Source organism: Nesoenas mayeri (genome assembly GCF_963082525.1).
Source record: "Nesoenas mayeri genome assembly, chromosome: 1".
Taxonomy (NCBI): Eukaryota; Metazoa; Chordata; class Aves; order Columbiformes; family Columbidae; genus Nesoenas; species Nesoenas mayeri.
In genome coordinates, this window is record NC_137541.1 from 1,366,481 (window position 1) to 1,488,376 (window position 121,896).

Below are 121,896 nucleotides of genomic sequence, written 5' to 3' on the forward strand. Positions count from 1 at the left end.
AATGCCCTAGGAGTCCCCAGCACCCCAGCACAGAGCTGGGGACACCCTATGATCAGCTTCAGGGTCCATCCACGATGGCCTTGCTGTCTGTGGGGGGATGGGGGGGTCAGGGGGACCCCAATACCCCAGGGGTCCCTTTCACCCCAACACTGGGCTGGGGACACCCCCAGTGTCTCTGGTACTCCAGTACCAGGCTGGGGACACCCCAGGGCACATACAGGGTCCCTGTCACCCCAGTATGAGACTGGGGACACCCCAACACCCCACGGCACGTGTTGGGGTTCCTGTCACCCCAACACTGGGCAGAGGACACCCTGACACCCCAAGGCACTGTCACCCCTATCCACCCCCGCACCCTGGGGGTCCCTGAGCCCCCAAAACCTTGGGGACACCCCTAAGCACCCTGGGGGTCCCTGAGCCCCCAAAACCCTGGGGTGCTCCCCCCCGCACCCTGAGGTGGCCCCCACAGCACCCCGAGGGACCTTGAGCCCCCCAAAACCCTGGGGACCCCCCACAGAACCCTGGGGGTCCTTGAGTCCCCCAAAATATTGGGGTGACCTCCAGCACCCTAGGGCTCCTTGAGTCCCCTAAAATATTGGGGTGCTCCCCCGCACCCTAAGCTGTCCCCACAGCACCCTGGGGGTCCCTGAGCCCCCCAAAACCTTAGGGTGCCCCCCCAGCACCCCGGGGGTGTCCCCGGTGCTGGGGAAACTGAGGCAGAGCGCTGCTGGAGGGGGAGGGGAGCCCCAGGCATCCCGGCCCCTCCTCCACCGCCCTGCCGAGAGGACCCAGGCGTCCGGGCCCCTCCCCCTCCCCTCCCACCCTCCTCGGGCCGCAGAGCGAACCCAGGAGTCCCGGCCCCCTCCCCCGCCATGAGGAGGGACCCAGGCGTCCGGGACCCCCCGCCCCGTCCAGCCACGAGCGATCGTGTTTCGGGCACGTGGGGGGAGGAGGAGCAACATCTGGGGGGGCTCAACATCTGGGGGACAAGGACACGCGGGGGGGGTCACAAAAGGGACATTGGGGGATCCCTGGGGGTGCTCAGACCCCCCAACAGTGTCTGGGGGGGCACGAGTGTGTGTGCAAGGGGGGGACACACGTGTGTTTGCTCCCCACGCAAACAGCCGCAGCACACGTGTGTGATTGTGCACAAGTGTGCAAGGACCCCCTGCCGCATGGCCCCTTGCACGACTGCAGTGCGAGCCGGACCCCCCTGCACATCAGCCTCGCACGAGGGACACGGCCCTTGCACACTCAGCCCCAGCCCCGCTCACGCTTGCGTGTTGCCCCCCTTGCACACTCGGCCCCCAGACCTCGCACACTTGTCCGTCACCCCCTTGCACGCTCACATTTCACACCAACACTGCCACCGCCTCTCCCCTTGCACACTCATCCCTCGTTCCTCTGACCTTGCACACTCATTCCTGTCACCCCATCCTTACACGCTTGTCCTTCATTCCCGGTGGCCCATTGTCTCTCTTCTTGCACACTCGTCCTCATCCCATCACCCTCTCCCTTTGCACACTCGTCCCTCACTCCCACATGACCATCACTCTCACCTTTGCACACTCACCCCTGTTCCCATCCCTCCATGGCCCCTGTCCTTGCACACTCAGGCTCACACTCCCACTTGTCCATCACCCTTGCACACTCATCCCTCATGCCCATGTGCCCACCACCCCTCTCCTCACACACTCATGCCTCACCTCAACTTGTCCATGACTTCTCCTCTTGCACACTCATCCCACCCCTCCATCATCTTCACCCTTGCACACGTGTTCCTCACTCCCCGGTGTCCATCGTTTCTCCCCTTGCACACTCATCCTCACTCCCAGGTGTCCATCACACTCACCCCTCATTCCCACTTGTCAGTCGTTTTGCACACTCATCTCCAGACTCATTCTCACTCTTCCATGACCTCTGCCCTTGCACACTCATCCTCACTCCCACATGGCCAACATCCCCACCCTTGCACACTCATCTCCAGACTCATTCCCACTCCTCCATCATCTCCACACTCGCACACTCATTGTCCTTCCCACATGTCCACCACCACCCTTGCACACTCGTCATTCCATCATGACCCTCCCCTTGCACACTCATCCTCATTCCGTTGTCCATCGTTTCCACCCTTGCACACTCATCCCTCATTCCCACGTTTCCATCACCCTCACCCTTGCACACTCATTCCCAGTTGTCCATCAATCCTGTCCTTGCACACTCACCTCATCCCCACATGTCCATCAACCCCACCCTCACACACTCATCCTCATTCCCACGTGCCCATCAAACCCCTCCCCTTGCACACTCATCCTCATTCCCAGTTGTCCATCACCTCCACCCTCACACACTCACCCTCATTCCATCAACCCTCCCCTTGCACACTCATCCTCATTCCCACGTGCCCATCAACCCTCCCCTTGCACACTCATCCTCATTCCCACGTGCCCATCAACCCTTCCCTTGCACACTCATCCTCATTCCCACGTGCCCATCAACCCTTCCCTTGCACACTCATCATCATCCCATCAACCCTTTCCTTGCACACTCCTCCTCATTCCATTCACGCCCCTCCCCTTGCACACTCATCCTCATTCCCACGCGCCCATCACCCTATCACGCTCACCCTCACCCCTTTCCTTGCACACTCATCCTCATTCCATCACGCCCCTCCCCTTGCACACTCATCCTCATTCCCACGTGTCAATCAACCCTTCCCTTGCACACTCATCCTCATTCCCCCGCACCCATCACCGTCTCACGCTCACCCTCAACCCTTTCCTTGCACACTCATCCTCATTCCCACGTGCCAATCAACCCTTCCCTTGCACACTCATCCTCATTCCCACGTGCCAATCAACCCTTCCCTTGCACACTCGTCCTCATTCCCCCACACCCATCACCCTCTCACGCTCACCCTTAACCCTTCCCTTGCACACTCATCCTCATTCCCATGTGCCAATCAACCCTCCTCTTGTACACTCATCCTCATTCCATCACGTCCCTCCCCTTGCACACTCATCCTCATTCCCACGTGCCAATCAACCCTTCCCTTGCACACTCGTCCTCATTCCCCCGCACCCATCACCCTCTCACGCTCACCCTCACCCCCTTCCTCGCACACTCCCCCCCGCCTTGCACACGCGCCCGCTCACCGATGGACACCAGCTTGATGTGCTCCCTCTCCAGGAACTCCAGCGCCACCGACACGTTCTCCAGCTTCATCTGTCGGAAGTTGGGGCGCGGGTGGTACTTGCGCCCCATCTTCTTCTGGCTCAGCACCTCGAGCAGCGCGATGAGGCGCAGCCCGTCGCTCAGGTCGCGCTGCAGGTCCCCGATGCGCTTGTGCACGCACTTGAGGTGCTCGTTGCACCAGCGGGTGAACGTGTTCTGCTGGATCTTCTTCCACGGGGCGTCCTCGGCCAGGTCCTTCTCGGTGGCCGGGAGCTCCTCGGGCTCCTCACCCGCGGGGGGGTCGTACGTGGAGTTCATGGTGCTGGGCGGTGGGTGCTGTGGTGGTGGGTTCCTGCTAGAGGGGGCTGTAGACCAAGGCTCTGCGAGGTGTCCTGGGTGAAGGTCCCGGTGTCCTGGCTGGGGGGGTCCTGGCTCACTCCTGGTGTCCTCAATAGGTCCTGGGTGGGGTCCTGGGGCAGTGGTGGGGTCCTGGGTCAACGTGGGTGCCCCGGGTGGGGTCCTGGGGACAACGCCGGGGTTGGGGGACGGTGTCCTGGATCAGTCCTGGTGTCCTGGGTGGAGGTCCCGGGTGGGTCCCAGTGTCCTGGGGTCCTGAGTGAGGGTCCCGGGTGGGTCTCGGTGTCCTGGGTGGGGGTCCTGGGTCAGCCCCTGTGTCCTGGGTGGGGGTCCCGGCTGGGTCCCAGTGTCCTGGGGTCCTGAGCGAGGGTCCCGGGTGGGTCTCGGTGTCCTGGGTGGGGGTCCTGGGTCAGCCTCTGTGTCCTGGGTGGGGTCCCAGTTGCCGGTGTCCTGGGTGGGGGTCTCGGTGTCCTGGGCGGGGGTCCTGGGTCAGCCCCTGTGTCCTGGGTGGGGTCCCAGTTGCCGGTGTCAATCCCGGTGGTGGGGAACGGTGTCCCGGGTCAGTCCCGGTGTCCCGGGTGGGGGTCCCGGCTCGATCTCGGTGCCGGTTCCCGGTGTCCTGGGTCAGTCCCGGTGCCGGTTCCCGGCGCCCGGGGGCTGTTCCCAGTTCCCGGGGTCCGTTCCCGGATCCCGGGGCGGAGCGGCGGCTCCCGGCGGGGTCCGGAGTGGTTCCCGGGGTCCGGGTCAGTTCCCGGTCGGTTCCCGGTGGGGTCCGGAGCGGTTCCCAGTGGGGTGCAGGGGCCGGAGGGGGCTCCGGGTGGGTTCCCGGTGGGGTCCGGGTGTGTTCTCGGTTCCCGGTGGGGTCCGGAGCGGTTCCCGGAGCGGTTCCCGGAGCGGAGCAGCGGTTCCCGGTGGGGTCCGCGGTCAGTTCCCGGTTCCCGGTGGGGTCCGGAGCGGCGTCCGGGTCGGTTCCCGGGGTCGGTTCCTGGTTCCCGGTCGGTTCCCGGTGGGGCGTGGGGTCCGGAGGAGGCTCCGGGTGGGTTCCCGGTGGGGTCCCGGCTCGGTTCGCAGTTCCCGGAGCGGAGCGGCGGTTCCCGGAGGGGTCCGGGTGGGTTCCTGGAGCGGAGCGGCGGTTCCCGGTGCCGGGGGCGGCGAGTGGCGGCTCCGGGGGCGGCGGCGGCTTTAAGCGCTGCCCGGCCCGTCCCGCCCCGCTCGGCCCCGCGGCTGCCGCGGGAGGGGCCCGGCCCGGGGGGCCTGACAGCAGCCGCTATTTATAGACCCGCAGGCACCGCGGGGCCGGCACCCCGAACAGCGGCGCCCCGAACCCCCAAACAGCGGCACCCCGAACAGCGGAGCACCGGCACCCCGAACAGCGGCACCCCGAACCCCCGAACAGCGGAGCACCGGCACCCCGAACAGCGGCGCCCCGAACCCCCAAACAGCGGCACCCCGAACATCGGAACACCGACACCCCGAACAGCGGCGCCCCGAACCTCCAAACAGCGGCACCCCCAAACAGCGGCACCCTGAACCCCCAAACACCGGCACCCCGAACAGCGGCGCCCCGAACCCCCAAACAGCGGCACCCCAAACAGCGGCACCCCGAACCCCCCGAACAGCGGCACCCCGAACAGCGGCACGCCGAACCCCCAAACACCGGCACCCCAAACAGCGGAGCACCGGCACCCCAAACAGCAGCGCCCCGAACCCCCAAACATCGGCACACCGGCACCCCCAAACAGCGGCACCCCGAACCCCCAAACAGCGGCACCCCAAACAGCGGCACCCCGAACCCACAAACACCGGAACACTGGCATCCCAAACAGCGGCACCCCGAACCCACAAACACTGGCACACCGGCACCCCAAACAGCGGCACCCCGAACCCCCAAACAATGGAACACCAGCACCCCGAAACAGCGACACCCCGAAAGAGCGGCACCCTGAACCCCCAAACAGCGGCACCCCGAACACCGGAACACTGGCACCCCGAAACAGCAACACCCCAAACCCCCAAACAGTGGCACCCCAAACACCAGCACCCCGAAACAGCGACAGTCTGAACTCCGAAACACTGTCACCCCGAACCACTGGCACCCCCAAACCCGACACCCCAAACACCAGCAACCCTGAACCCCATAATACCGGATCCCCCAAACACCGGCACCCCCGAACCCCAAAATACCGGCAGCCTCAAAGCCCGGCACCCCCAAGTCCTGAACACTGGCATCCCCAAACACCAGCACCCCCAAAGCCCGAAACACTGGCACCCCTGAACCCCCAAACAGCAGCACCCCCGAACACCGGCACCCCAAAACTCCCAAACCCACAAACACGCTAACCCGAAACACCGGCACCCCAAATCCTGGCACCCCTGAAATCTCCAAACACCGGCACCCCCAAAACTCCTGTAACCTCAAACTCCAACACCCCAAAGCCCCGCACACCGGCACCCCCAAACCTCGGCACCCCGCTACCCCAACCCCCCACTCTCCAAAACACCAGCACCCTAATACCTGGCACCCCAACACCCCGAACACCCCAATACCCGGCACCCCGACACCCCAGCCCCCCCAATATCTGGCACTCAGAGACCTTGGGCAGCCGAGCACCCCGATATTCGCCACCCCAACACACGAGGGCACCCCAATACCTGGCACTCCGACACCCTGACACCCCAATACCCTTGGCACCCCAATAACCCTGCACCCCAGCACCCTGACACCCCTGGCACCCCAATAGCCGGCACCCCAACACCCGTGCACCCTGAGCACCCCGATATTCAACACCCCGACATCCCAGCACCCCAAGGCTCATCCGAGACCCCCAGGACCCCCCCCCCAGCCGGACACGCCCCCATCAGCCCCCCCACCCACGGGACCCCCCCCCTCATTTGTGTGACCCCCCCCTCAAGCCGTGAGTCCCCTCGGCCGTGCCTCAGTTTCCCCATTGGGGTGACGCATAGAGGGGGGGCTCATTCATTTGGGGGGGGACCCACTGCCCGCCCACATCGCTTGTGCCCCCCCACACACTGCGGGGTCCACCCGGACGCCTGGGTCCCTTTGTGGGGGTTGGACACTTGGGTGATCCGGACGCGGCTCCTTTGGGGGGCTATTTTTTTGGGGGGGGGCGGGGGGGGGTATCGGGTTCCCCCTGGTTCCGGTGCCCGGCCCCCAACGTCACTGTCACCACGTCACCGCTTGGCCACCCGCCCTGGAAGCTTCCAGCGGGTGGGGGCGGGGGGCACCCGGACACCTGGGTCCCACCGTGGTGGGGGGGGACACACACACACATGGGACACGGGGTGCAGGACGCCTGGGTTCCTCTCGCCCCCCCGCACCGTGACTCAGTTTCCCCCCCCGCAGGATGAGGAGTTCCCTGGGTGGGTGCCAGGGGTGGGGGGGGGAGTGCCCCCTAGGGTGACAGCGGGTGTGGGGGGGTGACAATGGCCCGAGCGCCTGCGCCAGCACCTAAAAATAACCCGGCGAGTCAGAGCCACGCACCGGCACCCAAAATATCCCGGGGGGGGGGGGGGGGGGAGCGGGGGGGGGCACATCCCGCTCCAGGAGGGGGGGACACACTGGGGTGCACTCATGGGTGACACCCCCACCGTGGGGACAGCGACGCAGCCATGCAGGGGTGCAACTCGTGTATTGATTCGGGGGGGGGGGGGGTCAGGGGTTTTTACGGGGCGGGGGGGGGCTCTGGGTGCTCCATGGGAGGGTGAAGCTGAGCCAGGGGGGGGTCAGGTCGCTCCAGGCGAGGTCGCCCCAGGGGGGGGTCAGGGTGCCCCAGGGGGCGATGAGGAGGCACCGGGGGTCCCAGTCGTTCTTCTTCAGGTGGGGGTAGAGGAAGATGATGGCGGAGGCCAGGACGAAGCACAGGAAGGGCTTGAACCCACCCGCGTTGTCCTGGGGGGGACACGGGGGTCAGGGTCACCCCCATTGCGGTGACACCTCGACCCCGCGTGTCCCCCCGTCACCCACCACCTCGTACCTTGTGGTTGAGGTCCGGGGTCGGGGGGTCCTCGGGGTCATCGGGGGGGGACAGCGGGGAGGAACCCGTGGTGTCACCCTGCCCCTCGGGGGTCCTGCGGGACAACGGGGACGTTGCGATGGGGGACGGGGGACGTGGGGACGGAACAGGGATCAGGGGACATGGGGGACATGGGGGGACATGGGGACAGAACAGGGATCAGGGGACATGGGGGACATGGGGATAGAACAGGGATCAGGGGACATGGGGGGACATGGGGACAGAACAGGGATCAGGGGACATGGGGGATGTGGGGATAGAACAGGGATCAGGGGACATGGGGGGACATGGGGACAGAACAGGGATCAGGGGACATGGGGGACATGGGGGACATGGGGACAGAACAGGGATCAGGGGACATGGGGGATGTGGGGACAGAACAGGGATCAGGGGACATGGGGGATGTGGGGATAGAACAGGGATCAGGGGACATGGGGGGACATAGGGATAGAACAGGGATCAGGGGACATGGGGGGACATAGGGATAGAACAGGGATCAGGGGACATGGGGGACATAGGGATAGAACAGGGATCAGGAGACATGGGGGACATGGGGACAGAACAGGGATCAGGGAACATGGGGGGACATAGGGATAGAACAGGGATCAGGGGACATGGGGGATGTGGGGACAGAACAGGAATCAGGGGACATGGGGGGACATGGGGATAGAACAGGGATTAGGGGACATAGGGGGACATGGGGACAGAACAGGGATCAGGGGACATGGGGGATGTGGGGACAGAACAGGGATCAGGGGACATGGGGGGACACGGGGATAGAACAGGGATCAGAGGACATGGGGGATGTGGGGACAGAACAGGGATCAGGGGACATGGGGGGACACGGGGACAGAACAGGGATCAGGGGACATGGGGGATGTGGGGACGGAACAGGGATCAGGGGACATGGGGGGACACGGGGATAGAATAGGGATCAGGGGACATGGGGGATGTGGGGACAGAACAGGGATCAGGGGACATGGGGGATGTGGGGACAGAACAGGGATCAGGGGACATGGGGGGACACGGGGATAGAACAGGGATCAGGGGACATGGGGGATATGGGAACGGAACAGGGATCAGGGGACATGAGGGGACAAGGGGGCCATGGTTGGGGGGAAAAGGGGGACGTGGGGACAGAACAGGGATCAGGGGACATGGGGGATATGGGGACGGAACAGGGATCAGGGGACAGGAGGGGACATGGAGATAGAACAGGGATCAGGGGACATGGGGGGACGTGGGGACAGAACAGAGATCAGAGGACATGGGGAACATGGGGGGACATGGGGACAGAACAGGGATCAGGGGACATGGGGGACAAGGGGGCCATGGTTGGGGGGAAAAGGGGGACATGGGGACAGAACAGGGATCAGGGGACATGGGGGATATGGGGACGGAACAGGGATCAGGGGGCAGGAGGGGACACGGAGATAGAACAGGGATCAGGGGACATGGGGGGACGTGGGGACAGAACAGAGATCAGACGACATGGGGAACATGGGGGGACATGGGGACAGAACAGGGATCAGGGGACATGGGGGACAAGGGGGCCATGGTTGGGGGGAAAAGGGGGACATGGGGACAGAACAGGGATCAGGGGACATGGGAAGACGTGGGGACAGAACAGGGATCAGGGGACATGGGGGACAAGGGGGCCATGGTTGGGGGGAAAAGTGGGATGTGAGGACAGAACAGGGATCAGGAAACATGGGGGACAAGGGGGACATGATGGCTGGGGGGACAAGGGGGACACGGCCAAGAGACACAGGGGACATGGCACAGGGGAACATGGGGCAGGGGGACATGGGGGACATGGGGCAGGGGACAGGGGACACAGGTCAAGGGACATGTGGGACATGGTTGGGGGGCAGAGGCGACATGGTTGTGGGGACATGGTTGTAGGGACAAGGGGGACATAGCCGGGGGATACAGGGGACAGGGGGACATGGGTCAGGGGACATGGGGGACATGGCCAGGGGACACAGGGGACATGGCACAGGCAGAAGGTGCACTTGGTGCAAGGGACAACAGGGGACATGGCTGTGGGGTACAGGCGACATGGCCAGGGAGCAGAGGGGACACAGTTGTGGGGACAAAGGCAGAGGACACCGGGGACATGGCACAGAGGGCAGGGGACATGGGAGACATGGCCAGGGGGCGGACAGGGGACACAGGTGACATGGCTGTGGGGACAAAGTGGGACGTGGTCAGAGGGCGGGAGACAGGGGGCAGGGGACAGGGGGACACAGGGTGGGTGGTATGGGAGTAACGACCAGGGGACAGGGGACATGGCCAGGGGATGCAGGGGACAGGGCTGGGGGCACAAAGGGACATGGCAGAGGGGACATGGCCAGGGAGTAGATGGGCCATGGTTGTGGGGACAAGGGGGACACGGCCAGGGGATGCAGGGGACATGGCACAGGGAGACACAGGTCAGGGGACACAGCCCGGGGCACAGGGGACATGGCCAGGGAGGAAAGGGGACATGGTTGTGGGCACAAGCAGGACATGGCCAGGGGACACAGGGGACAACTCCGGGCGGCAGGGGGACATGGGCTTGGGGGCAGTGGGGACAGGTATGTGGCATGTCCAGGAGGGCACAAGGGTGGGGACATGGAGGTCCTGTGGGTCCCCTCTGTCCCCTGTGTCCTGTGTGTCCCATGTGCCCTGTGTCCCCCAGGTCCCATTGTGTCCCCTGGGTCCCATTGTGTCCCCTGGGTGCAGCGGGTCCCTCATGTCTCCTGTGCCACATGTATCCCCAGTGTCTCCTCTGTCCCCCATGTCCCCTGGGTCCCGTGTGTCTTCAGTGTCCCATTTGTCCCCCGTGTCCCCTGGGTCCCATGTGTCCACTGGGTCCTGTGTTACCCCAGTGTCCCCTCTGTTCCCCATGTCCCCTGGGTTCTGTGTGTCCCATGTGTCCTCAGTGTCCTCTCTATCCTCCATGTCCCCTGGGTCCCGTGTGTCTTCAGTGTCCCATTTGTCCCCTGTGTCCCCTGGGTCCCGTGTGTCCACTGGGTCCTATGTTACCCCAGTGTCCCCTCTGTTCCCGTGTCCCCTGGGTTCTGTGTGTCCCATGTGTCCCCAGTGTCCCCTCTGCCCCCCGTGTCCCCTGTGTCCCCTGGGTGCGGTAGGTCCCTTGTGTCCCCCGTGTCTCATGTGTCCCCTGTGTCCCCAGTGTCCTGCGTGTCCCCGTGTCCCCGGTACCGGTTCTGGCGGGTGCTGCGCAGGTGCTGTTTGAGCCGCTGGTGCTGGTTCTGCAGCGCCCGGTGCTGGTCGCTCAGCGCCTCCTGCTGCGCCCGCAGCTGCACCACCTCGGCTGCGAGACCCACGGCTCAGCCCCACGGCAACCGCGGCACCCGCCCCAGGGTCGCCTGCCCCACAGCATTGTCCCCTGCCGTGGCCACCGCCCCCATGCTGCAACGTCGCCCTGATGTGCCATGGCCACCAAGCCACCGTGGCCACCAAGCCACCATGGCCACCATCCAGCCACGGCCACCAATCCACCACCCTATGGCCACCAACTCATGACACAATGGCCACCACCCCATGACACCATGGCCACCAACCCACCATGGCAACCATCCAGCCAGGGCCACCAATCCACCACCCCATGACCACCAACTCATGACACAATGGCCACCACCCCATGACAACATGGCCACCAACCCACCATGGCCACCAACTCACCACAGCCACCAACCCACCATGGCCACCACCCCATGACACCATGGCAACCAACCCACCATGGCCACCAACCCACCACAGCCACCAAACCACCATGGCCACCATCCAGCCAGGGCCACCAACCCACCACCCCATGGCCACCAACTCATGACACCATGGCAACCAACCCACCATGGCCACCAACCCACCATGGCCACCAACCCACCATGGCCAGCATCCAGCCAGGGCCACCACCCCACCACCCCATGGCCACCAACTCATGACACAATGGCCACCACCCCATGACAACATGGCCACCAACCCACCATGGCAACCAACCCACCATAGCCACCAACCCACCATGGTCCATCCAGCCATGGCCACCAACCCACCATCTCATGGCCACCAACCCACCATGGCTACCACCCCACTCTACCATGGCCACCATCCCACCAGACCCCGGCCACCACCCCACACCACCATGGCCACCAACCCACCACGACCACCAGCCCATGACACCATGGCCACCACCCCACAACGGCCACCATCACACCACCCCATCCCCACCAACCCCACCATGGCCAACATCCCACCACCCTGTGGCCACCGACCACCACACCAAGGCCATCACCACGCCACGGCCACCACCCCACCTTGCAGCCGGGCCACCTCTGCACTGTCCCCCTGGGGCTTCTGGTCCCTCAGCGCGGTGGCCTCCTGCTGGTACTGGGCGCAGAGCTCCCGCGCCCGCTGCAGCTCCTCGCGCAACTGGGCCACCTCCCCTGGACCGGGAGACACGGAACCCACGGCTCAGCCCCATGGCAACCACGGGACCCCACCCGAAGGTGACCCACCCCATGGCATTGGCCCTGCCATGGCCACCACTCCCTGTGCTGCAACATCACCCTGATGTGGCATGGCCACCAACTCACCATGGCCACCAACCCACCACCCTATGGCCACCATCACATCATGGCCACTGTCCCACCACTCCATGGCCACCAACCCGTCATGGCCATCAACCCACCATGGCCACCAACCCACCACTCTATGGCCACCAACCCACCATGGCCACCAACCCACCATAGCCACCATCCCCTGACACCACAGCCATGGCCACCACGCCATCATGGCCACCGTCCCACCACTCCATAGCCACCACCCCATGGCCACCACCATATCATGTCATGGCCACCACCATCCCACACCATGGTTGCCACCACACCATGGCCAGCATCCCCTGACATCACAGCCATGGCCACCACCCCATCATGGCCACCGTCCCACCACTCCATGGCCACCAATCCACCGTGGCTTCCAACCCATCACTCCATGGCCACCAACTCACCATGGCCACCAACCCACCACCCTATGGCCACCATCACATCATGGCCACCGTCCCACCACTCGATGGCCACCAATCCGTCATGACCATCAATCCACTGTGGCCACCAACCCACCATGGCCACCAACCCACCATGGCCACCACGCCATCATGGCCACCGTCCCACCACTCCATAGCCACCACCCCATGGCCACCACCACATCATGTCATGGCCACCACCATCCCACACCATGGTTGCCACCACACCATGGCCACCATCCCCTGACATCACAGCCATGGCCACCACCCCATCATGGCCACCGTCCCACCACTTCATGGCCACCAACCCACCATGGCTTCCAACCCACCACTCCATGGCCACCAACCCACCACCCTATGGCTACCATCACAACATGGCCACCGTCCCACCACTCCATGGCCACCAACCCACCATGGCCACCAACCCACCACTCCATGGCCACCAAGCCACCATGGCCACCAACCCACCACCCCATCATGGCCACCGTCCCACCACTTCATGGCCACCAACCCACTATGGTTTCCAACCCACCACTCCATGGCCATCAACCCACCATGGCCACCAACCCACCACTCTATGGCCACCATCACATCATGGCCACCGTCCCACCACTCCACGGCCGCCAACCCACCATGGCCACCATCCCACCACCCCACTGCCACCATCCCACTACCCCACTGCCACCATCCCAGCACCCCACGGCCACCAGCCCACCTTGCAGCCGTGCCACCTCGGCGCTGTCCCCCTGCCGCTGCTGGTCCCTCAAGCGGGCATCGTCACCCAGTTTGGTGGCCTCCTGCTGGTATTGGGCGCAGAGCTCCTGCGCCCGCTGCAGCTCCTCGTGCAGCCAGGCCACCTCCGCTGTGGGACACACGGGACACACAGCTCAGCCCCACGGCACCCCTGCCCCACAGCAACCCCCCATTGCCCTGCCATTGCCACCACCCCTGTGCCCCAATGTCACCCTACCATGTCATGGCCAACCCACTATGTCATGGCCACCGTCCCACCATGATCACCACCACACCGTGGCCACCACCTTACCACACCATTGGCACCACCACACCATCACCGCTACCCTAGGACACCTATGGCCACCAGTCCATCATACCACAGCCACCAACTCATCCTATGACCACCACCCCACCATGGCCACCATCTCACCACATCATGGCCACCACCCCACCACATCGTGAACCACCACGCCATGCCCACCCTACCATGACACTATGGCCACCAACCCACCACCCCATGGCCACCACCATACTATGGTCACCATCCCATGACACTATGGCCGCCATCCCATGACACCATGACCACCGACCCACCACCCCATGGCCACCACCCCAACACCATGCCATGGCCACCAATCCAGCACCCCATGGCCACCACCACACTATGCTCACCATCCCATGACACCATGGCCACCACCCTACCACCCCATGACCACCACTAACCCATGGCCACCATCCCATGACACCATGGCCACCACCCTCTGACCACCACTAACCCATAGCCACCATCCCATGACACCATGGCCACCAACCCATGACCACCACTAACCCATGGCCACCATCCCATGACACCATGGCCACCATGCCGTGACCACCACTAACCCGTGGCCACCATCCCATGACACCATGGCCACCAACCCATGACCACCACTAACCCATGGCCACCATCCCATGACACCATGGCCACCAACCACCCCATGACCACCACTAACCCATGGCCACCATCCCATGACACCATGGCCACCAACCACCCCATGACCACCACTAACCCATGGCCACCATCCCATGACACCATGGTCACCACCCCATGACCACCACTAACCCATGGCCACCATCACATGACACCATGGCCACCAACCCATGACCACCACTAACCAGTGGCCACCATCCCATGACACCATGGCCACCACCCTACCACCCCATGACCACCACTAACCCATGGCCACCATCCCATGACACCATGGCCACCACCCTACCACCCCAAGACCACCACTAACCCATGGCCACCATCCCATGACACCATGGCCATCCCCCACCTTGCAGCCGTGCCACCTCTGCGCTGTCCCCCTGCTGCTGCTGGTCGCCCCGGGGGACGCTGTTGGCCAGCTTGGTGGCCTCCTGCTGGTACTGTTCGCAGAGCTGCTGTGCCCGCTGCAGCCCCTCGCGCAGCTGGGCCACCTCCTGCCGCAGGCTGGTGGCCTCGCTGGCCGCCGCCGCCCCCTCTGCCTGCGCCTGCGCCAACGCCCGCTCCAGCTGCTCGCGCTGCTCCACCTGCTCGGCCTGCAGCGCGCCCAGCTCCGCCTGCAGCGACCGCAGCTCCGCTGCCGGGGACACCCGGTGCGGGACCGGCTGTGGGTGCTCGTCCTTGGGTGCCCCTCACCCCTCGGGGCCATCCCTGGGGTGCCCACCCGTGGCTTGACCATCACTGGAGGGCCCATCCCTGGAGTGCCCACCCTTGGCTTGACCATCACTGGAGTGCCCACCCTTGGCTTGACCATCACTGGAGTGCCCATCCTTATGGGGTGCCCATCCCTGGGGTGCCCACCCTTGGCTTGACCATCCTTGGAGTGCCCATCCCTATGGAGTGCCCACCCCTGGGGTGTCCACCCTTGGTTTGACCACCATTGGAGTGCCCATTCCTCTAGGGTGCCAATCCCTATGGGGTGCCCACCCTTGGCTTGACCATCCTCGGAGTGCCCATTCCTATGGGGTGCCCATCCCTGGGGTGTCCACCCTTGGTTTGACTATCATTGGAGTGCCCATTCCTATGGGGTGCCAATCCCTATGGGGTGCCAATCCCTATGGAGTGCCCACCCTTGGCTTGACCATCCTTGGAGTGCCCATCCCTATGGGGTGCCCACCCTTGGCTTGACTATCATTGGAGTGCCCATTCCTATGGGGTGCCAGTCCCTATGGGATGCCCACCCTTGGCTTGACCACCCTTGGGGTGCTCATTCATGGAGTGCCCAGTCTTAGAGTGCCCACCCTTGGCTTGACCATCACTGGAGAGCCCATCCCTGGGGCGCCCACCCTTGGCTTGACCATCCTTGGAGTGCCTATCCCTAAGGGGTGCCCATCCCTGGGGTGCCCACCCTTGGCTTGACCACCTTTGGGGTGCTCATTCATGGGGTGCCCATCCCTGGGGTGCCCACCCTTGGCTTGACCACCCTTGGAGTGCCCATTCCTATGGGGTGCCAATCCCTATGGGGTGCCCACCCTTGGCTTGACCATTCTTGGAGTGCCCATCCCTATGGGGTGCCCATCCCTGGGGTGCCCACCCTTGGCTTGACCACCCTTGGAGTGCCCATCCCTATGGGGTGCCCACCCTTGGCTTGACCATCCTTGAAGTGCCCATCCCTATGGGGTGCCCACCCTTGGCTTGACCATCACTGGAGGGCCCATCCCTATGGGGTGCCCATCCCTGGGGTGCCCACCCTTGGCTTGACCATCCTTGGAGTGCCCATCCCTGGGGTGTCCACTCTTGGTTTGACCATCCTTGGAGTGCCTATCCCTATGGGGTCCCCATCCCTGGGGTGCCCACCCTTGGCTTGACCACCCTTGGGGTGCTCATTCATGGAGTGACCAGTCTTGGAGTGCCCACCCTTGGCTTGACCATCACTGGAATGCCCATCCCTGGGATGCCCACCCTTGGCTTGACCATCATTGGAGTGCCCATCTCTATGGGGTGCCCATCCCTATGGGGTGCCCACCCTTGGCTTGACCATCATTGGAGTGCCCATCCCTATGGGGTGCCCATCCCTATGGGGTGCCCACCCTTGGCTTGACCATCCTATGGGGTGCCCATCCCTGGGGTGCCCACCCTTGGCTTGAACATCCTATGGGGTGCTCATTCATGGAGTGCCCAGTCTTGGGGTGCCTGTCCTCGGGGTGCCCATCCCTATGGAGTGTCTATAGCTGGGGTGCCCACCCTTGGGGTGACAATCTTTGGGTTGCCCACCCTTGAGGTGCCCTTTGCTATGGGGGGACTATCCCTGTGATGCCCACCCTTGGGATGACAATCCCTATGAGGTGTCCATTCATGGAGTCACCAGTCTTGGGGTGCCTATCCTTGGGCTGACCACCCTTGGGGTGCCCATCCTTATGGGGTGCTCATTCATGGAGTGACCAGTCTTGGAGTGTCTGTCCTTGGGGTGCCCATTCCTATGGGGTGACCATCCCTGGGGTGCCCACCTTTGGGGTGACCATCCCTGAGATGCTTGTCCTTATGGGGTGACCATCCTTGAGGTGCCCATCCCTATGGTGACAATCTTTGGGGTGCCCACCCTTGGGTTGACCACCCTTGAGGTGCCTGTCCCTTTAGGGTGCCCATGGCTGGGGATACCCGTTTATTGGGGGGGAGCCGCTTATGGGGGGGTGGGGGGAATCCCCACGGGGTGCCCGTTCATGGGGGGCACATCCCCAGAGGTACCCATTTTTGGGGGTACACGTCCCCAGGGGCTGCCCGGTTTTGGGGGGTCCGTCCCCGGGGGGTGCCCGTTCACGGGAGGTCCCATCTCTTGGGGGAACCCGTCCCGGGGGTGGCCGTTTTTGGGGGTCCCCGTTTTGGGGGGTGGGGGTCCCCGGCCCCCCCACTCACCCCCCACGGAGGGGCGGGCGTTGAGCTCCATGGCCCTGCCGCCCCCGGCGGGGCAGCGCGTGCCCTGTCACCGTCCCCCGGGTGACCGTCCTCAGCGGTGGCATCTCTGGTTGCCCCGGCAACCGCCTCCCCCTGCCTGCCCGGACGCCTGGGTCCCTGGGGTGGGAGGGGCTCGGGGGGAGCAGCGCTGGGCACCCCCAGTGCCGCTGTCCCACACCAGTACCCCCAACCAGTGCCACCAGTGCCCCTGCTCCCGCCCTGCGGCCTCAGGAATCATTGGGGGAGCGTTCACTCTGGAGCCTACTGATGGCTACGAGGGGCCCGTGAGGGAGCAGTGGGGCGGGGGCTGGGGGAACAGCCGGATGCCTGGGTTCGTTGTGGCCCCCCCAGACCCTGCTGGGGGGGGGTGGGGAGCAGCAAAGGAGGGTCTCTAAATTATGGGATGGGGGGCTTGGAGTGCATGAGGGGAGGGGTCAGGGGGGTCATGTGGTGACATGGGGGGAGCTGTGCACTCAGGGACAGCGATGACATCATAGGTGATGCCATGACACCATGGCATAGTGTGACCTGAGCTGACCCTGCTTGACCCAGTTCAGCCCAGTACAGCCCATTGCAGTCCAGTATGAGCAGACCTGACCTGACCCAGTATAATCCAGTACAGCCCAGTACAGTGCAGCCCATTACAGCACAGTCCTGTATAGCGCAGTACAACACAGTATGAACAGACCTAACCTGACCCAGTATAACCCAGTACATCCCAGTATAGCCCAGTACAGCCCAGTGCAGTGCAGTCCAGTACAACACAGTCCAGCATAGCCCAGTATGACCCGGTACAGTACATTAGGATCCAGTACAGCCCAGAGCCGTACAGTCCACTTACAGTACAGCCCAGTATGACCCAGTACAGCCCAATACAGTACAGGCCGACCCAGTACATCCCAGTACATCCCGAGCCGTCCCTGCCCCGGAGCCGGGGGACCCCCCCACGCGTGGGGATCCCCCCCAGCAACAGGCACACCCCCCGTGGGGACCCCACTCCGTGCTGGTGCCACCACCCCACTGTCCCTCCACTCCTCCGGACTTTATACACACCCGCAGGCGGGGGGGGGGCACCCCGATCGCCCTTAATCCCCCCCTAAGCAGCTTGTGCTCATCCTTCCTGCCCCATGGGCGGCCCCACGGTCACGGGGGGGCAGGAAAAGGGGTGTGGGTTTGGGTGGGGGGGCGGGAAGGGAAAAAAAGACGCTCCGGGCTCGTCCGGGATTTGAACCCGGGACCTCTCGCACCCTAAGCGAGAATCATACCCCTAGACCAACGAGCCGCTGGAGACCGCGGCCCCCCCCGCGGGTCACGTGTGGGTGTCGGGGTGCGGGGGGGGCGGCTGAGGGGTGCAGGGGATGTGGGGGAGTCAGGGGGATGGGGAACACCCCCCGGAAGCGCACCCCCCTGTAATGCACCCCAATAACGCACATCCCCCTCCCCCAAGTGCACCCTCCTAATCCATGTACCCCCCAACCAGACACCCCCCAACAATGCACCCCTCGAAATGCGCCCCCTCTTTCCCCAGCAATGCACCCCCCCGGTAATGCACCCCATTAACGTACGTCCCCCCCCAGCAATGCTCCCCCCGCCCCGAGGTTATACCTCCCGAAATTGCAACCCCCCCTTGGAATATCCCCCTCTACAGTGCCCCCCCAAGCATGCTACCCCAAAAGGACCCCCCGCCAAGCCCCAAACTGCCCCCGAGGTGCCCCCCACACACCCCCCGGCCACCCCAGGCTCCCCCCATCCCACGGGGTCCCCCCCGGGCAGGACCCCCCCCACACACCCAGCACAGAGCAGGGGACAATAAACGGTGGGTGACACGGGGTGTCCCGTGGGGTTGTGGGGGCACCCAAGGGTCCTCGAGGGGGGGTGTCACTTCATTGGGGGACCCCAACATCCTCCTGTGGGCCCCAACTTCCCCTTAGGGTCCCTAAACCCCCTGAGACCTCCCCCAGACCACCCCAGGTCACCCAGGTCTGGGACACCCCAATGTCACTAAAGCCAACCTTGGCGTCCCCATGTGTCCCTGGGGACCCCAGACACCCCCTAGGGGACCCCAAATCCGCCACCCAGGGTCACCCAGCGCTGGGACAACCCAACATCACCAAGACCAACCTTGGGGGGTTCCCTGTGTGTCCATGGGGACCCCAAACCCCCCCCCCCAGGGACCTGACCCCCCTCGAGACCCCAACCCTCTTCTGGGGACACCAAACCTGCCTTCGGGACCCCAAAAACCTCCTTGGGGACCTCACCACCCCCCTGGGGCACTCAGATCTGGATCACCCCAACATAACCAACACCAACCTTGAGGAGTCCCCCTAGGGGACCCCAACCCCCTACCCAGGGTCACCCAGGGCTGGGACACCCCAGCATCACCAAGACCAACCTTGGGGGGTCCCCATGTGTCCCTGGGGACCTCAACCCCCCTCCCTTGGGACCCAACACCCCTTGAGACCCGAATCCTCTTCTAGGGACATCAAACCCCACTTGGGGACCCAAATTATCCCCCCTCAGGGACCCCAAATCCCCCCACCCAGGTCTGGGACACCCCAACACCACCAAGATCAATCTTGGGGGGGTCCCTGTGTGTCCCTGGGGACCCCAGACCCCTACTGAGGACCTGACTCTCCTGGAGACCCCAACCTTCTCCTGGGGACCCCAATCTCCCCCTTCAGGGACCCCAAATCCCCCCATCCAGGTCTGGGACACCCCAACATCACCAAGATCAATCTTGGGGGGGTCCCTGTGTGTCCCTGGGGACCCCAGACCCCGACTGGGGACCCGACTCTCCTGGAGACCCCAACCTTCTCCTGGGGACCCCAATCTCCCCCTTCAGGGACTCCAAACCCCCCCACCCATGTCTGGGACACCCCAACATCACCAAGACCAACCTTGAGGGGTCCCCATGTGTCCATGGGGACCCCAAACCTGGTCTGGGTGGCTGTGGGGGGGGCTTCCCCCCCCCAAATCCTGGCAATCGGCTCGGCCCGGCTTAGCGAGGCTGCTTAGACCCTGAGCCCGGCTTAGCCCCCCTTAATCCCCATGTTTGCCCCGGGATGAAGCCTTGATCCCCCCCAGAGCCCTTAAGCGGCTTTGGGGCGCGCAAGGTATATCAGAGGGGGAGGGCAGGGACCTCCGCGTCCCCCCCGTGCGTCCCCCCCACCGAGGTGCCACCACCATGTCGGGTGACGAGGAGTTCTACCTTTTCAAGAATGCGTCCTCGGTGGGACCCTGGGACGGTCCCCAATATCACATCGCCCCCGCTTGGGCCTTTTACCTCCAAACCGCCTTCATGGGCTTCGTGTTCCTGGTGGGGACCCCCTTCAACGCCATCGTCCTGGTGGTCACCATCAAGTACAAGAAGCTGAGGCAACCGCTCAACTACATCCTGGTGAACATCTCCTTCAGCGGCTTCATCTCCTGCATCTTCAGCGTCTTCACCGTCTTCGTCTCCAGCTCCCAGGGTTACTTCGTCTTTGGCAAGGACATGTGTGCCTTGGAGGCCTTCGTGGGGGCCACCGGAGGTAGCGGGGGGGGACGTCACCATGGGTTGGTGGGGCTGGAGGGATTGGGGTGATCACCACATCGTGGTGGGGCTGGAGAAGCTGGAGTGACCACCATGGGCTGGAGAAGTTGGGGTGATTACCACGGCTGGAGCTGGGGTGACATTGGTGAAGCTGGAGAAGCTGGGGTGACCACCATGGGCTGGAGAAGTTGGGGTGATTACCACGGCTGGAGCTGGGGTGACCATGGTGAAGCTGGAGAAGCTGGGGTGACCACCATGGGCTGACAGAGCTGGATGAGTCGGGGTGACCACCATGGTTTGGTGGGGCTGGAGGGGTTGGGATGATCACCACATCATGGTGGGGCTGGAGAAGCTGGGGTGACCACCATGGGCTGGAGAAGTTGGGGTGATTACCATGGCCGGAGCTGGGGTGACCATGGTGAAGCTGGAGAAGCTGGGGTGACCACCATGGTTTGGTGGGGCTGGAGGGGTTGGGATGATCACCACATCGTGGTGGGGCTGGAGAAGCTGGGGTGACCACCATGGGCTGGAGAAGTTGGGGTGATTACCATGGCCGGAGCTGGGGTGACCATGGTGAAGCTGGAGAAGCTGGGGTGACAACCATGGGCTGACAGAGCTGGATGAGTCGGGGTAACCACCATGGTTTGGTGGGGCTGGAGAGGTTGGGGTGATCACCCCGTCATGGTGGGGCTGGAGGAGCTGGGGTGACCACCGTGGTCTGGTGGGGCTGGACATAAGGTTGAGCATCATGGTTTGTGGTGGGGTGACACCACCATGGGCTGGAGGAGTTGGGGGGACCACCACATTGTGGTGGGGCTGGAGGAGTTGGGGTGATCATCATGGGCTGGAGGAGTTGGGGTGATCAGCATGGCTGGAGCTGGGGTGACCATCTTGGTTTGGTGGTCCTGGAGGAGCTGGGGTGACCACCATGGGCTGACAGAGATGGATGAGTTGGGGTGACCACCATGGGCTGGAGGAGTTGGGGTGATCAGCATGGCTGGAGCTGGGGTGACCACTATGGTTTGGTGGGGCTGGAGGGGTTGGGGTGATCACCCTGTCGTGGTGGGGCTGGAGGAGCTGGGGTGACCAGTATGGTCTGGTGGGGCTGGACATAAGGTTGACCATCATGGTTTGTGGTGGGGTGACACCACCATGGGCTGGTGGGGCTGGAGGGGTTGGGATGATCACCACATTGTGGTGGGGCTGGAGAAACTGAGGTGACCACCATGCTCTGACAGAGCTGGATGAGTTGGGGTGACCACCATGGGCTGGAGGAGCTGGGGTGGCCATCATGGTTTCGTGGGGCTGGAGGGGCTGGGGTGATCACCCCATCATGGTGGGGCTGGAGGAGCTGGGGTGACCACCATGGGCTGGAGGAGATGGGGTGATCAGCATGGCTGGAGCTGGGGTGACCATCATGGTTTGTGGTGGGGCTGGAGGAGCTGGTGTGACCACCATCGTTTGATGGAGCTGGATGAATTGGGATGACCAGCATGGGCTGGAGGAGTTGGAGTGACCACCATGGTTTGGTGGGGCTGGAGGAGTTGGGGTGATCAGCATGGCTGGAGCTGGAGTGACCATCATGGCTTGGTGGTGCTGGAGGAGCAGGGGCAACCACCATGGTCTGATGGAGCTGGAGGAGCTGGAGTGACCATTGTGGTCTGGTGGAGTTGGGGTGACCACCATGGCCTGATGGGGCTGTCCATAGAGTTGATCATCATGGCTTGTGGTTGGGTTGTAGGTGAAGGTGACCACTGTGGTCTGGTGGGGCTGGAGAAGCTGGGGTTGCCATGGTGGTCTGGTGGGGTTGGGGTGACCACTATGACCTGATGGAGTTGGAGGAGTTGGAGTGACCACCGTAGTTGGAATTTGGACAACGACCATGGTTTGGTGGGGCTGGAGGAGTGGTGGTTGACTAACTTGGTCTGGTGGGGCTGTACATAAGGTTGACCATCATGGTTTGTGGTGGGGTAACACCACCACGGTCTGGTGGGGCTGGAGGAGTTGGAGTGACCAAATGTGGCTGGATTTGGGGTGACCACCACGGTCTGGTGGGGCTGTGGATGGAGATGATCACCGTAGTCTGGTAGGGCTGCACGTCGGGTTGACCATCATGGTGTGGTGAGGCTGGAGGTGGGGGTGACCACAGTGGTCCAGTAAAGCTCTAGGAGTTGGGGTGACCAATGTGACCTGATGGGGCTATAGATAGGGTTGACCACCACAGTCTGGTGGGGCTGGAGGTAGGAGTGACCACCGTGGTTTGGGGGGCTACAGCTGTTGGGGTGACCAGCTGTGGTCTGGTGGAGCTGGAGTGACCATTGTGATCTGGTGGGGCTGTACATAGGGTTGACCATCATGGTTTGTTGTGGGGTTGTAGGTGGAGGTGACCATCATGGGGTGGTGGGGCTAGAGGTGAGGGTGACCATCGCAGTTTGGTGGGGCTGGAGGAACTGGGGTGGCCACCATAGTTTGGTGGGGTTGGAGGAGTTGGGTTGACCACTATGACCTGATGGGGCTGGAGGAGATGGGGTGACCACCATGGTTTGGTGAAGCTGGAGGAGATGGGGTGACCACCATGATTTGGTGAAGCTGGAGGAGATGGGGTGACCACTATGATTTGGTGGGGTTGGAGGAGCTGAGGAGATCACCATGGCCAGATTTGGGGTGACCACCATGGTGTGGTGGGGCTGGGGGACTTGGGTTGACCACTATGGCCTGATGGGGCTGCAGGTGTTGGGGTGACCACCATGGTTTGGTGGAGCTGGAGGAGCTGGGGTGACCACCACAGCCAGAGTTGGGGTGACCATCGTGGTCTGTGGGGCTACAAGTAGGGTTGACCACCATGTTTTGGTGGGGTTGAAGGAGCTGAGGTGATCACCGTGGCCAGAGTTGGGGTGACCACCATGGTTTGGTGGGGCTGGAGAAGTTGGGGTGACCACTATGACCTGATGGGGCTGTAGATGTTGGGGTGACCACTATGACCCGATGGGGCTGTAGGTGTTGGGGTGACCACCATGGTTTGGTGGGGCTGGAGAAGTTGGGGTGACCACCATGGTTTGGTGGGGCTGGGGGACTTGGGTTGACCACTATGACCTGATGGGGCTGTAGGTTTTGGGGTGACCACCATGGTTTGGTGGAGCTGGAGGAGCTGGGGTGACCACCACAGCCAGAGTTGGGGTGACCATCGTGGTCTGTGGGGCTACAAGTAGGGTTGACCACCATGTTTTGGTGGGGTTGAAGGAGCTGAGGTGATCACCGTGGCCAGAGTTGGGGTGACCACCATGGTTTGGTGGGGCTGGAGAAGTTGGGGTGACCACTATGACCTGATGGGGCTGTAGATGTTGGGGTGACCACTATGACCTGATGGGGCTGTAGGTGTTGGGGTGACCACCACAGTTTGGTGGAGCTGGAGGAGCTGGGGTGACCACCACAGCCAGAGTTGGGGTGACCATCGTGGTCAGTGGGGCTGCACATAGGGTTGACCACCATGGCTTGTGGTGGGGCCGGAGGTGGAGGTGACCACCATGGTGCGGTGGTGGGAGTGGCTGGACCTCAGGCTGATGTCCCCATGGTGTGGTGTCCCCAGGGCTGGTGACAGGTTGGTCCTTGGCCTTCCTGGCCTTCGAGCGCTACATCGTCATCTGCAAACCCTTTGGGAACTTCCGCTTCAGCTCCAAACACGCCCTCATGGCGGTGGTGGCCACCTGGGTCATTGGCCTCGGCGTCGCCCTGCCCCCCTGGTTCGGCTGGAGCAGGTGGGGACATGGGGGACAAAGGGGAACAGGGTGGGACACAGGAACAGGGGGGACATGGAGGACACAAGGGGGACACAGGGATGGGGGGGACATTGGGGACAGGGAGACAAGAGGGGATGCAGGGGCAGGGGGCTGAACGTGTCCAGGAGTGGTGGTGAGGTCGTGAGGGTGCCATGGGTGACACAGGGGTGACATGGGGTGATACAGGGTGACATGGGGTGACACAGGGTGACATTGGGTGCCATAGGGGTGACACATGGGTGATATGGGGTAATACAGGGTGGCATGGGGTGACACGGAGGTGCTATGGGGTGACACAGAGGTGACACAGGGGTGAATATGGGATGACACAAGGTGACATAGGGTGCTATGGGGTGACACAGGGTGACATTGGGTGCCATAGGGGTGACACAGGGGCGATATGGGGTAATACAGGGTGGCATGGGGTGACACGGGGGTGCTATGAGGTGACACAGAGGTGACACAGAGGTGACACAGAGGTGACACGGGTGAATACGGGGTGACACAAGGTGCCATGGGGTGACACAGGGTGCTATGGGGTGACACAGGGTGACATTGGGTGCCATAGGGGTGACACATGGGTGACACAGGGGTGATATGGGGTGATACAAGGTGACACAGGGGTGAATACGGGGTGACACAGGGTGATATTAGGTGCCATAGGGGTGACACAGGTGTGACACAGGGGTAATACAGGGTGGCATGAGGTGACACAGGGGTGCTATGGGGTGACACAGAGGTGACACAGGGGTGAATACAGGGTGACACAAGGTGCCATGGAGTGCCATGGGCTGACACAGGATGCAATGGGGTGACACAGGGTGACATTGGGTGCCATAGGGGTGACACAGGGGTGATATGAAGTAATACAGGGTGGCATGGGGTGACACGGGGGTGCTATGAGGTGACACAGGGGTGAATATGGGGTGACACAAGGTGCCATGGAGTGCAATGAGGTGACACAGGAAGCAATGGGGTGACACAGGGGTGATATGGGGTGACACAGGGTGGCATGGGGTGACACGGGGGTGCTATGAGGTGACACAGAGGTGACACAGGGGTGAATATGGGATGACACAAGGTGCCATGGGGTGCAATGGGGTGACACAGGGTGACACTGGGTGCCATAGTGGTGACACACGGGTGACACAGGGGTGGTGAGGGTGACACCAGGCAGGAGGTGACGGCCGTGTCCCCAGGTACGTCCCCGAGGGGCTGCAGTGCTCCTGCGGCCCCGACTGGTACACGGTGGGCACCAAGTACAAGAGCGAGTACTACACCTGGTTCCTCTTCATCTTCTGCTTCATCGTCCCCCTCTCCCTCATCATCTTCTCCTACTCCCAGCTGCTCAGCGCCCTGCGGGCCGTGAGTCACCGGGGGACAACAGCGGGGACAGGGACAGGGACATGGCGGGGACATGGTCAGATGGTGGGAGGGAGGGAACGTTGGAGGGATGGAGAGATGGAGGGATGAGGGATGGAGGTTTGGCTGGAGGGGTGAATGGAGAGATGGGGAGATGGAGGGTGGGCAGGATGGAAAGAAGGAGAGCGGGAGGGATGGAGGGATGGTGAGATGGAGGCATGGAGAGATGGAGGCATGGAGGGATGGAGGCATGGAGGGATGGTGAGATGGGGGATGGAGGATGGAGGGATGGTGAGATGGATGGATGGAGGATGGAGGGATGGTGAGATGGGGGATGGAGGATGGAGGGATGGAGGGATGCATGAGGAAGGGCTGGAGAGATGGACAGATGGATGGATGGGGGATGGATGGACTGATGGACAAAAGGATGGATGGACGGATGGATGGACTGATGGACAAAAGGACAGATGGATGGATGGACGGATGGATGGACTGATGGACAAAAGAATGGATAGCTGGATGGATGGACTGATGGACAAAAGGATGGATAGCTGGATGGATGGACTGATGGACAAAAGGATGGATAGCCGGATGGATGGACCGATGGATGGACGGATGGATGGGTGGAGGGATGAACAGATGGATGGAGGGAGGGACGGATGGACAGAGGAATGGATGGGGGATGGGTGGACAGATGATGAACAGATGGATGGAGGGACGGATGGGTGGATGGGGGATGGATGGATGAAGGGATGGACGGATGGAAGGACAGGTGGATGGACAGGTGGATAGGTGGAGGGATGGACAGATGGATGAAGGGATGGATGGATGAAGGGATGGATGGATGAAGGGATGGATGGATGAAGGGATGGATGGATGAAGGGATGGATGGAGGGATGGATGGATGGACGGAGGGATGAAGGAATGGATGGATGGACGGAGGAAGGGATGGATGGATAGATGGATGAAAGGATGGATGGACGGACGGATGGATGGACAGAGGGATGAAGGAATGGATGGATGGATGGAGGAAGGGATGGATGGATGGACAGATGGATGAAAGGATGAATGGACGGATGGATGGATGAAGGGATGAATGGCTGGACAGAGGGACAGCTGGGTGGATGGATGGACAGACGGATGAAGGGATGGATGGATGGATGGATGGATGGATGGATGAAGGGACAGATGGATGAGGGGATGGATGGCTGGACAGAGGGACAGCTGGGTGGATGGACGGACAGATGGCTGGACCGACGGCTGTGTGGGCGATCAGCTGGGTGCCGGGAGCCCCGGGGGCGGTGCCGGTGTCCCAGCCGGTGTCCCAGCCGGTGTCCCAGCCGGTGTCCCCTCGCGCTGGCGCAGGTGGCGGCGCAGCAGCAGGAGTCGGCCACCACGCAGAAGGCGGAGCGGGAGGTGTCGCGCATGGTGGTGGTGATGGTGGGGTCCTTCTGCCTCTGCTACGTCCCCTACGCCGCCCTGGCCATGTACATGGTCAACAACCGCAACCACGGCCTGGACCTGCGCCTGGTCACCATCCCCGCCTTCTTCTCCAAGAGCTCCTGCGTCTACAACCCCATCATCTACTGCTTCATGAACAAACAGGTGCCACCGCGCCGGGGGACACGGGGACACCCGGGTGCTGGGGAACCCTGGGACACACAGGCCATGGGGACATCCAGGGACACGTAGGCAACAGGGACATCCAGGCAACAGGGACACCCTGGGACACACGGGCCATGGGGACATCCAGGGACACCTGGGTGATGGGGACATCCAGGGACACACAGGCCATGGGGACACCCCAGGACATGTAGGCAACAGGGACATCCAGGGACACCCAGGCAACAGGGACACCCCGGGACACACGGGCCATGGGGACATCCAGGGACACCTGGGTAATGGGGACACGCCAGGACACACACGCAACAGGGACATCCAGGGACACCTGGGTGATGGGGACATCCAGGGACACCTGGGTGATGGGGACACCCCGGGACACACAGGCAACAGGGACATCCAGGGACACCTGGGTGATGGGGACATCCAGGGACACTTGGGTGATGGGGACACCCCGGGACACACAGGCAACAGGGACATCCGGGGACACCTGGGTGATGGGGACATCCAAAGACACCCAGACACTGAGGACATTGAGGGACATCTAGGCACTGGGGACATCCTGGGACACCCAGGCAATGGGGACAGACAAGTGATGGGGACAGTCAAGGACACACAGCCATGGGGACAGCCCAAGACACCCAGGCGATGGGGACACCAGGGAAATGGGGACATTCCAGAACACCTGGGCAATGGGGACATCCAGGGATTACACACGGGTATGGGGACACCTGGGCCATGGGGACACCTTGGGACACCTGGGCAATAGGGACACCTGGGGACATCCAGGGACACCTGGGCGATAGTGGGACACCTTGGTGATTGAGACACCCAAGCACTGGGGACATCCAGGGACATCCAGGCACTGGGGACATCCCAAGGATGCCTAAGGACATCTGGGGACCAAGGGTGTCCAGGGACACTTGGGGACCAGCGTCATCCAGGGACACCAAGGGACCACAGATGCCCATGGGGCAGGGACACCTGGTGACAAGACTGGGGACATCCTGGGAGTGGGGACACAGGGACATGTGAGGACAACAGAGAGTGAGGGACACTTGGGGACCATGGATGTCCAGGGATGTCCAGAGACTGAGGACACTTGGTGACAACAGACTGGGGACATCCTGGGAGTGGGGACACCAGGGGATGGGGGATGATGGTCGGGGACACCTGGGGACACTTGGGGACCATGGATGTCCAGGGATGTCTGGGGACAGAGGACACTTGGTGACAACAGACTGGGAACATCCTGGGAGCAGGGACACCAGGGGATGGGGGGTGATGGTCAGGGACACCTGGGGACACTTGGGGACCACGGATGTCCAGGGATGTCCAGGGACCAAGGACACCTGGTGACAACAGACTGGGGACATCCAGGGAGGGGGGACACCAGGAGATGTTTGGGATGGGAAATGATGGAGGGTGAAGGACGCCCAGGGACACCTGGGGACACTTGGGGACCACAGATGTCCAGGGACAGAGGAAGGACACTTGGTGACAACAGACTGGGTACATCCTGGGAGCGGGGACACCAGGGGATGGGGGGTGATGGTCAGGGACACCTGGGGACACTTGGGGACCATGGATGTCCAGGGACCAAGGACACCTGGTGACAACAGACTGGGGACATCCAGAGAGTGGGGACACCAGGAGATGTTTGGGATGGGAAATGATGGAGGGTGAAGGACGCCCAGGGACACCTGGGGACCACAGATGTCTGGGGACAGAGGACACTTGGTGACAACAGACTGGGGACATCCTGGGAGCGGGGACACCAGGGGATGGATGACAACAGAGGGTGAGGGACACCAGGGACACCTGGGGACACCTGTGCCCACCCAGACCCACCTCCAGCATCCCCAAGGACACGAGACACGGCTGATGTGCCACCGGGGCTGGGCTGCACCTCCCATGGCGGGGACGGGGGACACCTGGGGACACTTGGGGACACGTGGGGACGCCCCGGCTGAGCTGTCCCCGTGTCCCCGTCCCCAGTTCCGCGCCTGCATCCTGGAGCTGGTGTGCGGGCGGCCCATGACGGACGACTCGGACGTGTCCAGCTCGGCCCAGCGCACCGAGGTCTCCTCCGTGTCCTCCAGCCAGGTCAGCCCCAGCTGAGGGACCCCAGCGTGGGGCTGCCCCACAGCTATGGGGCTGCCCCCCGACTTGTGGGGCTGCCCTGGGGGCTGGGGTCCCCACCTCGGCCAGCCCTGGGGTGTAGGGACAATAAACCAGCGACGTGCTCGGAATGTGAGAGCCTGTGTGACCCACAGATGTGGGGCGGGATAGGGGGCTTGGGGGGGCTCACATGGGGTGGGATGGGGGTCCTGAGGAGGCTTGGTACCATGGTTATGGGGCAGGATGGGGGTCCCGGGGAGGTTTCAGCCCCATGGATATGGGAGAGGGGAATGAGAGTCATGGGGTGGGCTCAGCCCCACAGATATAGGGCAGGATGGGGGTAGCTCAGCCTCACACTTATGGGGAGGACCGGGGTCTCATGGGTGGTTCAGCCTCACGGCTATGGGGCAGGATGGGGGCCCCGGTAGGGGGGCTCAGCCCCAAGGCTATGGCGTAGGATAGAGGTCCCATGGGGGGCTCAGCCCCACAGATATGGGGGGAGATGGGGTCTCATAGGAGGCCTTGGCCCCATGGATATGAGGGGGGACACAGGCCCATGAATATGGGGCAGGATGGGGGTCCAGGGGGGGCTCAGCCCCACGGATATGGGGGCAGATGAGGGTCTCATAGGGGGCCTTGGCACCATGGATATGAAGGGGGACACAGGCCCACGAATACGGGGCAGGATGGGGGTCCAGGGGAGGGCTCAGCCCCACGGATATGGGGCAGAATGGGGGTCCAGGGGGGGCTCAGCCCCATGGAGATGTGGCAGGATGGGGGTCTCGGAGGGGACGACGCTTCGCCCCATTGCTATGGAGGGAATGGGGTGGCTCAGCCCCACAGATATGGGGCAGGATGGGGGTCCTGTGAGGGGCTCAGCCCCATGGCTTTGGGGCAGGACCCCAATGCTGGGGGTGGTCACCCCCTGCCCTTCCCACTCAGCCCATTTTTGGGGTAAAACCAACCAAATCCTGGCCCAGGGGGTGACTGTAAACGGGTTTATTGAGGTCCCGGTTACACCAAAACCGCTCCAAACGCACCCAAAATGAGCCCGGCCCGAGGGGGACACGGGCGCCGTGACCCCGGGGGGACATCGTTAGTGTCTGAGGTCGTTAACGCCGCGGAAGCGCTCGCTTGGGGGGGGAGGGGGGGACAAGGGGCTTTGCCGCGTGCGCAGGAGCCAAATTGGCCGTTTTTCAGCCCAAATCCGGCGGCAGCGCCGGGATTGGCCCATTCCGCGGGAATTCACCCCAAAAATGCAGCGTCCTCAGGCAAAATCGCTTTCCTGGGGGGGACGTCGTGGGGCTGGGGGTGACAGCGTGGGGCTGGTGGCACTTGGGTCACCCCCAGGGGTGGTTTGGGGGGGAACAAAGGGGGAAACAAAGGGGGAAACACAAAGGGGGAGAAGGGAGCAAGTGGGAAGGGAGGAGGAAATGAGGAGACAAGGAGGAAACGAGGAGGAAGAGAGCGGGAAGTGCAGATGGAGAAAGGAGCAAGTGGGAAGTGAGGAGGAAATGAGGAAACGAGGAGGAAGAGAGCGGGAAGTGAGGAGGGAGTAAGTGGGAAGTAAGGAGGAAATGAGGAGACAAGGAGGAAACGAGGAGGAAGAGAGCGGGAAGTGCGGATGGAGAAAGGAGCAAGTGGGAAGTGAGGAGGAAATGAGGAAACGAGGAGGAAGAGAGCGGGAAGTGAGGAGGGAGAAGGGAGCAAGTGGGAAGTGAGGAGGAAATGAGGAAACGAGGAGGAAGAGAGCAGGAAGTGAGGAGGGAGAAGGGAGTAAGTGGGAAGTGAGGAGGAAAGGAGGAGACAAGGAGGAAATGAGGAGGAAGAGAGCGGGAAGTGAGCGGAGAGGGAGGAGGAAGCAAGAGGGACGCGAGTGGGAAACAAGTGGGAAGTGAGGGAGAAGTGAGGAGGAAATGAGGAGGAAGGAAGTGGGAAGCAAGAGGGGGCTGAGCCAGAAATGAGGAGGAGACAACGAGGAAACAAGGAGTGAGAAGAAAGTGGGAAACCAGGGGAAACAAGGTGGAAATGAAGAAACAAGGAGGAAATGAGGAAGCGAGGAGGAAATGAGAAGGAAGGAATTGGGAAGCAAGAGGGAAATGAGGATGAAACAAGGAAGTGAAGGATGAAACAAGGAGGAAATGAGGATGAAACAAGGAGGAAATGGGAGGAAGCGAGTGGGAAGCGAGGAGAGTGCGAAGGAAGCAAGGGGGAAGTGAGTAGAAAATTAGGAGAAAAAAGGGATGAAACAAGGAGGAAAGGAGGAGGAAACAAGGAGGAAATGAGGAGGAAGCGAGTGGGAAGTGAGGAGAGAGTGTGAAGGAAGCAAGGGGGAAACAAAGAGGAAAGGAGGAGAAAACAAGGAGGAAGCGAAGAGGAAAGGAGGAGAAAACAAGGAGGAAACAAAGAGGAAAGGAGGAGACAACAAGGAGGAAATGAAGCGGAAAGGAGGCGGAAACAAAGAGGAAATGAAGAGGAAACAAGGAGGAAACGAGGAGGAAGCGAGCGGCCCCCGTGCGAGCGGTGAACACACAGATTAAAAAAAATATCTCTATATAATATTAATAATAATCACGGATAAAGTGGCAGGAGGGAAGCGAACCCCGGGGAGGAGCCGAGCTCAACCGCGCCCAGCTTTGCAAAGCTCAGCCTAAACTAAGCCTGACTCACCTCGGGCCTTGCTTTTCCTTATTGTTCTCTGGCTTTAGGGTGTTTCTTCCCTTGAATTCTTTAATCTAAAATATGGAGCACGTGCTCAGAAACCCCCCGAGGGGCGGGCGGGGGGCACTTGAGCTTCTTCGCTTCACGTGGAACCAAAACAGATACAAAAATAACCAAGAAGTCGTTAAAAATCAGGGAAAAAAAAGGTATAAATCTTACCAAAAATAAACCAACCAACCCATGGAGGGTCGTGGTTTCCCAAACGAGCCCCCGGCGCTTCGGGAAGGAGGAAAATTCGGAAAAGATGGGAAAAATTTTACAAAAATTGAAATTTTGTGATTTTTTTTTTCACGTCGTGGCCTGAAATCACAGTTTTTTTTAGTGAAAAAAAATACGTTTCTTCCGCTAAATCCCAGAAACGGTTCAAAAATAAATTACACGTCGGGGCGGGCGGCGTCAGAACTCGTCGTGCCGCACCAGCGCCTCCCCGAAGTCCGTGGCCTGGCTGCCCACGAACAGGTCGTACTTCTCCACTATCTCCTCTTTGCTCAACTTCCCGTCCTGAAAAAGAGCCAGAAAACACCAATGTGGTCATTTTTCACCCCGTTTTTTAGCTTTCCTAAAAGCTCAAACCCCGCTTAGGTGGGCGGCGGGATGGGAACGAGCCTAAAATGTCTTTAATTGGGTTAAGGAGGCGCACGCGGAGCTGAGGGGGTTGTGGTTGGGGCGGGGTGGTGGGAAGGTGGCGCCGGGGAGTTTTTGGGGTGAAAAAGGCGGTTTTTGGCACCTTGTTGAGGTCGGACTCGTAGAGCAGGTGGCGCGCCTCGGCCTCGGCGTGGTCGTAGTCCGAGGGCAGGATCCAGGCCTTGGTTTCCTCCTGGTCCATCTTCCCGTCGCGGTTTTTGTCGCGGAACTCCACGAATTGCTCGCGTTCCGTCTTCACCCACTCGGGTTCGTCAGCGTCACCGTCCTGGCTGTACATGTCACCTGGAGGGGGACAATCGGGGGTTTAGTCCCAAAATGAGCGGCTGGGGGATGTGGAGGGACAAGAGGGGATGTGTGGGGACAGGGAGGGACACAGGGGAACATGGAGGGGACAAAGAGGGACGTGGAAGGACCATGAGGGGACACGAGGGGACGTGGATGGACATTGAGACATGAAGGGACACAAGGGAACATGGAGGGGACAAGGAGGGACATGGAGGGACCATAAGGGGGCACAAAGGGACATGGAGAGACACAGAGGGGACATGAAAGGACCGTGAGGGGACACGAGGGGCTGTGGAGGGACATGGAGAGACATGGAGGGGACACAAGGGAACATGGAGGGGACAAAGGGGGACACAGCAGAGACATGAAAGGACCATGAGGGGACACGAGGGGACGTGGAGGGACATGGAGAGACATGGAGGGGACACAGAGGAGACAAGGGGGGACACAGCAGAGACATGAAAGGACCATGAGGGGACATGGAGGGACATGGAGGTGACGTGAAGGGACACAAGGGAACATGGAGGAGACAAGGGGGGACACAGCAGAGACACGAGAGGACCATGAGGGGACACGAGGGGACGTGGAGGGACATGGAGAGACATGAAGGGACACAAGGGAACATGGAGGGGACAAGGAGGGACACAGAGGGAACATGGAAGGACCATGAGGGGACATGGAGGGACATGGAGGTGTCATGAAGGGACACGAGGGAACATGGAGGGGACAAAGGGGGACACAGAAGTGACACGAAAGGACCATGAGGGGACACGAGGGGATGTGGAGGGACATGGAGAGACATGGAGGGGACATGAGGGGACACGGAGGGGACAAGGGGGGGACACAGCAGTGACATGAAAGGACCATGAGGGGACATGGAGGGACATGGAGGTGACATGAAGGGACACAAGGGAACATGGAGGGGACAAGGAGGGACACAGAGGGGACATGGAAGGACCATGAGGGGACAGGAGGGGACGTGGAGGGACATGGAGAGACATGAAGGGACACAAGGGATCATGGAGGGGACAAGGGGGGACAGAGCAGAGACACGAAAGGACCATGAGGGGACACGAGGGGATGTGGAGGGACATGGAGAGACATGGAGGGGACATGAGGGGACACGGAGGGGACAAGGTGGGGACACAGCAGTGACATGAAAGGACCATGAGGGGACATGGAGGGACATGGAGGTGACATGAAGGGACACAAGGGAACATGGAGGGGACAAGGAGGGACACAGAGGGGACATGGAAGGACCATGAGGGGACAGGAGGGGACATGGAGGGACAAGGAGGTGACATGAAGGGACACAAGGGAACATGGACAGGACAAAGGGGGACAGAGCAGAGACATGAAAGGACCATGAGGGGACACGAGAGGATGTGGAGGGACATGGAGAGACATGGAGAGGACATGAGGGGACAGGGAGGGGACATGGAGGGACATGGAGGTGACATGAAGGGACACAAGGGAACATGGAGGGGACAAGGAGGGACACAGAGGGGACATGGAAGGACCATGAGGGGACAGGAGGGGACGTGGAAGGACATGGAGAGACATGAAGGGACACAAGGGAACATGGAGGGGACAAAGGGGGACACAGCAGAGACACAAAAGGACCATGAGGGGACACGAGGGGACATAGAGGGACATGGAGGCCACATGAAGGGACACAGAGGGACCATAAGAGGACGTAGAGGGGACATGGAGGGGACAGAGGGACATGGAGGGACCATAAGAGGATGCAGAGGGGACACAGAGGGGACAGAGGGACATGGAGGGACAAGGGGACATGCAGGGACAGGAAGGGACACAAGGGAACATGGAGGGGATGCAGAAGGGACAAGGGGGTACACAGAGGGGACATGGAGGGGACACAGAAAGGACATGGAGGGACGCAGAGCGGACACAGAGGGACAGAAGGGGACATGAAGAGATGTGGAAGGGACAAAGAGGGACACAGGAGCATGGAGGGACATGGAAGGGATGTGGAGGTGACACAGAAGGACATGGGGGACACAGAGGAGATGTGGAGGGACATAGACAGGACATGTGGGGACATGGAGGGGATGCGGAGGGACAAAGAGGAGACAGAGAAGGGACACAGAGGCGACATGGAAAGGACATGAAGGGGACACAGGGGGGACACGTGGGACATAAGGGATGCAGAAGGGACATGCAGGGACAAGGAGAGATGTGGAGGGACACAGAAAGGACATGGAGGGGACACGAATGGATGCAAAGGGATGTGGAGGGGACACGAACGGATGCAAAGGGATGTGGAGGGGACACAGAGGGGATGCAGAGGGACACGAGGGGACAGGAGGGGACACCTCTCACCAATGTACTCCTCCAGGTCGATGAAGCCGTCCCCGTTCTTGTCGATGTCCTCCATGGTCTCCTGTGGGGACATCCCGTCAAAAACCCCAAACAGCCCCATTTGGTGCCCCCATTCCCCCTGTCCCCATCGTCCCCACCTGCACCACGATGTCCTTCATGTACTCGTACTCCTCGGGGTGCAGGAAGGCCGTGAACTCCTCCTTGGTGGCTGTCATGTCACCGTCCTTGTCGGCCATCTTGAAGCGCCGCTCGTCACGCACCATCATTTGTTTGTAATTAAAACCGTCATCAGGGTCAGGGTCGTCTGGGGATGAGAGGAGGGAGGTGACATGGGGCAGTGTCGGTGGTGGTGGCCCGTGGTCACCGCTAACCCAACACAACTCAAACTCAGCACAGCCTCAACTTCCTCCACCCAACCTCAATTCAACCTCAGCTCAACCCCAACACAACCTCCTCAACCCCAACTCAACCTCCACTCAACCCCAACTGAATCTCTTCAACCCAACCTCCCCAACCTCAACTCAACCTCTTCAACCCAACTTCAACCTCCTCAACCTCAACTCAACCTCTTCAACCCAACCTCAACCTCAGCTCAGTTTCCACAATCCAACCTCAATCTCCTCAGCCCAGCCTCAACTGAATTTCCTCAACCCAACTTCAATCTACTCAACCCAACCTCAACCTCAACCCAACCTCAGCCTCCCACAACCCAACCTCAACCTCAACCCAGCAACTTCCTCAACCCAACCTCAACCCAGTTTCAATCTTCTCAACCCAACCTCAACCGCAACCCAACCTCAACTTCCTCAGCCTGAGCTGGTGAAGATGTCCCTGCTCATGGCAGGGGTTGGGCAGGATGAGCTGGGAAGGTCCCTTCAACCCAAACCACCCTATAATTCTATAAACCCAACCTCAACCTCCTCAACTCCACCTCAACTTCCTCAACCTGATCTAGTTGATGTCCTTGTGGGGTTTGACTAGTTGACCTTTGAAGGTCCCTACCAACCCAAACCCTTCCAAGATTCTATAAACCCAACCTCAACCTCCTCAACCTGAGCTGGTGAAGATGTCCCTGCTCATGGCAGAGGGGGAACTGGGGGTACTGGGAAGGTCCCTTCAACACAAACCCTTCCAAGATGCTACAAACCCAACCTCAGCCTCTTCAACTCAACCTCCCACACTCAACCTCAACCTTTTCAACCTCCTTGATCCAACTTCAACCCCACCTCAACCTCCTCAACCTGAGCTGGTGAAGATGTCCCTGCTCATGGCAGGGGTTGGATATGATGAGCTGGGAAGGTCTCTTCAACCCAAACCATCCTGTGATTCTACAAATCCAACCTCAATTTCCCCAAGTCAACATCCTCAACCCAACCTCAACTTCCGCAACCTGATCTAGTTGACGATGTCCTTGCTGGGCTGGACCAGATGACCCTTGAATGTCCCATCCAACCCAAACCCTTCTATGATTCTACAAACTCAGCCTCCCGACGCTTCCCCGCAACCACCCGAATTCCCGACACCGGCGGCTGCCGCGTCCCCCCTAAACGCCCCCCGAGGAGGAGGAGGAGGAGGAGCCGTGTCCGACCACCCTTCCCGGGGCAGATGCCTCCAGAACACAAAGCTCCAGGGTTTGTTTTTTTTCAGCCGAGCTATTTTGGGAGGAGAATGTGTAAGAGGATCCCGGGGCGGCTTCAAAGCCGCCGAGACCTCGCCCAGCGCCGCCGCGGAGGGGACATCTGGGCACATATGGCCACCAGATATAGATAACGGCCACGTGGGTCACCCTATAGAAAAACACCCACGGGGGAGGGGGTTCGGTTAAGCCAGAGCCAGGCTCTGTCTAAAAAAAGGCTCTTTCCCCGTCTCTGTTGACATCGAGGACAAAAGGCCGGGATTAAGTTGCTGCGGTGCCGTTAAATTAAAGAAGAATTTATTTAAAGTCAGAATTAGGGCATAATTAAGCCTAAAGCTTCTGATTCTAGCCTTGAGTTTTCACTAGAGCTTAAAGCAAAGCCTCAGGCTCAGCCTGAGCTTGAGCAAAGTTAAACCAAATCTCACATGAGGCAAAGTCAAACCCCATTTATTTTAACGCAGGTAATTCTGTAATTTGTCTCGGTGACTTTAATTAGGTTTAATTAAGCGGCAAAGGGCAGAGAGCTGAGCAAGCCGAGTGTTTAATAAGGGTTAAACCCACCCCAAAACCACTTTGTGTTTTAGTCCCCACCTTGGTAGCAAAGCAGAACAATTTATTAAGCTTGGGAGTGGCAGCGAAGCCACAACCTCAACTGTTTTAATTGTTCCTGAGCAAGACGAGGATACAAACGAGCGTTTCTGGCTTCACAACCCACCCGTGGGGCCAAAACACCACAAATATCTATGATTATCTTCTAAGTTTTAAGGAGGTTTGAAAGGGAGTTTTAATTTAAGCCCAGCTCTTGGATCTTTACCATTCATACTCTTATTTTTTCCCCTATAAAAGCAAAGTCTGGAGCTGCTGGGTTCCAGCCCGGTGACTAATCCAGCACCCAAAGCTCAAAAATATGACAAAAAGCATTTTATTTTGATGACAAAAAGCAGCATTTTTTCAATGTTGGGTCAAGCGGGGCCGGGGCCGTTGGATTCGGGAGTCGCCCAAATCTTGGCTGCAGCCCAAAACCTCCCGCGAGGCGTTTCCAGCGGCCAGAACGGGGTGAGAAGAGACAATTCCAGCCAATTGCAGCAAAAAAAGGTGATATAATTGAAGGTGAAATAATTGCATTGTGGCTGAACAAAAAAAGGTGCTAAAACCCCTTCCTAGGCTGGGATTGAGCAGGCTCAGCCTTGCGTTTCTCTCAAAAATCACATTATTCATGGAAAAACTGAGTTTAGTAAGACCCGGTCTAACTCTGAGCAAGCTTAGCAAAGCCTGAGCTAAGCCTCAGGGGGTTTATTTCCCCTTTGAGCTCAAACTTGCTCTTCAAAAGCACTTTGCTGTTGCAATTTAAGGCAAGACGGCAATAAACCAGGACATTTGCTAACGATTTCTACGGATTTCGCACGGCGCACACACCCCAAAATTGGGCCAAATGGCGCAAAATGCGCTAAATTGAAATCAAAAGCAAAATAATAAATCCTCCTCCACCCCCCGTGCTTTTAATCACAGGATTGAGTTTGGAGCAGATTTACACAACTAAGCGCAGACTTACAAGGGGGTTTAACCCCTTGGGTTTTACCTTTAATTGCCCAGAAGGTAAATTTGGAGGAAAATGTCAATTCTTTATTAATGTTGAGGTTTTGGGGGTGAACTGAGCGCTCCCCTCCACCCTATTCATTTATTAGCATCATTTTTGATTCTGTCCTTTCTTAAGCCAGGCTTTGAGCTCACCCGCCCCAAACCCAGCTTTAGGTGCGCCTACCTTACCTACGACCCTTCCACAAAAGCAAAATAGCCAATTTCAACGCCCCAATTAGCCAAAATTGGTCGCGAACGTCAACCCGTACCCAGGATGTAGCCATAGGTGGCGTTTTTGTACTCGTCCCAGGAGATGAGCCCGTCCTCGTTGAGGTCGTGGCCCTTCCACTGCCGCTCCACGTCCTCGAAAATCCAGCGCTTTTGGGCAAACTTGATCCAGTCGCGCAGCTCTTCCACCGTCACAAAGCCGTCCTTGTCCTCATCGATCTTCACCACGATCTTCCTGCGGGAAAACGCCGGGAAACGCGGAAAAATAAGAGGTTTTGAACCAACAGTGCGTTATTCCCGGTAAATCGACAGATTTTAGCGCCAAATCCCGGGAAATCAAAAAGTTTGTCCTTAAAACCGACGTGAGGTTTAGGCGTCGGTTTTGCTCACATTCCAGTCGGGTGTTTTGCAGGAATTCGGTCTCTTCGGGGTAATTTTTCAGGAATTACGTCTTTTTTTGGTACATTTTTCAGGAATTATGTATCTTATAAGAAAACATTTTGCTTTTGGATCTTGGGAAATATCCACTTGTGCGTTTTTGACCTCAACAGTGCTTAAAATTAGGAAAATTCATCTCAGCGACCAGATATAAAGACCCAAACTTGGCTTTATTTGCACGTCCAAGCCTAACAAGTGGTTTAGACACCAAATCACCGGTTTTGCTCATTTTTGGGTTACTCAGGTTGGGTATTTTTTAGGAATTATGTCTCTTAGGGTTAATTTTTCAGGAATTATGTATCTTAGGATAAAACATTTTGCTTTTCAATCTTGGGCAATACTTATCGCTGCATTTTCCCACCTCAACTCTGCTTAAAATTGGGAAAATCCGCCTTGGCAACGGGATATAAAGACCCAAACTTGGCTTTATTTGCACGTCCAAGCCTAACAAGTGGTTTAGACACCAAATCACCAGTTTTGCTCATTCTTGGGTTACTCAGGTTGGGTATTTTTTAGGAATTAGGTCTCTTAGGGTTAATTTTTCAGGAATTACGTCATTTAGGGTTAGTTTTTCAGGAATTACATTCCTTAGGATAAAACATTTTGCTTTTCAATCTTGGGCAATATTTCTCACTGCATTTTCCCACCTCAACAATGCTTAGAATTGGGAAAACACCCCTCGCCGACCAGATATAAAGACCCAAACTTGGCTTTATTTGCACGTCCAAGCCTAAGGAGCGGTTTAGACACCAAATCAAGGGTTTTGCTCATTCTTGGCTTACTCAGTTTAGATATTTTCCAGGAATTATGTATCTTAAGATAAAACATTTTGCTTGTCAATCTTGGGCAATATTTCTCGCTGCATTTTCCCACCTCAACGCTGCTTAAAATTGGGAAAACTCCCCTCGGCGACCAGATATAAAGACCCAAACTTGGCTTTATTTGCACGTCCCAGCCTAACAAGGCACAAAATGCACCGAACCCCCCTCGGTGGCCGCGGTTTCGGTGCCCAGAGCCGGGGCCGCGTGTTTGTGCTTTATTTTTAGCAGCAGCTGCAGGAATGTGGGACCCGCAGGCGGGCGGGAGGGGAAGCGGCTCCGTCCTCGTCGCTCCTACTCGCCTTTTACTCCTCGGAGTACGTGGGTTGGTTGTTCCACGCAGGAATTGTCTATTTCAATTCTTCAAATTGCAATTTTTCGCTCTCCCGGCGGTTAAAACCAGGATTAACAGCCCAAAACGCTTCCTTCAGTTAATCAGAGTTATTATTTTACCTTTTAGCTCGAAGATTGGGTTCTGGTAAATTCACCGAAGCTTAATTCAAATGTAATAAGTTGAGGGATTATTTTAAAGGGTCTTTTAGATCACCACAAGCCTCTTGATTTTCAGATTAAAGCAGAATATTGGCACAAAGTGAACCAGCAAAACCAGAGGCCGGAGCCGCCCTGAGGTTTGGTTGGTGCAGAATTGCTTTTAAGATCAAAAATCTGTATCTAAACAATTGCCAAATCGAAATATGTTAATCTAATACATTTTTGAATGTAATAATAGAAGTCTAAGAAATCAAAAAATCTAAGCCTAAAAATTATTAACAGCTGAAAATCTAAATAATATTAACATCTACATATCTAAGTCTTAAAATATTAAGATCTAAAAATCCAAGTCTAAAAAAGAACCTACAAGTAAAGCCAGGATTTGTCCTCTGGCACCAAGGCTGCTCCTAAAGAAGAAAAGCTGAACATCTGGGACAAAACGGGTAAAAATATTCGCTTTCTGGAAGTTTTGCAGGTGGGGTAGAAATGAAGAGGTTTAATTTGAGCCCGGCCTTCCCATTTAATGACATTAAGGGCGAGCGAAAGCCCAGGGGATACTTAGGCTGAGCCTAAAACTCTGTCTTCAGGTTTAATGGCGCTAAGGGCAAGTGAATGCCCAGGGAACACTTAGGCCAAGCCTAAAGCTCTGCCTACAGGCTTAAGGGTGTTAAGGGCGAGGCAAAGCCCAGGGGCCACTTAGGCCAAGCCTAAAACTCTGCCTACAGGCTTAAGGGCGTTAAGGGCGAGGCAAAGCCCAGGGGCCACTTAGGCCAAGCCTAAAACTCTGCCTTCAGGTTTAATGGCGTTAAGGGCAAGTGAATGCCCAAGGTCCACTTACGCTGAGCCTAAAGCTCTGCCTACAGATTTAACGGCGTTAAGGGCAAGCGAATGCTCAGGGGCTACTTAGGCCAAGCCTAAAGCTCAGCCTACAGGTTTAATGGTGTTAAGGGCGAGCAAAAGGCCAGGGGACATTTAGGCCGAGCCTAAAGTTCTGCCTTCAGGTTTAAAGGCATTAAGGGCAAACAAATGCTCAGGGGACACTTAGGCCGAGCCTAAAGCTCTGCCTTCAGGTTTAATGGCGTTAAGGGGGAGCAAAAGTCCAGGGGACACTTAGGCTGAGCCCAAAGCTCTGCCTTCAGGTTTAATGGCATTAAAGGCCAGTGAATGCCCTGGGGACACTTTGGCTGAGCCTAAAGCTCTGCCTTCAGGTTTAATGGCATTAAGGGCAAGCGAATGCTCAGGGGCCACTCAGGCCGAGCCTAAAGCTCAGCCTTCAGGTTTAATGGCGTTAAGGGGGAGCAAAAGTCCAGGGGACACTTAGGCTGAGCCTAAAGCTCTGCCTTCAGGTTTAATGGCCTTAAGAGCAAGCAAATGCTCAGGGGACACTTAGTCTGAACCTAAAGCTCTGCCTACAGGTTTAATGGTGTTAAGGGTGTGCGAAAGGCCAGAGGACATTTAGGCCAAGCCTAAAGCTCTGCCTTCAGGTTTAAAGGCATTAAGGGCAAGTGAATGCTCAGGGGACACTTAGGCCAAGCCTAAAGCTCAGCCTCCAGCTGGCCCAGCAGCACGGGGCCAACTCGGCCGCTCGCCGGCTGCTTTCCCTGGGTCTGAGCCACCGAATTGAGGAGGTTTAAGCAAAAGGCGCCGGGTCTGTGCCGGGCAGGGGGGAGGGGCAGCAGATGTTGGGCGGCAGCTGGAGCGGATCCGGGATCCTGTTCCCTGCCCCAAACCAGCGGGTTTTGCAGGAAAACAATAGCGGTTGTATCAAGTAATGGGGACGGGGGAGGAGCCGCAGGGCAACGAGTCGCGGCTTTGCCACCCAAAAATGGGTCCACTAAAAATCACAGCTCTGCATAAGATTAGAAATAAATAAAAGTATAAGTAAAATTAGGAATAAAATCAGGAATTAATAAAATTAGAAGTAAAACAATTTCTAAGTGAATGAAATGATAAGTGAAATTATAAAGCAATAAAATGGTAAATCAGTTTATAAATAAGTAACAAATATATTTATCAATCAATGAAATTATAAATGAAATTATAAATCAATTTATAAATAAGTAATGAATGTATTTATGAGAAAATGAAATGCTAAATAAAATGAGAAATGAATGAAACTATCAATGAATAGAATTTTAAATAAACTTATCAATAAAAGACAATTGGAATTATCAAACCATTCCATTATAAATCGATGTATAAAGGAATCAGCTGATGAATAAATGAAACTGGAAATCAACTTATTAATAGAATGATAAGCAAATAAATAAATGAAATTTTCAATCGAATTTTGAGGAAATCAGATTATAAAGAGCTAAAATTATAGATGGAATCGTGAATTTAAAAGTAGACATCAAATTATGGATGAAATTATTAATAAATGTATTAATAAATAAAAATATAGGTGAAAATATGAATAAGTAAAATTATAAATAAATGAAATTATAGGTGAAATTATGGATAAATAAAATGATAAATGAAACTATAAGTGAATACCATTTGAAATAAACTTATCAATAAATTCTAAATGAAATTATCAAACCATTCAATGATAAATCAACGTATAGAGGAATCGACTTATGAATAAATGAAGCCAGAAATAAAACGATGAAGAAATAGAATTATTAGTAAAGAAATGAAATTATAAATCAAATTATGAAGAGATGAAAATAGAAACAAAGAAAATTATGGATGAAATTGTGAATAAGAGAATAGACATGGAATTATGGGTGAAATGATGAATAGATAAAATGATAAATAAATGGAATTAGAAGTGAATTGATGAATAAATAAAATGATAAATAAATGGAATTAGAGGTGAAATGATGAATAGATAAAATGATAAATAAATGGTATTATAGGCGAAATAATGAATAGATAAAACGATAAATAAATGGAATTATAGGTGAAATGATGAATAGATAAAACGATAAATAAATGGAATTGGAGGTGAATTGATGAATAGATAAAATGATCAGTAAATGGAATTAGAGGTGAAATGATGAATAGGTAAAATGATAAATAAATGGAATTAGAGGTGAATTGATGAATAGATAAAATGATCAGTAAATGGAATTATAGGTGAAACGACTAATAGGTAAAATGATAAATAAATGGAATTGTAAATAAATAATAAGTGAAATGATGAATAGATACAATTCTAAATACAATTATATAGGAATTATCAACGCAATTATAACCCCCCTTAATGCTTTCATGTCAGGTTAATGGAGGCGACTGGTGCTGGGGAAAGTGTGATGAGTGTCTCTGGCTCTAAACCCCCCAAGCTTGCGAAAAACCAAGTGATTTTCGCTTTAAAACGATAAAATCCACCCAAAACGGGTGCGTTTTGCAGCGTGGGGATGGACGGGGGTGTTGCTGAGCGGGTATAAAGTGATTAAGTTCAGTTTAAAGAGTCCCCGGGAGGATTAAAAGTGCAAAATCGCCGCCTTCAAGAAGTCAAAATTCCGCTTCTCAACCAGCGTTTGTTGTAAAACGAATCAGATAGAATAACGGAGACAATTTATGGAGGACGCGGATTGTTCGGAATGGCTTCTCAAGGAGGAGCGGCCAAGCCGCCCTCCGAAACCTCCCCAAAATGCCCCCGGTTTAAGCCTTTTTAAGCCAGTTTGAAGCGCCAAGGGAACAACTGCGGGTGCAGCTGCTGCTGCCGCGCCGGAGCGGCCTCCCCGTCACTAAATAACCCTTTACGGCCTCCGCGGGGGGAAAATGGGCCCAAAATAAGAGGATTTAGAAGCAATTTGGTGGTTTTGCTCATTTGGGGCTTTGCGCGGCGACAGTTGGTTGTAAAACAAGGAGAAAAATGGGGTGAAAAGGTGAAAATTGGCCCAAACGCCGCAAAATTGAGGGGAGGGGGATGTTGCCGTGTGGGCTGTAAAGAGAGAGTGATTTGGATGATTTTTGGGGGGTTTTGGGGTGATTTGGTGGTTTGGGGAAGGTGGGGGTGCTTCAAAAGGGCGGTTTTAAGGGTTTAATGGGGGTTATTTCCTCCATTTGAGGTGAGAATTGGGAGCACAAGGGTAAAAATGATGGTTAATACAGGATATCTGGGCAAAAATGGGATTAAATGCGGATTATCAAGGCAAAAATATGAGTTGAGGGAGTTGATGTGGGTGAAATGATGTATTAATGCAGATTATCTGAGCAAAAAATGATGGATTTAGTTCATTTTGGACCACATCTGCGTTAATTCATCGGTTTTGACTAAATAGCCGGCATTAATTCAGTAGTTTTTGATGAGATAATCTGCTTTAATTCATCTTTTTGCAGGATATCTGGTCAAAAACAATTAATTAATGTGGGAAATTTGGTCAAACCAATAAATTAATGCAGATTATCTGGTCAAACCAATGAATTAAAGCAGATTATCTGGTCAAACCAATGAATTAAAGCAGATTATCTGCTCAAAAGATGATGAATTAATGTGGGATATCTGGTCAAAACCAACAACTTAATGCAGATTATTTGGTCAAACCTGACAAATTAATGCAGATTTTCTGGTCAAAATGACAAATTAATGCAGATTTTCTGGTCAAAATCTGATTTAATTCATAAATTTTGACCAGATAATCTGGTTTAATTCATAAATTATCTGGTCAAAATGACAAATTAATGCAGATTACCTGATCAAACCAATGAATTAATGCAGATTATCTGGTCAAAACCAACGAATTAATGCAGATTATCTGGTCAAAACCAACGAATTAATACAGATCATCCGGTCAAACCAATGAATTAATGAAGATTAGCTGTTCAAACCAATGAATTAAAGCAGATTATCTGCTCAAACCAATGAATTAATGCAGATTATCCAGTCAAAACCAACTAATTAATGCAGATTATCTGGTCAAACCTGACAAAGTAATACAGATTATCTGGTCAAACCAACGAATTAAAGCAGATTATCTGCTCAAACCCAACAAATTAATGCAGATTATCTGGTTGAAAATGAATCAATGCAGATTATCTGGTCAAACTAATGAATTAAAGCAGATTATCTGCTCAAAACCGACTAATTAATGTAGATTATCTGAACAAAACGGATGAATTAAAGCAGATTATCTGGTCAAAACCGAGGAATTAATGCAGATTATCTGGTCAAAACCAATGAATTAATGCAGATTATCTGGTCGAAACTGACGAATTAATGCAGATTATCTGGTCAAAACCAACAAATTAATACAGATTATCTGGTCAAAACCAATGAATTAATGCAGATTATCCGGTCAAACCAAGGAATTAATGCAGGTTATCTGCTCAAACCAATGAATGAATGCAGATTATCCGGTCAAAACCAACGAATTAATGCAGATTATCTGGTCGAAAATGAATTAATGCAGATTATCTGGTCAAAACCAATGAATTAACGCAGATTATCCAGTCAAACCCAATGAATTAAAGCAGATTATCTGCTCAAACCCAACAAATCAATGCAGATTATCTGGTCAAACCAATGAATTAAAGCAGATTATCTGATCAAAACTGAGGAATTAATGCAGATTATCTGGTCAAAACCAATGAATTACAGCAGATTATCTGGTCAAACCAATGAATTACAGCAGATTATCTGGTCAAACCAATGAATTAAAGCAGAATATCTGGTCAAAAGCAACAAATTAATGCAGATTATCTGGTCAAACCAATGAATTAAAGCAGAATATCTGGTCAAAAGCAACAAATTAATGCAGATTATCTGTTCAAACCAATGAATTAAAGCAGATTATCTGCTCAAACCCAACAAATCAATGCAGATTATCTGGTCAAAAGCAACAAATTAACGCAGATTATCTGGTCAAACCAATGAATTACAGCAGATTATCTGGTCAAACCAATGAATTAAAGCAGATTATCTGCTCAAACCCAACACAGGAGTGCAGATAATGTGGTGGCAAGCGAAGGAACGCAGGCGGCCCTACCCCAGGCGGTCCTTGCTCTCCTCGGGCGTGAGCTGGTCGAAGGTCTTGGCCTCGTCGGCGCCCAGGAAGGCGTCGTGGTCGTAGTCGAAGCTGCGCGCGTCCTCGTGGGGTTTGTCGCTGAGCGGCGGCTCCGCGTGCACCCGCTCCTTGCGCTCCGTGGGCTTGCTGGAGATGCACAGCACCGACAGCCACAGCAGCACCAGCACCCGCGCCGCCATCATGGGGCCTGCCGAGACAACCACGTCAGGGCCTAATCCGGATTAGCCGGGGGAAAGGAGCGGGAAATCGGGGGTTAATGGGGAGTATTGGGGGGAAATGGGGATTAATGGGCAGTATCCGGGTGGAAATGGAGGTTAAATACAGATTACCTGGGGAAAAATGGGAATAAAGATTAGATTATATTACAGATTATATGGGTGAGATGATGAATGAATGGAGATAACACAGTCAAAGTGATGTATTAATGCAGATGATCTGGGCAATGTGATGATTAAATACAGATTATCTGGGTGAAATGATGAATTAACAGTGATTATCTGGGAGAAAACTGAGATTAAATGCAGATTATCTGGGGAAAAATATGAATTGATACAGATTATATTATATTACATTATAGATTATATGGGTGAGATGATGAATGAATGGAGATAATGCGGCCAAAGTGATGTATTAATGCAGATTATCTGGGGAAAAAAATAGGGTTAAATATGGATTATCTGGGGAAATCATAGGATTAAATATGGATTATCTGGGGGAAATGGGCATTTAATAGGGAACATTTGGGGGAAAAATGCGGATTAATGGACAGTATCCAGGTGGAAATGGAGGTTAAATACAGATTATCTGGGGAAAACATAGAAATTGGTACAGATTAGATTATATTACAGATTATATGGGTGAAATGATGAGTGAACAGAGATAATGCGGTCAAAGTGATAATGTGGATTGTCTGGCCAAATGATTAATTGCTACAGATTATCTGGGTGACTTGATGAATCAACACAGGTTATCTGGGAGAAAATTGAGATTAAATGCAGATTATCTGGGGAAAAATAGGGTTAAATATGGATTATCTGGAGGGAAAATGGTTGTTGAATAGGGAATATTTGGGGGAAAATTGTTAATTAATGGACAGTATCCGAGTAGAAATGGAGGTTAAATACAGATTATCTGGGGAACAAATAGGAATTGATACAGATTAGATTACATTACAGATTATATGGGTGAGATGATGAATTAATTTAAATAATGCAGTCAAAGTGATGTATTAATGCAGATTATCTGTGCAACATGATGACTAAATACAGATTATCTGGGGAAAATGATGAATCAACAGAGATTATCTGGGAGAAAACTGAGATTAAATGCAGATTATCTGGGGAAAAATATGAATTGATACAGATACGCTATTACATTATAGATTATACGGGTGAAATGATGAAGGAATGGAGACAATGCAGTCAAAGTGATGTATTAATGCAGATTATCTGGACAACATGATTAATTGCTACAGATTATCTGGGTGAAATGGTGAACTGATACAGATTATCTGGGCAAAACAGATTATTAAACACAGTTTATCTGGGCAAAAATGATGCACACACCCATGTTATGTGGGAAAAGTGATGAATTCATGCAGCTTATCTCTGCAAAAGCGATGAATGAATAAGATATTATTATACAGATTATATGGGTGAAATGATGAATTAATGTAGATTATGTGGGTAAAATGATGAATTGATGAAGGTTATCTGGGCAAAATGATTAATGAAGACAGATTATCTGGGCAACGTGATGATTAAATACAGATTATCTGGGTGAAATGATGAATCAACAGTGATTATCTGGGACAAAACTGAGATTAAATGCAGATTATCTGGGGGAAAATAGGATTAAACATGGATTATCTAGGGGGGAAATGGTGGTTTAATAAGGAATATTTGGGGGAAAAATGTGGATTAATGGACAGTATCCCATTGGAAATGGAGGTTAAATACAGATTATCTGGGGAAAAAATACGAATTGATACAGATTATATTATATTACAGATTATATGGGTGAAATGATGAATGAATGGAGATAATGCAGTCAAAGTGATGTATTAATGCAGATTATTTGGACAACATGATTAATTGCTACAGATTATCTGGGTAAAATGATGAACCAACACAGGTTATCTGGGAGAAAACTGAGATTAAATGCAGATTATCTGGGGAAAAATAGGGTTGAATATGGATTATCTGGGGAAAAATATGAATTGCTACAGATTATATTACAGATTATACGTTGTACATTACAGATTATATGGGTGAGATGATGAATTAATGGAGATAACGCAGTCAAAATGAGAATGTGGATTGTCTGGGCAAATGATTAATTACTACAGATTATCTGGGTGAAATGATGAATCAACACAGATTATGTGGGAGAAAACTGAGATTATCTGGGGGGAAATAGGGTTAAATAGGGATTATCTGGGGGAAATGAGCGTTTAATAGGGAACATTTGGGGGAAAAAATGTGGATTAATGGACAGTAACCGGGTGGAAATGGAGGTTAAATACAGATTATCTGGGGAAAGCACAGGAATTGGTACAGATTAGATTATATTACATTACAGATTATACGGGTGAAATGATGAGTGAATGGAGACAATGCAGTCAAAGTGATGTATTAATGCAGATTGTCTGGGCAACATGATGATTAAATACAGATTATCTGGGTAAAATGATGAATCAACACAGATTATCTGGGACAAAACTGAGATTAAATGCAGATTATCTGGGGGAAAAATAGGATTAAATATGGATTATCTGGGGGAAATGGGGGTTTAATAGGGAACATTTGGGGGAAAATGTGGATTAATGGACAGTATCCAGGTGGCAATGGAGATTAAATGCAGATTATCTGGGCAAATGATTAATTACTACAGATTATCTGGGTGAAATGATGTATTAATACAGATTATGTGGACAAAAATGCTGCGTTAATACAGGTTACCCAGGGAAAATAACAAATTGATGCAGGTTATACGGACAAAATGACACCTCCTGACACCTTATTAATTTTAATTGCAATTAGCGGCGTTTAAGACACCATCAACACCCAGAATAATTGAATTTTTGCCCGATTTCCCCCCATTTCGCCTCCCAAACCCCAGCACAAGGGTTTAAATCGCCACCCAAAGCTCCGACCACATGGAACCAGCTTTGCGCCACCAATAAAACCGCGGACGCCAAAGCAAATTTTGCCTTTTTTTAACCAATTTTTCGCAATTTAAGTATAAAATCCCCAACCCCGGGCACCTCTGATGCAATCCAGTGCGGCCATGACCTCAGCAACGCCCCCAATAGCTAAAAATCTACATATATTTACACAATTCTCCCTGGTTTTGAGCACCTGCCCAACCTCCCGACATGGGCTCAAGCACAGAGTGACCTGGAATTGGGGTAAATACTCTGATTTCTATCTACGGCGGCGCCACAAAGAGACCGGGGAGGCATTTGGAGGTGATTAAAAAGGGACAATCTGACCTTAAATGTGAATTTTTGGCGTCGCGCCAGGTGCCGGGGAGGCGATGAGGTTTCCCTTTGAGGGTAAAGATGCTGCTCGAGCGTGTGGGGTGACCAAAAATCAACGATTATTCACAAATAATTAACATCTGCTGTTCTACCAAGAGGTTCGAGCGCCAAATTTTCCCTCAGAGCGCAGAGTTTTGGGAAACATGAGGTTTTGAGTTTGGTTTCGCGCGTTCCGAGCAAGTCAAACAAACCACAAACCACGGCGGGAAGGGACGCCACCAAATCTGTGTTTTAGGAAATATAAAGGGGTCTGAGCGGTGAACCACAAGGGAGGCACAATCAGCAATTAGCGGCGGGGAATTGGGAGGTTTTCCCTCGAAATTGGGTCTCCCGGAACCTCCAGCTCGCGATTCCGCGTGGTTTTGTGGAGATGTCAATGGGGATTCTGCGCTGGGCTTGGATCTATGGTAGAAAAACAACTAAAATCCCATTTGGAAGCATTTTTCCCACTTTGGGGTCGGGTTAATCCCACAGAAAAAAGCCGAGGGACAAATTACTTGCATTAAACTTGGGAATTTGTCTCTATTTTGGCTTTTAAAGGGATGAATGCCGACCCCAGCGGCCTCGGGCTCACAGGTCTACCCAGATACTTCTCAACGGTGACAAACGTCACGAGGACAAAACGCCACCGGGCGCGACGCGGGGATAACGGGTTCGGCTTCGTTAACGTGTCCTCACCGACGAGAAGCCGCCAATTAGCGCAATTAGTGAGGCCGCGTCACCTGCGGGACGTTACCAGGAGGGAAAACAAATAAGGGGTGAGAAAACGGCGATTGCTGCCCCAAAACCAACGTGTGAGGAGCCCAAAGGCGCGGGGTTCGGCTAATGGTTAATTAACGGTAATTGGGTTGGGTGAGGTCGAGGCTGCCCCCGGAGCGACCCCTGCCCGGGATGGGGGTGGCGGCGCCGGGCACCGGGACCGGCCGGGACCCCCCGGGGTCCCACGAGGGTCCATCCCCGGGACCCCCCGGCCTGCACGGGGGCGGGAACCGAGGGGAACCGGTCGCCCCTCCCCGGGCACCGGCAGCACCGAGGCCTCGACGCGCAGCCCCAGCCCCCAGCAGCGGGGCAGCCCCACGGGAAAGCGACCGGCCGGGGGGACACAGCGATGCGGCCCCTCCGGGTTCCCATGACGACCAGGCCCGGGGGTCGCCAGGCGCAGCGGGTGCCACGTTACCGCTCGCTCATACCGGGCGGGCAGAGCGGGAGCGGCCGCTGCCCGCTCCCCAGAGCCGCCCCCGCCGCCGTAGCGCCCAGGAAGCCCGTCCCGTCCCTCACCGTTACCGGGAGCCGCCGCCGCCGCCCGCTCGCCTCAGCCGCTCCGCCAACCGGAAGTCGGCGCCGCGCCACGCTGCACGGCCCCCCGCGCTCACTCCCCGCCGGCCAATCGGAGCGCCGCTCCGCCTCCCCGCCCGCGACGCTAGGCGCGCTGATTGGTCAATCTCGCCGCCCGTCCGCCCTCTCGCCCGCCCCCGCGCTGCCCTCCGCCCACCTCCCCGCCCCTTCGCTCCCGCCCTCCCCGCCGCCGCAGCCCCGCCTCCCCCGGGGGACGCGCGGCGCTCATTGGCTGGAAAGCGCCACGTCCTCAGCGCGCGCGCCGGCCGGCGGCCCCGCCCACCGGGGCTCCCCGGTCCCCTCCGCCCCGCTCCTCGCTGCGCATGCGCGGGGGAGGGAGGGGTGCGCACGTGTGCGCGGGAGGCGGATAGAAAGGGCGGGAAAAGGGCGCGAAAAAGGGCGCGAAAAAGGCGACAATGGAGGAGGACGAGGCGCCGTTTTGTGGGGGATTGATTGGGGCTGCCCAGCGCCCACCCGCCATTCCAGCCCTTCCCGCCATTCCCAGACCTGCCCCTTTTTTGGCAGTGAGGACACCTGGTGTCTCTAAGACCATAAAACCAGCAAATTAACAAACTCTTAAAGCCATTGTGAGGTTGTAAAAGCAGCATTTCTCGTTGAGCGCTGGGGATGTCCTGCCATCCCTCACACGCGGCTTATATTGACGGAAAAGTTGCATATTCACTACAATTTTGACAACCATCAACAGCCTCACCTCTGTCCCTGGGGAAGCAATGGAACAGCTTGTCCTTGGTGCCATCTCAAGGCATATCAAGGATAAGAGGGTTATTAGGGGCAGTCAGCATGGCTTTACCAAGGGTAAGTCATGTTGACCAACCTCATAGCCTTTATGAGAATGTAACAGAGTGGTTGGATGATGGCAGAGCGGTGGATGTGGTCACCTTGACTTCGGTAAAGCCTTTGACACAGTCTCCACAGCATCCTCACAGCTAAACTGAGGAGGTGTGGTCTGGACAATAGAGTAGTGAGGTGGGTTGCAAACTGGCTTAAGGAGAGAAGCCAGAGAGTGGTAGTCAATGGTGCGGAGTCTAGTTGGAGGCCAGTATCTAGTGCAGTGCCTCAGGGGGCAGTGCTGGGGCCGGTATTGTTCAATATATTCATTAATGATTTAGACGAGGGAATAGAGTGACTATCAGCCTGTTTGCTGGTGACACCAAGCTGAGAGGAGTGGTGACACTGGAAGCTGTGCTGCCATCAGAGACCTGGACAGGCTGGAGAGCTGGGCGGGGAATAACCTGATGGAATTTAACAAGGGAAAGTGTAGAGTCCTGCATCTGGGCAGGAACAACCCCAGGATCCAGTATAGGTTGGGGAATGAGCTGTTGGAGAGCAGTGAAAAGGGACCTGGGGGTCCTGGGGACAGCAGGGTGACCATGAGCCAGCACTGGGCCCTTGTGGCCAGGAAGCCAATGGGACCTGGGGTGGGTTAGAAGGGGGTGGTCAGTAGGTCAGAGAGGTTCTCCTGCCCCTCTGCTCTGCCCTGGGGAGACCACACCTGGAATCTTGTGTCCAGTTGTGGCCCCTCAGTTCCAGCAGGACAGGGAACTGCTGCAGAGAGTCCAGCGCAGCCACCAAGATGCTGCAGGGAGTGGAGCATCTCCCGTGTGAGGAAAGGCTGAGGGAGCTGGGGCTCTGGAGCTGGACAAGAGGACACTGAGGGGGGACTCATTCATGGGATCAATATGGAAAGGGGCAGTGTCAGGAGGATGGAGCCAGGCTCTGCTGGTGACAACCAGGGACAGGACAAGGGGCAATGGGTGCAAACTGCAACACAGGAGGTTCCACTTGACTATGAGAAGCAACTTGTTGGGGTGAGGGTGGCAGAGCCTGGCCCAGGCTGCCCAGGGGGTTGTGGAGTCTCCTTCTGTGCAGACATTCCAACCCGCCTGGACACCTTCCTGTGTAACCTCATCTGGGTGTTCCTGCTCCATGGGGGGATTGCACTGGATGAGCTTTCCAGGGCTCTTCCAATCCCAAACAGACTGTGATTCTGTGATACTGTGATCTTCCACGCCCATTCTAAAACAAGCTATTGTTTAAGCAATGATAAGTAACATTCGCATGATTCTCAGTTACTTCTCAGTTACCTGTTATAAAAGAATATATCATAAATCTAAGTCAATTTTAAGAACGCAGTTTGATTACTAAGTACAAAGATGAGAAAATAGATGAGCTTTAAGGTTTCTTCCAACCCAAACCATCCCGTGATGCTATAAAATCATGGAATCGTTTGGACAGGGGCTGCTCGGTGTTATGAACTGTGGGGTGTCCTGTGCAGGACAGGAGTTGGACTCGATGGTCGTTGTGGGTTCTCCCAGCTCAGGACATTCTGTGGTTCTAACGTGGTGCTGCGGGCTGATGGGTTTGGTGCCCATGGATCTAAATAAAAGAATCATTTGGGTTGGGAATGACACCCAAGATCATGGAGTCCAACCATAACCCAGCCCTGGCAATACCCCCTGTCCTGAGAACCTCATCTCCATCCTGGTTCTTTATCCTGGTTCTCCGCCCTGGATGTCTACACCTGGTTCTCCATCCTGGTTCTCTATCCTGGTTCTTCATCCTGGGTCTCCATCGTGGTTCTCCACCCTGGATCTCTACACCTGGTTCTTCCTCCTGGTTCTCCATCCTGGTTCTTCATCCTGGGTCTCCATCCTGGTTCTCCATCCTGGATCTCTACACCTGGTTCTTCATACTGGTTCTTCATCCTTGTTCCCCATCCTGGATCTCTAGGCCTGGTTCTTCATCCTGGTTCTTCATCCTGGATCTCTACACCTGGTTCTCCATCCTGGTTCTTCATCCTTGTTCCCCACCCTGGATCTCTAGGCCTGGTTCTTCATCCTGGTTCTTCATCCTGGTTCTCCATCCTGGATCTCTACACCTGGTTCTTCATCCTGGTTCTCCATCCTGGTTCTTCATCCTGGATCTCTACACCTGGTTCTTCATCCTGGTTCTCCATCCTGGTTCTCCATCCTGGATCTCTACACCTGGTTCTTCATCCTGGTTCTCCATCCTGGTTCTCCATCCTGGATCTCTACACCTGGTTCTCCATCCTGGTTCTTCATCCTTGTTCCCCACCCTGGATCTCTACACCTGGTTCTTCATCCTGGTTCTTCATCCTGGTTCTCCATCCTGGATCTCTACACCTGGTTCTTCATCCTGGTTCTCCATCCTGGTTCTTCATCCTGGGTCTCCATCCTGGTTCTCCATCCTGGATCTCTACACCTGGTTCTTCATCCTGGTTCTTCATCCTTGTTCCCCATCCTGGATCTCTAGGCCTGGTTCCTCATCCTGGTTCTCCATCCTGAATCTCCACGCCTGGTTCTCCATCCTGGTTCTCCATCCTTCCTGTTCAATTCACACAATCACAGAATCGTTTTGGTTGGAAAAGCCCCTCAGGATCATGGAGTCCAACCATAACTCACCTCTGTCCTTGCCCCATGTCCTCCTTCATGGTATTGGTTGCTCTCCAGCTCCTTCACGGTGCTGGTTGTTCTCCAGCTCCTTTGTGATGTTGGTTGCTTTCCAGCTCCTTCTTGGCATTGGTTGTCCTCCAGATCATCACAGTCTTGGTGGTTCTCCATCTCCTTCACAGCATTGGTTGTCCTCCAGCTCCTTTATTGTATTGGTTGTTCTCCAGCTCCTTTATTGTATTGGTTGTTCTCCAGCTCCTTCACAGTGTTGGTTGTTCTCCATCTCCTTCTTGGCGTTGGTTGTCCTCCAGCTCCTTCAGTGTTGGTTGTTCTCCATCTCCTTCTTGGCGTTGGTTGTCCTCCAGCTCCTTCGCAATGTTGGTTCTTCTCCATCTCCTTGGCGCTGGTTGTCCTCAACACCATCTTGGCGCTGGTGGTTCTCCAGCTCCTCCACATCCCTGGTTCTTCTCCCAGGGCCGTTTCTCCAGGGACTCACAAAGGCTTGAAGCTCAAACCAGCGGCAGCATCCATGACTTGGCAGCGGCCACAACCACGGGCGGGATGATCCAACCGCCAACAGGCCAACAAAATCCCCTCTTCCTCGCCCAAAACCCGAGGTCACCGTTCCCTGGACACGTGACCGAGAGGTAAACAAGGCCAGACCTGAACTGCTGGTTAATAAGTAACACATTCTCCTAATTCTCCGCTTTTTGAAGAGTTTGCACGTAGAATTAATGAATACCCAGCGCTTTCACAAACCAGGATGTTTATTCACCGCCGCGCGAAACGGGAACTGCGAAAATCTGATTTTATAGACAATTATATAGACAATTTTATAGACAATCTCACCGTCCTGGAGGTTTTTAAACTGAGATTGGACATGGCACTTAGTGCCATGATCTAGTCAATGGGCTGGAGTTGGACCAAGGGTTGGACTGGATGATCTCTGAGGGCTTTTCCAACCCAGTCCATTCTGTGATTCTGCGATTGGTGGTTGTGGCCGTTCTTAGCTCAGGAAATATCATTTGTTAGCGCTAAGTGGACAAAGCCACTAAAAATCTGCAGTTCTGGGAAAAACAAAACAGTGGGATTGAGGAAAATGAGGATCACGAGAGGGTTTAATTTTACTTTATATAAAATACTTGGGAGCGAGCGGAGTTTATAGAAGACTCCGCTTTACACTCCTCCCCAGTGCGACGGAAAGACCGAAAACACAAACGCTTAAGTTTAAAAACCACAATAACGACCTCCCCCAAGCCATGTATTATTATTAAATATATATATATATATATAATTTTGCCAAGTCTATTGGCAATCATCTGATACGATTCTTGGCGTCCTCAAGGGTCTTTCCCAACTGAAATGGTTCTCTATACCACGCACAACCTACATGTGGATCTGCATTAAACAGGGACGCGGCCTCACGCGTGATTATTTTCCCAACATCAGAGATAAAAAAGGAAAGATGAAGTGTTAATTTTATATATATATATATATATATATACAAGGAACTTTCGCGTTAAGTTTTTTAAGCCTGTGACTTAACGTTTGGGCCGAGCTTTAAAATGTCAGTTGGCCGAAGCGGCTTTTGGAAACGCGGAGCCGTGGCGGGGGGGATTATCTCAGCGCACTGTAAATATCTGATGGGAACATCTGCCAGGGAGAGAATCGCTCCTCGGGTCCGACACATCTGACCTAATTTAGGCATTTGCTTTAGGACGGGATGAATCACGGGCTGGAAAGCGCCGGTTTCTTTCCAAGCGTGCGGGGGAGCCGGGGCCGCAGATGTGGGGTGACGCGGGGCCCGAGCGGAGCGGTGACACCGCGGCTGCGTCACCGCGCGGGGGTTGAATAGCAACGTGATGCCGCGGCGGGGGGACCCGGCAAAACGGGGGTTTAGGGGCGGGATGGACATTCCCTGCCGATGGGATCACATTGCGCTACGAGGCGGCGATTTTCAGCGTAAGTCGTTAAAACGCCACGCAAGGTCGTGAGCCCGGATTGATGTGGGTTTACAAAAGTCGCTGGCGGCTGAGCGGTGTCGGGTCCCTGCGCCGCTACGGGTTATTTTTGGAGGGATGCGGTCATGGCGTGCTGGCCCGGGGCACGGCCGGAGGTTCAGCTGGAGCTGGGGGAGACCTTCTGATCTCTGAACTGCCCGAAAGGAGCTTGGAGCCAGGGGGGTCAGGCTCTGCTCCCCAGGAACAAGCGCCAGGAGCAGAGGAAACGGCCTCAAGTTGCCCAGGGGAGGTTGAGGTTGGATGTGGGAACAATTTCTTCCCCAAAGGGCTGTGGGGCATTGGAACAGGCTGCCCAGGGCAGTGCTGGAGTCACCAGCCCTGGAGGGCTGGACAGACAGACATGAGGTTCTCAGGGCATGGGGCAGGGACAGGGCTGGGTTAACACTTGGACTCCATGATATTGAGAAGCTTTTCCAACCACAACAATTCCGTGATTCTGTGATTCTATGATTTGGACAGGAGGGATGGAGAACCAGGATGAAGAATGAGGATGGAGAACCAGGCTTAGAGATCCAGGATGGAGAACCAGGGATGGAGAACAAGGATGGTCAACTAGGGATGAAGAACCAGGGTGAAGAACCAAAGATAGAGAACCAGGATGAAGAACCAGGATGGAGAACCAGGGGTGGAGAACCAGAGATGGAGAACCAGGGATGGAGAACTAGAGATGGAGAACCAGGAATGGAGAACTAAGAGTGGAGAACCAGGGATGGAGAACTAGAGATGGAGAACCAGGGATGGAGAACTAGGGATGGAGAACCAGTATGGAGAACCAGGATGGTCAACTAGGAATGAAGAACCAGGATGAAGAACCAAGGATAGAGAACCAGGATGAAGAACCAGGATGAAGAACCAAGGATAGAGAACCAGGATGAAGAACCAAGGATAGAGGATAGAGAACCAGGATACAAGGAGAACAAGGATAGAGAACCGGGGATGGAGAACTAGGAAAGGAGAACCAGGATGGAGAACCAGGATGGTCAACTAGCGATGAAGAACCAGGATGAAGAACCAAGGATAGAGAACCAGGATGAAGAACCAGGGTGGAGAACCAGGGGTGGAGAACCAGAGATGAAGAACCAAGGGTGGAGAACCAGGATAGAGAACCAGGATGGTCAACTAGCGATGAAGAACCAGGATGAAGAACCAAGGATAGAGAACCAGGATGAAGAACCAGGGTGGAGAACCAGGGGTGGAGAACCAGAGATGAAGAACCAAGGGTAGAGAATCAGGATGAAGAACTAAGGGTAGAGAACCAGGATGGAGGATCAGGTCACAGAAACCTCTCCCAGGCACAATGTTGGTGGTGACCCCGCTCTGTTGAAGGACCACGAGGTGGGCTGAGGTCCCTCAGCAGAACACGACGTCCCGTGGGTGGAACTGGGGGGCCCTTTGAGGTTGGGCCTTGTCCCCAGCGACATGCCCAAGGGTGGAGGACACAGAGCCATGGGGACAAGGAGCCACAATGTGGGACGCCCGAGGACGAGCAGCAAGAACACGACTCTGGTTTTCATGGGCAACATGACCAGCCCTAACGTGCCCATCGGGAGGACAGGTGTGGGAAAGACCGACGGACACCCTGCCTCAGTTTACCTCTGACTGTGGGAAGATGGTGCCAAGAAGCCCAAACACCAAACCTTTCACCGACATCTAATTTTTGATTTATTTCAACCCTTCTGTGCCTTTGTGGGGCAGAAGCTGGTGGGTCCCCCCATCACTGTCCTCCTGCGTGGGGGGGACGGACCCGCGACACCCGCCAGACCGAAACCTCAGCCATGGGTTTAACCACACACCGAGCGCCGGGTTTGTCACCTCTAAATACCCTCGGGAGGCACCGAAAGCGCCGATTAACCACCCCCTCCCCGCAAAAACTGAGCTTAACGAGCCAAAAACTCAGCGGCCGCTCATTTGGCGGCGGGAGGAGCAGCGGCCCCGGGGCCGAAGGATTTGTGGCTGCGCTCAGGATTTAATTTAGCTCGGCGCGGCGGGTCGGCGGCCGGGGGCGCAGGAATGCCCCCGGCTAATCCCCCCGCCCCGACCACGACTATTTTAGGGCAGCGCTGGCCGCGCAGAGCCCAAGGCGGCCCTTGCGCTCAGCGTCCTGGCATCCCTCCACCTCCCGCTGGCCGCGCTCCCGGCCCCGCACCCACCCCGCCGGATTGAACCCCCCCCTCGGCAACACGGCACAAAGAACCGCGCACCCCCCACCCCGCACACCCCACCCCCCCGGCACCTGCTATGGGGTCCGGAGGGCTGGGAAAGCTTTGGTTCGGGGCCAAGAGGAGCGTCTTGGCGGCCGCCCCGGCCTCCCGTGCCGCGGCGCCGCGGGACGGTGAGCTCAGGGCGCAGCGATGCCGGGGGCGCTGCCAACCGCGCCGGCAACCCCGTGAGCGCTCGCTGCCACCGGCCAAGGCGGGACGAGGAGACATGTCCTTGTCCCCTGCGCCGCGGCGTAACCCGGCGGGGCCCCCGTGCCTTAAACACCTTGGCGAAGTGACATCAGTTAGCTTATCTCCAAGTGTTTTGCAGCAGTGATGTGCTATGCACACTTTAAGTGTGAAAATAGGGTTTTAGTGGTCTGAAACCCCTCACCTGTGCCAAAGGAAGATATTCAGGAACTACAGAAATAAGCGAGAAATTAGTACAATAGTTTTCCGTAAAACGGGGGAAGGGTAATGATGAAGTTTTTGGATTGTTGGAGTAATTCGGTAAGAATATCAGACCTTACGGGAAGAGCGTAAGACCCCACCTAGAAAGGCTGGTAGCAAGTCTTAAAAGATCAATTTAATCTCGTCTGGAGGTGGGTGTAACTGCGTTTTTTGAAAGCACAAAGGAAATGAAACAAGCATTGAGAAGCTTTTTCCCGTTGCGCTCTTTGAGCTTTGCCTGCCGTCAGCACCGTTAGTTCGGATTTGCGCTTCGTTCGCTTGGTTTTTTAAGCAGAAAAAAAGGAGTTTTGTGCTCTCCCTTTAGGCCACGAAACTTGGGAAGAATCAGGGACTTTCTGCACCGCGGCCAGGACGTGATCGTGTCTAATTAGCGAGACGAACCCCGAGCGGCTGTTAACGCCGCTGGAGCCGCGCGTTGTGCCCCGCCCCCCCCGGGCGCTGTTTTCCCAGCTCCGCCGCCCGATTTCTGCTGGTTCGGGGAGATTGAGCCAAAAAACAAACCCGGAGACCAAACCGCAACAAAACGAACCCAAATCGACCGAACTAAAAGAAACGACACCAAAAGGAACGCAGGGAAGTCCCGTTCCCGCAGCACATTGGTTTAATTAGAGCGGGTTTAAAGCGTTAAAGCGGATCCTGAGTTGAATCAGCAAAGCAAGGAATTAATTCCATCCTCTCAGCCGTGCTTGTTTTAATGTTATCGGGGAGCCCCAGTGAGGGATCTGGAGCCCCCCGGGGTCAAGTGTGTGTCCCCAAAGTGTCCCCTGGGGACTCTGAGACCCCGCGTGTGACCCCGTTGGCGTTCAGCACCAAACCGGGGCACCGGGTCCTGCGTGCGGCGACAAAACCGAAATGGGGTTCCGCCTCGTCGCGTCCCTTTGTCACCCGACCCCGGCGAACGACGGTGACACCCAGCGCGTCCCTTTGTGCCACCGCGCGCAGAACATCCCGTCACCGCTTCGCCGGCGACTCAGCGGCCCCCAAATAGCAACGGCGGGTGGGGGTGACGAGCGGACGCGCGCGGGGACCCCTCGCAGCGCCGCGTCCTTAAAGCGCCGGCTCAGCCCGCCCGGATGATCTTACAGGCCGGGAAGCTCCAAACAAGCCCGTTCTCTTGCCCATAAAAAGCAACGGTGCAATCGGCCCGACCGGAGGGATCTCGGCGGCGCTGGGAGGGGGGTGGTACCTGGGGCACAGGCCGGAGCCCCAAAACCCGGCTTTAAGCCCAGCCCTGAGCCCCAAAACCCGACTTTAGTTCCAGCCCTGGGCCCCCCCATCTGACATTAGTTCCAGCCCCAAGCCCCAGAACCCAGCTTTAATCCCAGCCCCGAGCCCCAAAACCCGGCTTTAAGCCGAGCCCTGAGCCCCAAAACCCGGCTTTAGTCCCAGCCCTGAGCCCCCACATCTGATGTTAGTTCCAGCCCCGAGCCCCAGAACCCAGCTTTAATTCCAGCCCTGAGCCCCAAAACCCGACTTTAGTTCCAGCCCTGAGCCCCAAAACCCGGCTTTAGTTCCAGCCCTGAGCCCCCACATCTGATGTTAGTTCCAGCCCCGAGCCCCAGAACCCAGCTTTAATTCCAGCCCTGAGTCCCAAAACCCGACTTTAGTTCCAGCCCTGAGCCCCAAAACCCGGCTTTAGTTCCAGCCCTGAGCCCCCACATCTGACATTAGTTCCAGCCCCGAGCCCCAGAACCCAGCTTTAATTCCAGCCCTGAGCCCCAAAACCTGGCTTTAGTCCCAGCCTTGAGCCCCAAAACCTGGCTTTAGTCCCAGCCCTGAGCCCCAAAACCCGGCTTTAGTCCCAGCCCTGAGCCCCCACATCTGACGTTAGTTCCAGCCCCGAGCTCCAGAACCCAGCTTTAATCCCAGCCCTGAGCCCCAAAACCTGGCTTTAATCCCAGCCCTGGGCCCCCACATCTGACATTAGTTCCAGTCCCAAGCTCCAGAACCCAGCTTTAATCCCAGCCCTGAGCCCCAAAACCTGGCTTTAGTCCCAGCCCTGAGGCCCAAAAAACAGGTTTAACCCAAGCCCCAAAACCCGGCTTTAGTCCCAGCCCCGGGCCTCAAAACCCGGCTTTAATCCCAGCCCTGAGCCTCCAAATCTGACAATAGTCCCAGCTCCAAGCCCCAAAACCCAGCTTTAATCCCAGCCCTGAACCCCAAAACTCAGCTTTAATCCCAGCCCCAAGCCCCAAAACCCAGCTTTAGTTCCAGCCCTGAGCTCCAAACCCCAGCTTTAATCCCAGCCCTGAGCCCCAAAACCCAGCTTTAATCCCACCGCCAAAACCCGTCTTTAGTCCCAGCCCTGGGCTCCGAAATCCAACTTTAATCCCATCTTAAATCACAGAACTGGTGGCATTCGCTTATTTTTCAGATTGCCCCCAAATTCCAGGCTTATCCCGCGCCACGGGGCACACAGAGGGGCCCAGAAAATGGGGCTCCTGACACCAAATCACCCCAAAATCAGAACCCTGCTGGCCCACAGCAAGAGGATCTCCCAGCACCTGGAGGGGAAGGCCAATTTGAGTCAAAATACTAGTTTTCAATGAATATTTGCCAGCACGTGGCACCCTGAGGTGCGGGGACCCTGTGGGGAGCCAGTTACTCACAAGGAACTCCCAATTCCTCTTAGAAGCACCAAAAATGTGGCTGATGCGCAAAAGTGTCACTATGGGAGGAGGCGATGGGGATAACGGAGAACGTGGAGTTTCTCCTCCCAAAACGGTGGTATTTTGGGGTGAAAATACCCCAAGGATGGGGTTTATACTCTGCATTTTCAATGTGTCACATCATGTCCGATAATTCCTTTTGCCTTGACCCCAGAACAGGCACCAGGAAGGTTCTTGGTGGTTTATTTGGGGTATAACCACCATTTTTTGGAGAACAAAGTATCAAATGATCCCATTTTTCATCCTACCCAACCTCCGTCATCCCAAATATCGGGGGTTTGTTTTATTTTGGAGAATAAGCCCGTTGTCCCCATAGCCACGTCCAGCGCTGAGATAGGACTGAGCTTTACCAAACCCGAGCGCTTTGGGGCAAAGGAGCCGCCACGCAAAGAAAAGGAGACGTCGAAATGGGATTAAAAACCCACAGGGCGAATAATTTCGGAGCTTGTGGACATCGTGAGTTGGGTTTGTCCGTGGGAGGTTGAGCTGAGCTCAACCTAAAAATGGGGCAGAATCGGGGCTTTTCCCCCATTTCCAGGGAGGAGATCACAAAACTATGGAAGAAAAAGGGGCAAGGGGGTGTCTTGCCGCCCGACGCTAATTAACTAACGAGTAAATAAACGTGATTTGAGGCAGATTGGGCAGCGGGTTCGCTCCCCGCGGTGGTTTCGGGCCGGTTCTTTGGCCAAAAGCCGGCGGAATGAGCCCAAAAGCAGCGCGGGGCTGCGGGACGCGATGGCTGCGGTGACCGAGCCAAGTGCGCCCCCTCACGGCAGCGGCCCGTTCCAACCAGAACTGGGGACATGAAGGGGCACCCGGAGGGGACATCGGTGGGACAGCGGCCGCGGGACACGCGTGGGTGTGTCCCCGAGTTGTCGCACCCGGCGCTGAGGCTGGAAATGGTTTATGGTTTCGGTGAAGAAGCGAAAGGGAACGTCCCCAGCTCTGCGATTTCGGTTGTGGTAACCCCGAAATGATGGGGGATCAGCCTGGGCTGGACGGGGGAGTGGAGCTGGGGACACGGGGACACGGGGACACGGGGACACGGGGACAAGTGTCACGGGGGGAGGGACCCCGGGGCTGGGCGGCAAATCGGAGGGGAATGAAAATGAAAATGAAAAATGAAAATAAAAAATGAAAATAACAAAAATCAAAATAAAAAATAAAATAAAAAATAAAATAGAAAATAAAATTAAAAATTTAAAATTAAAAATTAAAATAAAAAATTAAAAATAAAAATTAAAATAAAATAAAAAATGAAAAATAAAAATTAAAATGAAAAAATTAAAATAAAAAAGAGAATAAAAAATAAACTAAAAATAAAATTAAATATAAAATTAAAAATGAAAATTAAAAATGAAAATAAAAATGAAATAAAAATAAAATAAAAATAAAAATTAGCATAGAAAATAAAATAAAAAATGAAAATAAAAATGAAAATAAAGAATTAAAATTAAAATAAAAGGTAAAATAAAAAATAAAATAAAAATAAAATAAAAAAATAAATAAAAAACGAAAGGAAAAGCTGAAAATTAAACATGAAAATAGCAGATGAAAGCGGTTTGCTGCGGTTCCCGGAACAGGAGGGAGATGTGAACGGAGGGAAATCCCCGAGCGTCCCGTTTCCCCCGAATCTGCCCCAAATCCGCCCTTGAGGACAGAATCACCCAAATCTGCCCCAAATCCTCCTGGTGAGGACAGAAAGGCTCGAAATGCGCCCCAAATCAGCCCGATTTCTGCAGGAATCACCCGGCAGGGCTGGAGCGGGAACTGAACGCGATTCTTGAGGAAATACCCCATAAATGGGCAGTTTTGGGTGTGTTTTTGGGAAGCGGCAGAGCCGGGCCCGATCCGGGGTGCAGGAACGTGGATCCCCGGGATCTGTGGGGCGAACCCGGGCTGAAAACTGGGGCGAAAACCCCAAAATCATAGACCCGGGCCTGACTCGGGGCAGCTCCGGGACCGGCCTTCCCGACAATAGTTCCCAAACCCCCCAAATTTGGCAGTTCAGAAACGCGATTCCGCCCCAAATCTGGGGATCGGGCCCCGCCCCAGGCCACGCCCCCTCACCCCTTTCGCTCCGCCCCCCGTTGCCGGGCAACAGACACGGGGCGAGGGCGGGGCGAGCGAGGTGAGTGACAAGGAGATGAGCCAATCACAGCCCGGTGGGAGGGGCGTGCCAAGGGGGTGCCCGCCCACTCCGGGGAGCCCCCCGCGCGTTACGTGGGGTGGGCGGGGTTATGCAAATGTATGTAAAGTGTGTGTTAATGAGGTGTCTGCGGGGTGACCGGGAGGGGGGCTCATAAGGTGTGGGGGGGGGGAGGAACACGGGGGACACCGTTGGTGGGAGATGAGGGGGACACGGAAATTGTGACACGGGAGGGGGGCGGGGGACACGGAAGGGGGGGACACAGGATGGGGGACAAGGGAAGGGGAGCATGGGGTGGGAGGGGGACACGGGTGGGACACGGGGCGGACACGGCATGGGGGACACGGGGGGACGTGGGGAGGACACACCAGAGGGGACACGGGTGGACACAGGATGGGGGACACGGGAGTGGGACACGAGGGCGACACAGGAGAGGGGACACGGGAAGGGAAGCACGGGGTGGGGGGGGGGACACGGGGGGAAGTGGGGAGGACACACAGATGGGGACACAGTTTGGGGGCCACTGGAGTGGGACACGGGGGAACACGAGGGACACGGGTGGGGTCGGGGGGCGGGCCCAGGGCCGGGGGGCGGGGCCGGTCCCTCCCACGTGCGGAAGCGCCGCGCGGTGGCCCCGGAGCGCAGGTGGGTCCCGGGTGTCCGTGGGGGGGATACCCGGGGAAAGTGGGTTCCCCGGGGATGGGTGACCGTGAGGTGGGGGCCTCTGTCCCCCCGTTTGTCCCCCCGTGTCGCCCCGTATCCTCCGTGCACTGTGTCGCCCCCACGCGTCCCCCGCGTCCCCTGACCTCTCTGTGTCCACCCCGCATCCCCCGCGTGTCCCGTGTCCCTCCCTGTGCCTCATGTCCCGCCCCCCCCGTCTCCCTCTCATGTCCCCTCGTATCCTGCGTGTTGTCCCACGTCGCCCCCCTTAGCCCCCCCATGTCCCCATTTGCCCCGTGTCCCCCCATGTCCCATATCCCCCGTGTCCCCCTGCCCCCCGGTGTCCCACATGCCCCCCCGTGACCCCTGTCCCCCTGTCCCCCTCGGTCCCTCCACGTCCCCCGTGTCCCCCCCGCCACTCTTTTCAGTTTTGTTTCCCCGAAGCCACCGCAGCTTCTGCTTTCGGGGCGGGTGACGCCCCCGCACCCCCGCGGGGGTGGGACGGGGCTGCTGACCCCCCCACGGCCACACGGGGAGGGCGGGGACCCTGGGGACACGCGGGGGGGCTGGGGGGACACCCGGTTCCTGTTTCGGTGCTGGGGTGGCAGCCAGGGGGTCACAGCTGGACACTCGTGTCATGAGAGCTGGGCAGGACTCAGCCTGTCACCCGTGTCACAGAGCTGGGCAGGACTCAGCCCTGTCACACGTGTCACCAGAGCTGGATGGGTCTCAGCCTGTCACCCGTGTCATGAGAGCTGACCAGGGCTCAGCCTGTCACCCGTGTCACCAGAGCTGGGCAGGACTCAGCCTGTCACCCGTGTCACAGAGCTGGGCAGGACTCAGCCCTGTCACACGTGTCACCAGAGCTGGATGGGTCTCAGCCTGTCACCCGTGTCATGAGAGCTGACCAGGGCTCAGCCTGTCACCCGTGTCACCAGAGCTGGGCAGGACTCAGCCCTGTCACCCATGTCACCAGAGCTGGGGAGGGCTCAGCCCTGTCACACGTGTCACGAGAGCTGGCCAGGTCTTAGCCCTTGTCACTCACATGTGTCACCAGAGCTGGATGGGTCTCAGCCCTTGTCACACGTGTCATGAGAGCTCGATGGGTCTCAGCCCTGTCACACGTGTCACCAGAGCTGGGCAGGACTCAGCCCTGTCACCCGTGCCACCAGAGCTGGATGGGTCTCAGCCTGTCACACGTGTCACGAGAGCTGACCAGGTCTCAGCCCTGTCACCCGTGTCACAAGAGCTGGATGGGTCTCAGATTGTCACACGTGTCATGAGAGCTGGGCAGGTCTCAGCCCTTGTCACTCACATGTGTCACCAGAGCTGGATGGGTCTCAGCCCTTGTCACACGTGTCATGAGAGCTCGATGGGTCTCAGCCCTGTCACACGTGTCACAGAGCTGGGCAGGACTCAGCCTGTCATCCGTGTCACGAGAGCTGGATGGGTCTCAGTCTGTCACACGTGTCACGAGCTGGATGGGTCTCAGCCTGTCACACGTGTCACAAGAGCTGACCAGGGCTCAGCCTGTCACCCGTGTCACCAGAGCTGGGCAGGACTCAGCCCTGTCACCCGTGCCACCAGAGCTGGATGGGTCTCAGCCTGTCACACGTGTCACAAGAGCTGACCAGGGCTCAGCCTGTCACCCGTGTCACCAGAGCTGGGCAGGACTCAGCCCTGTCACCCGTGCCACCAGAGCTGGATGGATCTCAGCCTGTCACACGTGTCACGAGAGCTGACCAGGTCTCAGCCCTGTCACCCGTGTCACAAGAGCTGAATGGGTCTCAGATTGTCACACGTGTCATGAGAGCTGGGCAAGTCTCAGCCCTTGTCACTCACATGTGTCACCAGAGCTGGATGGGTCTCAGCCCTTGTCACACGTGTCATGAGAGCTGGATGGAGCTCAGCCTGTCACCCATGTTGTGAGAACTGGGCAGGGCTCAGCCTGTCATATGTGTCATGAGAGTTGGCCAGGGCTCATTCTGTCACCCGTGTCACGAGCTGGATGGGTCTCAGCCATGTCACCCGTGTCATGAGAGCTGGGCAGGAATCAGCCCTGTCACACGTGTCACCAGAGCTGGATGGGTCTCAGCCTGTCACCCATGTCACAAGAGCTGACCAGGTCTCAGCCCTTGTCACTCACATGTGTCATGAGAGCTGGATGGGTCTCAGCCTTGTCACACGCGTCACCAGAGCTGGGCAGGACTCAGCCCTGTCACACATGTCACCAGAGCTGGATGGGTCTCAGTCTGTCACCTGTGTCACCAGAGCTGGGGAGGGCTCAGCCCTGTCACACGTGTCACGAGAGCTGGGCAGGACTCAGCCTGTCACCTGTGTCATGAGAGCTGGCCAGGTCTCAGCCCTTGTCACACGTGTCACGAGAGCTGGATGGGACTCGGCCTGTCACCCATGTCGTGAGAACTGGGCGGGGCTCAGCCTGTCACATGTGTCACGAGCTGGATGGGTCTCAGCCCTGTCACACGTGTCACGAGCTGGATGGATCTCAGCCTGTCACACATGTCACGAGAGCTGGATGGGTCTCAGCCTGTCACCCATGTCACAAGAGCTGGCCAGGTCTCAGCCCTTGTCACTCACATGTGTCACGAGAGCTGGATGGGTCTCAGCCTGTCACACGTGTCACAAGAGCTGACCAGGGCTCAGCCTGTCACACGTGTCACCAGAGCTGGATGAGTCTCAGACATGTCACCCATGTCATGAGAGCTGGGCAGGACTCAGCCTGTCACACGTGTCACAAGCTGGATGGGTCTCAGCCTGTCACCCGTGTCACAAGAGCTGACCAGGCCTCAGCCCTTGTCACTCACATGTGTCATGAGAGCTGAATGGGTCTCAGCCTTGTCACATGTGTCACCAGAGCTGGGCAGGACTCAGCCCTGTCACACGTGTCACCAGAGCTGGGCAGGACTCAGCCCTGTCACACGTGTCACGAGAGCTGGGGAGGGCTCAGCCCTGTCACACGTGTCACCAGAGCTGGGGAGGGCTCAGCCCTGTCACACGTGTCACGAGCTGGATGGGTGTCAGCCTGTCACATGTGTCACCAGAGCTGGCCAGGTCTCAGCCCTTGTCACTCATGTGTCACGAGGGCTGGATGGGTCTCAGCCATGTCACCTGTGTCATGAGAGCTGGCCAGGACTCAGCCTGTCACCCATGTCACCAGAGCTGGGGAGGGCTCAGCCTGTCACACGTGTCACCAGAGCTGGATGGGTCTCAGCCTGTCACCTGTGTCACAAGAGCTAGATGGGTCTCAGCCATGTCACATGTATCACGAGCTGGATGGGTCTCAGCCCTTGTCACACGTGTCACAAGCTGCCCAGGCCTCAGTCCTTGTCACATGTGTCACCAAAGCTGGATGGGTCTCAGCCTGTCACCCGTGTCATGAGAGCTGGATGGGTCTCAGCCCTGTCACACGTGTCACAAGCTGGTCAGGGCTCAGCCTGTCACACGTGTCACGAGCTGGCCAGGTCTCATCCCCACCCAGGACCAGTGGCTGCCCCAGTGTCCCCCAGCCCCGTGTCCCCCGATGTCCCCAGCCCGTATCCCCTGGTGTCCCCCAGCCCCATGTCTCCAGCCCCGTGTCCCCCAGTGTTCACAGCCCCATATCCCCAGACCCCTGATGTCCCCAGCCCCGTGTCCCCCAACCCCGTATCCCCAGCCCTATGTCCCCCAGTGTTCACAGCTCCGTGTCCCCCAGCCCCATGTCCCCTGGTGTCCCCCAGTGTCCCCCAGCCCCGTGTCCCATAATGTTCCCAGCCCCGTGTCCGCCAGTGTCCCCAGCCCCATGTCCTCAGCCCTGTGTCCCCCAGTGTTCCCAGCCCTGTATCCCCAGCCCTGTGTCCCCCATGTCCCCATCCCGATGTCCCTGGGGGCCCCATGCCATGTCCTCAGCCCCGTGTCCCCGTGTCCCCATCCCATGTCCCCTGGTGTCCCCATCATCGTGTCCCCATCTCATGTCCCCATGTCCCCATCCCATGTCCCCAGTGTCTCCATCCCGTGTCCTCCAGTGTCCTCATCCCGTGTCCCCATCCCAGAGTCTCCGGTGGCCCCATCCCATGTCCCCTGGTGTCCCCATCTCATGTCCCCATGTCCACATCCCGGTGTCCCCAGTGTCCCCATCCCGTGTCCCCTGGTGTCCCCATCCCATGTCCCCATCCCAGTGTCCCCAGTGTCCCCATCTCATATCCCCTGGTGTCCCCATCCCAGTGACCCCAATGTCCCCATCCCAGTGTCCCCTGGTGTCCCCATCCCATGTCCCCATCCCAGTGTCCCCGGTGTCCCCATCCCATGTCCCCAACCTGTGTCCCCATCCCATGTCCCCAGTGTCCCCATCCCATGTCCCCTGGTGTCCCCATCCCATGTCCCCATGTCCCCATCCCATGTCCCCGTGTCCCCATCCCGATGTCCCCAGTGTCCCCATCCCATGTCCCCCGGTGTCCCCATCCCATGTCCCCATCCCATGTCCCCTGTTGTCCCCATCCCATATCCCCATCCCAATGTCCCTCGTGTCCCCATCCCGTGTCCCCATGTCCCCATCCCATGTCCCCTGGTGTCCCAATCCCGTGTCTCCATCCCAATGTCCCTGGTGTCCCCATCCCATGTCGCTGGTGTCCCCATCCCCTGTCCTCCGGTGTCCCCATCCCATGCTCCCCGGTGTCCCCATCCTGTGTCCCCATCCCAATGTCCCTGGTGTCCCCATCCCATGTCCTCTGTTGTCCCCATCCTGGTGTCCCCATGCCATGTCCCCTGGTGTCCCCATCTCGTGTCCCTATGGCCCCATCCCAATGTCCCCGGTGTCCCCATCCCAATGTCCCCGGTGTCCCCATCCAGTGTCCCCATCCTGTGTCCCCATATCCTGATGTCCCCATGTCCCCACACCGTGTCCCCATGTCCCGATGTCCCCATGTCCCCATGCTGTGTCCCCATGTCCCCATGTCCCAATGTCCCCATGTCCTGACGCCGTGTCCCATGGCCCGATGCCGTGTCCCGTGTCCCCATGTCCCGATATCCCCATGTCCCCATACCGTGTCACATGTCCCGACGCCGTGTCCCGTGTTCCCATGCCGTGTCCCGTGTCCCCACGCTGTGTCCCCATGTCCCCATGTCTCCATGTCCCCATGCCGTGTCCCATGTCCCCACGCCGTGTCCCCATGTCCCAATGTCCACGTGTCCCCATGCTGTGTCCCCATGTCCCCATGACCCGATGTCCCCATGCTGTGTCCCCATGTGCCCATGTCCCCATGTCCCAATGTCCCCATGTCCCGACGCCATGTCCCATGTCCCCACGCCGTGTCCCATGTCCGCACGCCGTGTCCCATGTCCCCATGTCCCCATGTCCCCATGTCCCGATGTCCCCACGTCCCCACGCCATGTCCCATGTCCCCATGCTGTGTCTCCATGTTCCAATGTCCCCATGTCCCCATGTTCCGATGCCATGTCCCATGTCCCCATGCCGTGTCCCCATGTCCCCATGTCCCCATGTCCCCATGTCCTGATGCCGTGTCCCATGCCTCCACGCTGTGTCCCCATGTCCTGATGTCCCCATGTCCCCATGCCGTGTCCCCATGTCCCCGTGTCCCCATGTCCCCATGCCCCCACGCCATGTCCCCATGTCCCCATGTCCCCATGTCCCCACACCATGTCCCCATGTCCCATGTCCCCATGTCCCCATGTCCCCACGCCGTGTCCCCATGTCCCATGTCCCCATGTCCCCATGTCCCCACGCCGTGTCCCCATGTCCCCATGTCCCCATGTCCCCATGTCCCCACGCCGTGTCCCCATGTCCCATGTCCCCATGTCCCGGTGCCGTGTCCCATGTCCCCACGGCGTGTCCCGTGTCCCCCCGCGTGCCCAGCCATGGACCCCCCGCGGCGCGTGCGGCTGCGGCCGTGGCTGGTGGCCCAGGTGAGCAGCCGGCGCTACCCGGGGCTGCACTGGCTGGACCCCGAGCGGCGCCGCTTCGCCATCCCCTGGCGCCACGCCACGCGCCACCCACACGGGCCCCCCGAGCACGACACCATCTTCAAGGTGACCGGGGACGCGGGGACACGGGACAGGGGACATGGGGACACGGGGTGGGGGAGATGGGGACATGGGATGGGGGAGACATGGGGACACGGGATGGAGGGACATGGGGGCATGAGATGGGGGTGATGGAGACGTGAGATGGGAGGACATGGGGAGGTGGGATGAGAGTGATGGCAACATGGGATGGGGGGGACATGGGGACATGGGATGGGGGTGATGGGGACATGGGATGGGGGGACATGGGGACATGGGACGGGGGAACATGGCATGAGATGGGGGTGATGGGGACATGGGATGGGGGGACATGGGGACTTGGGATGGGGTGATGGGGACATGGGATGGGGAGACATGGGGGCACGAGATGGGGGTGATGGAGACAGGGGATGGGAGGACATGGGGACATGGGATGGGGGAACATGGCATGGGATGGGGGTGGTGGGGACATGGGATGGGGCGACATGGGGACTTGGGATGGAGGGATATGGCATGGGATGGGGGTGATGGGGACATGGGATGGGTGGACATGGGGACTTGGGATGGGGTGATGGGGACGTGGGATGGGGAGACACGGGGGCACGAGATGAGGGTGATGGGGGAGACATGGGGACACAGGATGAGGGTGATAGGGACATGGGACGGGGGGACATGGGGACACAGGATGGGGGTGATGGGGACATGGGATGGGGGGACATGGGGACATGGGATGGGGGAACATGGCATGGGATGGGGATGGTGGGGACATGGGATGGGGGGACATGGGGACATGGGATGAGGGTCATGGGGACATGGGATGGGGGGACATGGGATGGGGGGACATGGGGACACGGGATGGAGGTGATGGGGACATAGGATGGGGCCACATGGGGACATGGGATGGGGGGACATGGGGGCATGAGATGGGGGTGATGGAGACATGGGATGGGGGGACATGGGGAGGTGGAATGGGGGTGATGGAGACATGGGATGGGAGGACATGGGGAGGTGGGATGAGAGTGATGGCAGCACGGGATGGGGGGGACATGGGATGGGGGGACATGGGGAGGTGGGATGGGGGTGATGGGGACATGGGATGTGGGGACATGGGGACATGGGATGGGTGTGATGGGGTGGGACACATGGGGACCTGAGATGGGGATGATGGGAACATGAGATGGGGGGACATGGGGGCATGAGATGGGAGTGATGGGGAGGTGGGATGGGGGGACATGGGGACATGGGATGAGGGTGATGGGGACATGGGATGGGGGACATGGGGATGTGGGATGGGGGTGATGGGGACATGGGATGGGGGGACATGGGGGCATGAGATGGGGGTGATGGGGACGTGGGATGGGGGGGACATGAGGACATGAGATGGGGGAACATGGGGACATGGGATGGGAGGGACAGGGGGACACAGGATAGGGGAACATGGGATGGGATGATGGGGACATGGGATTGGGATAATGGGGGACATGGGATGGGATGACAATGGGGACACAGAATGGCGGTTACAGGGGGGATGTGGGGACATGGGGACACAGGATGGGGGTGATGGGGACATGAGATGGAGGGGACGTGGCGATGTGGGATGGGGATGAGGACATGGGATGGGGGGACATGGGGACATGAGATGGGGATGATGGGGAGACATGGGGACATGGGATGGGGGTGATGAGGGGACATGGAGACATGGTGGTGGGGGTAAAGGGGGGACATGGGATGGGCATGATGGGATGACAATGGGGACATGGAATGGGGGTGAAAAAGGGGACATGGGACAGGGGTGATGGGGTGACCACAGGGACACAGGATGGAGTGACAAAGGGACATGGAATGAGTGGGATAGTGGGGGGGGGTGGGACATGAGAACAAGGGGACACAGGATGGATGTGCCAGAGGTGATGGGGTGACAAGTGGGACCTGGGATGGGGGTGTTGGGTGGCACAGGGGACTTGGGACAGGGGTTATGAGCAATGGGGTGACAGGGGGACTCTGTGGCGGGTGCTGGGACATTGGGGTGACACAGGGTCCCCATGTTGGGCTGCTGGGTGACTTGGAGTCCCCTGGTTGGGCTTCTGGGATGTTGGGGTGACACGGGGTCCCCTCCCAGGCTGATGGGATGTTGGGGTGACACAGGGTCCATGTGATGGGTGCTGGGACATTGGGATGACACGGGATCCCCATGTTGGGGTGCTGGGGTGACTTGGGATCCCCAGATTGGGCTGCTGGGACATTGGGGTGACACAGGACCCTTGCGTTGGGATGCTGGGGTGACTGCGGTGTCCCTCTGGAGGGTGCTGGGACATCGGGGTGACACTGGGTGAGGGAGTGGGGTGCAGCAGCTCCGGGGTGACACGGGGTTCCCTCCCAGGTTGGGGGGATGTTGGGGTGACACGGGGTCCATGCGGTGGGTGCTGGGACATCGGGGTGACACTGGGTGACCGGATGGGGTGCCGTGGCTCCAGGGTGACAGGGGGTCCCGTCCCGGGTTGGTGGGACATTGGGGTGACACTGGGTGAGCGGGGGGGTGCTGCGGCTCGGGGGTGACAGGGGGTCCCGTCCCGGGTTGGTGGGATGTTGGGGTGATACTGGGTGAGTGGGGGGGGTGCAGTGGCTCCGGGGTGACAGGGGGTCCCGTCCTGGGTTGGTGGGATGTTGGGGTGATACTGGGTGAGTGGGGGGGGTGCAGTGGCTCCGGGGTGACAGGGGGTCCCGTCCTGGGTTGGTGGGATGTTGGGGTGACACGGGGTCCATGTGGTGGGTGCTGGGGCATTGGGGTGACACTGGGTGACCAGGTGGGGTGCTGCAGCTCTGGGGTGACACAAGGTCCCCTTCCAGGCTGGTGGGACATTGGGGTGACACTGGGTGAGCGGGTGGGGTGCAGCAGCTCTGGGGTGACACGGGGTCCCGTCCCGGGTTGGTGGGATGTTGGGGTGACACAGGGTCCCGTCCTGGGTTGCTGGGACATTGGGGTGACACTGGGTGAGCAGGTGGGGTGCAGCAGCTCCGGGGTGACACGGGGTCCCGTCGCGGGTTGGTGGGACGTTGGGGTGACAGGGGGTCCCGTCCCGGGTTGGTGGGACATTGGGGTGACACTGGGTGACTGGGGAGGGTGCCGCGGCTCCAGGGTGACACGGGGTCCCGTTGCGGGTTGGTGGGACGTTGGGGTGACAGGGGGTCCCGTCCTGGGTTGGTGGGACGTTGGGGTGACATGGGGTCCGATCGTGGGGTGCTGGCGCCAGGCGTGGGCGCAGGAGACGGGGAAGTTCCGGGAAGGGGTGGACGCCCCCGACCCCCCGAAGTGGAAAGCCACCCTGCGCTGCGCCCTCAACAAGAGCCGCGAGTTCCGCCTGCTGTTCGACGGCACCAAGGCCACCCCGCTGCGCCCCTACAAGGTGTACGAGCTCTGCGAGGGGCCCCCCGCGGGTACGGGACGGGACGGGGACGGGGACGGGACGGGACGGGACGGGACGGGACGGGGATGGGGACGGGAGGACACCTGCGTTGCAGCCCCCGCCATGGCCAGCGCGCCCCGACACCCGCGGGGACCCTGCGCCCCCAAAGCTCCAGCACCCTGCGGAGCATCGGAACCCACCGAACATCAGCACCCATGGGGTCCCAGGACCCATAGAGACCCTGCGCCCCGTGAGGTTCCAGCACCCAGCAATATGCAGCACCCCAAAATTGCTCAGCACCCCGTAACATCCCAGCAGCCCATAACATCCCAGCACCCCATGAAGCATCGGAACCCCACAAAACCTCAGCACCCACGGGGTTCCAGGACCCACAGAGACCCTGCGCCCCATGAGGTTCCAGCACCCAGCAATATGCAGCACCCCATAACATCCCAGCATCCCATAAATACTCAGCACCCCAAAACTCACCAGGCACTCCAAAACTCACCAGCACCCCATAAATACCCAGCACCCCATAAATACCCAGCACCTCGTGAAACATTGGAACCCCACAAAACCTCAGCACCCCATGGGGTCCCAGGACCCATAGAGACCCTGCACCCTGTGAGATTCCAGCACCCAACAATATGCAGCACCCCAAAACTGCCCAGCACCCCGTAACATCCCAGCACTCCATGAGGTCTCAGCACCCCGTGAAGCATCGGAACCCCACAAAACCTCAGCACCCCATGGGGTCCCAGGACCCATAAAGACCCTGCGCCCCATGAGATTCCAGCACTCAGCAATATGCAGCACCCCATAACATCCCCGCACCCCATAAATACCCAGCACCCCGTGAAACATCAAAACCCCACAAAACCTCAGCACCCATGGGGTTCCAGGACCCCACAGAGACCCTGCGCCCCATGAGATTCCAGCACCCAGCAATATGCAGCACCCCAAAACTCACCAGCACCCCATAACATCCCAGCACCCCATGAAACATCGGAACCACACAAAACCTCAGCACCCCATGGGGTCCCAGGACCCCACAGAGACCCTGCACCCCATGAGGTTCCAGCACCCAGCAATATGCAGCACCCCAAAACTCACCAGCACCCCATAACATCCCAGCATCCCATAAATACCCAGCACCCCAAAACTCACCAGGCACTCCAAAACTCACCAGCACCCCATAAATACCCAGCACCCCATAAATACCCAGCACCTCGTGAAACATTGGAACCCCACAAAACCTCAGCACCCCATGGGGTCCCAGGACCCATAGAGACCCTGCACCCTGTGAGATTCCAGCACCCAACAATATGCAGCACCCCAAAACTGCCCAGCACCCCGTAACATCCCAGCACTCCATGAGGTCTCAGCACCCCGTGAAGCATCGGAACCCCACAAAACCTCAGCACCTCATGGGGTCCCAGGACCCATAAAGACCCTGCGCCCCATGAGATTCCAGCACCCAGCAATATGCAGCACCCCAAAACTCACTAGCACCCCATAACATCCCAGCACCCCATAAATACCAGGCACCCCATGAAACATCAGAACCCCACAAAACCTCAGCACCCCCTGGGGTCCCAGGACCCATAGAGACCCTGCGCCCCATGAGATTCCAGCACTCAGCAATATGCCAGCACCCCATAACATCCCAGCACCCCATAAATACCCAGCACCCTGTGAAGCATTGGAACCCCACAAAACCTCAGCACCCCATGGGGTCCCAGGACCCATAGAGACCCTGCGCCCCATGAGGTTCCAGCACCCAGCAATATGCAGCACCCCAAAACTGCCCAGCACCTCATAACATCCCAGCATCCCATGAAACATCGGAACCCCACAAAACCTCAGCACCCCATGGGGTTCCAGGACCCCACAGAGACCCTGCACCCCATGAGGTTCCAGCACCCAGCAATATGCAGCACCCCAAAACTGCCCAGCACCCCATAACATCCCAGCATCCCATGAAACATTGGAACCCCACAAAACCTCAGCACCCCATGGGGTCCCAGGACCCCACAGAGACCCTGCGCCCCATGAGGCTCCAGCACCCAGCAATATGCAGCACCCCAAAACTCACCAGCACCCCATAACATCCCAGCACCCCATAACATCCCAGCACCCCATAAATACCCAGCACCCCATGAATACCCAGCACCCCAAAACTCACCAGCACCCCATAACATCCCAGCACCCCATAAATACCCAGCACCCCATAAATACCCAGCACCCTGTGAAGCATTGGAACCCCACAAAACCTCAGCACCCCATGGGGTCCCAGGACCCCATAGAGACCCTGCGCCCCATGAGGCTCCAGCACCCAGCAATGTGCAGCACCCCAAAACTCGCCAGCACCCCATAACATCCCAGCATCCCATAAATACTCAGCACCCCAAAACTCACCAGGCACCCCAAAACTCACCAGCACCCCATAAATACCCAGCACCCCATAAATACCCAGCACCTCGTGAAACATTGGAACCCCACAAAACCTCAGCACCCCATGGGGTCCCAGGACCCATAAAGACCCTGCGCCCCATGAGATTCCAGCACCCAGCAATATGCAGCACCCCAAAACTCACCAGCACCCCATAACATCCCAGCATCCCATAAATACCCAGCACCCCATGAAACATCAGAACCCCACAAAACCTCAGCACCCCATGGGGTCCCAGGACCCATAGAGACCCTGCGCCCCATGAGATTCCAGCACTCAGCAATATGCAGCACCCCATAACATCCCAGCACCCCATAAATACCCAGCACCCTGTGAAGCATTGGAACCCCACAAAACCTCAGCACCCCCTGGGGTCCCAGGACCCCATAGAGACCCTGCGCCCCATGAGGTTCCAGCACCCAGCAATATGCAGCACCCCAAAACTGCCCAGCACCCCATAAATACCCAGCACCCCAAGACATCCCGGCACCCATCTATATCCTGCACCCCGTGTGTCTCTGGAACCCACCAGGGATGTGGCACCCCAGAAAGTCCCAGGCACCCCACAAGGACTCTGCACCCCATGGGTCCCCAGCACCCCACCCAGCACCCCACAACTCCCCAGCACCCCATGAGATCCCAGCACCCAGGCATATGCAGCACCCCAAAACTCCTCAGTACCCCAAGAGGCCCCAACGCCCCCCAAGGACCTGACACCCCACGACCCCCCGCACCCCCAAATCCCCGTGTCCCCCAGCCCGTGTGTCCCCTGCAGATGACGCGGGTGAGGATGACTATGGCTGCGAGGAGGAGGACGATGACAACCAGGTAGCTGGGGGGGACACCCCCAAACCGGGGACACCCCGGGGGTCCCTGTCCCCCCACCCCATAACCGCCGCTCTGCTCCCCCCAGCTCCAGGGGATGATGTCGCTGAGCATCAGTGGTGAGGGGGGCACTGGGGGGCGTGGGGTGCAGGCCCCAGAGGTTTTGGGGGGCTACATGCACCCCATGACCCCCCACTGTCCCCCAGACCCCCAGCATGGGGGGGACCTGCTGCCCCCCTACCCCTGGCCTGAGGAGGACCCCAACTTCAGCACTGGCTGCCCCCCAGGGCCCTTCGTGCCGCCCCCCCCGGCGCTGCTCCCCGGGGATGTGGGGGGCACCCACGGGACCCCCGAGCTGCCCCCCGCCCCCCAGACCGGGCCCCCCTTGGGGCCCCCGACCGCCTGCCCCATGGCCCCCCTGGAGCATGGGACCCCCAACCTCCTCATCAGCCCCCACATGCTGCCGCGTGAGGAGAGGGGGGCACTGGGGTGGGGTGGCCGTGGGGTGGCTGGACATGGGTGGCCATGGGCATAGGGTGGCCGTGGGGTGGTTGGATGGGGTGGCCATGGGCGTAGGGGGGCCATGGGGTGGTTGGATGGGGTGGCCATGGCTCTGGGGTGGCCATGGGGAGGTTGGATGGGGTGGCCATGGCTCTAGGGTGGCCATGAGGTGGTTGGATGGGGTGACCATTGCTCTGGGGTGGCCATGGGGAGGTTGGATGGGGTGGCCATGGCTCTAGGGTGGTTGGATGGGGTGGCCATGGCTATGGGGTGGCCATGGCTCTAGGGTGGCCATGGGGTGGCTGGATAAGGATGGCCATGGGTGTAGGGTGGCTGGATGGGGGTGGCCATGGGCATAGGTTGGCCATGGGTTGGTTGGAGGGGGTGGCCATGGGTGTAGGGTGGCCATGGGGTGGCTGATAGGGATGGCCATGGGTGTAGGGTGGCTGGATGGGGGTGGCCATGGGCATACGTTGGCCATGGGATGGCTGGATGGGGGTGGCCATGGCTGTGGGGTGGCCATGGGGTGGTTGGATGGGGTGACCATGGGTATAGCATGGCTGTTGGGTGGTTGGACATGGATGTCCGCAACTGTAGGGTGTCCATAGGTTGATTGGATGTTGGTGGCCATGGGTCTGTGGTGTCCATGGGGTGGCTGGATGGGGTGGTTGGACATGGGTGGCTATGGGTGGGGTGGCTGGATGGTGGTGGCCATGGCCATGGTGTGGTTGGACATGGATGGCCATGGGTGTGGAGTGGCTGGATAGGATGTCCATGGTTGTAGGTTGCCCATGGGGTGGTTGGACAGGGTGGCCATGGCTCTGGTGTGTCGATGGGGTGGTTGGATGGGGTGGCCATGGGCATGTGGTGGCCATGGGGTGGGATGTCCATGGGTGCCCATGGCTGTGGGGTGTCCATGGGGTGGTTGGATAGGGTGGCCTTGTCTCTGGGGTGTCCATGGGTGTGGGATGGCTGGCTGGGGTGTCCACAGGTGTGGTGTGTCCACAGGGTATGGAGTGGCCATGGGATGACTGGGTGGGGTCTCCATGGGTGTAGGTTGCCCATGGGGTGATTGGACATGGGTGTCCATGGGTGTGGGGTGCCCATGGGGTGGCCATGGGCATGTGGTGGCCATGGGTTGGTTGGACATGGGTGGCCATGGGTGTAGGGTGGTTGGACATGGGTGTCCATAGGGGGTTGGATGGGGTGGCCATGGGCATGTGGTGGCCCTGGGGTGGCTGGACATGGGTGTCCATGGGCATGTGGTGGCCATAGGATGGTTGGACATGGGTGTCCATGGGTGTGGGGTGGTTGGACATGGGTGTCCATGGGGTGGTTGGATGTGGTGGCCATGGGATGGTTGGACATGGGTGTCCATGGGTGTAGGGTGCTTGGACATGGGTGTCCATGGGGTGGTTGGATGTGGTGGCCATGGGCATGTGCTGGCCATGGGGTAGTTGGATGGGGTGGCCATGGGCATGTGGTGGCCCTGGGATGGCTGGACATGGGTAGCCATGGGCATGTGGTGGCCATGGGGTGGTTGGACATGGGTGTCCATGGGGTGGTTGGACATGGGTGGCCATGGGCATGTGGTGGCCATGGGGTGGTTGGACATGGGTGTCCATGGGGTGGTTGGACATGGGTGGCCATGGGCATGTGGTGGCCATGGGGTGGTTGGCCATGGGTGCCCATGGCTGTGCGTCCCTGAGGGCGGCTGGACCGTGTGTCCATGGTGTGATCCCCACCGGGCCATTGACACCCACGTCCCTCCACCAGTGACCGACCTAGAGATCAAGTTCCAGTACCGGGGCCGCCAGGTGTGCGTCCTCACCATCAGCAACCCCCACGGCTGCCGCCTGTTCCACAGCAGCCTGGAGCCCACGCAGGAGCAGGTGGAGCTGTTCGGGCCGCTGACGCTGGAGCAGGTCCGCTTCCCGGCCCCCGACACCATCCCCAACGAGAAGCAACGCTTCTACACCCACCAGCTGCTGGACGTGCTGGACCGGGGCCTGATCCTGGAGCTGCAGGGCCAGGACCTCTACGCCATCCGGCTCTGCCAGTGCAAGGTCTTCTGGACCGGCCCCTGCGCCGGCTCCCCCGCCGGCCCCAACCCCATCGAGAGGGAGAAGAAGACCAAGCTCTTCAGCCTGGAGGGGTTTCTCAACGGTGAGAGGAGATGGCGGGGAGGGGGTGTCCTCCTGTGACCCTTGAGGAGGTTGGATGGGGTGGAGAGATCGGCTGGGATGGGGGGACACCAGCGGGGATGTGGGGACACCAGGCTGCATGTGGGGACCTGGTGGGATGAGGGGACCAAGATGGGATGGGGGACAGCGAGCAGCCCAATGGGGACCTGATGGCATTGGGGGACCAAGCTGGGATGGGGGGACACCAGCTGGAATGGGGGTCTAGGTTGGGGTGGGGTGACCCCAACAGCCCATGGTGACCTGATGGCAAGGTGGGACACCATCCATGGTGGGACACTAACTATGGTGGGACACTGTAGTGGGACACTAACTATGGTGGGACGTCATCCTTGGTGGGACACCATCCATAGTGAGACATGATTTATGGTGGGACACTATCTATGGTGGGACACCAGCTGGAATGGGGGTCTAGGTTGGGGTGGGGTGACCCCAACAGCCCATGGTGACCTGATGGCATGGTGGGACACCATCCATGGGGGGACACTAACTATGGTGGGACACTGTAGTGGGACACTAACTATGGTGGGACGTCATCCTTGGTGGGACACCATCCATAGTGAGACATGATTTATGGTGGGACACTATCTATGGTGGGACACTATGGTGGGACACTAACTATGGTGGGACGTCATCCATGGTGGGACACCATCCATAGTGAGACATGATTTATGGTGGGACACTATCTATGGTGGGGCACCATCTATGGTGGGACATCATCCATGGTGGGACACCATCTATGGTGGGGCGTCAACCACAGTGGTATGCAATCCATGGTGGGACACTATCTGTGATGGGATGTCATCCATGGTGGGACACCATCCATGGGGGGACGACATCCATGGTAGGACACTATCCATGGTGGGACCCTATCCATGGTGGGATGCCATCCATGGTGGGACACTATCCATGGTGGGACATGATCCATGGTGGGACACTATCCATGGTGGGACCCTGTCCATGGTGGGACGCCATCCATGGTGGGATCTTGTCCATGGTGGGATGCCACCCATGGTGGGACCCTGTCCATGGTGGGACACTACTCATGGTGGGGTGTCATCCATGGTGGCACTGGGACCACATGGCCTCACCACAGCCTTGGGCCCCCCAGGCCTCATCCTGTTCCAGAAGGGCCAGACCTCCACGCCGCCCCCTTTCGAGATCTTCTTCTGCTTCGGCGAGGAGTGGCCTGACCAGAAGCCCAAGGAGAAGAAACTCATCACGGTGCAGGTGAGAGGCCAAGGGCCACCCCGGGGTGCCAGTGTCCCCCACGGGGTGTGACAGTGTCCCCCACGGGGTGTGATGGTGTCACCATGGGGTGTGACGGTGTCCCCGCGGTGGCGGGTCCCGCAGGTGGTGCCGGTGGCGGCGCGGCTGCTCCTGGAGATGTTCTCGGGGGAGCTGTCCTGGTCGGCCGACAGCGTCCCCCTGCACATCTCGCACCCCGACCTCAAGGACCGGCTGGTGGAGCAGTTCAAGGAGCTTCACCAGCTCTGGCAGCACCAGCAGCGGCTGCCGCCGGCCCCTCCGGCCCCCGACCCCCAAACCGGGGCCTGGGGACTCCCCCCGTGACACCGGGGACACGCACAGCGTGGCCACCACGCAAGGGGACAACCCCGCTGTGTGCCCATGGGTGTCCCCGCTGGTCCCATCGCTGTCCCCACCCCCTGGAGATGCTGGGTTCACCTCCCCACAGTTTTGGGGACACCGGTGACACCCACAGCATGGCCACCACGCAAGGGAAGAACCTCGGTTGGGTCACCCATGGGTGGTCCCATTGCTGTCCCCACGCCCTGGGGATGCTGGATTCACCTCCCCACAGTTTTGGGGACACCGGTGACACGCACAGCGTGGCCACCACGCAAGGGGACAACCCCATTGTGTACCCATGGGTGTCACCGGTGTCCCCACCCCCTGGAGATGCTGGATTCACCTCCCCACAGTTTTGGGGACACTGGTGACACCCACAGCACGGTCACCACACAAAGGGACAACCCTGCTGTGTACCCATGGGTGTCCCCGCTGGTCCCATCGCTGTCCCCACCCCCTGGAGATGCTGGATTCACCTCCCCACAGTTTTGGGGACACCGGTGACACGCACAGCACGGCCACCACACAAGGGGACAACCCCATTGTGTACCCATGGGTGTCACCGGTGTCCCCACCCCCTGGAGATGCTGGATTCACTTCCCCACAGTTTTGGGGACACTGGTGACACGCACAGCACGGTCACCACACAAGAGGACAACCCCATTGTGTACCCATGGGTGTCACCGGCGTCCCCACCCCCTGGAGATGCTGGATTCACTTCCCCACAGTTTGGGGGACACTGGTGACACCCACAGCGTGGCCACCACGCAAGGGGACAACCCCGTTGTGTACCCATGGGTGTCCCCGCTGGTCCCATCGCTGTCCCCACCCCCTGGAGATGCTGGATTCACCTCCCCACAGTTTTGGGGACACCGGTGACACCCATGGCACAGCCACCATGCAAGGGGACAACCCCGTTGTGTACCCATGGGTGTCACCGGTGTCCCCACCCCCTGGAGATGCTGGATTCACTTCCCCACAGTTTTGGGGACACTGGTGACACCCACAGCACAGCCACCACGCAAGGGGACAACCCCGTTATGTACCCATGAGTGTCCCTGCTGGTCCCATCACTGTCCCCACCCCCTGGAGATGCTGGATTCACCTCCCCACCCTCCAAGTTTTGGGGACACCAGGGACACACACAGCGGGGACAACCCCGGTTGGGTCACCCATGGGTGGTCCCATCGCTGTCCCCACCCCCTGGAGATGCTGGATTCACCTCCCCCCAGTTTTGGGGTGAAACAGCAAGAAAGTGGATCTGCACTGGAGTCTGAGCCCCCCCAGGGCTGGGGACAGTGGGGACAGGGCTGGGGACAGTGGGGACAGGGCCACCCAACCAGACGTGACAGCAGAGAAGAACCAGCCCAGAATTCGCCTTTTCACTTGTTTTTTCCATTTTTTTTGGTTGTTTTTTATTGTTTTCCGCCGCGCCGGCTCCGCCCCCGCGGGAGCAGCTCCCGCCCGCCCCCCGCTCCAGCCGGGCCCCAAACCCACCAAAGAAACCCCAAAATACTTCAAAGAAACCAAAAACTGAAACTTCCAAAAAAAAAAAGCAGCAAACCCAAATATAATATTTCTATATTGAAAGAGTCCGTCCCGCTGCGGCTCCCGGGGCCCCGCGGGCAGGACACGGGGGGGACGGACCCCGCAGCCACCGGCTTTTCCTAAATCTATTTAAAACCCCCCGTTTTGTTTCCTGACAGAACGTTTTGTTGTGTGTGTTGGTTGTTTTTTGTAACGATGGCATTTTCCCGTTTCACAGAGTTTTTCGGCTCCGCTCTCTGGTTTCGCTCCGCTGGGCGGTGGCGGTTTGGGGGGTTTTGGTGTGTTTGTCACTCCCCCCATGGGGACGCGGGTCCTGGAGCCGCCGTCGCGCCGGGCTCGGGGACGCGCTGGAGCGAGGGACGGCCCCGGCCGCGGGAACGCGGCTCAGTGTGGGACACATTCTCGGTATTTTTCTTCGTTTTCTGTCTTTTAATTAGAAGACATTCCTGGGGGAGGGGCCGGGGGTCAGTCCTTGTCTGGGGTGACACGGCTGCAGTGTCACCACAGGGCAGGGGACGGTCCCCTTGGGGTGACGGGCCCCATGGGGTGAGGGTCACGGTGGGTCAGGGACAGGGCTATGGGGTCCCTGTGGTGTGATGGTCCCCACGGGGTGACAGTCACCATTGGGGCAGGGAATTGTCCCTGTGGAGTGACGGTCCCCATGGGGCAGGGAGAGGATCCCATAGGGTGACAGTCCCCATGGCATGACCCATGGGGTGACATGGCTGCAATGTCACCACAGGGCAGGGGACAGTCCCCGTGGGGTGAGGGTCACCATGGGGTAATGGTTCACTGTGGGGCAGGGGATGGTCCCCATGGGGTGAGGGTCACTGTGGGGCAGAGTGACAGTCTCATAGGGTGAAGGTCACCATGATGTGACAATCCCATGGGGCAGGGTGAGGGTCACTGTGGGGCAGGGTGACAGTCCCATAGGGTGAAGGTCACCATGATATGACAATCCCATGGAGCAGAGTGAGGGTCACTGTGGGGCAGGGTGACAGTCCCATAGGGTGAAGGTCCCCGTGATGTGACAATCCCATGGGGCAGGGTGAGGGTCACTGTGGGGCAGGGTGACAGTCCCATAGGGTGAAGGTCCCCGTGATGTGACAATCCCATGGGGCAGGGTGAGGGTCACTGTGGGGTGGCGGTCTCCATGGGGTGACAGTCCCATGGGGCAGGGGGTGGTTCCCGTGGAGTGACCGTCCCCATGGGGCGGAGTGACGATCCCTATGGGGTGAGTGTTGCTGTGGGGCAGGTGACAGTCCCATGGCTTGAAGGTCCCCGTAGCGTGACTGTCCCATGCGGTGGAGGACGATCCCCGTGGGGTGACGGTCACCACAGGGCAGGATGAGGGTCCCGTGGGGCGGGGGTCCCGCGGGGTGGGGGTCCCGCGGGGGCTCTCACCTGGGGGCGGGCGCCGTGTGGGGCAGGAGCTATCGGAACAGGCGGGTGAAATCCCTCAGCGCCCAACACACTTGTTTACATTCCTCAGCGCTGCAAAGACACGGGTGACATCAGCAGGGTGACATTCGGGGGTGACATTCGGGGGTGACATTCGGGGGTGACATTCGGGGAGCAGGGAAGGTGTCCTACACCCCAACAGCCCCGTGGTGGAGACAGGGGGATGCCCGCTCAGCCCTGAGGTGCTGGGGACATGTAGGGACATTGTCAGGGCTGGGCAGCCCCTGACTGTCCCCAGAGGGGACCTGTGTGTCACCAGGGTGGTGGCCGGACACACAGACCCCCCGGGGAAAGGCCCAAGCGGGGATTTGGGCTCTGGGATTTCCCTGAGGCTGAGACAGAGCCAGGCGGGGGTGCGGGAGCGACTGGGGGCCGAGCGGACAATGTCCCCAAACTGGGGACCGGGAGTGTGAGGCCAGGCAGAGGGGACATCCCAGGTCGCCCCAGGGGCTGATCTGGTGTTGGTGGCGGTTGGTGGCTCGAGGACAGTTCACAGGGCTCGGGCAGGAGCAGCAAAACCCACGTGGGGCTGGAAAGGTGACACCGGCATCCCACAGCCAGACTGTCCCCAACTGGTTTGTACTGGGAATGGTCCAATGAGCCGCCGGAGTGGCGTCACTGGCAGGGGGTGACATGGTGACATCCTGCCACCCCCTCGGCTCCTGCGGACACGCTTTGGGAGATAATTCACAGCAGTGAGATGCGTGACAGAGCTTTGGAGGGCAGGAGGTGGCCAGGTGACACCCCAGGGATGTCCCCTGTGCGCGGTGACGCTCACCTTGTCACCTGCTTGTGGAAGTCTGTCAGCTGTTTGTGCGTGACCTGGATGGCTCCTCCCGTGGTCTCCTTGGGCAAACCCTTCAGCGAGTTCTCCAGCCAGCGGCAGAACGTCTGCGGGACGCGAGGACACGGACACGGGTCAGGACGCGACGCCCGCGGCAAGCGGCGCTTTGGGGGGTCGGGGGGGACCCCGCGGTTCTCACCGGCCGGTCGATCTGCATGATCTCCCACAGCACCTCGGCCACGTCGGGCAGCGTGTAGGGCGGGAGGCAGAAGCAGCACGTGTGCAGCAGCTGGTTGACGAGCTGCTGGCCCAGCTGGGTCATCACCTGGTTGATGAGCTCCTTCCGCACCTCAAAGTCTTCCTCGTGCTGCGGGAGCAGGGAGGAGAGGAGGATGGAAGGAAGAACAAGGAGACAGAAGGAAGAAGACAGTTAGAAGGAAGAAGACGGATAGAAGGAAGAAGATGGATGGAAGATAGATGGAAGGAAGGAGATGGAAGGAAGGAGATGGATAGAAGGAAGGAGATGGATAGAAGGAAGAAGATAGATAGATAGATGGAAGAAGATAGATAGATAGATGGAAGAAGATAGATGGAAGAAGATAGATAGATGGATAGATGGAAGAAGATAGATAGATAGATAGATAGATGGAAGAAGATAGACAGATGGAAGAAGATAGACAGATGGAAGAAGATAGATAGAAGGAAGAAGATAGATAGAAGGAAGAAGATAGATAGAAGGAAGAAGGAGTGAGGGAGGAGGAAGAAGGGAGGAAAAAAGGCGGAGGAAACAAAAAGAAAGAAGGAGAAAGAAAGAAGAAAGAAAGGAGAAGAAGGGGGTGAGCGGCGTGTGGGGCCAGACACGCCGCCCCTGGCTCTGGGAGCGTCTCCACCGCGGTGGCCTGGCTCCGGCGGCAGGACAGTGGTGACAAACCAGGGTGACACCCCGGGTGACTCACGTCGTTGGCCACCCCGGTGTGGATGAGGTCGCGCAGGAACTTCATGACGCTGCAGTTGGCGTCGCGGTGATCCAGGGTGGTGGCGGCGATGGCCCATTGCAGGATGGGGATCATCACCTGGCTGCGCAGCAGCGTGACCGGGCTGCGCTGGATGAACCTGAGGACAGACGGACGGATGTGAGGGGACACTGGGAAGGGAGGATCCTGCCCGTGGGGACCCTTCCACGAGGAGAGGGCGCTGTGGTGTTCCTGGTGCGTGTACCTGGCTGCCAGGCGGAACAGATCGTCCACAGTGTCCGGGTGGTTCTGGAGGCCGTTGGGCTGCTCGAGGAGCTGGAAGGTGGGGATGCACAGCGCCTGCCAAGGGTGGGGATTCGTTAGCAATTAGTCATGATTACAATGAGGCCGGGTCCTGCACTTGGGTCACAACAACCCCATGGACGCTGCAGCTGGGGAAGAGCGGCTGGAAAAGGAGCTGGGGGTGTTGGTGCCAGCGGCTGAACATGAGCCAGCGTGTGCCCAGGTGGCCAAGAGGCCACCAGCATCCTGGCTGGGACCAGCACTGGTGTGGCCAGCAGGCCCAGGGCAGTGACCGTCCCTGTGCTGGGACCTGGGGAGGCCAAACCGCCAATCCTGGGGCAGTTCTGGGCCCCTCACGCCAAGAAAGGCCTTGAGGTGCTGGAGCGAGTGGAGAGAAGGGAACGGAGCTGGTGAGGGGCTGGAGCACAATGTGATGGAGCGGCTGAGGGAGCTGGGGGTTCAGCTGGAGAACAGGAGCTGAGGGGAGACCTTCTGATCTCTGAACTGCCTGAAAGGAGCTTGGAGCCAGGGGGGTCGGGCTCTGCTCCCCAGGAACAAGCGCCAGGAGCAGAGGAAACGGCCTCAAGTTGCGCCAGGGGAGGTTGAGGTTGGATGTGGGGAACAATTTCTTCCCCAAAGGGCTGTGGGGCATTGGAACAGGCTGCCCAGGGCAGTGCTGGAGTCACCAGCCCTGGAGGGTTGGACAGAGATGAGGTTCTCAGGGACACTTTTGGGTTAAGGGTTGGACTCGATGACTTTGAAGCCCTTTCCCGGCATATTTGATGATTTAGATAACAGGAACTGAACCCACCGGCTCCCAGCACCCACCTGCAGCATGTCGAGCAGGCCCTGCCTGCATCCCTCCTCCATCCCGTACTCGTCCACCAAAATGCTGCCCAGGTAGAGGAAACAGGAGTGCTGGTGCGCCCGGTACACGTTCACCATCTGCGGGGACACACCGTCACCCACCCGCCGGCACCGCCGCGTCCCAGCGCCCCGAAAGGCCCCGAGAACGGGGGGTTCTGTCCCCCGGCCGTACCTGGGTGACGAGCGGCTGCAGGAGCGCGGCCGAGCCTTTCCCCACGCAGCGCACGGCGAAGCGCAGGCACCGGCAGCACCGCTCCACGATGCGGTTATCGGCACTGTGTTTGTTCAGGGTCTCCGACAGCACCGGCCAGATCTGAGAGACGGTACAAAAACACCCAAATCCCTGCGGCAGAGCCCGCTCAAGCCCCAAAAAACACAATAACCCATGCTAGAGGATGCGTAAATTAGATTTATAGAGGAATAAAGAGCTCGGAGTGGATAAAAAGCCCCGTAGCAGCGAAGCAAACGTCACACGAGCAGGGAAATTAAAGCACTTGGGCCATTTGCAGAGCCGTGTTCTCCATCCAGGGGTTGAAAAGCCAAACTCCTTCCCCACCACCCACCCCTTCCCCAAATCACAGAACCCCGGCACGTACCTCCTGAATGACTTTTTGGCACGGGTGGATCTGTCCGTTCTCTACAATGGGGTTGGTGTGTCTGTGAAAAAGCAGCGAAACGTTATTTTTTTAGTTTTCTAAGCACTTGGGTTTTGTGTTTAAATGGGCTGGAGCCTCAAATGCCCGCAGGAAAAGGACCAGCAGCTGGAGAGCCCTGAACTTGGTGAAGAAGCTGCTTCCAGCCCATTTTTGGGGTTGGGGGGAAACGAGCTGTGATTAATTCAGTTTTAAATGAGTTTTGACTCCAGAGCTCCCACCCCCAGCCCGGGCTGCACCAGCTCCTCTTTATTCACCTAAATATGACGGCGAGTCGATCCAGGGGCACGGTGGGGTCTGAGGAGAGGCCGTTGCTCGGCTCCTGAGAGAGCAGCTGCAAAACAAGGGAAAATGATGGGATTTCAGGACTTTTCCCAGGGAAGATTGAATAAACACTGTCTGGGTAGCAGCAGCAATTTCACATTCCCCTTTTGGGCCGGGAAACGGCCTCAAGTTGCGCCAGGGGAGGGTGAGGTTGGATGTGGGAACAATTTCTTCCCCAAAGGGCTGTGGGGCATTGGAACAGGCTGCCCAGGGCAGTGCTGGAGTCACCAGCCCTGGAGGGCTGGACAGACGGACATGAGGTTCTCAGGACATGGGGCAGGGACGGGGCGGGTTATGGTTAGACTCGATCTTAAGGGGCTTTTCCAACCAAAATTATTCTGATTCTATGACCTGGTCCAATCGCCTGCGCAGCTCAGGTCACTATGGCCACCACATTTTTGGGGACAGCCAGAACGTGACCTTCTGGGGCCACGTGGCCCATGGGGAAACAGAGTTCCCACATTCTCCACCCATAGACATGGGGTGAAAGCTGCCTGTTGCGTTTAAGGGGGTGCGGGAAGGATCTTTGCTACATAAAGTGGTTTTTAGGGATTGTTTTCACCCCATTTCACCCACCGCATGTTCTGGGAGCTGGGTATTTCTCAGCCAGGAGATATAGGGACAAGGATCGTCTCAGTCTCTGGCTTTGAGGATGCAAAGATGGAGCCACAGCCGCTTGACGGGCTGTGCTCCGTCCCATTGAAACCAGCGTCAAGGAATGGATTAACGGGATGTACCTTCTTGAGCGCCATCACCTGCACGGCGCAGAGCTCGCTGAGACATTCCGCGATCTTCTCCAGGGGCAGGCGGGCCAGGACCAGGGCCGTTCCTGAAAGGCAAGAGCGGACATGTTCAGGAGCAGGAACGTGGCGAGGACGAGCCCAAGCGAGCCTGCCCGCCGCGGGGAAAACGCTGCGCTCGCTTCCCAGCCGCTCCTCCGCAGCTTAAACTCGAGTTTTGGCTTAAACCCGACACCGAAACGCGCCGCGGGGTGCGAAGGAGAAGGGACATCACGAGGAGGACACACTGTGTGTCCCCACAGCGTCCTCGCCCTGGTGGCATCAGGAGGTCTCAAGAAGCTTTTTTTGAGCCACAGCGAAGGCGTTTTAGGGCTCAGCACAAATAAACACACGAGAACGCGCGCCTGAGCCGCTCCCAACCGCCACATCACAGCGAGGAACAAACCGCCCCACTCGTGGATTTGGTGTGTTGTTTCAAGGGAGCAGCTGGGGATTGTGGCCGGTGCTGCCGGCGTCGATACGGGGGTGCAAAGTGGGAAAAAGAGGAGTTTGTGTCTTCAGTCGCACACCCTGACTGTACGGCCACAACAACGCTCCAGCTCTGTTTTTAAAGGTTTCAGAAGCGCTCGGATCCGTCGGGAATCGTGTCCTGCACGGCCGTGGGTCCAGAGCCATGCGGCGCCCGACGGCCCCGGGACAAGCGAAGGTCCCAGCGCCGGCCGGAGCTGAAAAACTGCATTCCTGCGCCCAAAGTGCCTCTAAAAATGAACATATTTGCAATTTTGCACCCTGTGTGTACAGCAGCTGGCTCAGATAGAGCAGTAACCCCTTGCTAACTTGGCTGTGAGCACTGACGATGTTTTCTTCCTGCATCTGAAGTTCAGAGCGGGGCTGTAGACAGCTTAGAAAACCAGGAAGGATTTGTTTCTATCTCCTGCCCATGAGAGCTCTTGAGAAGACTCGAAATGTGGAGGTATGAAGCGTCTCTCAGGGCAAACCGAGACACCCTTGTCTATGAAAAAACATGTGGAAATGGGGTTGTAGCATCTATGGGGATGATTTCCCCCCCCAAATATAGAAACATAGAATCGTTTTGGTTGGAAAAGCCCCTCAAGCTCATGGAGTCCAATCATAACCCACCCTGTCCCTGCCCCGTGTCCTGAGAACCTCATGTCCGTCTGTCCAGCCCTCCAGGGATGGTGACTCCAGCACTGCCCTGGGCAGCCTGTTCCAATGCCCCACAGCCCTTTGGGGAAGAAATTGTTCCCACATCCAACCTCAGCCTCCCCTGGGCAACTTGAGGCCGTTTCCTCTGCTCCTGGCGCTTGTTCCTGGGGAGCAGAGCCCGACCCCCCTGGCTCCAAGCTCCTTTCAGGCAGCTCAGAGATCAGAAGGTCTCCCCTCAGCTCCTGTTCTCCAGCTGAACCCCCAGCTCCCTCAGCCGCTCCATGACATTGTGCTCCAGGTGCCACAATATTGAGCCCTGAGGTGATTCTGGTGCCGCCATTTTGAGCCCTGACGTGATTCTGGTGCTCCTGGTGTCACCTTTTTGTGTGTGAGGTGATCCCGCCACCCCTGGTGCCGCAATTTTGAGCCCTGAGGTGATTCTGGTGTCTCTGGTGTCACCATTTTGTGTGTGAGGTGATCCCGCCACCCTCGTGCCGCCATTTTGAGCCCTGAGGTGATTCTGGTGCCGCCATTTTGAGCCCTGAGGTGATTCTGGTGCCGCCATTTTGAGCCCTGAGGTGATTCTGGTGTCCCTGGTGTCACCATTTTGTGTGTGAGGTGATGCTGCCACCCCTGGTGCCACCATTTTGAGCCCTGAGGTGATTCTGGTGCCGCCATTTTGAGCCCTGAGGTGATTCTGGTGCCGCCATTTTGAGCCCTAAGGTGATTCTGGTGCCGCCATTTTGAGCCCTGAGGTGATTCTGGTGCCGCCATTTTGAGCCTTGAGGTGATTCTGGTGCCGCCATTTTGAGCCCTGAGGTGATTCAGGTGCCCAGAACTGCCCCAGGACTCGCGGTTTGTCCTCCCCATTGCCCAGCACAGGGACAGTCGCTGCCCTGGTCCCGCCAGCCACGCACATCGAGAACTTTTCCACACACGTACCCTTCAGGAGCCCCACGGCCGCCTCTGGCGAGAGCGTGAAGGAGTCGAGGGAGCGGGCGATCTCCAGCAGCCCCGTGAAGTGCTGCGCCATGTGGTCCCGGCACACGGAGCAGATGTTGTGGATGGCCTTGGCCGCCGCCGACGCCAAGCGCCGGTCGCACAGACCTTTCATCAAATAACCCAGCACGGGGTCTGCGGGGGAGAAATGCGGCGTGAAGAGGGGTCTGGGGTTCGGGGACGCGGGGAGGGGGCGACGGGGAGGGACTCACCGAGGAATTGGGGGTTCCTGTCCACCACCTCGCTCATCTCTCCCACCAGCTCGATGCTGGTGTAGCGCACGGCGGTGTGCACCGTTTCGGGGAGGCGAACCACCCCCTCCAGCACCTCCACCAGAGTCGGGTTGTTCTCCCTGAGCGGGGAAAGGCGGATGGTTTATCACAGAATGTGAGGGGTTGAAGGGCCCTGGAAAGCTCATCCAGTGCAATCCCCCCATGGAGCAGGAACACCCAGATGAGGTTACACAGGAAGGTGTCCAGGCGGGTTGGAATGTCTGCACAGAAGGAGACTCCACAACCCCCTGGGCAGCCTGGGCCAGGCTCTGCCACCCTCACCCCAACAAGTTGCTTCTCATAGTCAAGTGGAACCTCCTGTGTTCCAGTTTGCACCCATTGCCCCTTGTCCTGTCCCTGGTTGTCACCAGCAGAGCCTGGCTCCATCCTCCTGACACTGCCCCTTTCCATATTGATCCCCAGCAATGAGTCCCCCCTCAGTGTCCTCTTGTCCAGCTCCAGAGCCCCAGCTCCCTCAGCCTTTCCTCACACGGGAGATGCTCCACTCCCTGCAGCATCTTGGTGGCTGCGCTGGACTCTCTCCAGCAGTTCCCTGTCCTGCTGGAACTGAGGGGCCACAGCTGGACACAAGATTCCAGGTGTGGTCTCCCCAGGGCAGAGCAGAGGGGCAGGAGAACCTCTCTGACCTACTGACCACCCCCTTCTAACCCACCCCAGGTCCCATTGGCTTCCTGGCCACAAGGGCCCAGTGCTGGCTCATGGTCACCCTGCTGTCCCCAGGACCCCCAGCTCCCTTTTCACTGCTCTCCAACAGCTCATTCCCCAACCTAGACTGGAACCTGGGGTTGTTCCTACCCAGATGCAAGACTCTACACTTATCCTCAAGCCACGTCACAAACATTTCCATGAATAATCTGTTTTTTTAAGCTCTCATTTCACCCAGCATCCAGCAAACCCTGCGGCTTCGCTGCACTGGACACCCAAGACACGGGGGGTTGTTGGAGCCACAATCCAGCAGCACAACAGCCTCAAGTTTTACCAAGCGAGACAAAATATATTCAGTGTGTATAATTATACTTTCAGACAATATATAACCCAGAACCTGGTGGGACAGGCTGGTGGGGAGCAGAGTTCCCTGTGCAGAGCTCATACTCTCAAAAACAAAGCAGGAATAAAAAGGGAAGATAAAAGCCAGCGAGAGCAGCCTTGGTGGAGATAACAGGAGGCAGCGACGGTGGTGACTCCCCTGGGACTGTCTAAGAAAAAACACTTTGAGGAGATAAACTCAGGGCAAATAAAACTTTCAGCCTGTTTTACCAGAGCTGAGCTCACATTTGTGACACTAAAGGCAGGCGGAGAGCCTGCCAAGTGCTTCCCGCAGTCCCAGCTCCGTGTTTCTGGTCACAAAACGGAGCCCTCAGTCCCTGGGAACACAGAGCTGCTCCATCAGCAGCCTCCTCTGTGTATTTCTCAAAATAAAGTGTGTATTTTAAAAAATTCTGCCCAGGAAAGCATGTTCCTAAGAGAATCCTGGGGATATTCTTGATGTCTCTGCAAAACTCGACCCCGCAGCCCTTGGGGAGCGGAGCAGGACGGTCGATACTCACTGGTCGACGCTCTTGGCGATGGAGGCCATGATGAAGAGCACGGCTTCCGTCACCTCCCAGGGCGGGTTCCCGTCCTTCAGCGTGGCGTAAAGCTGCGAGGACGAGAAATGGGTCACAAAAGAAGCTACAAGACACGCGTGGGTGCAAACACGTCGCTCCCGCAAAACCCACCTGAGCAAAACACTCCACGGAGCCCACCAGGAAGATCAGGTCCTTCACCAGGTCTGAGACCCGCATCCGAAACTCCCCGAAGTCGTCGGTCTCCTCCGGGACGCCCTCCTGAGAGAGATGAGGGAGAGCAAAAGGGTGAGAGCTCAGGTAAAACCAGGCTCCCACTCACCCACAGCCAGGACAACAAATCCCATTTTAGAGAAGAAATCCATCGTTTCCACCCTTCTCTCCCCAAATGGAGCTGCTGGAGGGGATGTGAAGGAGAGCTCCGCACAAACATGATGATCCCGAGCATCTCGTCCAAGCAAAACCATTTTATGATTGAAAATGCCAACAACTTGAACGAACCATGCGTGTTCCTGCTCTGAAACGGCGGGGACAAGGAGCCCAGGCAGAGATGGAAGAATCATAGAACCATTTTGGTTGGAAGAGACCCTCAGGATCGAGTTCAATCATAACCCAACTCTAGCACTAAACCACGTCGCTAAGAACCTCGTCTAAACGCCTTTTAAACCCCTCTGGGGATGAAGGAGGATAAAGCATCTCAGAATTCAAGGAGGAAGATGAGAGCGCTGCGGCCAGCGAGCTTTATTCCAATCAAGTGTCCCCAAACAGGGGACGAGGCGTCTCTCAAACTGAGAAACAGGCGTGGGGAGGCGGGAAAGGGTCACCCTGTTAGAACAAGAACCAGCTTAACGAAAAGAGGTTGAATATAGTGATTTTAATCATTTTCAATCCTTTCTCTGCAATTATTGCGACTGCAGAGCCTTATAGCTATGGAGCATGCAGCAGTGAGGACAGACACATCCCAGCCAGAGAAAACAGAGGGAAAATAAAGCAAAAGCAGCCCTTACGTGGTCCGAGTCGAGCTGGCAGTGCCTGGCCAGGGCGTGCAGCAGGCGCTGGATGTAGGCTTTGAAGATGCTGTGGATCATGGCGTCGTCCGTCTTGTACAGGTGCTCCCCCAGTCTGTACCAGAAGTTAAACGAAATCTCTACCACCTGTTTCAAAAGACAAATTCGACATTTCGGCACCGGTATTTTATTCTTCTCCTCCGCTTGCACCGGGGTTCCCACAGCTTCGCCCATCTCCTCTGCGGCTTCTCGCTTCGTAAGCTTAATAATTAAACTTCTCGCTTAATAAGCCCTCAGGAGCAAAACCTCCTCTCCGCAAAATTAACGTGGAGGCGTAAGGATGGTCTCTTCCTTCACACACGGACGTCGCCTCGTTTCACATCAATGGGATCTGCCAGCGATGGGATTTTATCTCTGTGACCACGATCAGTGCACGTGCTCACGCATCGGATGGTTAATTCCTTTCCTGATGTATTTTCAGGCTCTAGAAACTTCTGGAAATCCCACCCTGCGCCCATCGCTCTGGCGGGTGCGTCTCTGTCCCATTGGGACCCCAAATACGGAGGGAAGGGAGGAGAGAACCCAGAAAATCCCAGTGGGCACCTCCCTGCTCCCCATGTGGGATTTAGGGGGACAATCACCCCCAAACACAGCGATAAGTCAGCCAGGGACCCACTGCTGGGGTTTCATTAAGTTTTAGAGGAAGAAAAGAGGGGTTGAATAATCATGTCTTAAATATAGTGTATTTAAGGGAGGATGGTCAGGGAGGTTTGATGCTAAACAGCACATTGGAGGATGAAGTTCACAGAATCCCAGAGTGTCAGGGGTTGAAGGGCCCTGGAAAGCTCATCCAGTGCAATCCCCCCATGGAGCAGGAACACCCAGATGAGGTTACACAGGAAGGTGTCCAGGCGGGTTGGAATGTCTGCACAGAAGGAGACTCCACAACCCCCTGGGCAGCCTGGGCCAGGCTCTGACACCCTCACCCCAACAAGTTGCTTCTCATAGTCAAGTGGAACCTCCTGTGTTCCAGTTTGAACCCATTGCCCCTTGTCCTGTCCCTGGTTGTCACCAGCAGAGCCTGGCTCCATCCTCCTGACACTGCCCCTTTCCATATTGATCCCCATGGATGAGTCCCCCCTCAGTGTCCTCTTGTCCAGCTCCAGAGCCCCAGCTCCCTCAGCCTTTCCTCACACGGGAGATGCTCCACTCCCTTCAGCATCTTTGTTGCCCTGCACTGGACTCTCTGCAGCAGTTCCCTGTCCTGCTGGAACTGAGGGGCCACAGCTGGACACAAGATTCCAGGTGTGGTCTCCCCAGGGCAGAGCAGAGGGGCGGGAGAACCTCTCTGACCTACTGACCACCCCCTTCTAACCCACCCCAGGTCCCATTGGCTTCCTGGCCACAAGGGCCCAGTGCTGGCTCATGGTCACCCTGCTGTCCCCAGGATCCCCAGGTCCCTTTCCCCTACGCTGCTCTCTAATAGGTTATTCCCAACTTACACTGGAACCTGGGGCTGTTCCTGCCCAGATTCAAGACTCTACACTTGCCTTTGTTAAATTTCATCAGGTTATTCCCCGCCCAGCTCTCCAGCCTGTCCAGGTCTCTGATGGCAGCACAGCTTCCAGTGTCACCACTCCTCCCAGCTTAGTGTCATCAGCAAACCTGTTGACAGTCACTCTATTCCCTCATCGAAATCACTGATGAATATATTGAATAATACCGGCCCCAGCACTGCCTCTGGGGCACTGCACTAGATACTGGCCTCAACTGGACTCTGCCCCATTGTCCACAACTACCACGAGCTCCACTGCAATCCCCGCAAAGTTTAAATGAAATACGTGACAATAAAATAATAGAGGATTTCGGAGCTGCGGTCACAGCCTCACACATCCAGGAAAGGGAAAATGAGCCCGATTTCCGCACCACGAACGCAGGTGGGTCACGTCAAACCCAGCAGCTCAAACCGCAGCCGCCCAGCCACGTGGCAACACCAAACTAAAGGTTATTCGCACCGATCGTGCTCCGGATGAGCGAGATTGGGTGACGGGGATGAGGAGGAGGCGGATGAAGCTCCTCACCTCGTACTGCGGGTGCCCCGCGCAGATCAGCAGCAGCTCCAGCGTGCGCAGGTCGCCCAGCCCTTGGCCCGGCGTGCACACGATTTTATCCAGGAAGGTCTCGCAGAGCTCGGTGAAAACGCGGCAATAATTGAGCACCCTGGGGAAATAAGACACAAAACGCAAGTCAGGAAGATTCAGTCGGCGCAGGTAACGCGCCCTGGAGCGTCATCGCACACTGAGAAATACCCAGTTGCGCTTTAGCTTTCCGTCCGCAGCTGGGAATTGTGAAATAGGGCAACAGGAGGAGGTGAAAATGCCACAAATCTGATGATATTTTCCTATAAGGCGCAGCGCGTGCAAAAAAAGCGGCATCGGGCAACAGAAGAGCTGAGGGGAACGTGCCGTGTTTCACAAGGCAAATAATACCAAATCTGCTTGGAAAACAAAGCAATTGGTCATACAGGGGATGGCGCTGCGTGAAAACACAGCAAAAAATAACACAAAAGCAATTTAGTTGGGCCATGAGTGTTACTCTAGGACTAGAAGCAAAAAGAAGAGTGAAAAGCAAGTATCAAACCAACCCCCCGAACGATAAAACCACCTTAAAACCAGGGGTTTAGGGGAAAAGGTCCAAGTCCTGGGCTTTGGTTTTGGTTTGGGAAATTCTAAAGCCAGATGCAGCTCAAGATGTGCTGTAAACTCAGCCTAAAGTCTGTCCTAAAGGCACAGGGGATGGTTCTACATGAGATTACTTATTTTTAATCCTGAAGACAAAATCTTCCTGATTTTCAGATTGAAGAGATTCCACTGCAGAGTCAATTTATACCAAGCAGAGAAACTATTAGAACCAACTTTCACACACCTGACACCTAATTCTATCAAATGGAAGGATAAACAGGAATAGATGCTACTTGAGTTGTTAATTTGGAAAGGACACACTGTGAGGAGTGAACTGATCATTTCGCTCGTGGAAATCGCATTTCACATGGAATTTCTTGAAGTCAAGGGCCCCCGGATAATTTAGCGCCCAGGATCAAAAATACGCAAAAGTTGGAGGAAAATGGGCTAAATGCAAGTGGAGTTTAATAAAAATAGGTTGGATCCACCTTATTCTTACCAGGAATGGTTAAAAAGAGGAGAAATGGGACAGAGCGTTAGGTTAATGGTTGGATTCAATGATCTTAAAGGCGTTTTTTTGCAGCCCAAATGATTCTGTGCTGGTGTCACGCGGGACTGGTTGGACTGGGTGAAGCCCATTGAGAAAAGAGGAGAGGAGCTGGTTATTGAAGTGGAAATACCAGTTTGGTGCTGGGGAGGTTCCAGATGCACCTCACAACTGATTTGGTTGTGTTTATGAGCATTAAAAGGAAGAGTGAGCGCTCCTGGTGTTCACGGACAGAGCTGGGAGGCAAATAACTGTGCAGGGAGGATGGAAACCACCAGGGTTTGAAGAGGAAAAGTTGTCCATGCCTGACGACTTGTGGATGGACTCATCAGCCACAGGGTGACACAACCACTGTCACCATGAGGCCATGAGAACGGCAGGAGATGCTGGGAAAGCTGAACATGAGCCAGCGTGTGCCCAGGTGGCCAAGAGGCCACCAGCATCCTGGCTGGGACCAGCACTGGTGTGGCCAGCAGGCCCAGGGCAGTGACCGTCCCTGTGCTGGGACCTGGGGAGCCCAAACCGCCAATGCTGGGGCAGTTCTGGGCCCCTCACGCCAAGAAAGGCCTTGAGGTGCTGGAGCGAGTGGAGAGAAGGGAACGGAGCTGGTGAGGGGCTGGAGCACAATGTGATGGAGCGGCTGAGGGACCTGGGGGGTTCAGCTGGAGAACAGGAGCTGAGGGGAGACCTTCTGATCTCTGAACTGCCTGAAAGGAGCTTGGAGCCAGGGGGGTCGGGCTCTGCTCCCCAGGAACAAGCGCCAGGAGCAGAGGAAACGGCCTCAAGTTGCACCAGGGGAGGTTGAGGTTGGATGTGGGAACAATTTCTCCCCCAAAGGGCTGTGGGGCATTGGAACAGGCTGCCCAGGGCAGTGCTGGAGTCACCAGCCCTGGAGGGCTGGACAGACGGACATGAGGTTCTCAGGACACGGGGCAGGGACAGGGTGGGTTATGTTTTAACTCAATGATCTTGAGGCTCTCTTCCAACCAAAATGACTTTAAGTCTATTTCAATGGCAGTCGCACCCCAGGACACTCTCCTCTTGCTCTGTCCCCTGGTGGGGACAACCAGCGCGCCCAGGCTGAGGACAGCGGCTCCGCCACAGCCCCGCGCACAAACCGCTGCAGCGAGGGCCAGGAAGGACATTTGCTCACTGTTCTTTGCTTCACAAGTATCTTATTTGCATAAGGGACTTCAAGGCGCTGCACCGATTCCAAAAATAACCGCGGGCAGACGGCGTGACAGTTAATTACTGTACGTGACAGTTAATTGCCGCCTTTCCTCCCCGGCAGAGCCCAGGGTTGCGGTTCACTCACTTGTCCAGGTCCTCGCGCGCCACCGCCATGTGATAGGCGCTCTCCAGGGTCAGGACACCCTGGAAAAGCTGCAAGGCCAAGGGCAGGTTGGTCTCCACGTTCTCGATGGCGTAAAGGGCCGAGCAGACGCAGTCGGACGCGGCTTCGTGGAGGTTCGACGACGTTTTGTCTTGTTGCTGCAAGAAACGAGAGCCCGGTGATTAGATATGAAACGAGCGGGGGAAAAACGTGTCTTTTGTTGTTGGTGAAATAGTTCATAGAGCTGCACAGCCACAGCTCCCGAAAGCTCCAACCAGCCCTGCAAAGCCTGGTTTGCTTTGCCACCTCAAACACTTGAGGTCAAAATTGAAGATGGAGACGAAGTTTCTCACAAATACACATGAAATATTTATGATTGTGAGGGTCTGGGGGTGAACAAGAGGATTCCGGGGCTCACCTGGTCGATATTTATAGCGATCATGCGAGGCTGATGTAACAGGAGCTTTAACGGCTCCTATGGAGCCCGGATTAATTAAGGAGGGAGACGAGAGCGGCATATTAAGGAGGAGCAAAGCGAACAGGGAAGCGTGGAGGGGAAACAAAGGAGTAGGAACAACCTGTGTCCTTTCACACCAGACTCGGACGCATTTGGAAAACAATTTGTGGTCCCACGTCAAGGTGGAAGGGAGGGAAAAATGGGGGAAAAAACGCTGATTTAGAAGGGGTATGAACATAATAAAAAGTCCTGGGGGAGGCGCGTTTCTGCTGGTCCCTGCGTGAATATTCCCCGTTCCTCCTCCCACAAACGGGAGCCCTCATTTGCAGCTGTCACTAATTGGGTCTGCAGCACAGAGCAGATGCAAATGAGGGGGTTTGGTTAACGAGGTGAGCGGGAACAGCCAATTCCCGCGCCGCTCACAGCAGGAACCTCTGTCCTGCAGGAATTCCCCCCATTCCTTCCGTTCATTGCCAGAAAAGGAATTTAAAATGATTTTACTGAAAATCTGGGGAAAAGAAACAAATCACCCAACTAACCCTGATTTTAGTACTAAGCAAATGCACTTTTTCAATGTATACAGACAACTTTACAGCCAAAATTAATCACCATGAGGATTGCAAACCTACTTGGACCATGCACTAAATGAATCTATTTTGCTCAGAGCAAATGGCCTTGGAGTAAGGACCAAGCACAATGTGTTTGAGGCCAAAACTCTGGTTTTTCTTAAAGACATCCCAGGCCAGGCTGGACGGGGTTTGAGCACCCTGAGCTGGTGCAGATGTCCCTGCTCATGGCAGGGGGCACTTTGAAGGTCCCTCCAACCCAATGTATTAGAGAAACACTCACCAGCACCTCGAAGAGCAGGGACAGTAACTTGCTGTTGGCCATGAAGGTGCTGTCCAGGACCCCCAGGTTGAACCAGCTCCCCAAGCACCGGAAGATTTTGATGAGCATCTTCTCATCGTTGCCTGCTTTCTCCACACACGTCATCTGCAACGGGACAGGGGAGAACTGCTGGAGAGCCCAACGCAACTGCACAGGCAAAATAATAACCAGCTTTAGGAAAGCTGCTTATTTGTCAGAATGCAGGAGGCTGCACAGAGGGATCTGGATTGATGGGCTGAGGCCAATTGTCTGAGGGTCACCAAGGCCAAGTGCCGGGTCCTGCACTTGGGTCACAACAACCCCATGGACGCTGCAGCTGGGGAAGAGCGGCTGGAAAAGGAGCTGGGGGTGTTGGTGCCAGCGGCTGAACATGAGCCAGCGTGTGCCCAGGTGGCCAAGAGGCCACCAGCATCCTGGCTGGTGCCAGCACTGGTGTGGCCAGCAGGCCCAGGGCAGTGACCGTCCCTGTGCTGGGACCTGGGGAGGCCAAACCGCCAATGCTGGGGCAGTTCTGGGCCCCTCACGCCAAGAAAGGCCTTGAGGTGCTGGAGCGAGTGGAGAGAAGGGAACGGAGCTGGTGAGGGGCTGGAGCACAAGTGTGATGGAGCGGCTGAGGGACCTGGGGGTTCAGCTGGAGAACAGGAGCTGAGGGGAGACCTTCTGATCTCTGAACTGCCTGAAAGGAGCTTGGAGCCAGGGGGGTCGGGCTCTGCTCCCCAGGAACAAGCGCCAGGAGCAGAGGAAACGGCCTCAAGTTGCGCCAGGGGAGGTTGAGGTTGGATGTGGGAACAATTTCTTCCCCAAAGGGCTGTGGGGCATTGGAACAGGCTGCCCAGGGCAGTGCTGGAGTCACCAGCCCTGGAGGGTTGGACAGATGGACATGAGGCTCTCAGGACATGGGGCAGGGACAGGGCTGGGGGAACAGTTGGACTCGATGACCTTGAGGGTCTTTTCCAACCAAAACCATCCTGCGATTCTGTGTCCCCACGCTGCTTTTGTAATCAGGAACACGACAGTTCTGCAAACACCCTCTCAAGACCCCGTGGGCTCCGATCACCCTCATTCAGGAACGCAGAACACTCCCAACACCCCGACCCGTGAGTGAAGGAGCCCTGCGCTCGGTGCGATGTGGAGACAGAGCCAAACCCCCTCAGTCACCTTCAGCTGCTGTTACAGAAGCGGTAAAAGCAGTTGGAGTGTTTCCATCCATCCCCAGCCTGTCAGCTTCCTGCAGGATCCCATCTCAGACATGGACACTGAGTTTCATCCATGACGAATCCTTACACTGCCCATAATCTCCATTTTATATCACTCCCCACAAAAACACTGAGACGATGGGTCCTGAGGGTCAGAGCTGCCCCAGCGCCCACCTGAGGACACAGCAGCGTCACAGATGTGGGTCTGGATGAGACCGACAACGCTTCTGCTGCCCCACAGCACCCACCGCAGCCCTCACCAGAACCCAGCGCCGAGGGACCTGCCAGGCTGACGGAGACAAGAACAAGCGGTCGGGATTCCTGTACACAGGAGTTTCCAGAGCTCCTCGCTTGAAGCTTCAATCCTGAAAATATTGTACTTCACAGTCCCCAAGCAACTTTTTTAAAGTGAATTTAGCATTCGAATCCTACGCAGAAAACGGGACTGTGCTCTTCAGGCAGGTGGGTAAAGCGCCTGTGCTGGGATTTACCACGAAAGCTGCAGGCAAACGCAGCCAAGTCTGAGCGGAAAGGCCCTGGCAGCGCTGCGGCCCTTCCCGACGCGACACCTCGTGCTGTCCCCGGTGTGTCACGCAGCAGTGACGGGTCCTGTCTCACCGATGTGACAGCCAGACGTGCCGAGGGCTGGGGACAGCGCGGGGACGCCAAGGTGGAACAAAAGGAGTTTGAGAAGCGAGAGAGGACTCGTGCAAAGATAAACCCACACAAAAGGGCTCCCCTAACGGCTGCGCTGGTAATGGCACGGAGAAATGGGAGAAATACAGGGCGAGGGGGAAGGGAGGCTCCTCAAACCTGCGTCCTGCTGCACCCCGATCATCGCCATCCCCCCTCCCTCTGGGTTTGCCTGAGCGGGGAAGGCAAAGCCAGACCTGGCACAAACACCAAACACCCACCGCAAGTACGTGCCACGCTCAGATGGCCATCCAGATGCGCTCTGTGGCTTTGGTAACCGCAGGGACGCCGAATGCAGCGTGGAAAGAGAACAGGGACCTTCTGCAAAGGTGTTGGAAGTTTAAACTGAGGGCGTCTTACCTCTAACCCTGCCCTTTTCTGCACATGAAACCAAGGAAACCTGCTGGGGGTGAGTTTGTGTCGGGTCCCAGGGACAGGGATGTGCAGAGATGTGGGACGGGGCCGCAGATAACGAGGGCATAAATGAAACGGCACATTAAACGAATCTGGAGGGGGATGAAGCGATTCATCCCCCTTTTCCCCGGTTCTCAAGAGTGAGCTCAGCCCCTCCAGCTGCTTGGTGGAGTGTCAGACTGGATAATATGTTAACTTTAGATAAGCAGCGTGAAATGGGAGAATTTACGGGAAGAGAAGCGACGGCACGTGGTCCACACAAAGTCAGGGATCCCTTTGGCTGCTCATTGACTGAGCTCAACCACCACCGAGCAGCAGGAGAATCTCTCTGGCGAGGACAGAGCCAGCGAGGAGCATTTATCTTCAGCCCCTGAAGCCATTCACCTCCACGCATACCCTCTGCTCCCCAAATTTGCCCTGGACTTGATCTTAAAGGTCTTTTCCAACCAAAATGAGAACAGGAGGCTGAGGGCATTGGAACAGGCTGCCCAGGGCAGTGCTGGAGTCACCACCCCTGGAGGGTGGACAGACGGACACAAGGTTCTTAAGACATGGTTTAGCGACACTGCTTGGTTAATGGTTGGACTCCATGATCTCAAAGGTCTTTTCCAACTAAAACGATTCTATGTTTCTATAATTCCACATTTTGGGGCCCACAACAGCCTCATTCTTAGAGAGTGTGACTTGCTCCCTGGATGAGGAAACTTGTGACGAACAACAGTCTCTTCACATGGCCAATCCTAAACGTGACGTGCAGTTAAATCCATCCCCTCAGCTCACCAAACAGTGGTCAAAAATGAGGTACATACTTAAGGCTGAAAGGGGCGTGAAAGGAGAGAGAGATCAGAGTCCTTAAGTCCCCGAACGCCCTTTTTCTAACATGTATAGAGAGATACACCCGTGTGTGACTCTAGAGAGGATCCAGCGATCTACATGCACCCTCCACAACGGACTGAAGTAATTTCTTGCGTAACCATCAAATAACCCAAAACTCCCCGAGCCTGCGCAGGAATGCAGCCCTGAGCAACCACTGAACCGCCGGCCCAGGAGAATAAAGAGCTTTTCCTGAATTTCATGGACACTGAGTCAAAAGCCGAGCCCCACCGGCTAAAACAGCGCGATCCTCACGGGGACCATGCAGTTGAGAGGATGAGAAGGTTCTTAATTCCCCATAACGAGCTCTGTTTTCAACAGGAGCCTGACTGGGATTTTGATCATCAAAATTTGTCGCAGGTTTTTAATCGCACCCAACCTGGAATAACCAGGATTAGTGGGGTAGGAGAAGCTTCATGAGGAGTTACAGACTGGATAATATGTTAACTTTAGATAAGCAGCGTGAAATGGGAGAATTTACGGGAAGAGAAGCGATGGCACGTGGTCCGCACAAAGCCAGGGATCTGTTTGGCTGCTCATTGACTGAGCTCAACCACCACCGAGCAGCAGGAGAATCTCTCTGGCGAGGACGGAGCCAGCAAGGAGCATTTGTCTTCAGCCCCTGAAGCCATTCACCTCCACGTGTACCCTCTGCTCGGTCGCCGCGAGTATCTCCTTACCAGCAGGGAGACGACGGTGCTGGAGTAATACGCCAGATCCTCGATGATCTCGGTGCGGCGGTTGGCGCCGATGCGCAAGGAGCGGCTGTGAACCTCCTCGGGCAGAACGGTGAGGATCTCCAGCAGAAAGGGCAGGGACGTCACGTCGTTGCTGTACCTGGAAAACGCGAAGCTGAGGGCTGAGCGCACGCAAAACCACTAAATACTGGGAAATTGCGAGAGGCGGAGTGGCTTTTCGGAGAGATTGGGCACGAGTGCGATGGCAAACACGCTCCAGCGCCCACTGCGAGGGCCGAGCAGCGAGAGACTCTGTCGGTGGTTTAGCTCGAGGGTTTTGAACGGAAAAGCGGCTGAAGTGGATGGGGGATCATCGCGGACAACAGAGGGATGAGGGAATTGCTGAGGCGCCGAGTTGTGGCCGTGGAAGCGCGCGCGGCGCCGTCGCACACACCAATGGCCAACCCACCTCCCTGCCGCCACCTAAGCACTTTATTAATTAAGGAAACGCAGCACCAAACAGCCCAACGATAGGTGATTTTTGGGGTGACACAGGTCCCACCCACCCAAGGTTTCCTCGAGAAACAACCGAAGAGTTGAAGGATATAGAACACACTTACTTTTCAACCAGTGTTTGTACGCAGCCTTTCCAAGAAGCCATTTGCAGGGCAAGGTCTGCTATTGCTAAAGCGAGCTGCAAGGGGACAAAAAGACAAAAAATAACCAGAGTTAAGCGTGGCGACGGATTAAATCGGCCCCAAAGGAGAGGAGATGGGGCTGGGACCATCAGACCCACGTGGGGCGGGTTACACCAACATTCATTCACAATATCCCTGTTTTATCTGTGCGATCCCTGTGGAGCACCCACCGCCCCCATGGGGTGATGTTCTCTGCTATTTTGGGGTAAAACCGGCCCCCCGAGCTCTCCAAACAGCAAACAAGAGGGTAAAGTAATTGATTGAACTAAAGGAACCACATAATGAAGGAGGGGAAACAATTCTGTGCTCAGAGACACGCGTCGATCTTCTCTGTTCTCTGAGCTGGAGGAGCAAATAAGGGAGAAAAAGGGGTTTTGTTTCATATAAAAGTGAGAAGCAATAAAAGCGGAGCTGGGTGGCACCGCCGTGACCTGCAGCATCTCCTCTCCCTCCCCTAAGCCCAGGATTAATGTTAGGAACAGCTCTAGCGGCACTGTGAGACAAGCCTGGCTACCAGGCTGCTCTTAACGGCACGTTAAGACTAGATAGTCCGGGCATTAGCAGCCTCAGCCTTGGATGAGCCACTTTGAGCTAAATAAGTGAGCTGTACGGCGATGGTTTTACTACTCAGAAGTCAGTGGATGAGCCCAATTCAAGCTCAATATCAGTCATTTCACTTCAGTACATGCACACCAAATGTAACGCATTATTTAGAGATATAAGGTAGTACGATTTTCTAACATACTCTTTGATTCGTGTCACTTAGCAGATGAGATTTGCTAAAATTTTAAGCTGGTATTTGCCAAAAGCAAGTGCAGGTTGCACTAAACGCCTGCAGGATAAAGCCCAGCTTGCATTTTGCTGGGAAAAATGGAACTGAGTGGGAAAACAAGGATGTAAGGTGGACAGAGACATGGCAGACGTTGCAAAGCCAGGCCTGTTTTGCACTTCGCTGAGAAGAAAGGGTTTATCCAGGCAGAATGGCACCTTCGGGGATATGGACCAAAAACAAGTGAGGGAAAAGGGTGCGATGGGGAGCAGCTTCACAATGAACCGGTTCATCGCACGCTGAAGTGATTGTTGGTCAAGAAACCAGTTTGTGGCACAGCGCTATTTGTAGTTACCTTTGCAAATCATGAGACGTAGACATGAACACCTCGTCAATACATTTAACTTTCCATTTAGCTACAGCTTTATTCAGCGTGACTGGAGATAAGGGGAGCAGCAAACAGTCACTGGAGCTTAAAGAACATGTTTAAAATAAGTACCAAGGCCTCATGTTTGTTCTGAAACGGTTTGTTTTGTTTTCAGGGAATACTGTTTAATTTCATTGTCTTGATTTTTTTGCTGGTCTATAAAGATATAAAGTATATATATAGTATATAAAGACATATAAAGTATATAAAGATATATATAAAGTTAGTCGTTTTCTATGCCGGGGCGGAGTTCTGCGCAGCTTGAGCCAGCCCTGCTGCTATGCTACTCCAGCACATTTTTTATTTTCTGAGAATCCTGTCTCCTGCAATCCTGCTCTGCAAACGCGCACGAGGCCTCGGCTGAAAGTTTGCCACGGCAGTTCTAAAATACAGACCAACGGTTATTGGGGAAAGAGGAATCCCGAATGTTTGCAGCGTGACGGATACGGCATCGCCTGAGAGCTTGTGTGCAGAACTCCGAGACACAGGCTGCACAGAATCCCAGAATCCCAGGGGTTGAAGGGCCCTGGAAAGCTCATCCAGTGCAATCCCCCCATGGAGCAGGAACACCCAGATGAGGTTACACAGGAAGGTGTCCAGGCGGGTTGGAATGTCTGCACAGAAGGAGACTCCACAACCCCCTGGGCAGCCTGGGCCAGGCTCTGACACCCTCACCCCAACAAGTTGCTTCTCCTCTTTCAGTGGAACCGCCTGTGTTCCAGTTTGCACCCATTGCCCCTTGTCCTGTCCCTGGTTGTCACCAGCAGAGCCTGGCTCCATCCTCCTGACACTGCCCCTTTCCATATTGATCCCCAGCAATTAGTCCCCCCTCAGTGTCCTCTTGTCCAGCTCCAGAGCCCCAGCTCCCTCAGCCTTTCCTCACACGGGAGATGCTCCACTCCCTGCAGCATCTTGGTGGCTGCGCTGGACTCTCTGCAGCAGTTCCCTGTCCTGCTGGAACTGAGGGGCCACAGCTGGACACAAGATTCCAGGTGTGGTCTCCCCAGGGCAGAGCAGAGGGGCAGGAGAACCTCTCTGACCTACTGACCACCCCCTTCTAACTCACCCCAGGCCCCATTGGCTTCCTGGCCACAAGGGCCCAGTGCTGGCTCATGGTCACCCTGCTGTCCCCAGGACCCCCAGCTCCCTTTCCCCTACGCTGCTCTCTAACAGCTCATTCCCCAACTTACACTGAACCTGGGGTTGTTCCTGCCCAGATTCAAGACTCTACACTTGCCCTTGTTCTACTTCATTAAATGTTTCCCTGCCCAGCTCTCCAGCCTGCCCAGGTCTCTGATGGCAGCACAGCTGGTTATCGGGGAAAGAAAACACCTGAAAGTTTGCTTTATGAACTGATACAGGCACCTGGAGAGAAGATCAGCAGCGTTTGCGTTGATGTATTTCCCCCATGCAGCACATACAGAGCGAACCCACCACCCAACTCTTAAGTCGTGCTTCTCTTTAAGAAATCCAACCATCGCTGTGACAGCACCCACCTGGGTGACGATGACGGGGGACAAATCCTTCAAGTTCTGGATGTGGGAGAGCAGCGAGTCCCGCAGGGAGGCGTGCGAGTCGGTGGGGAGCTCGTAGAAAGACGTCTGGATCTTCATCTTCATGGTCTGCGCCGCGAAGTAACAGGATTCCACATCCTGGCGGATCTGCAGCAGCTGGTCCGAGATCTCCCAGGCATGCACCTGCGGGGAAACGCGGCGGGTTCAGCGACACGGGGAAAACCGCGTTCCCCGGGGGAAACAGCCCTAAATCGCACCGGGAGAGCCCACCAGAGCGCACCCGTGAGCGCCCTTGAAGCAAAGAGCAACAGAAGTGGGTTTGTGGATAATTGCAGAGAGAGGGACAAATCACTGGATAAATATAAAACAATAATGAGATGTAATTGAAAGATTGAAGTCGGCGGGGCCACCTGTGAGAGTCAGTCCGAAGATGGAGCAGTATTTACCTGAACATCGCCATCAAGAACTTAGAGAACTGAAGCCCTGACCAAAAGAACAGATGGACAATGACTTGGAGAGAGGCCCGAGCAGAAGCGTTGTGTTGCACTGTTTCTCCGATAGCGGGTGGCTCGTGCTGTGGACTTTGCCTGCTTCTCCAGCCAAACCAGCCCCCGCCTCCGGAAAGCTGTTGTTATGGGGGTCTCTCTGACCCAGGGACAAGAGCTGCCGTCCAGAAGAATGTGTTCTCACCTGCAGCCTCAGTCACACGTGTCCCTCACCTGCTCCCCCAAACAACGGCCAACGAAAAGGAGCATGTTCAGAGCTCGCCAAGGGGCCTGAGCTCACCCAATGGACCAGAGAAAGACCCTGAATGCTGGACACGTAAGCGCTGCCAAAAGAAAGCGTGAATCCTTTGAGCCTGCGCAGTTAAGCCTGGGTTGCAAAATCAAGGCAGACTGGGCTGAAACAATGGGAGCAGGGGGGTGAAGAAGCATACAAGGTGACTCCAGAATGGACACCATTGAAGATCTTCCCACCAGAGGATCCCGAACCACGACGGAGGAGCGGCCGGACTGCACGGGACCGGAGACCAGAGGGAGCTTCTGGAACTGGATGGTGAGGAACGCAACCTCATTTCTCATCTTTTCCTTTACTTTTCCCCATTTCTTTCCCCTTTCTTTTCTTACTCTGTCTCTATCGTGTGCCGCTTTACGGGCAAATCAATAAAGTAACACTGCTTGATTAAGTTATAACCCCTTGGCATTTTGGTCGCCTTAATTTTGCGCTCGGAGATCAAGGTAAAAGAACCATCACGAGTCCATCGCCAAATGGATTGTGACACCATCTGAGAGAAACCCTGGGACAGATAGGGGAGAAACGCGTGGATTTGGGGACTGTTATGGAACGAGATCTTCCAAGGACTCATCAATAAAATGCTCCTTGTTTCCTGGAACATCTACAATATATTTTACTTTGGGTAAGAACGTTTGATTTTTCTTCAAAATTCAACCCAAGGTTCATTTAGCTAAAATGCTTGAAATCTGAATTTGTGTGTAATTAAGCTCGAACTAATCAACTCGCCTCCTGCGTGTGAAGGAACAGGCCGACCACGTCCAACACCACCTAATTGTGTTTTCTACCACTGTCATCGCTATGAAAATCACCCCAAAATATCTCTTCGATAGAAAATCAAGTCACAGCACTGGAGGGCGGCGGATACTGCTCATTCTTTTTCATTTGGGGGAGATGAAAGGTGGTTCCGACCAATATTATAGATGGACAAACATCACACCCCAAAAGGAGGAGCTCCCCAAAAACATGGTGAGATGGGACCCCAAAACCACCACAGAGAAGGACTTTACGTATATATTTTCCTATAGACTATCCAGGTCCAGCCGCACAGTGAAGGGAACCACCCTGGCCCAAGCACGGAAAGATAAACTCTTATTTTACTGAACACCAGGACATTTTTGCATTGCAGGGACCTAAGGGGGCTGCCCCGCACCCCCAATTATTTGATTTCACAATTAAAATCCCCCTCAACTTCAATAATGGGTAGGAAGAAAAGTTCGGATGCGTTTCCAACAGAAACGTCCCTAGGGGTTCATTTATACTCACCGGGTAATTGCCAAGATTGTAATAAATAAAGAGTCTTTCTTAAGAAACTAAATAACTAGAATTGTATGCGACTCGTATTAAAAACCTTATTAACAGACGTATTTTCCAGGGTGTTTAGAATTGAACAATTAGGGATAGGGATGGAATGAGGAGAAAATGAAAGCCGAAGAGCCCCGGCTCTGCTATACCACAATAATCCATCCGGAAGCCGCTGATTCCGCAAAAATGGGAAAATTATTAATGGGTTTGTGATCTCTAATGACTGAATGACTAAAAGAAGGTATTTGCTCGGTCAAAATTTTTGCTGGAGAGTTCTAGAAGCTGTTAAAGAGCCACAATGTCGGCTCCGCACCCTCAGCTCCACAGGTGATTATATGGGTTGGGTATCAAATACCCGACCTGCATCTTGAAGAACAACTGAGTATTTCCGCAAATTAACATTATTTGGGGAATTTTTTCGGGGTGTACAACAACCTCATCACCCATCTGAGCAAAATGAAGCAGTTTTGGCTTTCCAACCCAAACTATTCTTTGTTTTTGTTGCGTAATGTCTCCTCCATCCTCCGTGTAGGGTAACAGCGCTGTCCCATAGACTTGCGCTTGCGGGGGGAACATCAATAATATTATAAATAACTCAAATATGAGGCTCCCGTTACTTTATGAAGGATTTTCACCCCAAAACGTGGCTGTTTTCCAGGTATCTCGCAGGGAAGTTCTGAAGTTCCCGGGGTCGAAGGAGCCGAGTGGTATTGTGATATTAGAAATAAACCACGAGCTGCGTTCCCACCTCTACGTAAGACATTTACATCTCGGTTTCCTCCGGTCCCCCAGCATTTATTTATCCAGAATCTTGCTCCGGGTATAAAATCTGCTTCTACCATCTCACACCAGGGTTCAAATTGTACTTTTGATGTAAAAATCAAGCAATAAATGACGTGCATAAGGTAAGAAGGCAGCTCAGGGTATGGAGATTTGCCACCCAAAGGGTTTTGTCTCGACGTCCCCGGGTTCTGGAGGGGGGTAAAAACCAAAACGCGCCGCTAAAGAGCCGAATATTTGCTTGACATTTAATCCCGGGATGAAATACGAGTCGGGTGTTTATGCGGCTGTAACAAGAAGAGGCAAAGCTGTAAACAAGGGGAGCCCAGGGACCTTCACACCAGGAAAACCCCTCCCTGCAAAGAACAACCAAACAAACCAGTATTTCTTTCAATTTTAACGAAGGGATTGATGAGGAATCCGTTTAGAGGCGACTTGTAGCGTTAGAAACCTAGAAAATTATAACTGAAAACACGTGCAAAAAAATCAAATATGTTTTTTGGCATTTTACTGTTGGTTTTCTGCAGTTCCGTCACTTTCCGCCGTGCCGGTGGCACCTGCCAAAAACAAGTTTTATATAAATCAAAACCTTTTCCAAGGGAACGGAATGAAAAACGCAGGTGGGCAGAATGAGGAGCCCATGGCCAAACCATCCGCACCCACATCAACCCCCAGCCCCATCCTCACAAAGCTCCTTAAGGATCGACGATGGTGCCACCTGAGCCTTGACGCAAGAACCTCAATGTGAAGAACCTCAGGCCTGGACTTGGGTGGAAATAGAGCTGGAAAGATGAGCTGGTCCTGGAGACAGGAGCTGGGCGGTTGGAGACCCCAAACGGGAGGCTGAGGACCTCAAACAGGAGGCTGGAGACCCCAAATGCAAGGTTGGGGCCTCAAACAGGAGGCTGAGGACCATAAGTGGCTCTCAAAGCTGGGCAATGTCGCCTCTTCTGCTCAGATGATGATGCGATACCCAAGAGGCAGAAGAATTTTAGGTAGGAGGACACACGTACCAGCCCTGGCGCAGAACCACCTCCCTGTCTCTGGTTGTTGGCCCGTTCCACAAACCATGGTGTGTCCACACCAGAAACATCCAAGAGAAGCAGGAACAACCCCAGGTTTCAGTATAAATTGGGGAACGACCTGTTGGAGAGCGGTGCAGGGGAAATGGACCTGTCATTGAGAAGACAGATGGTAACCTGTGTGCTCCTCATAGTTCCACCACAAAGCCAGGACTGGTGATGGAACCCACCAAAGATCCCCGAAATATCTCACCTGTTCAGTGCCCGTCTAAGAGACCGACACCAAAACGCCTCAAAGGTGAATTATGAGTTGTAGGAGTTGTGAGAATCAAGAGCTTTCAGCTCAAAATTAAAACACACGGTGGGGCTTCTGCTAAAGACCTTGTTGCAGTTGTAGCGTTTTCTTCTAAACTTCCCCCAACATGTTTAACTTGCATTTTCTTTCCCCAAATGATGATCTCACAGCCGTTCCTTGAAAAGATTTGAGTGCTCCCGCAGGAAATCTTCGCCTCAGGTGATTTACAAGGAAGACTTTGATAAAACAGCAAAAAACTCGGCATCCCAGAATAAGGGAGGTTGGGAGCAGCAGAGCTGGAGCCTAAACCCTCAGCGCGAAGCAGAAGCGGTTTAAGTGACGCTTGTTGAGGGCAGCTGTGAATGTCTCCAGGGATGGAGACCTTCTCAACACGGGTCTTTGTCCCAGGGTTGGTCCACCCTAACGCAGCCCAGGGACAATTCGGTCTCCTAAACCCCAAACCACAACGTTGCTTTCCGGCCGGTCGGCCCAGTCTGACCCGCTCGAGGGGTTTTCACATCCCGGGGAAAGGACTTTGAGTTGGCCTTTGCTGAACGGGTGGAGGACCCTGTTCCTCCGCCCATCGAGGTCCCTCCAGCGCATCAACTGCTCCTCCAACTTGGCGTCATCCATGAACCTGCTGAGGGTGCATCCCTCCTATCATCCAGATAATGAACGAAGACGTTGAGCAGTAGCCACACCAATATCAGCTCCTGAGGAACGTCAATCGTTACTGGCCACCAGCTGGACTTCAGGCCGATGACCGCTATGGTTTGACTGGGAGGGTTTCCCAACCATCAGGTCCACCTCTCTCCACTTGGGTTACCGGAACGCCGCAGGACACGGCGCTGGAAAACGTGTTAAACATCAAGGAACATCCTCTGCTTTCTACACCCACCACACCAGCCACCTTCTCATAGACCGGTCAGGAAACTTGTCTTCTCCACCGACACTCCAGAAGACACACCGTTCTCTCTCCACAGCCTTCTCTACCTGCTCCTTCTGCCCACATATGAGCCAATTTATGGACACTGAAAGTTTAATGCTTCAAAAACCCAGGACTTGAATCAGAAGAGGACTTGGGGCAAATACCACAGGCTCCAGACGTCCCTCCACAGCCCCCACTCGGGTTTGTGCTCAGTACAACCAGCCAACCAAAAAACCCACCAGATCAAGGCCAGTAACTCCGTCCTTGGGTACTTGGTTACGGGGGGAACCAGCAACTAGAGTTCTTGTGAAACTGGGATTTTGCATTTATACCGGTTTGCTGCTCATCTGGAACGTCAATTTTGGGTCAGACTAAAGCCTTGCTGAGCAGGATGGCTTGAGCACTGGCCACATTGTCACTGCCAAGGGACCGGATCTAAGCTCGACACCTGCTCTGAGCAGCAGGGTGGACCGGAGAACCTCAGAGGTGCTTATTCCCCGTGATTCTGTGATGTTATTTCAAGAAGGGATGGGGGGAAATTAGGTATTTAGACAAGTGACGAGCCTGATGAGGTTCTGAGGGACACGGTCACGTAGACGAGGTTCTTGGGGACGTGGTTTCCAGGTGGCCTTGGCCATGTTGGGTTAATGGTTGGACTCAATCTTGAAGGTCTTTTCCAACCGAAACAATTCAACAATTCCATGATGCTCTTGATCCACGTGCAGGCAACGTGGGGATTTTATATTGACTTTCCATCACCTTAAAATTAAAAAGCTTTAAAGGGTGTTTATAAACAAGAGGGAACCCTTATCTAGTTTGTTTTAATTTAATCAGGGGTTAATACTTGTACGCAATCATATCAACAAATTAATTTTATGGACAGATTGAAGGAAATCTGTGTCAGTCACTTAAATGAACCTTTCTGGCAGAATTTCCGCCTCCTAGAAAGCGCTCGATGAATGAACATTAAACCACAAACCAACCTGCACTTAATCCACAATGGGAAAAGGAAAACACACCAACTGGCAGCTGCTCTTGTGTGCCGCACGTTCCGTCAACACCCCGCACTGATGACACGTTAACCAAGAAACACTTAAGAAACCGGGATCGGAAAGCTGAGTATGATTAAAGCGAGTTTAATCCCTATGATTCTTCTGGATTAAATAAAACTGAACGAGTCTGGAATCGCCTTCGCGCAACTCCAAACAAAAAGCGTTGGTTTGCTGCTTGAATGAGCCTCAAATTCTGTGGTCTGGGGAAACTTTTACCTAAATCTGACCTTTTGAGCGCTGCACAAGACATGCGTAAGCTCACAATTCCTCTTCGGGACGCCCCGTTACAGCACGCCTCGTTCCCTCAAATTAATTAGCAATTAAAGAGAAGAATGAGGCTGTAGATGGACAAATCCGGGCCGATCGCCACTAGTGGCCTTACCGGCACTAATTAACAATTAAGCTTTAACTTCTTGTCCCCACGATGGCTCAAGCGCGTGACGATCGTCCCGGCAAACGGCGAGACCTTCAGACAACAGCACAACTCAAAGCAACGCCAAAAATTAACAGTGACCACCCAATCCCCACAGAAATAACCAACCAAGACCCCACCACTCGATACCAACGTCACGAACCGGGCACCTCACCAAGCGCCATCCTGGCTGATAATAATTGAGGAATATTCAATGCCGGGCGTAATTTGCACGGAGATGGTTTGGGAACAGAAGCGAGTCCAAAAGAAGGAGCTGCGGGTTATTAAACCCAAGCGGCTCGATGTAGCTCGAGGCACGAGGAGGTTTTATTCACAAAACAGGGATGATAAGCGAGCGCTCGGTCCAGCGCTGGACACAAAACCCCCCACGTGAAGCCCATGGCCGGGCTGAACCTTCACAAGGCCGATGTCTCACACGACGCAGCTCAGGAACACGTTGGGAAAGAGAGAGAAAAGGGGTGAAAGCAGCAGGAAGATGGTGAAGGAGTTTTGACTTTCAATTTTCCCCCTAAAACCCAGAGGCCAATGCAGATGTCCCGCCAGCGACACTCCTGGCCCAGCCCTCACCTCCGCAAGGACACAGCTCTAAAAATGGACAAAAACCTCCATATTATACATTTATAACCTCTATATACATTAGAGTACTTGCATCTTCGAGAGCGCCCAACGAGTTGTACGAGGAGGAAAGGGTTTCATTTCAGGAATCGCCTTCGGACCCGAGAGCGAGTGGCCGGCTCGGGCTGCAGTTTGTCTTTGTATCACGCGTACAGAGCGACAATTAAAGGGACACAATTAAAAGGACACAGCTAATTAAACACCTCCGTTTAGCCTCTCTCCACCACAAAACCAGCAGAAAGACCTTTAATTCCCACCCAGGCACTCGCTGCAGCGAACGCCCTGCGGCCGTCGAGGGGCAAATGTGTCCCTGGCATGGTCTGAACCTTCTTACCATCCTATGCAACGTGTGCTGGAAGTTTCCTGCTTTAGAATGCTGATTTTAAACTCGGTGCTAACCTGGGCCGGGACGGAGCTGACGTTGCTGGTTAAGCGCAATCCCCCCGTTCTGTCTCATAAAGAAGCCGCCGCCACTTCCATTCTCATCTTGATGACAAGATTCTGTTTGGCGAGAGCTCGCCCAGCAGCTTCACACCCCCGATCCCACCCAAAACTCTGATCACGAGCTCCCGTTTAGGCGCAGGGATCAAACCACCTCACACCTGCAGCGAGAAGGTGCGAAGAAGCTGCATAATATCATCAGTAAAACTTCCAGGGGGTTTTAACGCAGTCAGGACGAACTTGTACCATACAGCGGCTTTGGGGTCCCGCGGGTTAAGATCACGCACGGGGTGACGAGCTCAGCGTAATTATCTTCTCTTAATGAGAAATAGGGGGCTGAGCAGCCCTGAGTCCAATTTATCACCTGTTCTGATGTTAATGCTATAAAATTGCTCACCTTCCTCCAGCTTGTGCCTCAAAGTCGGAATAAACTCAGTGAACGGTAAATTAAACAAGATGAAGATGCTGAGGGAAACCAGGCTGCACCCCAGAGCGCCCAAAGGTGCGGAAAGTCATTTCAATTCATCCTTAGACCTGGCAGATAAACCTCTGAAAGGCCAAAGATGCGCAAATAAAAAGCGAGAAGCAGAAATGTGTTAATCTGGGCTTGAGCCGGCTCTTCCCTGGGTTTAAAACACCCGAGAAGGGACACGAAAGAGATTCCTCTCCCAAAACCAACAGGATCCCTTCACGCGACAGCAAAGGGAGCAGCGCGGAGGCACCGCAGAGGAACACAGAGGCTAAAATCACGCACGGGAATCTGCCATTTCTATTAGAAACAATCCAGACAACACAGGTAACAGCCCAGAGAAACCCCAACAGAGCGAAACAAACCCTAATGGAGTGAATAAACCCCAACAGAGTGAAACAAACCCTAATGGAGTGAATAAACCCCAACAGAGTGAAACAAACCCTAATGGAGTGAATAAACCCCAACGGAGCGAAACAAACCCTAATGGAGTGAATAAACCCCAACAGAGCGAAACAAACCCTAATGGGGTGAATAAACCCCAACAGAGCGAAACAAACCCTAATGGAGTGAATAAACCCCAACGGAGCGAAACAAACCCTAATGGAGTGAATAAACCCCAACAGAGCGAAACAAACCCTAATGGAGTGAATAAACCCCAACGGAGCGAAACAAACCCCAAGGCTTTCTACAAGAGGAGGGATCCCAATCTTATGGGTGACCAGGGTATTAAAAATAAGTCCCAAATACGTCACATTCCCCATTTGATGGGGCTGTTTGTACCAAGCGCAGCCCACAGGGCTCTAACACAGACAAACCCCCTCCGGCCGCCTGTCCTGGCACCGGGTAGGGGTGAAATCCGAAATTGTGGTTGTTTCTGGAAGAGGAATCGTCTCTGAAATCACAACCTCTCTTTTTTAACACAAATGAGATATTTCAATGGGCGCAACCACGGCCGGCGGCGCTCGGACCCACCGAAGAACCAGCCGTGGGGCCGGACCCACTGCCGCCCCTTCGCGGAACCCAAATTCTCCTTCACTTTGCTGCATATAAAACCACCGCTGCAAACTTCTGTTGTACCCGGGGGTGTAACTGCGTGGCACGCTCAATTTAAAGAAATTTAAAGGAAAATATATAAGGTTGTGGATAAGAAATGGTCTAAAGTTTTACCAGATGGTGGGAAGCTGGTGGAGCTCCACCAAACCCGCTTGGGAGGGAACTCGCTGCTGCGCTCCGGGGAATTTGGGCTCTGAGATAAAGAGATGGTGAGGAGGACCTCATCTCGCTCCTCCAGGAGTCACGGGACGCCAGGTAAAACTCATCGGGTTTCCTGGGAAGGCACCGAAGATTTTGGGGGAAGAGCAGAGGAGGAAAATGACGCCCCACGGTGCTGCAAAGGGCAGCGATGGAGCAGCATGGGGAGAAACAAGGGGCTTCGGAGAAGAGAAAAAACACAACATCACAGAATCACGGGATGGTTGGGGTTGAAGGGACCTCTGGAGATCATCTGGTCCGACCCACCTGCTCCCGCAGGGTCCCAGAGCAGATCACACAGGATCCCAGGGGCTGGAATGGCTCACAGAAGGAGACTCCACACCCGCTCTGGGCAGCCTGGGCCAGGCTCTGGCACCTCCAGCAAACAAGTGTCTGCTCATGTTCACATGGAGCCTCCTGTGCTTCAGTCTGTGCCCGCTGCCCCTCACCCTGGCCTTGGGCACCACTGAACAGAGTCAAAACCAAAGTCGTCCCCTGAGGGAACAAACCTGCTTCCCCCGAGGGTAGAAAACACACATTCAATCAAAAATGTAGTCACAAGGCTCAAGTTTGGGGAGAAACAGCTTGTTGTGCATCACTTACAGACCCCAAGGGGGCTTGTGCTCCCTCACCAGTCCCCCATCCTCTCAAAGTCGGGTTGAGCCCCAAATGTTTCCCCCTAACACCCTCCAGGGCTGTTCCCCACAGCAAACACGTCAGCGCTGCGGTTAAAACAAACAGGAGGTGGCGGGAACAAACAGAGGCCGGGGCTGGGGCTCCCTGGGGACGGCGGGACTCGAACCCGGGAACCCCACCCGGGGACTCGAACCCGGGACGCCCACCGGGGACTCGAACCCGGGACGCCCACCGGGGACTCGAACCCGGGAACCCCCCCTTGGACTCGAACCCGGGACTCGAACCCGGGACTAGAACCCGGGACTAGAACCCAGGACGCCCACCGGGGACTCGAACTCGGGAACCCCCACTTGGATTCGAACCCGGGACCCCCACCCGGGACTAGAACCCGGGACGCCCACCGGGGACTCGAACCCGGGACCCCCACCCAGGACTCGAACCCAGGACGCCCACCGGGGACTCGAACCCGGGACCCCCACCCAGGACTCGAACCCGGGACCCTCACCTGGGACTCGAACCCGGGAACCCCACCCGGGACTCGAACCCGGGAACCCCACCGGGGACTCGAACCCGGGAACCCCCACCGGGGACTCGAAACCGGGAACCCCCACCGGGGACTCGAACTCGGGAACCCCATCCGGGACTCGAACCCGGGAACCCCACCCGGGACTCGAACCCGGGAACCCCACCGGGGACTCGAACTCGGGAACCCCACCGGGGACTCGAACCCGGGACCCTCACCCGGGACTCGAACCCAGGACGCCCACCGGGGACTCGAACCCGGGACGCCCACCCGGGACTCGAACCCGGGACCCGCTGGAGCCCCCGGGATGGAGCCTGAGGCGGGTCCGGTTCCCCCGCGCGGTCCCGGGCCCTGCGGAGGCACCACCGGCGCGGCGGCAGGAGGGAGCGGCCCCCGCTGCGTCCCCTCACGCCCCTCGGTCCCCTCACGGCCCGTCCCCGCAGCCCGCTCCCCGCCAGGCCTCACCGATCGCTGCAGCTCCCCCAGCCAGCAGCTGGCCCGCTCCTTGCCGCTGGGGTCCGGGTCGTGGTAAAGCGCCTGCACGGCCTGGTAAACCACCTGCAGGCTGGGCTTGGCCGCCCCGCCGCCCTCCATGGCCGCCGCCTCAGCGCCCGCCGCCGCCCGCCGCCATCTCTCTCCTCCGGCAGCGGGACCGGGGCGGTGCGGCCGCGAAGGGCGTCCCCGCCGGAAACACGCGCCGGCTGCGCTTCCGGGACGCTTCACTTCCGGGACGCTGCGCTTCCGCTTCACTTCCGCCAGGGTCTCGTTGCTGCCCAGTTACTTCAGTCCCAGACTGGGGGGTCCCATCGCCTCCAGTCACTCCAGTCCTGGTTTGGGGACCCCAGTCACCCCAGTCTCACACTGGGGGGGGGGGTCCCATCGCCTCCAGTTACCCCAGTCCCAGTTTAGGGACCCCCAAGTTACCCCAGTCTCACACTTCGGGGGTCCCATTGCCCCAGTTACCCCAGTCCCAGTCTGAGGTCCCTCAGTTACCCCAATCCCAGTTTGGGGGGTCCCATTGCCTCCCAATTACCCCAGTCTCAGTTTGGGCCCCCCAGTTATCCCAGTCCCACCCTGGGGGGTCCCATTGCCCCTCACTTACCTCAGTCTGGGGGGTTCTCATCGTCCCCCAGTTACCCCAGTCCCAAACTGGGGGTCCCAATGCCCCCCAGATACCCCAGTCCCAGACTGGGGGGGGTCCCAATGCCCCCCAGTTACCCCAGTCCCAAACTGGGGGTCCCAATGCCCCCCAGATACCTCAGTCCCAGACTGGGGGGGTCCCATCCACCCCCAGTCTCAGTCTGGGGGGTCCCATCCACCCCCCAGCCCCAAACGCTGACCTGGGGCTGATCCAAACCCAAATTTGGCACAAATTCACACAAATTTGGTCCAAATCTCAACTCTGGCAGCAGAGCGGGGACCCCCCTCCTTAAACCCAAGTGATCCGGCACAAAATGATCCCGAAAATGACAAGCAAGACCCAAAATTGCGCCAGTTTTTGGGGTGTCCTTGAGGAACACGATGCAGGACAGGCCGGGCTGACCTGCACCCCGCATCCAGCTTCAGGATCCAGGAGATACATATATAATTTAAATATATTAATCATGGATATATTAAAATCCCAGCCCACCAGTCGTTTGTCGGGCACGTGGGCGGCGAATCCTCGGGTTCAAACCTCGTGGTGTCTCTGGATAAACCACCAATGGAGGTTCTACCCCCTTTCTGTCCCCAAAATTCATGCAGGACAAGGTCACGTTGGCCCTGGAGCCACAACGGCCATAATTTCTCTTAATTAGGATGGAGAACGATGGGTGTCACTCATCAGTTTCATTCCCTGTGTTACAGCCTTGACCGAACACCCAACAAACCCCCCCAGAACTGGGGTGGTTGTGCATCGACATCTAGACAGCATCTTAACGGGAGGAGGTTCCTCCAGGAGGGTCTGAAGGTGTCACCTCCATCCCTAAGGGTCAATGACATGGACTCCACCCAACAGTTGGATTTTCGGGTGTAAATTCACAGCAGACACCCAAGTTGAGATCTCCCGTCAACAAGAAGGAGCTTCGACAAGTCGTGGGAAGTTCAGGACTTGGAGGAGCTCATGGGGATCCTGAGAGGCCACGTCCCAGGTTCGTTATGATTAACTGACCCCTGTACAACCATCCCCAGAAGCTCAGCTCATGGTGGTTACTCATGATGAGGCACCTCGTTTCTTGATACATGAAGTTCTACACCATCAGGCCATGGCCCGATGATCCATGGAGACGCCTTCGGCCCACGTGGGCGACTCGCAGGAGGAAGATGCCAACGAGGATTGTGGTAACGAGGTCCCGGTGAGCTTTGGGTCAGCCTTGGGGTGGGAACGTTCCCCATTGTGGGGTGACCATGGTATAAACCTCTACCGACTCCTTCCCTATTGGGTGCTGGACCCATCGCTGGAGACGCACCCTTCAAATATGGAGTTTGGAAGATGGGGAGAGTCCTCTCCTGCTCCTCAGCGCACTCCAGAAGATGCCGGTGGTCATGGCACACTGTGACTGGTCAAAGGGGACACCTGGGACATGAAGGCTCGGTCTGATGACACAGGTCTAGGGCTACAGATGGTGGATCCAGGTGGAATCACAGAATGTCAGGGATTGGAAGGGACCTCAAAAGATCATCCAGTCCAACCCCCCAAACAGACGTCCAAAAGACCTCAGAAGAGCGCTGATGTTGATCTTCTATGTGACACACGTGTCCTCCCACTTCCAGTGGTGTAATGGTGCCACATGCCCGTCTAAGACACCCTGAGGGGTGGCAGGAGCCCAAAGAATTTGGTGGGCCTTCCACATTCCTCGTGACCCCCAGCTCGATGGTTTTCCTGAAGGAACTTCTGAAAGCTCAACCAGGACTTGGCGCTTGGACGAGTGAGTCCCAAACCTCAACCAGTCTCTGCCCGTATCACGGGTGGCAACGTCACCTTGATGGTGTGGTCGTTGATTGAGGCAACTGGTAGAGGATGACTGGTCTTCATCGTCCAATCTGGACAAGTTTTGATGGTGTAACTTCAACTTTGGGTACCAACGATGATCCTCAGTGGCCCATTGGATGAACTGTCCAGGTGAATCATCTGCTGTGAGACTGTTCTCCTTCCAAATGCCTCTTGGAAGATGCTCAACCACCCGGGGAACAAAGATCTCGTTTCTGAGCAGCGGAGCGACCAACCACCTCTTGCCCAGGTTGTCCTCCCGGTTCCTCGATCC

At 56.4% G+C, this 121,896-nt stretch overlaps 5 protein-coding genes across 5 annotated transcripts in view; 2 read left to right on the forward strand and 3 right to left on the reverse strand.

Annotated features, from left to right (window-relative positions):
* FLNC (filamin C) overlaps positions 1–3,492 on the reverse strand; it is a gene marked incomplete at both ends in the record, with an annotated part of 83,398 nt that extends 79,906 nt beyond the window's left edge. Inside the window, one exon of the mRNA XM_080349794.1 lies at positions 3,156–3,492. Coding sequence (XP_080205920.1) covers positions 3,156–3,492 — 337 coding nt within the window. The remainder of the gene's footprint in view (positions 1–3,155) is intronic.
* A 16,937-nt stretch (positions 3,493–20,429) lies between these two features.
* OPN1SW (opsin 1, short wave sensitive) lies at positions 20,430–29,656 on the forward strand (the record flags this gene model as incomplete). The annotated part of the gene is made up of 5 exons (XM_080363310.1): positions 20,430–20,775; positions 24,364–24,532; positions 25,753–25,918; positions 27,281–27,520; positions 29,534–29,656. The coding sequence occupies 5 exons, from the start codon at positions 20,430–20,432 to the stop codon at positions 29,654–29,656; spliced, it is 1,044 nt and encodes a 347-aa protein (XP_080219436.1).
* A 3,117-nt stretch (positions 29,657–32,773) lies between these two features.
* CALU (calumenin) lies at positions 32,774–51,662 on the reverse strand (the record flags this gene model as incomplete). The annotated part of the gene is made up of 7 exons (XM_080363626.1): positions 51,635–51,662; positions 46,777–47,002; positions 39,134–39,327; positions 35,788–35,954; positions 35,651–35,711; positions 33,105–33,304; positions 32,774–32,878 (listed from the first exon to the last, which is right to left on the reverse strand). Exons 2-7 carry the CDS (start codon positions 46,995–46,997, stop codon positions 32,774–32,776), a joined length of 948 nt encoding a protein of 315 aa, XP_080219752.1. The 5' UTR covers positions 46,998–47,002; positions 51,635–51,662.
* Positions 51,663–71,161: 19,499 nt separating this feature from the next.
* Positions 71,162–82,260, forward strand: IRF5 (interferon regulatory factor 5; the record flags this gene model as incomplete). Its single annotated transcript, XM_080359835.1, has 8 exons — positions 71,162–71,332; positions 74,557–74,740; positions 77,937–77,989; positions 78,075–78,105; positions 78,193–78,453; positions 80,264–80,653; positions 81,800–81,918; positions 82,042–82,260. 8 exons carry the CDS (start codon positions 71,162–71,164, stop codon positions 82,258–82,260), a joined length of 1,428 nt encoding a protein of 475 aa, XP_080215961.1.
* Positions 82,261–83,842: 1,582 nt separating this feature from the next.
* Positions 83,843–119,319, reverse strand: TNPO3 (transportin 3). The gene is made up of 23 exons (XM_080360540.1): positions 119,120–119,319; positions 108,092–108,292; positions 105,322–105,395; positions 104,705–104,861; positions 100,810–100,953; positions 99,486–99,661; positions 97,024–97,162; positions 94,943–95,089; positions 94,089–94,196; positions 93,918–94,009; positions 92,290–92,429; positions 92,021–92,212; positions 89,909–90,000; positions 89,105–89,181; positions 88,791–88,851; positions 88,367–88,507; positions 88,156–88,272; positions 87,290–87,384; positions 87,028–87,184; positions 86,271–86,438; positions 86,066–86,178; positions 85,231–85,320; positions 83,843–84,272 (listed from the first exon to the last, which is right to left on the reverse strand). Exons 1-22 carry the CDS (start codon positions 119,246–119,248, stop codon positions 85,260–85,262), a joined length of 2,781 nt encoding a protein of 926 aa, XP_080216666.1. The 5' UTR covers positions 119,249–119,319; the 3' UTR covers positions 83,843–84,272; positions 85,231–85,259.
* Positions 119,320–121,896: the final 2,577 nt, after the last annotated feature.

Coding starts and splice junctions, on each gene's coding strand:
- TNPO3 (XM_080360540.1), bottom strand. CDS start 119,248: ATGGAGGGCGGCGGGGCGGCCAAGCCCAGCCTGCAGGTGGTTTACCAG. Junction 94,010..94,088: donor CCGTGGAGTGTTTTGCTCAG/GTGGGTTTTGCG, acceptor TCGTCCTCGCAG/CTTTACGCCACGCTGAAGGA. Junction 87,185..87,289: donor CTGTTCCGCCTGGCAGCCAG/GTACACGCACCA, acceptor GTCTGTCCTCAG/GTTCATCCAGCGCAGCCCGG.